Source organism: Mus musculus, chromosome 6, assembly GCF_000001635.26.
Source record: "Mus musculus strain C57BL/6J chromosome 6, GRCm38.p6 C57BL/6J".
Classification (NCBI taxonomy): Eukaryota; Metazoa; Chordata; class Mammalia; order Rodentia; family Muridae; genus Mus; species Mus musculus.
In genome coordinates this window covers 142,201,310-142,323,205 of record NC_000072.6, presented here as the reverse complement: position 1 = coordinate 142,323,205, position 121,896 = coordinate 142,201,310, and the positions used below count along the sequence as shown (strand labels likewise).

The 121,896-nt window shown below is 39.8% G+C and overlaps 2 protein-coding genes and 1 pseudogene across 3 annotated transcripts; 1 reads left to right on the top strand and 2 right to left on the bottom strand.

Annotated features, from left to right (window-relative positions):
- Positions 1-224: 224 nt before the first annotated feature.
- On the top strand, positions 225-88,979 carry Slco1a5 (solute carrier organic anion transporter family, member 1a5). 2 transcript variants are annotated; one of them, NM_130861.3, is made up of 15 exons: positions 225-298; positions 47,638-47,747; positions 54,873-55,014; positions 56,776-56,908; positions 60,478-60,584; positions 64,082-64,228; positions 68,739-68,837; positions 69,957-70,178; positions 72,841-73,005; positions 74,366-74,561; positions 79,219-79,384; positions 81,032-81,204; positions 85,620-85,684; positions 86,885-87,002; positions 88,325-88,979. In NM_130861.3, the coding sequence occupies exons 2-15, from the start codon at positions 47,688-47,690 to the stop codon at positions 88,542-88,544; spliced, it is 2,013 nt and encodes a 670-aa protein (NP_570931.1). In that variant the 5' UTR covers positions 225-298; positions 47,638-47,687; the 3' UTR covers positions 88,545-88,979. The 2 variants fall into 2 exon arrangements, with proteins under 2 accessions (NP_570931.1, NP_001254636.1); NM_001267707.1 differs by lacking the exon at positions 225-298 and adding an exon at positions 44,332-44,457.
- On the bottom strand, positions 8,594-9,090 carry Gm52925 (annotated as a pseudogene).
- Iapp (islet amyloid polypeptide) lies at positions 19,386-24,781 on the bottom strand. Its single transcript, NM_010491.2, has 3 exons — positions 24,696-24,781; positions 24,275-24,369; positions 19,386-19,900 (listed from the first exon to the last, which is right to left on the bottom strand). The coding sequence occupies exons 2-3, from the start codon at positions 24,355-24,357 to the stop codon at positions 19,702-19,704; spliced, it is 282 nt and encodes a 93-aa protein (NP_034621.1). The 5' UTR covers positions 24,358-24,369; positions 24,696-24,781; the 3' UTR covers positions 19,386-19,701.
- Positions 88,980-121,896: the final 32,917 nt, after the last annotated feature.

Below are 121,896 nucleotides of genomic sequence, written 5' to 3'. Positions count from 1 at the left end.
ACCAAATAAATCAGGAGGGAGGGGCCTCAGGCTCCAAGTGGCTAATCTTGGAATCTGTTTCCAAGATTATAACCTGTTTTATGCAACCTTCAAAACCAAAGAAACTTTAACAAAAGATTAGAAGTTATATAAACAAAGATCTCTTTATTCACCCGCCTGCTTTCCCAAGGGACAGAAGGCTCTGTCTACACTCTGCAGGGTGTCTCTTCTGCCAGCCTCTCAGTACATGACTTAGGAAAGCATCCGTGAGCTTATACACCAGCAGCAACCGTCAATGGGATTGCTGAGGAGTGCTCAGGTAAAGGTCGTTCATTTCCTCTGCTGGTTGTGGGTCCAATCCGGCAACTTTTGCTTGGGAAAACGAGAGGCAGATTTAATTATAAGTTATAAATTTAAGAGTCTTTGAGTTTTCTAATATTGGCTTTTAAAATTCTTGATAGCAACAGCAACTAGATTTAATACTGGATTTATTCTGTGCAATGGCAAAAAGTGATTGTTTATTCCTCCACAAAGTTTGGTGTGCCTGGAGTTTTTAAGTGTGTAGCTACAAGTGGTTTGTTTGGTGAATTAGAAAAGAGTCTAACTGGAGTCTCAGGAGTGTTGTTGTTTGCTCTTTGCTTTGTCAATGGCCTGGAAGGCCTCTCTTTCTTTGTTTAGGTCCCCTGTATCAGCCTTTCCAATTCCCATAAGCCTTGCATTCTCTATAGGTTCTTTCTTTTTTCTTTTCTTTTATTTTTATTTTTATTTTTAGCTTTATTTATTTTTTGTATATAGGTACACTGTAGCTGTCTTCAGACACACCAGAAGAGGGTATCAGATCCCATTACAGATGGTTGTGAGCTCTGGAAGAGCAGCTGGTACTGAGCCATCATCTCTCCAGCCCTCTCTATAGGTTCTTATCTCCCACCCTCCAAATCCCAAAGGAAAGCCATCAACATTCATACTGTCCACCCCCCCCCCCCCCCAGTCTTCACGGGCATTCATGCTAAAATTAAAAAGAAAAACGTTACTTAAAGACAAACAAACAAACAAACAGTAGCACAGAGTCAGTTGTTGCTTATCTTCATATTTTTCTGTATTCACAAACAATGTACAAGAATGTTTGTCATTGCATGTGTGTGTCATTGCATGTGTGTGTCATTGCATGTGTGTGTCATTGCATGTGCGTGTCATTTCATGTAACCATAGACATAGATCCTCTTTCATTCTGACTTTTAAGACCATCTGATAGTCAGGGTTTGTTGCTATCTTCATTTAAGTTTTATGGAAAACTTACTGTGTCAGTGTGCATATATAAATCGTGCTTGGTCTGTAGGTGACAGCAGGTGGGTCCCCCAAAGTGAATTCACACAGGCCTGGTGTCCTGCTGTTCACAGACCCACCACTCCACACCCTGCCACTGGGTATTGGGCAGCTCTTGATTTCCTTCATTTACTGCCTGAAGCCAGGGCGTACGTAGATTGTTTTGGGTGAATTGTCTCTGCACCTAACCACCCCTGTGAAAACCCACTTTGGTTATTTCCCTTTTATAGGAGTTATATTTTGCCTCACATTAGAGTCACAAACTGCTTTCTCTCCATGCTTCGGATACTTCCCCATGCCATCATTTTTCCTCTATTTGTGATGTTTTTAAGCCTGGAGATTATCGGATTATTATGAAGTAGACCCACACTTTCCCACTATGCTTTTTATCTGTTTGATTTTTGCTGCTTTTGTGCCCCCTTTAAAAATATCTTTTTAAAGATTTTTTTCCCTCAGATTAATATTTCCCAACTTTGCAACTTTAAAATTTCTTTTTAGAACCCGCCAGTCTTTTGTCCTTTGAATTCTTGAGCCTGACACTGGGCATGGCTGTTTCTTGTCTGTTTTTGCCAGAGGGATTCTAGACATATGATCAAGGCCATCATTAATGCTTCAGTTTTCCTGTTGAGCTATTCATACATATTACACTACCATTGTCCTGGTTCTCACTGGATTCAGCTTTGTGCCAGCAGCCTGCTCATCTGTGCTCAAAGCATACTGTTTTAACTGGACCAGGGCCGTGATTTTGGATCTCATGTGGCCGCGTGCCTACTATCTTTTTTTTTAAATATATTTTTTTATTTTCACAGGCAAGTCTGACATGTTTATTCTTTGACTTAACTTTTAAAGTTATTTCAGCTTATTTTTAAAGATTATATTAATTTTTTCATTTATTTATCTGTGTGGGTCTGTGTGAGTGTATATGTGTGGTAGGTACATGTAGCATATGTATGTATGCCAAGAGAATTAGTTCTCTCTTCCCTGTGAAGGTTCCCAGGGATGGGACTCAGCTGTCTGTAAGTGCATTTACCTGCTGAGCCATCTTGTCAGACCTAAACTGGGTGATTTAAAAGTATTTGTAATTTTGCTTTTTGCACACACATACACACACACACTCTCTGTCTCTCTCTCTCTCTCTCTCTCTCTCCCTCTCTCTCTCACACACACACACACACACATACTCACATACACTCATACACACTCACTCACACACACACTCACTCACAAACATACACTCACACACACACACTCATTCACACTCACACACACACTCATTCACACACACACTCACACACACATACACGCACACACACACTCACACACTCACTCACACACACTCACACACACACACTCATTCACACACACACACTCACTCACACTCACACACTCATTCACACACACACACTCACACACACATACACGCACACACACACTCACACACTCACACACACACTCACACACACATACACACACTCACACACACATACACACACTCACACACTCACACACACACTCACACACACACACACTCACACACACACACATACACACACACACACACACTCACACACACACACACACACACACACACACACACACACACACACACTTTGTTCTAATAGGCTATCAAAGCTGTTTTGTTTCCCAATCCTATTGTTGTTTAGGACTGGCTTACTTCTCTCATGCATGCTCCAGAACGTAGTGTGGTTTCTGCTGTGTTGTTTTATCTTTTCCCATCCCAAACACAGGATGAGTGTAAGGATTCCTATTCCATGTGCCCTCTCAGTCCTTACATCCATTGACTATACAGTGGACACAAAGTTGTCAGTCCAAGCACAGAAGGCACTTAGTGGTTATTAAGAGGAATAAAAATGGCACAAGATAATAGGTTTCTGGATCAGTAATCCCACAGCAATCACCGATTAACTTTCCAATCAGTTAAGTAGCTTTGCAGAAGTTTCTGTTGGTTACCAAAGACCGAGAGCTCATTTTTAATGATTCTTGTTTTGTATGAAGATCTAATTTAGTATTATCATTCGATTATATGACTTCCCTTCTTAAAAATAAAACAAAAAACCATAGTTTTTCTAGCCCAAGGTAAGCCTTAATTCACTAAGTAGACCAGGTCAAGCTTGAACTTGCAGAAATCCTCCTGTCTCTGACTCCTGAGTGACTGTAATTCCTGCACTTCTGCAAAGCTACTTAACGTTCCTAAAATCCATATTTTGGGAGCTATATAAAACAGGCATTCTTATCTATCTATCTATCTATCTATCTATCTATCTATCTATCTATCTATCTATCTATCTATCATCTATCATCTATCTATCTATTTATTTATTAAATTTAACTTTTTTTTCTTATTCACTTTACATCCATCTTCTGGTCACTTCTTCCCCCATACCCCCTCTCCTCCTCAGAGCTGGTGGGGGCCCTCTTCGGTATCCGGTATCTCCCCCCCCGCCCCTTCAAGTCTCTGTGAGGCTAGGTGCTTCCTCTCTACTTCCTATCCTACTGAGGCCAGACAAGGCAGCCCAGTTAGTAGAATATATCCCACAGACAGTCAGCAGCTTTTGTAAAAGTCCCTGCTCCAGTTGGTCAGGACCCATATGAAGGTCAAGCTGCACATCTGCTACATATGAGCGGGGAGGCTTAGGTCCAGCCCAGGTATGTTCTTTGGTTGGTGGTTCATACTCTGAGAGCCCCAAGGGTCCAGATTAGTTGACTTTGTCGGTCTTCCTGTGGAGTTCTTATCTTTGGGGCCTGCAATCATTTCTCCTATTCTTCCGTAAGAGTCTCCAAGCTCCATTCACTGTTTGGCTATGGATGTCTGTATCTGTATGAGTCAGCTGCTGCGTGGAGCCTCTCAGAGGACAACATGCTCCTGCCGGTATGGGGCAGGAGTCTGGTAGAGGTGGAGGAGAGAGAGAGCAGGAGAATGGAGAGTATTCAATCGTAAACAAAGGAAACCGTTTTCCTAAGGTTTAGGGTGTTGCCACTTCAGTGGCTTTTGAGAACATTTGCCTTCTTTCTGCAAACAGGGTTGTTACGCTTTCGAGAATGCAGTGAAGTCTTCTGTTGGGACATTAACTACAAAACCAAAGTTTTTGGCCCCTAGTAACAGGACACTTACAGGAAGCCTGGCCTCACGGGATGTTCCCCGAGGAAGAGGCAGAGGGACTACCTTGATGAAAGGGAAGGAGAGAATGAACACTTAGTGGAGGTGAGAGGTAAGCCTTTCATCTGGATAGTGGGAGAAGAAATTATGCAAGAGGAGATTGGAAGGACAGACAAACAAGAGGTCTAAACTGTGGGTTCACTTTTAGATTTCTTTTGTGTTTTTGTTTAAAGGAAACTGACAATAACTTTCCTTAAACTTATTAATGCCTGAGCGAAAATGTTCTAAGTATACATACATCTTAGTCAGACCGTAGGGTCTGTGGAGAGCCGTGCCGTGAGCAATCGCCATTATAAGATGGCGCTGGCTGCCACTGTGCCTAACTAGTAAACAAGGCTTATGTGCAAGTGCAAGAGTGAATTCACGCCCAGTCACTGCCCATCTCGGGGCGTAGTAACGGGGTGATGGGCGAGCAACTAATCAGGTGCTGTCACGCCACATCAGGTGCTGAAACGTCACGCTGAGAGCCATATAAGCAGCACCATTTTCCGGGTTTGGGTCTTCCTTATGTTGAAGCAATAAAAGCTTTGCCGTAGAAGGATCCGGTTGTCCGAGTGAATTCTTGCCGGTGAGATACTAGCTCGGGCAAGAAGGGTCCTAGACTATCAGTGGGCTTTTACAAAGGAAGTGATCTAGAATGTGTTTTATGTGGCTGACAAGATGGCTCACTGGAAAAAGCATTTTGCCACCAATCTTGAGGATTTGAGTTTGATCCCTGGCACCTACATGGTGTAAGGAAAGAACTGATTCCTGTGAGTTATCTTTAGACCTCTGCCTGGCAGCAATTACTAATGAATGAATGAATGAATGAATGAATGAATGAATAATGAAAGTCCCTTGTGTTTCAAGAGATAGGGTTTTTTTAGTGAGAGAGTTGGGCTGTGTGTTTGCTTCCAGCTCCATGAGGCAGTGGTAGCTTTTCTTCTCCTGAACTTAAGCCCAGTAAGTATGACTTTGCGAAGTTTATTCTTCCATAGGGACCTTTATAGAGGATGGGGTTCGGATTCTAGATCTACACAGTGGCTTATAATCATCTGTAACTCCAGTTCCAGGGGATCAATGCTCTCTTCTGGTCTTCATGGACACTGCATGTACTTGACTCACAAGACATGCATGCAGGAGAAACTCACATAGCCATAACATTAAATAATCAATAAATATTGATAGAAGAAGTTCAAAGTCTGGTGAATTTGAGGCCACCCTGACATACTAAGAACCCATGTGCAGCCATTATAAGAAATGCAAAAGAACTATGTTGATTTTTAAGATTTATTTGTTTGTTTCATGTGAATGAGTGTTTTTCCCACATGCATGTCTGGGTACCATGTGTGCAGTGCATGCAGAGGCCAGAAGATCTGTTAGGACTGTAGTTACAGATAGTTGTGAGTTGGATGTGGGTAATGAGAATTAAACCTGGGTTCTCAGTAAGAGCAGCCTGTGTTCTTAGCCAACAAGCCTTATCTCTCTACTTTGTTCCTCTTTATCCTTTGGGTGTCAACAGAAAACAGTAATGCTATTCAGGCTCTGCTCTTTCTCAGTGTGTGAAGACCAGACTTCTTCAGGAGGTGGGCTTTATTTAACAGCTAATTTAATTGGGGGGGCAAAGGCTATTTAAACTTCTGTGGGGTGGGTAGAGGCTTTCAGTGTGAGTCTATGTCATTGATTAGGGCTAAGGTCCTGGGTAAGCCTTATTTGCATGAAGAGGAATTCCAGGTGCTTGCTGGACATGGCTTATAAGAAGAAGGGAAGTTTAATCTGGATACCATTACATGATCTCCTTTGGTGGGAACATGGGTGAGGGCACCAGACTACATGCTCTCAGACATGCAGACCCAAGGCAGTGAGGGAGTGGTCTTCTAATGCCCTTGAGATGAAATTTCCAGGATTGGACAGGACTCGACCAGACTCCTGCTCCAAAACAGGTCCTCCAGTTTCCAGGGTACCCCAGCTCCACATAGTAAGGCTGGTATGAGATTTGATTTAGAATGGGGGCTAGAAATGACCTTATAACATTTGTCAAAGAGAGAAGTCTAAAGCTACCTTTTGATATCACGACAGGAATCTCATTTGTTCAAGGTAGCAGACTTGCTATCCATTTCTGTAAATGTTGCTTATGTAAAGTTTGCATATTATGGCAAATGTGGACATGACCCCTGTAGCAGCCTGGGTGGACAAACTCATATTTGGTATGAATGCCTATATGGCAGGAAAGAATTTGATATGGTACACAGGAAAGGATGAGTGGGGCACAGAAATTTGGAGGCACGAGACGTCTGCATTCTTCCACATTCTTCCTGTACCTTTACCATTTTACAAACTATTTTAACTGTAAGTATATTGCAAACATTTTAAGAACAGGCATGAGAACTTGTTCCTGTAAACCCAGCACTTGGGAAGCCGAGCCAAGAAAATGGCTATGAGTTCAAAATCAGTAGGCTACAGGTGTGAGAGCCTGTCTTGATAAATGTCTTTTATACAAGTTTGCATTCTTCCTCCCTTCTTTTTTTCCCATTTTTTATTAGGTATTTAGCTCGTTTACATTTTCAATGCTATCCCAAAAGTCCCCCATACCCACCTCCCCCCCCACTCCCCTACCCACCCACTCCCCCTTTTTGGCCCTGGCGTTCCCCTGTACTGGGGCATATAAAGTTTGCGTGTCCAATGGGCCTCTCTTTGCAGTGATGGCCGACTAGGCCATCTTTTGATACATATGCAGCTAGAGTCAAGAGCTCCGGGGTACTGGTCAGTTCATAATGTTGTTCCACCTATAGGGTTGCAGATCCCTTTAGCTCCTTGGGTACTTTCTCTAGCTCCTCCATTGGGGGCCCTGTGGTCCATCCAATAGCTGACTGTGAGCATCCACTTCTGTGTTTGCTAGGCCCTGGCATAGTCTCACAAGAGACAGCTATATCTGGGTCCTTTCAGCAAAATCTTGCTAGTGTATGCAATGGTGTCAGCATTTGGAAGCTGATCATGGGATGGATCTCTGGATATGGCAGTCTCTAGATGGTCCATCCTTTCGTAACACTTCCAAATTTTGTCTCTGTAACTCCTTCCATGGGTGTTTTGTTCCCAATTCTAAGAAGGGGCAAAGTGTCCACACTTTGGTCTTCGTTCTCTTGAGTTTAATGTGTTTAGCAAATTATATCTTATATCTTGGGTATCCTAAGTTTCTGGGCTAATATCCACTTATCAGTGAGTACATATTGTGAGAGTTCCTTTGTGATTGGGTTACCTCACTCAGGATGATGCCCTCCAGGTCCAAACAGATTAGGAAAGGATTTTTACCTATCCCAAATTTGACAGGGGACTAATATCCAATATATATAAATAACTCAAGAAGGTAGACTCCATAAAATCAAATAACCCCATTAAAAATGGGGCTCAGAACTGAACAAAGATTTCTCACCCGAGGAATACCGAATGGCAGAGAAGCACCTGAAAAAATGTTCAACATCCTTACTCATCAGGGAAATGCAAATCAAAACAACACTGAGATTTCACCTCACACCAGTCAGAATAGCTAAGATGAAAAATTCAGGTGACAGTAGATGCTGGTGAGGATGTGGAGAAAGAGGAACACTCCTCCATTGTTGGTGGGATTGCAAGCTTGTACAACCACTCTGGAAATCAGTCTGGTGGTTCCTCAGAAAATTGGACATAGTACTACCGGAAGATCCAGCAATACCTCTTCTGGGCATATATCCAGAAGATGCCCCAACCGGTAAGAAGGACACATGCTCCACTATGTTCATAGCAGCCTTATTTATAATAGCCAGAAGCTGGAAAGAACCCAGATGCCCCTCAACAGAGGAATGGGTACAGAAAATGTGGTACATTTACACAATGGAGTACTACTCAGCTATTAAAAAGAATGGATTTATGAAATTTCTTCCTCCCTTCTTAAAGATAGTATAGAGTGACTTTAAAGTTTGCATATTTATATGTATAAAATAAAGTGACAATAGCTTGGAAATTGGACATATATATTATGTCCTCCCCTCCTCCTTCCCCTCCCCCTCTCTCTTCCCCCTCCCCCTCCCCCCTCCTCTGCTTCTCCTTCTGCTTTTGCTTCTCATCCAAAGTTTTTTTTATTAACAGTAAGATCCAGGGTTAGTTTTTATAGCCTCGGCTGGCCCTTTGGCCTCTGGCATGCTCAAACCTCTGGCCCTTGGAATGGTCTTTGAGTTTGGTGTGGCTGTGTGGGGTTCCTGGGGACTTGCCAAAATGTCGGTACACCTCTTGGCCCTTCTGAGAACCAGACAGGAGCACAGTGCCTCGGCCCCTGGGAGACTCCACTGGCCAACTGGTCTTACCCCCAGCTTTGAGGCTGCTCACTCACAGTGCACACACATTCAGTTTGGGGACTTCTTCTCTCGGCCAGGAAGCTTCATCTTTCAGATTGTTCAGGACAGGGACAGAGGTGGCCGGTTAGTTAATCTCATAAATAACCTTTTTAGCACAACCTGATTGAAGGTGGAGTTTGTCCGTCTGGCCAGAAACCTGTACAGCTTGACTAGCAGCCACAACTACTCCTCTCGGATGCCCTGGCTCTTGGGTTCCTTGTGCCAAACCTTTTGGTCCTTGTTGTGGCAAATGTCAACACCCATGATGGTACCTCCTGCTAGGCCAGGTCCAGAAAGACCTGTTTGTTTGTTTTTAATGATGGGTGGTTACTAATATATTCCTAGAAGCCACTAGAAAGAAAAAGTGTATGGGTAGTTATAAAAAAGAGGAAAAAGTCCTAAAGCTTTTCTGAGGCTAGCCTCCACCCACGTAAGAAAAGCACAGGGTAACCAGAATGATGAAGGCAAATTTTTAAATGTCAACTTTATATCCTGTTATCTTCATGACTTAACAGATAGGAAAATGATTTTCCTCAGGTTACTAGTCACAGTGAGCAAGCTCTTTGTTGGAGGTAACATTGTATTATCCATCTTGGATTATCCATCCCCTGCAGCTAAATATACCCAAAGAGCAACCTGTACTAGAGATAAGGGCCATCTCAGACATTAAGGAAGCACCACACAGTGTGTCTCAAAACAGTTACCCTGAGCAATTGTCGGACATGTGCTCACAGTGGTGAGGTACACAGGGCTGTCTCTGCACCCAGATATAGTCCAGAGCCTTAGGCTTGCAACATTTAGCAAATGTACCTACTAGAAGCTCCCAAACATCTTGATCCACGGGTTTTCTTCCTTTCTTACTATCTGCTCAAGAGGCTTCAGATTGAGATGAGACTAAGAGTGAAATCTGTTGATTGATTCATTTCAACATTCCATGCTTTGGACCATGTCATAATATTCTAGGATGCAAAGCTTGGTTGTTATCCCATCAAGTGTTGTTAATGACTGAAGGCCTCTCCTATGTCCTGCCCTGTCTTCTCTTTATATATATATATATGTGCACATCTTTATTTCATGTACAGAGGAGGAAATTAAAACTTAAATTGTTAGGAATATACACAAAGGTTTGAAAATACATCTGGGATGCTCAGAGAGCACTGCCTAGTTCCCAAAGCCTGCTCTCTGGTAGGATTTTTGGGGTCAATTATGTATACTATCATATCATTTGCAAATAGTGATATCTTGACTTCCTCCTTCCCAATTTGTATCTCTTTGATCTCTTTTTGTTGTCTAATTGCTCTGGCTAGAACTTCGAGTACTATATTGAATAGGTAGGCAGAGAGTGGGCAGCCTTATCTAGTCCCTGATTTTAATGGGGTTGCTTTGAGTTTCTCCCCATTTAGTTTGATGTTGGCTATTGGTTTGCTGTATATTGTTTTTATTATATTTAGGTATGCACTTTGAATTCCTGATCTCTCCAATACTTTTAACATGAATGGATGTTGTATTTTGTCAAAGGCTTTTTCTGCATCTAATGAGACAGTCATGTGGTGTTTTTCAGTTTGTTTTTATATTGTATTACATTAATGGATTCCTGTATATTGAACCATCCCTGCATCCCTGGGATGAAACCTACTTGATCATGGTGGATGGTCATTTGATGTGTCCTTGGATTCGGTGTGCTAGAATTTTATTGAGTATTTTTGCATTGCTATTCATAAGGGAAATTGATCTGTAGTTCTCTTTGTTGGGTCTTTTTTGTGGTTTAGTTATCAGTGTAACTGGTTTCATAGAATTGGAAAGTGTTTCTTCTGTTTCTATTTTATGGAATAATTTGAGGAGTATTGGTATTAGATCTTCTTTGAAGGTCTGATAGAATTCTTTCCTAAAACCTAAAACCATCTGACCCTTGACTTTTTTTTTTTTTTTTTTGGTTGGGAGACGTTTAATGACTGCATCTATTTCCTTGGGGTTGTTTAGATGGTTTATCTGATCCTGATTTAACTTTGGTACCTTGGTATATGTCTAGAAAATTGTCCATTCCATCCAGGTTTTCTAGTTTTGATGAGTATAGCCTTTGAGTAGGATCTGATGATTTTTTGGATTTCCTCAGCTTCTGTTGTTATATCTCCCTTTTCATTTCTGATTTTGTTAATTAGGATGCTGTTTCTGTGCCCTCTGGTTAGTCTGGCTAAGGGTTTATCTATTTTGTTGATTTTTCTCAAAGAACCAACCAGGTTGACTCTTTGTATAGTTCTTTTTGTTTCCACTTGGTTGATTTTAGCCCTAAGTTTGATTATTTTCTGCCGTCTACTCCTCTTGGAATTTGCTTCTTCTTGTTCTAGAACTTTCAGGTGTGCTGTTAAGCTGCTAGTGTATGCTCACTCCAGTTTCCTTTTGGAGGCACTCAGAGCTATGAGTTTTCCTCTTAGGACTGCTTTCATTGTGTCCCATATGTTTGGGTATGTTGTGCCTTTATTTTCATTGAATTCTAAAAAGTCTTTAAATTCTTTATTTCTTCCTTGACCACGTTATCATTGAGTAGATAGCTGTTCAGCTTTTATGTGGGCTTTCTGTTATTTATGTTGCTATTGAAGACCAGCCTTGGTCTGTGGTGGTCTGATAGAATGCATGGAATTAATTCAATCTTCTTGTATCTGTTGAGGTTTGTTTTGTGTCCGAGTATATGGTCGATTTTTGAGAAGTTACCGTGAGGTGCTGAGAAGAAGGTATATTCTTTTGTTTTAGGGTAAAATGTTCTGTAGATATGTGTTAAATATCTACCATTTGGTTCGTAACGTCTTTTAGTTTTGCTGTGTCTATCTATGTTTAATTTCTGTTCCCATGATCTATCCATTGGTGAGAGTGGGGTGTTGAAATCTCCTACTATTATTGGGTGAGGTTCAATGCATGTTTTGAACTTTAGTAGCATTTCTTTTACATATGTGGGTGCCCTTACATTTGGGTCATAGAGGTTCAGAATTCAGAGTTCATCCTGGTGGACTTATTCCTTTGATCAGTATGTGTGACATTCGCTATCTTGTTTGATAACTTTTGGTTGGCAGTCTATTTTGTTGGATATTAAGATGACTACTCCAGCTTGTTTCTTGGGATCATTTTCTGGGAAAAATTTATCCCATCGTTTTACTTCGAGGGAATGTTTGACTTTGGCTCTGAGGTGCATCTGCTGTATGCAGCAAAATGTTGGAGCCTGTTTACATGTCTAATCTGTTAGCCTATGTCTTTTTATTGGGGAATTGAGTCCATTGGTGTTGAGAGATATTAGGGACCAATAATTGCTTCCTTTTATTTTTGGTGCGAGAATTGGGATTATGTTTGTGTGTGTTTTTTTTCTTCTTTTGGGTTTGTTGTGAAAAGATTAATTTCTTCCTTTTCTTGGGTGTAGTTTCCTTTCTTATGTTGGACTTTTCCTTCTATTATTCTCTGTAGGGCTGGATTAGTAGAAAGATATTGTTTAAATATGGTTTTGTTTTGGAATACTTTGGTTTCTCCATCTATGGTAATTGAGAGTTTTACTGGGTATAGTAGCCTGGGCTAGCATTTTTGTTCTCTTAGGGTCTGTATGACATCTGCTCAGGATCTTGTGGCTTTTATAGTCTCTGGTGAGAGGTATGGTGTAATTCTGATAGGTCTGCCTTTATATATTACTTGACCTTTTTTCCTTACCCTTTTCAATATTTTTCTTTGTTCTGTGCACTTGGTGTTTTAATTATCATATGACTAGAGGAATTTCTTTTCTTGTCTCATCTGTTTGGTGTTCTGTAGGCTTCTTGTATGTTTATGGGCATTTCTTTTTTTAGGTTAGGAAAGTTTTCTTCTATAATTTTTGTTGAAGATACTTGCAGGCCCTTTGAGTTGGGAATCTTCACTCTCTTCTTTACCTACTATTCTCAGGTTGGGTCTTTTCATTGTGTCCTGTATTTCTTGAATGTTTTGAAATAGGAGTTTTTTGCTTTTTGTATTTTCCTTGACTGTTTGTCTATGTCTTGTATTGTATTTTCTGCCACTGAGATTCTCTCTTCTATCTCTTGTATTCTGTTGGTGATGCTTGCATCTGTGACTCCTGATCTCTTTCTTAGGTTTTCCATCTCCAGGGATGTCTCCCTTTGAGTTTTCTTTGATGATTCTACTTCCATTTTAAGATCCTGAATGGTTTTGTTCAATTCCTTCACCTGTTTGGTTGCATTGTCCTGTATTTCTTTAAGGGATCTGTGTGTTTCCTGTTTAAGGGATTCTACTTGTTTACTTGCATTCTTCTGTAATTCTTTAAGGGAGTTATTTATGTCCTTCTTAAAGTCCTCTATCATCTTCATGAAAGGAAAGTTTAGCCTGTGTGTTTAAGGGTGTGTTTGGGTATTCAGGACTTGCTGTTGTGGGAGAACTGGGTTCTGATGTTGCCAAATCAAATTGGTTTCTGTTGCTTATGTTCTTATTCTTGCCTCTTGCCATCTGGTTATCTCTGGTGTTATCTGGCCTCCCTTTCTCTGGATGGGGCCTGTCCTTTCTGTGATCCTGTGATCCTGTGATCCTGTGATCCTGTGATCCTGTGATCCTGTGATCCTGTGATCCTGTGATCCCGTGATCCCGTGATCCTGGGGAGTGGAGCTGCAACTGGTGTGTGTGCTGTGTAGGATCAGGTTCAGTGCCAGGTCTCTGCTCCTGGCCAGCACCAACTATTATTACTTCCAAAGTTTTATTAGTATTTGACTCTTTAGCATCTTAATACAAAAACTGATTTTCACTATAACACTCAGGAAACTAAATATACTTAGGTAGAATCTTGTTTGTAAATAATAAACTCAATATTAGATAAAACTATAGACCCAGACTGTTTTTTTTTTTTTTAATACCTAAAGGACTGGCCTAGATTTATAGCCAGTTCACCTTTCTGTGGTAATTCTTTAGGAACTATTCTGGAAAGGCATGCAGAAATTCTAGGCACAGCTGAATACTCCAACACTGCCTGAGGAAGCCTTAGAGAAATGAATTTTCCTTGATTGTCTTTTCCCTGTCAGTCCTGGCAGATCATCTGCACCCAACCCCTAGGGTTAGCATTTTAGATCTTCAAATTCAAAGTGGAAGAGAGGATTTGAGTCTGAGTCATGCCTCTTTATGTGACAGAAAATGGTTGTGAATGTGTGCAGAGCCCAGAGACTGTTCAGAGGCACTGGGCAGTAGCCAGGACTCCTTGATGTCTGTCTCTAGTACTTCCTTCTTGGCCTTTCAGCTCCCCTGGACCCTTTCCCCATCATTTATCCTCTACATTATACCTATCCATTCCCCTAGGGCTTTGCTCTTAGCTAGTTGCTAACTAACTTCAATTACTACTTGGTAAGAATTTCCTCTGTAAAGGTTTTGTTTTGTTGTTGTTGAATTAAAGACTCCTGAATTTAAAAACCCTTCAATGTACAGAAATTAATCCTTAACCCTCCAAGCAAATTCCTTAGTTTTGTTTTGTGTTGACAGAACTATTTCTGAAGAACTCAGGCTGGATTTGAACCATGCTCCTGCCTCAGCCTCCCAAGCACTGTGGTAACAGGTGTGAATCATCATATCCAGCACAAAATAAATTTCAAAAACTGCCCAGTTATAGGAGTCATCATATGTTTTCTGTCACATGTAGAATCTATCTATCTATCTATTTATCTATCTATCTATCTATCTATCTATCTATCTATCTATCTATCTATCTATCTATCTACCTACCTACCTACCTACCTACCTACCTATCTACTTGCCTACCTACATATCCCTGTATAGAAATACACACACACAAAAACACATACACTGGACTTAATTTCCTTTTTATACTTTCTGCTTATGGAGTTAATTTAAAATAAGTTTAATTTGTTAACAGTTTGTTATGTATGTGGTATGATAATCTTTTTTTTTGTTTGTTTGTTTGTTTTTTTTTGTTTTGTTTTGTTTTTCGAGACAGGGTTTCTCTGTATAGCCCTGGCTGTCCTGGAGCTCACTTTGTAGACCAGGCTGGCCTCGAACTCAGAAATCCGCCTGCCTCTGCCTCCCGAGTGCTGGGATTAAAGGCGTGTGCCACCACGCCCGGCTGGTATGATAGTCTTAATCATCAACTTAATGAGATCTGGAATGACCTGGGATATAAACTTCTATATGCTGTAGGGGGTTATATTGATTACGTTAACTGAAGTGGGAAGACCCATCCAAACTCCTTGGATGGTGTGCTGGTTAGGTTTTTAGATTAACTTGACACAATCCAGGGTCATCTGAAAGGATGAAACCTCAACTGAGAAAATGCCTTCATAACATCCAACTATAGAGCATTTTTTAAATTAGTAGTGGATGGGGAGGACCCAGCCCATTGTGGGTAGGGCCATCCCTGGGCAGGTGGTTCTAGGTTCTATAAGAAAGCAGGCTGAGCAAGCCATGATAAACAAGCCAATATATAGCAGCTTCCACGGCCTCTGCATCAGCTCCTGCCTACAGGCTCCTGCCCTGATTTCCTTCAGCGATGGACAGTGATGTGGAAGAGTAACTGAGACAAACTCCTTCCCCAAGTTGTTTTTGGGTATGAGTTCACCACAGCAATAGAAACCTTGACTAAGATGGGATCTTAGACTACAGAGACAGGAGAAAGGGAGCCGAGCATAAGCTTCATTGCTCTCTGTCTCCTTCCTACTGTGGTCCCCTCCTTCCAGCTGCTTTCCTCTGGCAGCCTGATGTCCCCGCCACGATGGACTGACTGTACTCTGGAGATGTAAACCAAAACAAGCACATTCTCCCCTAGTGTCTTATGTCAGGGAACTTTACCACAGTAAGAAGTAACCAAGGCATGGGGTAAAATTCCCACCAACTGAAGTTCTATCCATTGAGGGCTTTGGATCTTCCTTATTCTCGTCTAATCTGCTTATAAGAGGATTTTCAAGGCAGTCCCCAGGGATCCTAGCCTTTGTTCTAGGGAACAGCAGGACATTCTCACAGGGAAGACAGTGGACTTGCAGAGCTTACATGGCTGTGTCGAAGTTTTGTAATTCTAGATGTGGTTGTGCAGTACAGACTTTTTTGTGTCCCTTGGCTCTTGGAGCAGGAAGAGATCTAGTAGCATGTACCCTATCAGCATGTGGGTGGATGGTTGTTGAGTTATTTCTCTTTGTTTACCTCGGAGGCTTTCTCTAACTCTTTTTTTTAATGACCAATTAGACTGCTGACCTTTATTATATTTCTCTTTCCTACTTTTCAAGTTCTGCCTTTTAACAGCAGAAGTATATTCTGTAATATCAAGTCACCTTACCCCTGGCTTAGGTACAGTCAGCATGGCTAAATTAGTCAGGGCTAATTAGACACAACAGGCGTGTCAGGTACTTTATGTTAGTACTACTCTTTAATAAATTTTTATAAAGAGAATTTAAATGCTACGTTTTTTTAAATCTTCGCTGCACTGTACATAATTATTCTTATCCCAAAGCCTGTTGCACTTGGTCATTCACAGATGACAGCAATTCCACGTATATGCACCTAACACTCTGTTTTTTAAAAAAATAAACAACTTAAATAGTGTGAAGATGATAGACAGCACCCCTATAACTCTGACCTCAGGAAGCTTACAGGTCAGACAGGCAGACAACAACTGGGTATGGTCACCAAAATATAAGTTAGGAACTGTGTGTTTCTCCAAGATAGTTTCGAGGTCATTATCACCATGATAGTATCAAATACAAAAGGAAGCTATCAGGGACTGAGGGAATGTTTGAACAAACTGGTGTCACAAAAGTAAAGTGGATATCCCAGAAATCAGAGGAAAGATGAGTGGATTGGGAAAGGTTCCACACACAGAGTATGTACCATTTGCAGAGAACTGAGCACATCCCAGTGGTGAAAGAAGCTGTTGTGAGTGACCAGAATACATAGCCAGGGGTGGAGGTGTGCTGCATGAGGTACAAAATGGACAGAAGTCAGATGCCCAACACCCAGGAGTAGCTGTGATGAACATGTGACCTGAGATCCCATGGGAAAGTCCTTGAGGAACTGACCACTCTGGGCTTACTCACTTATCAAATTCCCAAACACAGAAACAACAGTCTTGGCAGGAAGATGAATACAAGTGCCATAGACACGGCTCAGTGTGTAAATCACTTGGCACATAATATGAAGACCTGAGTGTGAATCCTTTGGACCCATGTAGAGATGGGCAGTAGCTTCTGTAATCCGAGAACTCCTATGGTGAGATGGGCAGAGGAGGAGAAGACTCGATGGAAGCCTGTTATCTTCATCTAGGGTACCAGCAAACAAAAGGACCAGTCTCACACAAGGCAGTTGATGGAGACTGACACCAGCATTGTACTCTGACACTACACATGTGCTTTAGCATGTGTGAGTGCACGCACGCCCCCTCACATCCACCAAACACATCACACACATGTACAGACATATACTGAATAATAATAATATTATAGCATTCAAATCATTGAAAGTTTGGAAGAAAAAAAAATATATGTTATGAACAATCTTTCAATGTTAGAAATATCTTTCAAGTTAGAAGTTAGATTAACTGTTTTTTTTTCAAACTTTTTTTTCTCATTTGGGTTCTGAAATATAAGATTAAAAACAAAACAAAACAAACAAACAAACAAACAAACAAACAAAAAACCTCTATCATAGTGTTTGAAGCAAAGACCATTATTCTCAATGCCAAGTTTGTTGTTTGTCAACTTAGGAGTCAACTCAAAAAGAGACTTTTCAGGCACTGCTCCGTATAGGAGAAGCTATGATGCACACTAGAAGGGGAAGACAAGTATTTTTGCTTGAATGTAAAATAGACAGATTGCCTGGGTCATAGGGTCAGGGTATTAGGCTCAGGACCTAATTCTTTCAGTTACATGATTTTGCATGAGTCAGCTCATTGACATTATTTCAGAAGTGTACCAATCTCAAAGGGTTTTATAGGATTAATAATGACACAGATAATGAAAATATAAATGTACCTGGATATTATACTTATTTCTTTCTTTAAAAAATAATATATTTTAGTATTTTTAATATGTAGATGTGTATTAGTGCAGATGCCCATAGAGGATGTAAGGGGCTGTCCTAAACTCTTGGGTTGGGCTACAGGTGCTTGAGTCCTCTGCATGAGCAGCAACTCAGAACTGCTGAGCCATCTCTCCAGCACTGGTTCACTCTTTCTTTCTATTCTCTTCTCATTTATTTATTTTTTGAAATGTTATTGATTTAGTTTATAGATCTATGCATTTGTGATGCACAGGCAGGCAGATTTCTGAGCTGGAGGCTAGCCTGGGCTACAGTCAGGGTTCCATAGTGAGACCTCAGTTTGAAGAATGGTATGTTACTATTATAGACATTTGTGTGCATTAATGTTATTTCCAATGGTTCCAATTACAGTCATGGAAAAGCATGTGGATTATAACACTGATTTATACAGTCACACCATTCTTCCATTCTTCCGTGACTGAACCAAGAGAATAAGTTGACATACAGGTTTGGTTTCCACAAATCTGTGTGGTCTCTTAATTGAAGGCATGCAGAATAGAAGACAGGATCCTTTTGAAAATTATGTTTGAGTTTTGCGGAAAGCTTCTTCAGCAGTATAAACATGTCAATAAAGCTTTCTACAGAAACACACACACACACACACACACACACACACACACACACACACACACACAATAAGCCCCTCGTGGACACAAGCAACTTTTATCCTTAAAAACGGCCTCTTCTGTGTTTGCTAGGCCCCGACATAGTCTCACAAGAGACAGCTACATCTGGGTCTTTTTGATAAAATCTTGCTAGTGTATGCAATGGTGTCAGCGTTTGGAAGCTGATTATGGGGTGGATCCCTGGATATGGCAGTCTCTACATGGTCCATCCTTTCGTCTCAGCTCCAAACTTTGTCTCTGTAACTCCTTCCATGGGTGTTTTGTTCCCAATTCTAAGGAGGGGCATAGTGTCCACACTTCAGTCTTCATTCTTCTTGAGTTTCATGTGTTTAGCAAATTGTATCTTATATCTTGATGCTCACAGTCAGCTATTGGATGGATCACAGGGCTCCCAATGGAGGAGCTAGAGAAAGTACCCAAGGAGCTAAAGGGATCTGAAACCCTATAGGTGGAACAACATTATGAACTAACCAGTACCCCGGAGCTCTTGACTCTAGCTGCATATGTATCAAAAGATGGCCTAGTCGGCCATCACTGGAAAGAGAGGCCCATTGGACACGCAAACTGTATATGCCCCAGTACAGGGGAATGCCAGGGCCAAAAAAAAAAAAAAAAAGGGAATGAGTGGGTAGGAAAGTGGGGGGGGGGGAGGGTATGGGGGACTTTTGGGATAGCATTGGAAATGTAATTGAGGAAAATATGTAATAAAAAAAACGGCCTCTTACTACCAACAAGAAAAATAAAATATAGAATTAAAATATTTTAGTTAAATAAGAATAAGATTTTGCTAATTGATTTTGAAATACCATCTGAGCAGGTATTTAGAATGCTTGTTTTCCCATTGTCTAGAATCAGAAATGTACTATTAGTTGTTAACGACTTGTCAAGTTTCATCATCCCATGGTCTTCTTTATTGTTAAACTTGAGTCATAGAGGTACAAGGTAAAAACAGAAATTTTAAGTGTCCCTAAAATATAAATGTATAGCAAGAACATGTGTGATTAGAGACATTGACTTCACTCTGAACTTGATCAATACTCAGTTTAAAGCAATTCTTAGCATGAGAATTTACACACACAGTCATCAAGCACAAGCACATTGTGCATTCTCACTGAGGGGGGAATGAAAAAGGTACTGTTAATATTCAGGAAATCACCAGAGCATTTACACATAAAGTATTAAGTGCTGCAGAAGTACATTGACTTTAAACGAGTAAGAAATCCAAGGATTCCCTATTTGGATCCCCTGCCGCATTCCTCTTGCCATATGTATTCGATCCCACGTTGGTTGGTGGGAGGACTGGACCAAGGTTGTTGCTGGAACGAACCAAAAAGTTTGCCAGGCGTTGTGTGGCACACGTGGCCGTGTTGCACTTCCGTTTGTCCATCTGAGGGTTGCTACCACTGAACAAATAAGGAAGAAGAACCAGGTTGAGAGGCAGCCATGTTACCTTCACCAGTGTACATAGTCAATGACAGGGAGAATTTCTATAATAGTCACTCAGTGCTTTCGTTTGCAAACATCTGTGTTACAGATAGCTAGAACATGCAGAAGGATCAATTTCTGGCTACAAAAATCACACAACACCCTTCACCGGAATTAGCATTGCGGTTCGCAGTACAAGGAGTAGCTCTTGGATTCTTGGCATTAATTCTTATAATAATAAACTCTTTGTCTTATCATCTTCTGAGTCTTGTTGATGGACTTATTTTCTGTTATTTAAAAGTAAACAGTATTTTTGATAGGGTTCTTGAGCTTACTCAATTAAAATATCGGTGCAAAGATGCCATAAGGGAACTCTGCAGTGTGCAACACTGAAGACACTGTGCAGAGATAGCTCAGGTACAGGAAGATACATACTGAGTGAACGCATGAGGCATCTCACACAGTCACATTTGTGAATAAACAGGAAGTGGTGTTGGCCATCGAATGCGCATGCACACATAGCAGGTTACTAACCAATAGGCAGTGAGGTGAAGATGTTCTCAAGCTCTCTGGTCAGCAGTTGGCCCGCAGTAAAAAAGATTTGCATGCTTAAACTTTTGTTGTGAGAGCAGATCTCACATTGAGTGTTCGTATTACAATGAAAAGTGTAGAAACACTATGAAAGGCAGGCAATGTTAGGTGATTAAAAGGTTATTTAAAAGTTACTATAGAGTCTATGCTGTAAAATCACAGGAGGAATGAATTGATCACTGTCCCAGCACTCTGCTACATGGGAGTCCTTGGCATGAATATGTAGACTGCTGCTTCCCAAAATCTTCATTGTAGGGCTAGGTTAACTGTGACAGCTGGAGTCTTTCTATGTCAAGGGTTTTAAAGCTCATCACATTTTTTAGCCCCTAAACAACTGAATAAGAATAGCAGCATAACTCAGAAATTATAACCAGGATTTAAAGCTCATTTGGAATTTAGCTTATTTACTTACGCATTTACTTATGTTTGAGACTAGCTACAGTGCCCAGGCTGGCCTTGACCTTTCCATGTAAGCCAGGGTAGCTTCTAACTTGTGTTTATCCCACTTCTCCTAAGTGTTGGGTTTATAGCTCTGTACCATTCATTCCACCCAGATTCGGACCTTTATTTGAGTCATTTACTCATTTCCTCTCTACATTCTTGGAATAGCTAATGTCTCTGTTGGTCAGCTTTCTGCTAGTATAAGAGCACCTGAAATGAATCAAATTAAAGACAGGAAAGCCATTTAGGCTAAGAGTTCTGGAGGGTTCATTTGGCCATTATTGTGGATGCTGTGGACACAGTAGGTAGTTGTGAGAAGAAGCAAGCTGGTAATTGCTGGCAACCAGTAAGCAACCAGTAAGCAAGCAAAACAGAAGTGGAAAAAACTGTTCCCCAAACCTCCTTTGAAGGCACAAGACCAGTGACCCAAAACCCCAATTCTGCCCTCACTGTTTCGAAGTTTCTACTGCCTTCTCTAAGTACCATGGGTTAAGGACCAATCTTTTAAGACTCAGAGCTTTGAAAGATATTTCAGAAGTAAAAACTTTGTCAATGTACTTTCAAAATGGAATTGTAAGTAGATATAAAATAAGAACACTCTCTACTGTCTTGGTTAGGAAGTGTTTTCATTTTCAGATTCATAAAAATGAAAATACTGTTGAGGTTTGGATGCATGTACAGTGGAGAGGAATAAGTTCTGGGTTTAACTATTACTTGCCCACAGCAGATATCACACCACTGGGGAGTCAGTGCAATAGGTGTCTCCCTGTGAGGACTTCATGGAGGAAGTTTTGACTCATTATCGCCTCTGTGTAGAGGTGTCCTAAGTCTAAATATTTTATATGAAAGATTTAAATTGTTTTTCTTTCTCACCCTGGTACCTCCAATTACAGAAATCTCTTCAGCAGCATCAAGTGACTTGGTTCTCTGTTTAGTATAAATACACAATAAAGAAGTAGGCAGTAGCTAGAAGAAGCCCATTGTGGGACAGGCCACAGAGGTTTGTTTTAATTTGTTCATTTTTGAAGCAAGTTCCCATTTGTAAATCTCAGGCCAGCATCATCTTCCTGCTTTCTCTCTATAGTTCAGGGATTAAAAGTGTGTGCCACCACACTCTAGGGAGGACCTATATTTTTGGTCTCAATAATATTGTCTTGTCTTTGAAACCATATTATACAAGAAAATACTTAATGTTTAAAGAGTTTTGGCAATGTTTCCAAACACCAGATATAAAATTTTAAATAAGGATGGCATTTCCCAAACTGCAGCTAGGATTAGAAGTTGCTCTGTGAATTGGAAAACTGATAGATAGATAGATAGATAGATAGATAGATAGATAGATAGATAGGTAGACAGACAGATAGATATAAGATAGTAGACATCATGAACTATTCCTGCAGTGTAATCTCTGTTTGAAGATGCTCTTGGCAGTGATGGGGGCATAGTATAGAGTTCTTTACAGGCAAGTTGTGGGACTGGACTGTGCCGACTGACTAGAGGGAAATAACAGCATCTTAAGTTATTCTAAATAAAACATTGAGTTAATGAAAGGAGCACTACTCCTCATGAAAGACTCATCAAGAACTCTTAAGCTTGTTTTATAGACATGAAATTGCTCCCCAAGGGAAGCTCCTACCTAAAGGTGATGTGAGCATGCCAAAGACTCTTCAAAAATAATTGTTAGGATGCTGGGAAAGGGTGAACCAGCTAGTGCAAGAAATGATAACCCTACTCTAGGCATTTTTCTTAAGGACTTGCCTACATTAACATTCATATTTAGAGGTATGCAGACATTCCTGGGAGCTCCCAGTGATCCAAATACACATGAGCATGTATATGTGTATCCCCATCACCAAAAAGTCACTGATGCAAAGATGTGCGTTGAGACATATTAAAGACATCTTGTTAGCATGTACAAGATAAATGATTATAAGAAAACACAGAAAATAAGGTGTCAGACAGTAATGCTGTAAATTATTCTATTTTGGAGTAAAAGATCATCCACAGACACACCTGCTAGGGGTACTGAGCAAATCTCTGTATGTACAAGAAGAATGATACAAATTACTACCAGACACATTTGTTATGCTATTGAATTTCCCATAATCATTCAATTGTTCTGCTTATCAGAAATTTCATATTGCTTTTACGGTTATTTTTAACCATAAAATAAGCCAATTGAAAATTACAGTTAGTTCTGAGAACACCCAGTGAAACCAGGTAACTCTTGAAATGACAAAAACCATTTTCTGATAATTCCTGGTATTAGTCATAAAAATGATGTAGAAATGTATGCATGCACATTGACACAGACATTCACCCAAGAACAAATACACCAGGGAAAATAAAGAGATGATGACGGTAATTCTAATGAGAGACTTAAATTACATTCCTTTTCAAAAGGAAAATTAATTCTTCATGCTATCAACGAGTGCCTAAGTTTGTTCTTTTATGAATATATGGAGCAAATTGATTTAGGCACAAATTCTCATTACCTTATTTAAATGAGATTCAGAGATTTGGACTCAGGAATCTTTTAAATAGATGGAAAATTACAGTTTTAAGTGGCTTCCATTTGAAGGTTGTAATTACTATTATTCTGTCAGCTGTCTTAAATTACCTTAGATTTCTTCAAACTACCATTTAGTTTTCTTTATTTACCTTTGAAATTTCCAACAAACCTTCCTCAGAAATTATAAGTATGTATAGTCTACACATTACAAACATTTCAGGTTTCACTAATTTATATCCACAGGGGCTCAAAAGTCATTTTCTGATGTAAAAATAACTTCTTATAACTCTGTAATGTCACAGTATGGAATGACTTTCGAATGACTTTAAAACTAATTTTGAAATTTAACTTCTTAAAATCATTCATTTGCTTCCTATTTTTTTAAAGTAAAATATACTTACAGACCCTCTGGAAGAGGGAGAAGAACCTGTTAGTATCCACCAGAATTCCAACTGATATAAAAACATTTTTTTAAAATTTTTGTTGATGGAATTCCTTCAGTTTCTTTTAGTACTGCAGTCACTCAGTGTGGATGTCCGTGTTTCAGTTGCCCCACCACCCCACCCTGGGTTTGCCCCTGTATGTCCTAAAACATGTTCAGGCAGACGTCTCTAAGCATGCCTGTCTATTAAACATCAATCCTTAGTTGCTGACCTTGTCCTTAAAGAACACAGGGTTATGAAACCACTTAGCTTTAAGTACTTCTCATAGCCAGGATTTGCTTAGAAATGGAATGGTTTACATAGCAGTGCAGAATTCTGATTTCCCCACATTTTTCAAAAGAAGTAGAAATCTTCAGGTCACCAACCTTCTGACAGGTGTAGCTCTCAAGTGGTTCAGTGCCACAGAGAGGATGAGGAGGACAGCTGGCAGTTTGGAGATGCACATCATTTCTCAAGATCCCTGAAAAGAAAAAAAAAAAACCCACAGAAATCAAGCTACCTCTTTCTGTTCTGATTGATGCAAGTGTAAATTGGAACCATCAAAGAAAGTTTAAAATGTATTTTACAAAGATCTCTGTTATTTTTCCTTTTTTTTTTTTTTACTGATGCTCAACACCTTTGAAATAGTACCAAATGTTCAATTTTCTTTGTAAAACAACCTGAGAATTTCTATTACCATACACTATTCTTTTACTCTTTTTCCTGAAATGCGTGCGTCCTACAGGTAACACAAAGATTGTTTTCTTTTACTAAGTATTATCTTCCCAAGCACAGGGTATCCTTTACCTTTCAGTGGTCCGAGGCAGCAATATCAGAAAATGCTTTGACAGCCTGAAGCTTCAGGAACTACAGCCCAAGTCTGCATGCACGACTTGGCAATTAGCAAGCTGGCTCTTATATATCCTTCAACTTGCTTAGCTCTGTCACCAGAGAGACTGTCATTAATGTCCATCCTGTAGATGAAAGGGTTTCATTGGCAGATGGAGCAGGTGGGCCATCAACACATTAACACTTAGGTAAATATTAGTAGACCACATACTGAGTGCCTTTGTGTGGGTGATGGCGCATCAGGGGCCGTAGGCGTTTAGAGTTTCATTTTTTTTTTTGTGAGATACAAGTGAATTTTTGAACAATTAAGTCTGACAGTAAGGAAGTGACTTTTTAAAAGATAGTAATTAGGAATAACAATAAAGTGTATTTATATGCAAAGAGAATGCTAGGGAAATGGAGAAGTCATAGCCAAGGGCAAATGATCCATTTTCTCAGTGTCATGGATACTCAGAAACATTTTATCATACCACAGTAAGAACTGTTTTTAAAAAGTACATAAACTGGACCCCCGACATCTCTCAAACACTGGACTACTAAACAGACAGCACACACCAGCTGATATGGGGCCCCCAACACACATACAGTAGAGAACTTCCTGGTATGTGTTCCTTCTGAAATGATGCACCTAACCCTCAAGAGCCTGGAGGCCCCAGGGAGTTTAAAGGTCAGGTGGGTTGAGGGTTGGGGGCATCCACATGGAGAAGGGGGTGGGTGGAGAGGAGGTATGGGATGTGGAGCAGTCGGAGGGTGGATGGGGAGTGGGGTGGGGAATGGAATACAGAGTGTAAAAAGTAAATTAATTTAAACAAGTCAATAAAAAACCCATACAATAAACTGCATTATTCAATTACTATAAAAAGTACATAAAAGGAAAAAATAACTGGACTCAGATTTAAAAAAAAATCTACAGGGAATTTGGAGGGAGTGTGTGAAGTACAGAGCATTCTGGGAGCAGCTGGAGGGAAGAACGGGGTTGAATTTGTTCAAGGCACATTTGTATGCATGTATGAGAATCTCTACGGGTAAAGAAACAATGTACATCTTTAAAGGAAAGCAAACGTCATTCATAAAGATATGCAGAACACCAAATCTTTCTGTCTAAAGATTTATTTATCAGGAATTAGACAGACACCTCATTTTACATAGGCACATATCGTTTAATCATTATTGATTGATTGGTTCATTGAGTAGTTGGTTGACTGTATGTGTTCACGTTTAAGTGTTTTTTTTAAAATTAATTTATTTTTTACACTCCATATTCCATTCCCTGCCCCTAACCACTCTCCCATTGCTCCACATTCCACACCTCCTCCCCAGCCCCCCCCATCTCCACGTGGTTGCCCCCCTCCCCACCTGACCTCCAAACTCCCTGGGGCCTCCAGTCTCTTGAGTGCCTTTATGTAGCGGCCTGAGGACAACCTCAGGAGTCAGCCTTAGAAGGGCTAAGTTGTCTTCACTGATACAGAAGCTATCATTGACCTGGAACTCATCAGTTAAGCTACTATGGCTGGCAAGGGCGTCGATTTTCAGCTTCTCTAGTTCAGGGATATGATGGACATACCATCACTCCCTACAGTTTATAGAGGTCCTAAAGGCAGGTTCTTGTGTGACTCAAGCTCTTTACTGACTGAGTTGTCTCCTCAGCCCCTGATACCTTATTTAAATGGAGTTTGTCCTACAACAGCTTTCTAAGAGAAAGAGCACAGGAAAATTCATGGTCTTCTGTTTCTAATCATATCCTTATTCCATTTAAGAGATTCCATATTGTTCTGACATGCAGCCTCATGTTGCCCAGTCTGGTATTCAACTCCATAGTCGAGGATGACCTTGAACTCTTAATCTTGCCTCATCTCCAAAGTGCTTGTATTGCAAATGCCACTCCTGGGTTTTAGTTTAAGTTCACTTGCCTAAAAGTGTATCCTTATGTATGATAGGTAGCATATACTTTTTATTTTTACTCTTGAAGACATTATATGTCAGCTATAACCACTTAACTAGCCATACCAGCTTAACCACTGGTATGTCTAAAAAGAAAAGTGGTGTCCTTATAGAGAGAAGTAGTTCCTGATTATACTGTGTGAATTTTATAAAACTCTGTAGAAACCCTTTTGATCTTTTCTTTATTCTTGGCCTATGAATTTTCATCTGATGTATTTTGGGCTATATTTATCATCAGAGTGGAAAACCTGCATTTTAAGTATATAAACTTGAGCCTTCCCAAGATGGGATTGAACCGAAGGTTCCCTGAACACTAGGCTCCCTCCACCACTGAGTGATAGCCTCAGCCCCCCAGCATCTCTTTTGTTTCAGACACTGAACTGAATAAGGGTTGGAGAGGTGACTTAGAGGTGAGGTGGATTAAGTTCCCACTGGATAAACCCTCAGGTCTAGCTGGTGTAGAGGCTTCAGCAGATACTAATGGAGAGAGTGACAATGAAATCATCCTAAGGGCATTTCAGCCTAGGATAGCATGTAGTCAGGGATGCTCGAGTGACCATTTCAGCTAGAGTCAGCCAACCTGTGAAGCCAGTGCAGCCCAGCAGCCCAAAGCTAAATCTCTCTACTGGCTAGAGCTTGGGGAACTGTGGGACTCTCCCCCATGAACATCCCAGAAATAAACTGTATCTTTAGGTTTATATGAACATGGAGTAGGGAGGTTGTCCTGAATATAGGGGCAAAATCTTAATGAGTCTTGCATGGAGTGAGTCTGATTAATTTGCTCATTTTATTTCTCTTACTTAAATTGTTTTCTGTGGTATTCATTTGAGTAGGAAGTTATAATATTTCATGAAATATTCCAAAAAGTTCTTTAGACTTAATATACTTACCTCTTTGCATTGTGTGTGTTATAATTCTGTACAGATACGAACAGGTACTTTTAATCTTAAAAAGAATAAACACCTAAAGAACCACTATTAAGATATGTATCTGCTTGGAAGAAACACAAAACTAAAAAGTTGGTGGTAGCAATGAATTAGTAAGAATTTACTATGAGGAGATCTTGTTGACAGGTAGAGATTGGTAGGGAAGGCTTTGGACAATGGCTTAAATGGAGGGGTATATAGTCTCAGGCCCCAGAGATTTTCTGACCCATTAGGGATCTGTGGGGGTTTGTGAGTGAAGCTGTGTATTCTTCAGTTTGACTGATGTTCCCCAAAGTCAGTGCATATAATATTTTAGTCCATCAGTCATTTGGTGAGTGAAACTTACCTAAACTTTGAAAATACATGTATTTGTTTATGGAGGTATCAATTCTAAGTGTTCAGTAATAATTTTATCAAAATCCAGTGATGTTACTCCTCTGCAAGGGAATATGTTTGACCCATTTCCCTTCCCTTCTCTTCTTTTCCCTTCCCTTCCCTTCCCTTCCCTTCCCTTCCCTTCCCTTCCCTTCCCTTCCCTTCCCTTCCCTTCCCTTCCCTTCCCTTCCCTTCCCTTCTCTTCTTCTTTCTTTCCTTTCCTTTCCTTTCCTTTCCTTTCCTTTCCTTTCCTTTCCTTTCCTTTCCTTTCCTTTCCTTTCCTTTCCTTTCCCTTTCCCTTTCCCTTTCCCTTTCCCTTTCCCTTTCCCTTTCCCTTTCCCTTTCCCTTTCCCTCTCCCTCTCCCTCTCCCTCTCCCTCTCCCTCTCCCTCTCCCTCTCCCTCTCTCTCTCTCTCTCTCTCTCTCTCTCTCTCTCTCTCTCTCTCTCTCTTTCTTCCTGTGTGACAGGGTCTTACTATGTGTAGAGAAGGACATATAACTCATCTCTATAGCTTATGCAAGTGTCATGGTTAAGCTTTGTCAACTTGACACAATATAGAATCATCTGAGAGAAGAGAAAAAATAGTGTCCATTGAGTTGGCTTGTGTGTGGAATTATGTATGTCTGTGTGGATTTTTCTTTTGTAGTTGTCAATTGATAATGTATGACCCCATTCACTGTGCATATCACTATTCCTAGGCAGAGGGTCCTGCACTGAATTAGTCCACCCAGCCAGATCAGCTGGCTTAATACTGATAGTTGATGATTGACAGATTTCACTGACAGATCATCTTCACATTCTAAAGTAGATTTTTGATAGAAAGTTCTGAGTGCTTCCTTACAGAAATGCACAGAGAACTTGAGCCTCCCAAAATTGGTATTTTGGAGTTGTTTTACTTAAAATAACATCAGGTACACAGACAATGTCATCCAGAGGAAAGGAAAGCAGCATACTGGTAAGTCCAATGGGATTTTTTTTTTTAAAAAAGAGTCTGAGTAAGTTTCATCTATTTGCTATGATGTCTAACCCTTTCAGCTATTGTGGAGATGAAGTTGAAAGCAGATGAATTTCCATGAATTCATAATTATGGCCTGGTTAGTAATAAATGTAAAGCATCATTTACTTATGTTAATCTGTACTGGTGAGTCATGGTTAAGTCTTTTGCAAAAACTTGGGGAAATGAAGCCTTTGGCCATGCCAATTAGCACCATGGTTATTTGTTTGGCCACTCTGTCGGAGACACAGCCAAGAAGAGTAGATGGCAGGAAATGATCAAACTCAGGGGTGAAATCAACCAAATGGAAACAAGAAGAACTATTCAAAGAATCAACCAAAGAGGAGCTGGTTCTTTGAGGAAATCAACAAGATAGATAAACCCTTAGCCAGACTCACTAGAGGGCACAGGGACAGCATCCTAATTTACAAAATCAGAAATGAAAAGGGAGACATAACAACAGATCCCGAAGAAATCCAAAATGCCATCAGATCCTTCTATAAAAGGCTATACTTAACAAAAGTGGAAAACCTGGATGAAATGGACAAATTTCTAGACAGATACCAGGTACCAAAGTTAAATCAGGATCAGGTTAATGATCTAAACAGTCCTATATGCCTGAAAGAAATAGAAGCAGTCATTAATAGTCTCCCAACCAAAAAAAGCCCAAGACCAGATGGGTTTAGTGCAGAGTTTATCAGACCTTCAAAGAAGATCTATTTCCAGTTCTTACCAAATTATTCCACAAAATAGAAGCAGAAGGTACTCTACCCAATTCATTCTATGAAGACACAATTTCTCTGATACCTAAACCACAGAAAGACCCAACAAAGATAGAGAACTTCAGACCAAATTTCCTTATGAATATTGATGCAAAAATGCTCAATAAAATTCTCAGTAACTGAATCCAAGAACACATCAAAACAATCTTCCATCATGACCAAGTAGGTTTCATTCCAGAGATGCAGGGATGGTTTAGTATACAGAAATCCATCAACGTAATCCACTATATAAACAAATTCAAAGACAAAAACCACATGATCATCTCATTAGATGCGGAGAAAGCATTTGACAATATCCAACACCCATTTATGATAAAAGTCTTGGATAGATCAGGAATTCAAGGCCCATACCTAAACATGATAAAAGCAATCTACAGCAAACCAGTAGCCAACATCAAAGTCAATGGTGAGAAGGTGAAAGCAATCCCACTAAAATCAGGGACTAGACAAGGCTGCCCACTTTCTCCCTACCTATTCAACATTGTACTTGAAGTCCTAGCCAGAGCAATTCGACAACAAAAGAAGATGATGGGGATACAAATTGGAAAGGAAGAAGTCAAAATATCACTTTTTGCAGATGATATGATACTATATATAAGTGACCCTAAATATTCCACCAGAGAACTCCTAAACCCGATAAACAGCTTCGGTGAAGTAGCTGGATATAAAATTAACTCAAACAAGTCAATGGCATTTCTCTACACAAAGGATAAACAGGCTGAGAAAGAAATTAGGGAAACAACACCCTTCTCAATAGTCACAAATAACATAAAATACCTTGGCATGACTCTAAGGAAGTGGAAGATCTGTATGATAAGAACTTCAAGTCTCTGAAGAAAGAAATTAAAGAAGATCTCAGAAGATGGAAAGATCTCCCATGCTCATGGATTGGTAGCATCAATATAGTAAAAATGGCTATCTTGCCAAAAGCAATCTACAGATTCAACGCAATCCCCATCAAAATTCCAACTCAATTCTTCAACGAATTAGAAAGAGCAATCTGCAAATTCATCTGGAATAACACATAAACCTAGGATAGCAAAAAATCTTCTCAAGGATAAAAGAATCTCTGGTGGAATCACCATGCCTGACCTAAAGCTGTACTATAGAGCAACTGTGATAAAAAAAAAAAAAACCGGCATGGTACTGGTATGGCAACAGACAAGTAGACCAATGGAATAGAGTTGAAGACCCAGAAATGAACCCACACACCTATGGTCACTTGATCTTTGACAAGGGAGCTACAACCATCCAGTGGAAAAAAGACAGCATTTTCAACAAATGGTGCTGGCACAACTGGCGGTTATCATGTAGAAGAATGCAAATTGATCCATTCTTATCTCCTTGTACTAAGGTCAAGTCTAATTAGATCAAGGAACTCCACATAAAACCAGAGACAGTGAAACTTATAGAGGAGAAGTGGAGAAAAGCCTCGAAGATATTGGCACAGGAGAAAAATTCCTGAATAGAACAGCAATGGCTTGTGCTGTAAGATTGAGAATGGACAAATTGGACCTCATAAAATTTCAAAACTTCTGTAAGGCAAAAGACACCATCAATAAGACAAAAGGCCAACAACAGATTGGGAAAGGATCTTTACCTATTCTAAATCAGATAGGGGACTAATATCCAATATATATATATAAAGAACTCAAGAAGGTGGACTCCAGAAAATCAAATAACCCCATTAAAAATGGGGCTCAGAGGTGAACAAAGAATTCTCACCTGAGGAATACCGAATGGCTGAGAAGCAACTGAAAAAATGTTCAGCATCCTTAATCATCAGGGAAATGCAAATCAAAACAACCCTGAGATTCCACCTCACACCAGTCAGAATGGCTAAGATCAAAAATTCAGATGACAGGAGATGCTGGCCAGGATGTAGAGAAAGAGGAACACTCCTCCATTGTTGGTAGGATTGCAAGCTTTTACAACCACTCTGGAAATCAGTCTGGTGGTTCCCCAGAAAATTGGACATAGTACTACCGGAAGATTCCACAATACCTCTCCTGGACATATATCCAGAAGATGTTCCAACTGGTAAGAAGGACACATGCTCCACTATGTTCATAGCAGCCTTATTTATAATAGCAAGAAGCTGGAAAGAACCCAGATGTCCCTCAAAAGAGGAATGGATACAGAAAATGTGGTACATTTACACAATTCAGTACTACTCAGCTATTAAAAACAATGAATTTATGAAATTCCTAGGCAAATGAATGGACCTGGAGGGCATCATCCTGAGTGAGGTAACCCAACCACAAAAGAACTCACATGATATGTACTCACTGATAAGTGGATATTAGCCCAGAAACTTAGAATACCCAAGATATAAGATACAATTTGCAAAACACATGGAACTCAAGAAGAATGAAGACCAAAATGTGGACACTTTGCCCCTTCTTAGAATTGGGAACAAAACACCCATGAAAGGAGTTACAGAGACGAAGTTTGGAGCTGATACGGAAGGATGGACCATCTAGAGACTGCCAAACCTGGGGACCCATCCCATAATCAGCCTCTAAACTCTGACACCATTATATATACTAGCAAGATTTTGCTGAAAGAACCCTGATATAGCTGTCTCTTATGAGGCTATGCCTGTGCCTGGCAAACACAGAAGTGGATGCTCACAGTCAGCTATTTGATGGATCACAGGACCCCCAATGGAGGAGCTAGAGAAAGTACCCAAGGAGCTAAAGGGATCTGCAACCCTATAGGTGGTACAACAATATGAACTAACCAGTACCCCCCGAAACTTGTGTCTCTAGCTGCATAAGTATCAGAAAATGGCCTAGTCGACCATCACTGGAAAGAGGCCCATTGGTCTTGCAAACTTTATATGCCTCAGTACAGGGGACGCCAAGTCGAAGAAGTGGGAGTGGGTGGGTAGGGGAATGAGGGGGGATGGTGTGGGGGGACTTTTGGGATAGCATTGGAAATGTAAATGAAGGAAATACCTAATAAAAATATTTTAAAAAAAGAAGCAAGAAAGGGCAATTAAAAAAATGCCTTTTAGGGAGCTGTTTTACAATTTCTTGATGAACTGGAGATGACACTCTGTTCAGTGTCCTGACATTAATTCTTTGTAGTGTCATATTTATAGAATGTTGATAGCTCCCTATAAACTTTTTTCAGAAATGACTTTTGCATGTTTCAGAAGAATTTTGTTGTTTTTATTTTAACGTGCATTTATCCTCTTCACTGCCATCTGTGCTGGATCAATTTGCCTTGTTTTCAGGTATTCATCTTTGTTGACTTATTGCTTCTCATATAACAGTGTTACCTTCAACAGGGTTGCAGAAGGGAAGTATTTGTGGCTTTGCGAACTCTTAACAAATGTCCCTCACAAGAGGCTACAAGGCTACTTCCTTGTAGGTTTCCAGAAACCATTGACCCAGGAAATGTAGCTTAGAATAGATGAAACTGAAGCATTGCCTTATGGTGTTTAGATTACAATCAATGTTTGTTTACCTATGTATAAAGTCAAGTGTGGCCGTACAGAGGCGTGTCTCCGAAACTGATAAATGAGGGAAGGCACACCCTGAATGTATTGCAGAACAGAATAAAACACGAGGAAGTGAGCTGAGTGCCAATCGTCCTCTCTTCCTGTTCCTAACTAAGGGTGTAATGTAAGCACACAAGCTTGTCAAATGCTAACTATAAAAATGTTTCCAAAATTTCCAGAAGGCCTGTTTGGAAAACCTTTGTTTAGCCTGAAAAGCCATCACAGCCCGGAAAGCACCGTTGAGTCACCAGCACTGAGGAGGTTTTCCACTTCAGCGAGTTCTCTCTGACACTCTAATTAAGAATCCCATGATGTTTGCATTTCCACTGGCCTCGTCATTTTAAACAATTATTACCGCTGGACTGAGGACACGACTCAGTAGATTAGGGCTTGCCAGGCAACCATGCAGACTGGAGTGCGAATTTTCAGCACTGTGTAAAAGTAGGACAGGTGTGGTGGCAGATAGTCCCTGGAGACAGAGGATTCCCTTGGTAAACTGGCAAGCTAGACTTGTGGTGGGATTCACATGAGAGAATTTGCCTCAGTGAACAAGGTAGAGAATAATCAAGGAAGATTCTCAACATGAATAGACCCTCACATGCATGTGCATGTGTGAACACACACACACACACACACACACACACACACACACACACACACACACAGGCACACCCTCCCATGTATCTGTGGGACACATCATGAATGCTCAATGGTCATGGAAAGGACATGGGTGGTAGTCACCATCCTATGGACTAGGGTTTTCCAGACTGAGTGAAAGGAGAAAGTAAGCTGAGCATGAACACCCATCTCTGCTTCCTGACAGTGGATGCAATGAGACAGCCACCTCTCAGTTTTTCTACCACCTCCCCGCCATAATGGACGACATGCTCAAGGTCTGAGCCAAAAATCTTCTGCCTCATATTGCTTCTGTCAGATATTTTGTCTCAGAAATGGGAAAAGTAATGACTGCAATGATCAAGGGATTAGACTGTAATCCACTAAATTGAATAAAAATATGAACGTTTGTGTCTTAAACTAGTCTATATTGGGAGATAAGGGAAAACCCTATCCTACCACAGAAATCCATCTTCTGCATTTAATACAACTGAATGAATTTTTAAATTTTCACTTGAAGTGAAAACTAGTGAATCAAGATAGACAAGAGACTGTATGATCTATAGAACTCCATACAAACATCCCATGAAACAAATGGGAAATCACTATCTTGATAGTGATAGAATTGGGAGGTCTACACAAACCACATAATCAAAGCTCAGCTTACTAATACTGGAACAAAGGGATATCTCGAGTCTTCCCACTTTGGGAAGACATCAAATCATTCAAATAGGATTCCCACTCAAACTGTGCCATATTTGTCCCTTTTCATGGGACTTTGGATATATTTGTATCGACAGGAGTTTTGAAAAGCTGACATTCTTAGAAAATTCTTACTACAAATTTAAGTATGTATGTCTTTGTGTCTGCCACAAGTGTGTTCATGCCAATGGAGGCTGAAAGAGGGTGTTGGATCTCCTGCAGCTGGAGTTAGAGGTGCTTCAGAACCATCTGATGTGTGTTCTGGGGAGATCAGCAAGTGCTCTTAACCAATGAGACATCTCTTCAGCCCTATGATATTCTCTGTAAATGGTCAAGAATCTCCCTCTTCCCTAGAAAAGGCTGAGTTATTACTTCTTATCTGAAGAAAGTACAGAGAGTCACATAAAAGCAGTGTTTAGAGTGCATTGGGTCTTGGGAAATATTAACAAACCTAAAAAGAGGCTGGGCTCCGTAGACAATAATGACTTGCTAACATACATGAAGACCTGAGTCAAATCCTGAGAACACACAAAAACACACACACACACACACACACACACGCATGCACACACAAACCTCCCAATAAATAAGTGTAATTAATTGTTTTCTGAAAATTAAGAGGAGAATTATTAGTACAAGGGGCAATGACTGGAATATAAGTAGCATATCATGTATTTGGTATTGATCAGTGTTAAAGCTAAAATGTTAATGATAAGTGTTTTGGTTATATCAAAATAAGAATTTACAAAGCAACACTGATGCCTCAAGAACCAGCTTACTTAGATCTCCTTATTAAAACTCTGTGTTGACAAAGCCATCTATGGCCGAGTGTCCTTTGTGAGTTGGCAGAGAGGCGAGCAAGCAGTTAGTGAACATATGCACCTGTTTAAAGCAATGGGAATTTTAGTTTTTAATGTATGTGTTGAGGTGCAGTAGCAGGTCTCTACTAGCATGGACTACTTTAGCATTGTGTTTCCATGGTTACTAAAGGAAGATGTGATTGGACCAATGCTGTCAATCCCTTTTGACCTATGAGATCTTCAGAAAGCTTGGCAGTCCAAAAGAGTTGGATGTATTGAGTCTGCTGTTTAACTTTTTAACTTTCAACTTTGTGCCTCTGATGTCATTCAAGGCAGGGGCATATGAGTTCTTTGTGTGTGTGTGTATATGTGTGTGGACATGTTTAATGTTTATACATGTATATATTAACATTTTTCAGCTACTATGGTAGATCTTTATTTGTCCTTTTAAATATGTTTGAGGCTGGAAGGTTGGCTCAGAGGTTAAGAACATGTGCTGCTCTTGCAGAGGACCAGAGCTCAGCTCCCAGCATTCACACCAGGTGCTTCACAGCCTGTGACTACAGCTGCAGGGGAGTTTTACACTTCAGTGTCATGCTGTTGCTCAGAAAGTTTGGACTTGGGATTTCAGATCTTTGGGTTTGGATTAGACATTCTCAACTTCTGTCACCGTAGTGACGTAGTGATGAGTTCTTATTTTGAGGTGGCTTCTGGACGTCGAATATGTGGTACTTATGCATTGGGATGAGACTATTGCTTCAGATGATTGAATGTCTTATAATCAAACATGGGAAAAGGCTTAAAATCCCAAAAGCAACCAACAGTACTCACAATCACATCATGCTTTCATGATATGAAATACATAAAACAGATGAAATCAAATGGATTTAGACTCTACCAAATACCTATTCATTATGCTAATAGTAGAGAAAAATCATCACTAGGGTCACCTGAGTAGAAATGCTCCAAAGTTACGAATTTATTAAAGAATCTCAAAACTGTGGTAGTTACAAACTGGAGGGTATCAGAGGCCTTTGTTCCCTCTGAGTGTTCCCTCTGAGATCCACCGTAGAGCTCTGCAGGCTGCCTAACCTTTGGAAATGGTCTTCTAGCAACAGAGTCATTATCTTCCAGAGGAAAGGTAGCTCTGATGATGTGTTTTTCAATATAGCCCTTCTGTAGGAAGCTCTAAGATGGGAGGCTGGGGCAATAGCTTAATGGGTAGAGTGCACACATGGCATGTATACATGCATACATACTCATACACACATGCACTCAGCCACACACAAACACACACATGCACACGCATATGCACACAAGCAGAGAAATTAAAAAATGAAGAAAATACATTAGTATAAATACCACCTGAACGTGCTGAGTTCAGAGGATAAAGTCTCAGCCAAGTTCTTGGTATTTACACCGAATGGAACAACATATGGAAGCTACATTTGACCCCAGTGTTTGGGAATCACATTCCTGGTGCCATGCTGCAAATAGAACAGGAGGAGAAGCTTCTGGAATGGCAACAAGGCTTCATTAGAGATGCAGATAAAACAGGTGCATCTAATAATAAGGTTCATGGCTTTGTATTATGATAATAAAAATTCATTATACAATGGAACTGTCGAGGTCCAGCAAAGAGAATTCAGTTGCCCTTATAGAAGCAGAGAGAATCTCGCCTGCACCTCCGGTGTCTGCAAGTGTGCTCAGCTTTGATACACTCCACACCCTACAACTGGGATGATTCCAGAGATAGCCCCAAAACTTCAATGATATTGAGAAGAATATCCTTCAGTCGTTCTGAGCACAAATGAACACAAATCTTTGTTACACAAAATTGCCAAGATACCCAACAGTAAGAGTCTAGTTGGTTTTTATTCTTGGTCACTCTCTTAGACATATTTTTAAAAGTAATACAAGATATGAAATTCAACCTCCAACACTGACTGGAGTCAGTTTTGTCATGCTGGATTACTGTCACCCTAATTCTCTGTGGAATGTCACCTCCATGAACCTCTTGCTTTTCCCTGAAATGAAACGTAAATAGGTGCCTCTGTTTCTGCAATGGGTGGGAGGCAGTGGTGTGCACTGGCTGGCGTGTCCCATGAGAGGCAGTCCTTGCTCAAGGGTTGCCTATTTTTATTTCAATGTCGATCTTGAAGTACTGTGACTTTTATAAGATGTTATTGAGAAGCAGAAGTTTCTTAACAACAAATGGAGTATATCTGCATAGAGTTGTTTATATAACTATAGGTAATGGAAATGATCATTTATTAATCAACTGCTGTATACAAGACCTTGTCATGTCTGCTGTGAGTAGGAAATCACAAGTGCTGTGTGTGGTTAGTTCTCAGAGCAAGAAGAGATCATCACAGGACTGGAAATAATTAGTTTTGCAGACATTTTAAGGAGACATGATTGGAACTGTCAGTCACGTGAGCCAGGAAAATAAGGTTAAGTGACAGAATGAAAAGGTTTGTAGTTAGTAAGAAGATTCCATTGGTAAAGGCACTTGTCACTCAGCTCGAGGACCTGAATCCCATTTCTAAACCTCACACAATGGGAAGAGAGATCAGACTTGTGAAATTTGTCCTGTGACTGCCCCCCCCCACAAGTGTGCCATGGCACACCTGTGCTTGTACTCGTGCACAGAAACCATGTATATATGTGCCCCCACTAACAATAACTAAATTTTTAATAATTAAAGAGATTGGGGTTACAGAACTGAGATGCAGCAGGGCAACTAAGTCTCTCCTCTTCTGATCCAGTGGCTAGTCGTCCTGCATTGGAGGTCATCTACTATGTTGATGATAAACTGTGAGATGTCCCATCACACCCTAGATACATCTAACTGTGGAACACTCCTAATATCAAAGTTGGAACTCTCTCCTTTTTCCCCCTCTCATTACTTTATTCCGTATGGCACTTATTAGAGCCACTAAGGCTGCAGCCTCTGGGTTATTTTTTTTAACTTTTGCCTTTTCTTTCTTTTTTTTTAATTAGGTATTTATTTCATTTATTTCCAATGCTATCCCAAAAGCCCCCCCCCCCTGGCTCCCCCACCAACTCCACCACCCATCCACTCCCACTTCTTGGCCCTGGCGTTCCCCTGTACTGAGGCAGATAAAGTTTGCACGACCAATGGGCCTCTCTTCCCACTGATGGCCGACTAGGCCATCTTTTGATACATATGCAGCTAGAGTCAAGAGCTCCGGGATACTGGTTAGTTCATATTGTTGTTCCACCTATAGGGCTGCAGATCCCTTTAGCTCCTTGGGTACTTTCTCTAGCCCCTCCATTGGGGGCCCTGTGATCCATCAAATAGTTGACTGTGAGCATCCACTTCTGTGTTTGCTAGGCCCCGGCATAGTCTCACAAGAGACAGCTATATCTGGGTCCTTTCAGCAAAATCTTGCTAGTGTATGCAATGGTGTCAGCGTTTGGAAGCTGATTATGGGATGGATCCCCAGGTATGGCAGTCTCTAGATGGTCCATCCTTTCGTCTCAGCTCCAAACTTTGTCTCTGTAACTCCTTCCATGGGTGTTTTGTTCCCAATTCTAAGAAGGGGCAAAGTGTCCACACTTTGGTCTTCTTCTTCTTGAGTTCCATGTGTTTAGCAAATTGTATCTTATATCTTGGGTATTCTAAGTTTCTGGGCTAATATCCACTTATCAGTGAGTACATATCGTGTGAGTTCTTTTGTGATTGGGTTACCTCACTCAGGATGATGCCCTTCAGCTCCATCCATTTGCCTAGGAATTTCATAAATTCATTGTTTTTAATAGCTGAGTAGTACTGAATTGTGTAAATGTACCACATTTTCTGTATCCATTCCTCTGTTGAGGGGCATCTGGGTTCTTTCCAGCTTCTTGCTATTATAAATAAGGCTGCTATGAACATAGTGGAGCATGTGTCCTTCTTACCAGTTGGAACATCTGGATATATGCCCAGAAGAGGTATTGCAGGATCCTCCAGTAGTACTATGTCCAATTTTCTGAGGAACCGCCAGACTGATTTCCAGAGTGGTTGTACAAGCTTCCAATCCCACCAACAATGGAGGAGTGCTCCTCTTTCTCCACATCCCCGCCTTTTCTTTCTTATATAGTTTCACCCCCCAAAGTTTACTGTTACTGATATTTTTTGACTAATGTCTAAAATGATTGTTTTTAAATAGGTGACCCCACCTAATGTGTTTTGTTTAGGATAATGTAGAGATAATGATATCCAGCAATAATTACTACAAACAAATGTCTTCTTTCTTAAATATGATGTTACTTAATGAATGATAAGCACTTTTGTAGTCAAATAACATTGTGTGTGAAAATGACTTGTTAAATTCAAAGATAGCAAGTTGTAGCTTGGCATTCATTATATATGTTAAGCTGTTAAAATCAGAAAAAGCTGGTTTCATAATGTTTCAAATTTCAAATCCACAGATGCTTATTAACAATCAATAAATTTTTACAATGTTAACTTTCTTTAATTTTGAGGAGATAAGAGAATAGGTTTTTATATCTTTATTTGCAGATATTTCTCCAAGTCTGAAATTCCTAGGTATATACAATTTCTTTCCAAATACTGATTTCTGAACCATAAAACAGTCTAATTTGAGGTACTAGATTAAAATTTCTAATAAAAAAATGAAAAATTTTTTTCAGTTTTTATTATTTGATTTATTTACTTTCTTGTCATTGCCCTCCCTCTTGGTCCCTCCCCCACAGTTTCTCATCCCATTCCTCCTCCCCCATGCCTCCGAGACGGTGCTCCCCACCCCAATCTCCCCCTTCCCTGGGGCCTCAAGTCTCAAGTCTCTTAGTCTCTCCCACTAAGGCCTGACCAGGTAGATCTCTCTTGTGTTTGTGCCAGGGGCATTGGACTGGCCCATGTATGCTCCTGGTTGGTGTCTCAGTCTCTAGGAACTCCCTAGGTAGCGGGTAAGTTGAGACTGCTGGTCTTCCTATGGGGTTGCTTTGCCCTTCAGCTTCTTCAATCCTTCCCATAATTCAACCACAGGGGTCCCAGACTTCAGTTCAATGGTTGTGTGTAAATATCTGCTTCCATCTCAGTCAGCTGCTGGTAGAACTTCTCAGGGAACTGCTGTGCCCTCCACAGTACACCATAGCATCAGTAATAGCATCAGGCTTGGTTCCCTCCCATGATATGGATCTCAAGTGGGGTTGGCCATTGGACCTCCTTTCCTTCAGTCTCTTCTCTATTTTTGTCCCTGCAGTTCTTTTAGACAGGAACAGTTCTGGGTCAGCAATTTTGACTGCAAGTTAATAACTCTGTCCCTCAGCTTGAGGTCCTGTCTATCCACTGGAGGTGGGCTCTTCAAATTCTCTCTCCTCAATGTTGGGCATTTTGGCTAAAGTCACCCCCACTGTGTCCTTAGAATCTTTCACCTCCTGAGTCTCTGGTACTTTCTAGAGGGTCCCCCATGCTGCTTATTTCCATTCATTCTCTTGGCCCTCTGGGCTTCTCTCTTGTCCCCCTTTCCCTGATCGTGTTCCTCCTTTTCCCTCCCTTTACCACCCAGGTTCCCTCCCTTTCTCTGCCTCATGAGCATCAGGAGAAAGCAATTTATCAGACTATTTTTCTTAAGCTCCAGATGTTCTAGCTAATACCAGTGTTCCTCAAGCATGCCCTCTTTGTCCAATAGTCCATGAGACACGCAAACACGAAGGCACATGGCCACAAATGAACACGGAAAGTTGTCTAATGACCCGAAGCATGATGCTGATGAATGTCAAGTTATATATACACATGTCTGATGAAACCAGTCTCTGATTATCCCCAGTGTTTATTCAGAGCCTCCAGATGTTCCCCACGATGTGAATATGTGATGTTTTCCATCATCCACATAGAAGCCTGAACTATAAGCTCTGACATCTAATATATGCAGGCGGCAGGACATTCTGTCCAGTGTCTCAGGGAACCATTTGGTCATTCAGTGGCTCTGGGTTGAGACTTAGTAAGGCCTTCAACTGACTCATTAAGCTCAAATCTATGATAAAATCATATGAGCAGAGCAAATAAGGAGACTTGACACATGCCCTGGGTGAAATCAAAGATAATAATTAGCAAAAAGAGTTAACATACATTAATCTTGCTCAGAAGTACATAGTATTCTTGCTAATATTAAAGAGTCAAGTAAATTATAGTAACACTAATTTTCCAACTGTCTTAATTTTTTTCCTTTGAGGCAGGCTCACCTTCTGCATCTTAGCATCGAGTACACTGGGAAGACTAGGCTCACTCTGAACTAGCAGGGGCTGGGGGAGGGGGTAGGGGCTTTTTGGAGATGAAACTAGGAAAGGAGTTAGCATTTGAAATGTAAATGAAGAAAACATCTAATAATAACAATAACAATAATAATAATAAAAACAAACAAACAAACTATCCTGCCTCTTCCTCTGTAGTGTTCAAGCTGGGATTATAGGCTTGTGTACCCTTCATCTTTTATTTAAAAGGTTTCCTCCTATTTATTTGTCGGTGAACGTGTGTGTGTGTGTGTGTGTGTGTGTGTGTGTGTGTGTGTGTGTGTGTGCGTGTTGTGTGCACCCTTGGAAGCCAGAAGCAGAATTTCCGCATCCCTTGCTGGAGTTGAAAGGATTTGAGCTACCTGTTGTCTGTGCTAGAGTCCCATGCTCAGTCCTGTGACCAAGGAGAAGGGCTCTCAAGTAGTAGTTCTCTAGCTTAGCCACTATTCTTAACCAGAAATAAAAATCACCAGTGATATTTATAGAATGCAACATAGAAATTTCCAAAGGAGAATTAAAATTAAATTAACTGTAAACCCATTTAGAAGATTTTGGCTTAGGACGTACACATAGACACTTGCACCTGAGAAGGGTCAGGTTGCTGCCATTGGTAAGAGTCTCCAGAGCTAAATATTGGCTTTGCCATTATGATCTATGTGACATCAGGCAGCTGTTGAATGCCTTTGTCCTTTAAAACATATATCTTTAAAATTAAGTGACAGTATTCAAGTCATAGGACTTTAGGAGAATTTAATGCACGAGTATGACAAAAGTTTCCAGAATAATGCATGAAATTTGTAAAGCATATGTCAGGTTGACATTTATTTTCTGTTATCTATAATCTCCCATGGTATCCAACTTTATCAAAATAATGTGTTCTCTAAATGAGATCAGAGCTGTCTTTCCAGTGTAGCAACAGTCCTTCAGGAGCAAAGACTCTTTTAGACATTTATTGTGTGTTAGCCACTCAACTGAAAAGCACACACCACAGCTGGAGTCCACAATGTCACCTAGAGCTGTAAGTAAGCAGGTATTTCAGGATGTGATGGCTAGTCTCTTTTGGCAAGTAGATTTCCAGGAAGTCATCCTTCCAACGCTTGGTCTTTTACTTGTGGACAGACTGTGCTCTTTGCAGTTCTGATGACTTTGACAGTGATATTGAAGGGCTGAGTTCATGCATCCCATTCAATCAAGAAACCAGTTGACATGATGGCAAACCCTTGTGTTTAGTGTCACTCAAGGATGTGAGTGTAGGAACTGAGAGCTGCAGAAACATGCAAGGGGATGTCTTCTGATCTGAGTCAGAATAACACTGAGGACTTAAGTCTATTATGTAGCAGCAAATAGCTACCATTGGCTCAATGTTGCTTGTGTACCCATTTTATAACGTGCATTAGGCATATTTAAAGCTGCAGTGGGGGTTATGGTTGCCTTGGTTGGTGTTCATCTGGTCTCACATTCATTATCACCCATGTTCTCTCAGCTCTTTATCTCAGAGACAGACACCTGAAGGTTCCCTGTTCATTAGGTAACTCTCTTAAATTGTGTTACTGGGAAATACTTGTGTGACACTGGGATTGTAGAGGATGGGAGAAAAATCAGAGTCTTCTTAGCCTCCAATGGTGGCTTTATGTCCTTGAGGTCTTAAAGCCTCTGCATCTCAGTGCTTTCCCTTTCTGATACAGCCTTTAGCCTGCTCTCCAGTTTGACTTCCCAACTCTTCTTTTGCCTTTGTGACTATTCTGGTATTTAGCTTGAGCTCTATTTTCTTACCAGTATTTTATGGTTAAACTATTATACTGCTCCCAAGGGACACTATTTATTACAGGCATGAGAATAGTTTTCATCAATATTTTTCCCTGAAACTGACTGCATCACAGCAATACCTACTTGATGATAGCTTTTCTGAGACCTCTTGAGAGCAAGTACAAGGCAGCCATGAGGGGATAAAGACATGGACCAAACTCTGATGCAACTAGGTATCAAGAGTGAGCACTCTTCAAAGTGTGTGTGTGTGGGGAGCTGATTTTCTTGCTTTGGCCAGTAATTGCAGGGTTTTAACAGGACTATACATTAGAGAGCTTAGAGCTGCCTGGTAAGGTTTTGGTTAAAGCACATGTCTCAAGTGTGGAAAACTGACATCTCCTGCAACTATCTCCCCATTCTCTCTCTCTCTCTCTCTCTCTCTCTCTCTCTCTCTCTCTCTCTCTCTCTCTCTCTCTCTCTCTCTTGCTCTCTCTCTCTCTCTCTCTCGTGCAGGAAGTGACATAAATATTATTCACTGCTGGTTCTTTTAAAGGAAGTACTGGTGTATCAAATTTCTTGTTCTGCTTCTTAATCCAAACTTAGAACACATCCACAGTCACAAAGTGGCTAGATGGTTTGTCTGTGTGCTAGTCTTGTTTTGCATGGTAAAAACACAAGAATGGGTAATGTTCTTGGTGCCTGGTTAGGTTTCCTTGAAGGGCATATTCCATGTACCTTAAATGTAGGATATAAAAGTGGCGTTCCTGTGCATGTCAGGCTTAACAGGTGGGTTTCAGTACTGTCTCCTTTGATTTCTTATTGGAAGGAGCTGACAAGTGTAAAATAATTTGCTATGAATCAAGTCATTGTGTCCTTCCTCGGCTTGGTATTGGTTGAAAGTGTTTCAGCTGGAAGGCACCCAATAGGCTGTCTCTCACAGAGGTAATCAGAGGATTCTGGAAACAGGTACCTTTCATGAGACATTTGCTGCTGTGAATTTCTTTTTCCGTCACCAGCGAGAACACCATTTTCTAAAGCTTCTTCATGTATGTACTTCTCATTTGGCCAAGGTAAAGCAAAGCCTTTGTTTCGTTAACTCAGTATTACAGAGTAGGTGGAATAAACAGCACGTGTTTTCTGATAATACAAACTGTGTGGATACTGAGAGTGAGTGAGCATGTTTATTCACATTGTATAGAGTTCTATTCTCCCATGTTTCAGATGTTTCTAAGGGCCACCAACCAAAGGGTGTCCCTCCCTAGTGTTTTACTCAGTGAGAATAGTGTCAGTACTGTAAGGTAGTCAGTTACTGTTCTATAGATCTGCTTCATAGTAAGTTCAGCCACCTACTTAATAACTATGTGCTGTATTCTTAAAAAGTTCAAGTGCAGACATTCCATCATACATCTTGAAAATAAACAATGAAAATGGTTCAGATTTGTGGCTACTTTTGCCCGAGAATGCATGTGCTATGCTCCCTCCCCTCATGTGAATGCTAAAGAGAGGGAGACATCACATTTTTTTTCTCTGCTTAATTAAAAGTACAACATGACATTTTCATGAGCATTGACAATTGATATGGATGTATCTGTATGCTCTGATCCTGGGAGCAGGAGTCATTGTTTAAACAATGCCTTGCTAACCAATGACACTGTTCACGTGGCTGGCACTTACTCTTGCACATTTCCCATTTAGGTTCAAAGTGTTTAGTAGCAGAACATGGCATGGTTCAGTGTTAGGTTACATGTTTTTTCTGAATCACTGATCAGATGTTTCTTTGCCTTTGCTTCCCTATAGGCATCTTTTAAATGCATCTGAAAAGGAATAATATTTTTCACAGAGAATGTTGGCACATTAGAAGAAAGTAGAGGTTCATTTATTAACATTGAATCTGTTTTCAGGTGCCTGGCTTCATATGGTTTATTTACAGTTAAGACACTTGTTTGTAAAATTCTGAAACAACAAAAGTATTTTCAAAAGAATCTTCAAGGTGGTGATAAAAACTACCCAGGTGATTAATTACCGTGTGCTCACAGAAAGAATGTCCAGTGATCTTCTGGGAACTAGACCCAGTTTTTTTTTTTTGCTGAAAAAAAATTAAAAATAGATATTTAGAACTGTTACATTTGAAGCCACGGAAGAAAGCAAAGTCAACTTTGACACGGGAGAGGAGTAAGTTCGTTCTCACTGATGGGCAGGGTGACCAACCTGAGCTCATGCCTGAGCAGAGAGGAACTGAAGAAGGAAAGGTTGATGAGAGATTGAACCATGGATGAGAAAGAGCGGCAGGAGAGGAGAGTTTAGAGTTGGATGCTTACTCTATATTTGGTATAGATTTAAATCATGAGATTCCTCTTTTCTACAAATAGCCCCCTTCTACCATTGTCTCCAAAATCAATATCCAGCCCTCTCAGAAAGTTAAATGAACTTGAAGTTTCATGTGGGAGCCTTGAGTTTTGGGGTTTCATTTGTATGTCTGTTCAGAACTGCCAAGATAGATAGTCCTTGTACTTTTAATCCATATCCTGTGAATTTTCTTTCCTATGTCCACAATAAATCAGTTATACCTCAGCATATGTATTGCAGTGTATATCTATCTATCTATCTATCTATCTATCTATCTATCTATCTATCTATCTATCTATCTATCTATCTATCTATCTATCATCTACTTATCTATCACTATATTTCAAGCACAATGTATATATATATATATATATATGTGTGTGTGTGTGTGTGTGTATGTAAGTATATGTATTTATACATACATGTACACATACACACACACACATATCTTTCCCAAGAGAAGAATAGGATCTTTCTCTGGTGATTATGGCATCTTGAGTGACCTCAATTTTCTACAGAACAACAAACTTGACTTGTTCTTTGTTGAATCTTGGTGCTTCATGCAGTGATTGGCACATGTAGGTGTTCAAAAAGTATTTGTTGTAACATAAGGCAATAAAGAGAACTAGAGTCATACAGAATTGCTCAGTGGTGACTGGGATTTGGAACTCTGGCAAACGGTTTTGATGTTTTAAAACCTTAGAGCCATTCTGTATTAATTGTAGAATAGATGTTGTTCAGTGCATTCTCACATATTAGTGCTGTGGACAATGCTTAGAAATCATATGAATATGCTAAAGTAAATTTGGTAGCATAAGTATGAAATAAAAATACTTTGGTGGTGATGAAAATCTACTTTCAAGACACAAAATAAGTAAAGTTTGATGAGGCTGGAACAGTTGAATAGAACTCAAATTATTTAATTTCTGCATTGCATATAAATACTCGTACCAATATATTGCCCACACAGAGATGGACATGTTCAGCCATACATAGCATGTAAGCTCATAAATAACCACATTTAGTTCTCTGTTTAAGTGTCTGGTCTCTTCCTAAACTCTACATTTTTAAACACAGAATTGTTGGATTCATCCACAGATGGTAGATGTATTTGCTGTTTTTACTTAGGTTGTTTTCACAATTAAAATTCTGTGTCTCCCCAGGATTCTTTGACTCAACAGTGTCTCAGTGTGTTTCTCTTTGTGAGACTCCGGGGGAGTCTTGGAATGCAAGGAATTCAGGAAAGAAGCCTGGGCATTCAGACTTTGTTGGTTCAGTGAGGCAGAGATTTTGTACAAACACAATGGATATCGTTGCATTCTTTTCTGTTGTTTATATATCACATTTAACCACGTTAATGGCTCAATGTAAAATGAATTTGTCTTTGTGTTTCCATGAATCAAAATTTGAGCATAGTTTCTTTGAACTTTATTTATGATGACACAAAGCCTCAGTGTGTGTACTGGACTTCATCCTTCTGTGACTTTATGGAGTCAGTGACAAATGGAAAATGTGATGGACAGCCATTCTCTTTTTAGGCCATGCTGTACTGCACAGTAGTGGGATAGGCATTCTCATCATTCCTAGTCCTCAACGGGAGCTCTTCCTGTGGGATTGGAAGACATAAACTGCTTTAACTGTAGAGAAATCTGTGAGAGGGTCACATGGCTAGGTATGAGGCTCTCTAAGAACTAAGATGACTAGGTGACAGTCACTATGAAAGGCACTTAGTCCTGGTATTTTATCATAGCAATAGAAACCCTGATTAAGATACCCTAGCCCTAAGAGAACACTTGCTGTTTGTTGTTGTTTTATTTTTTCCATTTTTCTTTTGTTGAATGAATGACATATTACAGTTCAGTAAATAATTTAATTGATAACTATCTGCTTTCTTGGAAAAACAGTGGTAAGACTGTTTAAAGAATAGTCATTTGGAGACAATCAGAAGAACAACATGGGAGAAACAGAGAAAAGGATTGCAACCCATGGGGTCAGATGCTTTTCTAAGATCAAGGTACGGAATTTTCCTATGCATGTATGTTTATACTCGTGGAAGTCTTTTTAAACAAACATTGAAAGTGCTTATAGTATTACTCAGTTTGCATGAAGTTTTCCAACATGAAAGCCTTGCCTTAAAGAAGATGGTTTTATGTTTATAGATGTCTTTCCAGGATTATTCAGCCAAGAAAATTTATCAAAATGATTTAGAGCAAAGGTTCTCAAACTGTGGGTCACTACCCTTTGGGGGGGTCGAATGTCCCTTTCAAAGGGGTCACACAGATGTGTATATTATAATTCATAACAGTCCCAAAATTAGTTATGAGGTAGCAACAAAAATAATTCTATAGTTGGGGTCGATGCACGTGAGGAACTGTATTAAGGCTCACAAGCGTTAGGAAGTTGAGGAGCACTGGTTTAGAGTGCCTTAAAGGAGGGTGGGTTTAAATGTTTTAAGTGTCGGTTATTTTCAGGTGGAATTTAGCCTGAGATCAGAGATCTATCTTTAGGGGTTCCTGACAGAAGGTCAGAGGTCACATCTAGGAAACAGTTTCCTGACAGAAGCACTCTGTTGATTAATATATAAAGATGGCATTTTGATCAGTCAGACAAATATTTTCTTCAATCACTGGCAACATAATGGTCATTGTTTCTTAAGAAAACAGTCCATTTTGTTGTCTGCTTTGATGTTTCTTTCAGTATTTTGGAGACAACTATTGTTCTCCTAAGCTGCAAGGGCATCTTTACATCATAAAATGTGAACTTAGGTTAAGTTTACATCACTTACATTAACCCAGGAAATTCTGTAGCGTCCCTCAAACATTTTTTGCTAAGCTGCAGCCTCTTATCAAAAGCTAGTTTCATCTTTATTCACATCCATATATTGATGTAAAAGAGGCTTCAGACTCAGGTCCTGGAAAGTAGTCTTACCTGCAATGATATACCAATTATTGGAAGCCAACTCCCCTTAGGTTATCCCTCAGTTCTCACATGCTTCTGAGGAGCCCAGGTCCCATGGCTGCTAACCTTTCCCATGCTTATTACACGTGTCATTTTGTGCAGTCTATGCAACCTGTCTATACTTTAGTGTTTTCATCTGAAAAGGTATTGGTAGTCCCACTTTTGAAGATAAAAACCATTCTAAGCTATCTCTCTCATCTCTCTCTGTCTCTCTATCTCTCAATCTCTCTTTCTGTTCATGTGTATGTGGGTGTATGTATGGGGGAGACTGCCTGCAACTGTGCCTGCATGTGTGTGTGTGTGTATGTGTGTGCGCTCACCCTTCTGGGCTATCCAATACTACTGGCATGAGAGATTAACTTTCAGGTGCTTACACATGCCAGACAACTCCTCTCTCTAATTTATACCTTCCCCTCCATCTTTAAGATGTTTTACTTTCCCTAAATTTATGTTTTATTTTGTGTATGTAGATGTTTTGCCCTTATGTATGTTGATGTACCAGTTGTGTGTCTGCTATCCTTGGAAACCAGAGGAAAGTGTTGGATCCCCTGGAACTGGAGATGGTTTTGAACCACAATGTGGGTGCTAGGAACTTAACCCAGGTCCTCAGAAAGAGTAGCTACTACTATTAACTACTGAGCTGTAACTCCAGCTTCAAATGACGATGGGTATAGGATAATGATGAGTATTGTAATCATTAGTTACTAGTATTGATAGCATGTATAAAGAAACATCATAAGCTATCACCACAAACACTAGTTCTCAAGTTCGCCTTTGGTTTCTGTCTTAGTTAGGGTTCCCATTGCTGTGAAGGGATACCATGATCACTGCAATTCTTATAAAGAAAAACATTTCATTGAGAATGGCTTACAGTTCAGAGGTTTAGTCTATTATTGTCATGGCAGGAAGCAGTGGCCTGAAGGCCGACATGGTGGTAGAGATGGAGCCCAGCATTCTACATGCAGATCAGTAGGTATCAGGAAGACTGGGGCGCTGGACCCAGCTGGACTTCTCAAACCTCAAATCCCATTTCTAGTGACACACTCAACCACGAAGGCCACACTCCTAATAGTGCCATTCCTTGAGGGTCAAATGTTAAATTTTTGGGCTAATGGGGGGGGTCATTTCTCTTCAAACCACCACAGTTACTTTATTTGGGAGTTTAACAACAGTAGACATTTATGTGAATGTTATAGGAAAATGTTAAACTACAAGTTTTCAAGAAAAACTTATATGTAATTGTTTAAAAATAGATTTCTGTCCTCTAAATTTAGAACTATCTAGAATGTTAAGGTGGTCAAAGGTCTACAGTACCATCCTGAAGCTTTTGCCTATTAAGCTTAGACATATAATCATTAAGAAAAGTCTCTTAGGGCAGAGGAAATCTTGGCTTTCATGGTCTTCAGCCATGCATACACTGATAACCTCACCATGTACCAATGCTAAGTTCTAAACCAATGGCTATACAGATGACCCTGGTTAAGCTACCTGGATCAAAATAAAATACACACACACACACACACACACACACACACACACACACACACACACACACACCAACCAATCAACTAACCAAAAAAAAAATCCCAAATCATGAATCCTAGAAAAGGATTGCTAGGGGTGTGGGTGTTGATGGGGAAGACAGGAGGAGAAGAGAAGAAGATAATAATCCAAACATACTATGTATGTATGGAATCACCAGTAAATAAATATAATCAATAAAAACCGTTAAAGAAAAGAAGGAACAATTTCTTTTTTTTTTATTAGGTATTTTCCTCGTTTACATTTTCAATGCTATCCCAAAGGTCCCCCATACCCACCCCCAACAATCCCCTACCCACCCACTGCCCCTTTTTGGCCCTGGCATTCCCCTGTACTGGGGCATATAAAGTTTGAAAGTCCAATGGGCCTCTCTTTGCAGTGATGGCCGACTAGGCCATCTTTTGATACATATGCAGCTAAAGACAAGAGCTCCCGGGTACTGGTTAGTTCATATTGTTGTTCCATCTATAGGGTTGCAGTTCCCTTTAGCTCCTTGGGTAATTTCTCTAGCTCCTCCATTAGGGGCCGTGTTACCCATCCAATAGCTGACTGTGATCATCCTCTTCTGTGTTTGCTAGGCCCCGGCATAGTCTCACAAGAGAGAGCTATATCTGGGTCCTTTCAGCAAAATCTTGCTAGTGTATGCAATGGTGTCAGCATTTGGAAGCTGATTATGAGATGGATCCCTGCATATGGCAATCACTAGATGGTCCATCCTTTCATCACAGCTCCAAATTTTGTCTCTGTAACTCCTTCTATGGGTGTTTTGTTCCCATTTCTAAGAAAGGGTAAAGTGTCCACACTTTGGTCTTCGTTTTTCTTGAATTTCATGCGTTTGGCAAGTTGTATCTTATATCTTGGGTATCCTAAGTTTCTGGGCTAATATCCACTTATCAGTGAGTACATATTGTGCGAGTTCCTTTGTGATTGGGTTACTTCACTCAGGATGATACCCTCCAGGTCCATCCATTTGGCTAGGAATTTCATAAATTCATTCTTTTTAATAGCTGAGTAGTACTGAATTGTGTAAATGTGCCACATTTTCTGTATCCATTCCTCTGTTGAGGGGCATCTGGGTTCTTTCCAGCTTCTGGCTATTATAAATAAGGCTGCTATGAACATAGTGGAGCATGTATTCTTCTTACCGGTTGGGACATCTTCTGGATATATGCCCAGGAGAGGTATTGCGGGATCCTCCGGTAGTACTTTGTCCAATTTTCTGAGGAACCACCAGACTGATTTCCAGAGTGGTTGTACAAGCTTGCAATCCCACCAACAATGGAGGAGTGTTCCCCTTTCTCCACATCCTCGCCAGCATCTGCTGTCACCTGAGTTTTTGATCTTAGCCATTCTGACTGGTGTGAGGTGGAATCTCAGGGTTGTTTTGATTTGCATTTCCCTGATGATTAAGGACGTTGAACATTTTTTCAGGTGCTTCTCTGCCATTCGGTATTCCTCAGGTGAGAATTCTTTGTTCAGATCTGAGCCCCATTTTTTAATGGGGTTATTTGATTTTCTGGAGTCCACCTTCTTGAGTTCTTTATATATATTGGATATTATTCCCCTGTCTGACTTGGGATAGGTAAAGATCCTTTCCCAATCTGTTGGTGGCCTTTTTGTCTTATTGACGGTGTCTTTTGCTTTGCAGAAGCTTTGCAATTTTATGAGGTCCCATTTATCGATTCTTGATCTTACAGCAGAAGCCATTGCTGTTCTATTCAGGAATTTTTCCCCTGTACCCATATCTTTGAGGCTTTTCCCTACTTTCTCCTCTATAAGTTTCAGTGTCTCTGGTTTTATGTGGAGTTCCTTAATCCACTTAGATTTGACCTTAGTACAAGGAGATAGAAATGGATCAATTCGCATTCTTCTACATGATAACCGCCAGTTGTGCCAGCACCATTTGTTGAAAATGCTGTCTTTTTTCCACTGGATGGTTATAGCTCCCTTGTCAAAGATCAAGTGACCATAGGTGTGTGGATTCATCTCTGGGTCTTCAATTCTGTTCCATTGGTCTACTTGTCTGTCACTATACCAGTACCATGCAGTTTTGATCACAATTGCTCTGTAGTACAGTTTTAGGTCCGGCATGGTGATTCCACCAGAGGTTCTTTTATCCTTGAGAAGAGTTTTTGCTATCCTCGGTTTTTTGTTATTCCAGATGAATCTGCCGATTGCCCTTCCTAATTCGTTGAAGAATTGAGTTGGAATTTTGATGGGGATTGCATTGAATCTGTAGATTGCTTTTGGCAAGATGGCCATTTTTACAATGTTGATCTTGCCAATCCATGAGCATGGGAGATCTTTCCATCTTCTGAGATCTTCTTTAATTTCTTTCTTTAGAGACTTGAAGTTCTTATCATACAGATCTTTCACTTCCTTAGTTAGAGTCACACCTAGGTATTTTATATTATTTGTGACTATTGAGAAGGGTGTTGTTTCCCTAATTTCTTTCTCAGCCTGTTTATCCTTTGTGTACAGAAAGGCCATTGACTTGTTTGAGTTAATTTCATATCCAGCCACTTCACTGAAGCTGTTTATCAGGTTTAGGAGTTCTCTGGTGGAATTTTTAGGGTCACTTATATATACTATCATATCATCTGCAAAAAGTGATATTTTGACTTCTTCCTTTCCAATTTGTATCCCCTTGATCTCCTTTTGTTCTCTAATTGCTCTGGCTAGGACTTCAAGTACAATGTTGAATAGGTAGTGAGAGAGTGAACAGCCTTGTCTAGTCCCTGCTTTTAGTGGGATTGCTTCCAGCTTCTCACCATTTACTTTGATGTTGGCTATTGGTTTGCTGTAGATTGCTTTTATCATGTTTAGGTATGGGCCTTGAATTCCTGATCTTTTCAAGACTTTTATCATGAATGGGTATTGGATTTTGTCAAATGCTTTCTCAGCATCTAACGAGATGATCATGTGGTTTTTGTCTTTGAGTTTGTTTATATACTGGATTACATTGATGGATTTCTGTATATTGAACCATCCCTGCATCCCTGGGATGAAACCTACTTGGTCAGGATGGATGATTGTTTTGATGTGAGGAACAGTTTCTTAAGGAGCCTAAGGCAGGAGATGCCTCAATCAGTGAAGGACTTGCTTTGGAAGTAGGAGGTTCCAAGTTCAGTCCCCAAAACCTACTTTCTAAACTAGGCATGGCAACATATGACCATAATCTCATCATGAAAAGATGGAGTCAGGTAGATACTTGAAGCTCACTAATGAGCCAGCCTTGCCTTCTGGGTAAATTCCAGGCAGCTGGGAGTCTCTGTTTTAAAAAAAATTGCATACAATTCTTGAGCAATTACATCTGTAGTTGTCTTCTGGTCTCCCATGTACATATGTACACATGAACCCATCTCAAACAAACAAACACAGACACATACACACATACACATAAAGGAAAGTTAAAGAAAAGGAGAAAAAAGAAAAAAAAACTCCCCTAGGAAGCATGAAAAGACTGAAGGAGTTTGCTTTGCTTTAGACTTGAGCTGAGGTAGGATTAGCTTCATGAATACAGATGTCATGCAGCAGGAGACCTGGATGTGCATGGCCACTGCTTTCTTTTACTTCTTCACAGAACCAAGTACTTTAGAGGAAAAATAGTGGGCTCACTACTTACTTAGCATTTTTCCTCAAAACGTAAATAGAATAAACAATCTTCCCAATTCTGATCATTTTTAAATGTAGTAGACCTTGCTCTTAAGTATAGGATCTAAAATATGAAACTCATGTAAATATTATCCATACCGTCTGATATATTTACAGCGAGAAGAGAAAATATCTCTGCAGATGGGATTTGGAGTTAGAAGTCAAACATCTATTCTACACTGAACTTGGCATCCACATTTTCCAATTCCTTTTTTAAAATTTTTGCATATGTTTCTGCTCAGGTTTACCTATATTATTTGTGACAATAAATTTATGATCAATAAGTACTAATCTAACACAGAATAATTTGAGTACATAGCCATGCTTTATCCTGCACCTAAGGGACCCTCAAAATGTCTTTCCCTGTGATTCTATACCATTAACACCACTTGGATTGCTCAGATAAGGTGTTGCAAGGAATATTGCACCAGGAAGTAAAAAAGAGATCGCCTTGCTGTGGCCACTGCCTCCACTAGCAGTGAGAATGTAGCTTTTTGTGCCCAAGAATGCAAAACCAGAGGACAAAGTATTGAACTGGCCAAAGACATCCAGAGACCTGTCATTTCTGCAGAGAGAGCATAACAGGCTTGCTGCAAACACAATGCCTTTAGTGCATTTTGTATTCTCTTTTTTTCCTTCTTTAGAGGGACAGCACTTGTCCTGCAGGTTAACAGTATAGTGTTGAAGACCCATCAATAGCTGTGTCTCACGTAGGACAACTCCATGTGTTTCCGTATGAATAAAGTACACTGATAAATGAACAAAACCACACCTATCAACAACACAACTGCTAACCTGCATGTCCTGAGTGAGCACAGCATGGCAGAGCAGAGATTACACTTTAATATTTCTTGCATGTTCAGGGATGTTTATGTTGGATACAGTCATCCATCTCATTGTGGAAGCTTATTTTGTCAGTAGATGACAGACACATAATCAAAAAACAGTGTTCTCCTTTTTTCTTAAGCTTTTTTTTCCTTCCTAGATGTTTCTGTTGGCATTAACATGTGCATATGTATCCAAATCACTCTCAGGAATTTATATGAATTCCATGCTTACACAAATAGAGAGACAATTCGATATCCCCACATCTATAGTTGGACTTATCAATGGGAGCTTTGAGATTGGTGAGTTATTTATACATTTACTTACTTTTATATGTTGACATTTTCTCCTCATGTCCTGCATTATGCTGTTTAATCTGACTGAGTTACATGCGTCTTAATGGTGATGAAATAGCTGGATTTAGTGTGAAGAAGCCCCTTATTTAAATACACCTATGATGACAACTAATTATTTCTATATTCACAGACAGGGTTACCTTTTTCTGACAAGTGGCAGAATTAGGAGCAGCAATATCTAATTCTGTCATTTGATAACTCAAAGAGAAGCTAAGGGTTTTCCTTGGCAATTTAGAAGATTGCTTTGGGAGACTTGGGAAATGTGTGTTCCAAAGGAGAGAGCAAATTTTTATTGTCTTTTCCCAACTCTGTGGGATTGATGGCTCTCCTTGCTTAGTCACTAGAGAAAATAAGGATTCTTTCCTGTGTTTGAATTCTGTCAGACACAATCCAAAGAAGGTTGAATGAACTTCACAGCCCCTGATTTTTAGTGACAAACTGGGGTATGAGGAGGTAGGGGAAGGACTGAAGGAGCTGAAGGGGGTTGCAACTCCATATGAATAACAACAATATCAAAAAACCAGAGCCCCCTCATAGCTCCCAGGGACTAAACCACCAACAAAAGAGTACACATGGGGGGACCAATGGCTCCAGCAACATATGTAGCAGAGGATGGCCTTGTCAGGCATCAGTGGGAGGGGAGGCCCTTGATCCTATGAAGGCTTGGTGCCCCAGTGTAGGGGAATGCTAGGGTGGTGAGGTGGGAATGGGTGGGTGGTTAGCTCCCTCATAGAAGCAGGGGGTAGGAGTTTTTTGGGAGGGAAACCAGGAAAGGGGATGACATTTGAAATGTAAATAAATAATATAATCAACGTAAATCAATCAATCAATCAATAAAAAATACAAAGGTGAAAGAGGGGAAGTTTCTCTTAATAAACCAAGTAGCACAGAGCCCTTGGTGTCTCTTGTCTCAGTTTAATCATAGTTCTTCAAAGTGAAATTGTCTTTAAAGTACTTAAAGTAAGATAGCAACAAATGTTCTCGCCAAGTTATGTCGCATTACCTTGACCTCACTCATTCTGTAGCCCAGGCTGACTTTGATCTTGCTGTCTTCCTCTCCTGGCCTTCCAGTAGCTGGAGATGGCAGGTGTGTGCTACCAGGTACTGCTTGTTCTTTCGATTCCCAAACATACTTATCAAAGGCATCTCTGTCAACATGGGGCTCCCCAGCAAGTTTTGTAAACCATGCTTTCTTCTAAACCACAAAGATGAATTTTTGCTTTGACCCTTTGACTCCTGCAATGTAGACCTAAGGCCTGGTTGGAGCATGAGGACTCTGGACAGTATTACGTCCTCTAAAGAAAGAAATGACAATAGAAGCAGGCATCCAGCTTGGCCATGTTGAGCAAGAAAGGTGGTTTTAAATAGTTAGCTAAAAAACATGAACACATTTGAGTCTGCATAGAGCAGGCATGAGAGGAGAGATCAGAGGTGATGTGCAGGCCTACACTTGCTTTTCTAGCCAATACCAAGAATGGATGATTCTGAATAGAGCATTAGTATTTTCCAGAGAGGAAGAGATTAGTCCCTCAGGACCACAATTGCTTTATATATTAAAACAATACCCCAAACATCCTAAGCCCCTCTCCCTGTATTCTTCATGTGGATGCTAAACAATGAACCCTAGAGTCTAAATGCTGGAGAGGCAGTTGACTAAGATCTGCTGATAATTTACTAAACCACGCATTCTCATTTTCCCTCTCTCAGGAAATCTTTTGTTGATTATACTCGTGAGTTACTTTGGAACAAAATTGCACAGACCTATCATGATTGGTATTGGATGTGTGATTATGGGCCTAGGGTGTTTCTTAATGTCCTTACCTCATTTCCTCATGGGCCGGTAAGTATTCTAGTCCTTGACGATATGTTAGATTCAACTTTAACCTATAAGAAATTAGGCTCAGAAATTACTCTCTGGGATGATCAGTGATCCCCCAAAGTACAGAAGACTAATTCAGAAATTAGGAGAAGTAGTCTCTCGCCTGACCATATGTGTGACTCTTGTGGCCTTGGGTCCATTTAAGGTACCTCCAGCCCATTTGTGAAGTAGAGATTTAAGCCACCTCTTTCATGAAATTGAGACACACGACTGGATTCTCTGAATTTGATAAGCCTTGTGCCGAGTCCCTCCTTAGGACTATTTGATACTCTGGTTATTAGGGACCTAAACTTTGACATCATTGTAGGCCACCAGGAGATAGATCAATGTCATAACTGATTTTTATTCTCATCTTTGTTGAAATAACTTACAGAGGAAATTGTAAAAGTGAAAGTATGTTAAGTTACTTCTTATTGTCATTCCTGGTTTCTTGGGACAGTTTTTCAGTCCTTCTGTTTGTTGTCATGTCTTGTTAGTTTTTAATACTTAAATATTTAATGATACATAGAGCTTACTATTTATTTTTGTATGACTATAAAATGTTTCTTACCATAAAATCATACTATTCTTTGTCATAGAACTCAATTTTTACATAGATTTAATATTTAGCACCTGATTTTTTCTTTTTCTTTTTCTTTTTTTCATTTGACTGCCTTTCTCTGTGTCTATTGTTATGGCACAGGTCCCTCATTGCCTGGCAGTGTGAATCCCCAACAGAGGTCAGGGGCTTCACTGTTTTCCTGGGGATGTCTCTGTTGTCTGTCATACTTCCCTACCTCAGAACTGTGAACTTTTAAGTCAGCTCACTGCAATTTCCTTGAAGTCCTCCATTATTCTCTTCCTTAGGAATTTGTTTTTCTTCTTTTCTCTTCCCCCTGCCTCCCCCCTCTTTTTGTTATTCCTTTCCTTTTATTTTTAAGATCTTTTATCTATTTTATATGTATGTTTTACACACACACACAGACACACTATATATATATGTATATATATTTGTATATATATGTATATATATATGTGTATATATATATATATTTGCTATTTGGGCAACAGCATCCTATGTCCTATTCATATTTTGCCATCTTCAATTTCAAACTTCATGTCTTCTCATCTCCTTGCTGCTTCCTGGGAGATTCAACCTCTTGAATGGGCTTGCCACTCATATTATCATATTTATGAATTTCTGTTGTCAAGAACACCCCTCCACCTCGAATACCTCTTTTGAGGGAACATCTTGTTATTTTCTCAAAAATTCAATGTCTTTCCCTCTGTGACTCTGTTTGTCCCCAAGTATAGTTATACTTTCAATCTTTCATTTACATTTTTAAAATCACTTTTAACTATTTTGTTTGTATATGTTGTGTTGGTTGTGGTAGTGTGTGTGTGTGCCTCTGTGTGTGTTTGTGTGTGTATGTGTGCTTTCAGATGAGGTCAGACAACAACTCTCGGGAGCTGATTCTGTGGGCCTCCTCTGTGGTACCTCAGGTGGAATCTAAGTTGTCAGGCTTGTGCACAAACATCTTTACCCACAGAAGCATCTGGTATCTCATAAGTCCCCCCCCCCCTTTTAAATACGGTCTCATGTACCTCAGGCTGGCCTCAAACTCACTCTGTAGTTAAGGATATTCATTGTTTCTGATCCTCTTGTCTCCTGAGTGCTGGGATTACAGACAGTCCCTACCAGGTCTGGTTTTACTGGGTGCTCAGACTGCTCAGGATCAAACCCAGGATTGGTGCTTGCCAGGCACCAATGACAAATTGAGCTATATCTCCACATCTGAATCCATTTGCAGAAATAGACTTTGCCCCCTTTCAGTTGGAAATCTTTTTACCGCCATTTTTTTTTTTTTTTGTCATTTAGGGGAATAAACGGACCTCGAATGAGCAATTCAGTTTTAAGTGATAATGCACCAAATGAAGGATATTTTATCTTCTCCAGTATTTTTAAAGGGAACTGAAAGTTGGTAGATGGAATTTGAAAAGTATATGTAACCTTCTGTTCTATTCAAATCAATATCAAGAAATATTTGACTATCGTGCTTTTCTATCTTCTTCCAAAGGTGACAATTCTTTGAATCTGTCCTAGTCTCTTGGGATCCTGAGTAGAGAGACACAGGCTATTGTCCACAGTTCACTGGCCACCTCTGTGTGGATCTCCAGCTAATTATTCTAAGGGAAAGTTGTTTTGAAGTTTGCACTGTATTGTGAAGTGCAGAAATGAAAATGTTGGCAAGTATAGCTCCTCTCATGCAGAATTCAGCAGCTTGTGTTTCCTCCTTGCTGTCTTTCATCTACAGAAGACTTAGAAATAAATTCAGCATCCTCTCAAATGGAGAGAGACTCAAATGGACACATTTTCCTTTACGTTTGCATTCTGACATTTTCTTTCTAGGACAATGATCCTTAGTGATTGCTCAATATTAATGACCATAGTTTATTAGCACTTTTGGACTCATGACAATGAGTTGTTAGGTGATGGATTCTGTCACCTCTCATTATGATGTTTGTATTTTTCTTCTGTTGAAGTCATTGAAAACATGGAGGAATGATTATTTGAATTAACAGAAAGGAAGAATAGGGACACAGCTCAGAGAATCGAGAGCAGATATCTTGTTTTGTCTTGTGTCTCTCTAAAGATTTTGTCTTCTTAATTCTACTTTATTCTCTCTCTCTCTCTGTCCCTCTCCCTCTCCCCCCCTCTCTCTCCTTGCTTTTGTTTTCTAACACCAATTATTTCTAGGAAATAGTCATATAGATATCACAGAAAGTTGACGATAGAGAATCTGAAAGTTAGTTTTCTTTCATATAGAGACTTGAGAGCCAAATGTAAGTAGGGATACATTTTTGGTGATTTTCAATCTCTTTTTGACAATACTGACTGCTTAATTTTATTTACATTTTTTTTTTTTAGTTTTTTGGGGAGTGGGTGGCGTGGGGAACAGTCTCTCATGAAGCCTGGCCTGCCCTCAAACTTGCTATGTAGCTGAGGATGACTTTGAACTTCTGAATCTCTCATCTCCACCTCTCAAGTGCCTCAGTAACGGACCACAACACCCAGTTCATGAATTCTGGAGCTTAAAACAGAGCTACATGTCCAGCCTACTGATAAAGAATTCCCTCTATCTATCTATCTATCTATCTATCTATCTATCTATCTATCTATCTATCTATCTATCTATCACCTGTCTATTGTCTATCTGTGTGTCTGTATGGATGTGCTTGCGTTTACATGTTTGCTTGTGTGTGTATACATGTGTATATCAGAGGATAACTTTATATAGTCATTCCTCTCCTTCCACTTCCATGGGGGTTTCAGGCACTGAACTCAGGTCATAAGTCTTGTGCAGCAAGTGATTTACCTGCTTCATCACCTCCATTGTCACACCACAGGATTCATAATGACTAGACTGGCTGCTGTGGAAATGTCCTTACTGCCCCTCAATGCCCTGTTTTCAGGGAAGCAGGATCACTCTTCTGCAGATGCTCTCCTTGCACTTGATGCCTCACAGTGAATGTTTCCTGTGTCCACACAGATACGAATATGAAACAACGATTTCACCTACAAGCAACTTGTCCTCAAACAGCTTCTTGTGTATGGAAAACAGAACACAGACCTTAAAGCCAACGCAAGACCCTGCAGGTTGACTCCTGCTTCTCATTGCTTTCTGCTCAGACTTGGCCATAGAATGCTCTTTTATGAAGGGCTTTAATAGGATACTGGGTTTGGTAGACATTTAAGACAAAATTTCTTTCTTCAGAGAAGGGAGATGCCTAATAACCTAAACTACTTTCCCTCCTTAGTTTGAATATACTTATTAATGACTCCTTTGTTTCTTAGGCAACATTGTAGAGTTAGTCTCTCAAGGAAAAATAATGTAGAAGGATACATTTAGACATGTGATGTGATCTATTTAGTTTTTTGTTGCCTTAATAAAACACTGACTAAAAGCAACTCATGGAGGAAAGGGTTTATCTAGCTTACAAACTATAGTCCACCATGAGAGAAGCTAAGGTAGGAACCTGCAGTTACAGACCAAAGCAGTGACCACTGAGGATTGCTGCATCCTGGCTGCTCCTCTGGCTGGCTCAGCTAACTCTATTATAAAGCTTAGGCTTGCCTGCCCAGGGGTCTTACCACCCACAGTACTCTATGCTATATCACATCACTTAGCCAACAAGAAAAACACATCATAGACACATCCACAGGGCAATGTGATAGAGGCTTCATATTCTTCAACTGAGATTTCTTCTTCTTGGGTATGTCTAAATGTGTGTCAACTTGTCAAAAGCCATCCACCACAGTGATTATACAAATAGGAAATACAACCAGAAAGAAGGAAAGAAGCTTCCTTGGATCTGTGCTATGCACCATTGGAGAATGGGCACATAAGTCATAGTTCAGAATTCCTTCATTACCTAGGAATTTGCTTTTAAGTCTCCTTTTCCCTCTTTAACAGAGACATAACTTTTCAGCTCAACCGAACAGTAGTGCTTTCCTTACTTCCTCTGGCCCCAGGCCCTGTGAGCCTAGCTCAAGATCACTCATATGCTGAATTCGTTACCGTTTTATTACTGTGGTTAAAATTCAAGGGAAGAACTCAAGGGAGGAAATCTTTATTTTCCCTCACAGTTCCAGAGGGTTCAGCCTGTGACCATGGTTCAGTGTGGTCCCATGGCTATGGACAGAGTAACATGGTAGTGTGAGCATTGGCTGATACTGATCTTTACTTCTTGGTGGGCAGGAAAAATAGAGTACAAGATACAGGAAGTGGTGAGATATAATCTCTGTGAACATGCAACTCCCATGACCAACTTCCTCCAAATAGGTCCACCTCTTACCTTTCAGTACTGCTCAATAATGTAAGTCTCATGACTGCATCGACAAATTAGCCCATTGATTATGCCAGAGCCATGATGGCCTGTCTCTGGACAAGCCCTCACAGGCACAGCCAGATGCTGTGTAAATGAACTGCATATATTAGTTGCTTCTCTTTTATATAGGTAGATACCATGATGAAAGGAATTTATTTATGGAAGAGTTCATTTGTGTTTATAGTTCTAGATCAGTGGTTCTCAACCTTCCTAATTCTTCGACCCTTTAATACAGCTCCTCATGTTGTAGTGACCCCAACCCATAAAATATTTTTGTTTCTACTCCATAACTGTAATTTTGCTACTGTTATGAATCATTTTAAACATCTGATATTTCTGATTGGTCTTAGTTGACCCATTAACAGTCTAGAGAAACAAGAAGCAATCAAAGCAGGGAGGCATGGTAGTAAGAACAGGAAGCTCAGAGCTCACGTCTCAACTCTAAGCATAGGGCAGAGATAGAGCAACCTGGAAGCAGAGTGAGGCTTTCACCTCTTAAAGTCTGTCTCCAGTGGCATTCTTCCTAAACCTCCCCAGACAGCACCATCAACTGGAGACTAAGAATTTAATACTGGAGCTTCTTGAGGGGGGCATTTCCACTCAAACCACAACAGTACTCACACAGAGGGTAGGCTTTGGTTCTAGCACTGGCATCAGGGGGGTGCTCACAAGCACCTGTAAGTCTAGTCCTGGAGAACTGAGTGCCTCTTCTGGCCCTCCAGGGCACTTGTATGCATGTGATGCACATACACTCATGAAGGTGCACACATTTACATATCCACTTTACAAAATATTTTTAAAATCACATTGTAAAAGACCCAACACACTTCCTCAACATGTAGTCTGGAGGTGACTCAGGAGAACCACCTCAGACCAGAATATCTCCATTTTATGCTGGATTCATGCCACAGATATTGCAGTAGTCTCCATGGCTTGTACTGTCACTGTCCTCAGGACATTTGTGGAGATCAAAATAGCTTGAGAGTCAAAGAGCAGCCATGCCTGAAGCTCTGAGCCACAGGAACCTCATAAGCACAGCAACATAAATCAGTGACCTGCATGCTACCATTCTCGCCTCCTGATTAGACAGTAACCTCTATGCTGGCCTTTACACCTCTTGATCTGATTTTTGAAAAGTTCCCCTTATACTTCTTTCATTGCAGTTAATGAATTAAGATTTCCCCCAAGTGAAGAGCCCCAGAAAAGCACTTGAGTCTTTCAGTATCCTATGCCTCCTATTTTACCTCAGAAGAAGGTTTGATCTCTCCCTGTGATCTCTAGACAGAAACCATCTTGTTTATCAAAGATAAGAATCTGAATACCTAGAGATAGAAATTGATTTTACTGAACTAGGAAAGGATAAGAGTTTGACATCATGGCCCAATTGTACTCAAGACATTGAAAGTACATTGTCCTTCACTTCTCTGAAAACATGATGCCACAGCTTCATTTAGCTGTGGCAATTCATTTAGCTTTGAACAAACTTGGGAGATGCATGGAAACCTTCAGAAGTTTCTCCTTTTGCCTTCTCTTTAGTCTAGTTTTTGTTATTCTACTGTTCATCTGCTACTCTAACTGGTGGGAATATTTGGTTGATTTTAAATGATGGACTGTATATAAAAATATGTTTACTAAGAAGTTAAAAATCTTTAGATTCTACAAAGTAATTGAGGCTGCAGGGAATTCAAACTTCCATCAAACCTTGCTCTGTGTTGTGTAAATATAACAAGAATCGCCAGACACACACAGACACACACAGACACACACAGACACACACAGACACACACAGACACACACAGACAGACACACACACACACACACACACAGAGAGAGAGAGAGACGCATTTGCTTAGTTTTTCTTCTTCAGAGTTGTGGAGGAATGAGGCAGTGTACATATTAACTAACTGGGTTCTCTGGTTGGTAGAAAACTCAGTCCCTGGAGGTGAAGGAAAGTCTTTGTTTTTACTGTTGGCCTATTTCTATGGTGTAAATACTCCCAATCAATGTGCTGCCACTAAAAGCTGAATTGGGAAGAGGTTTCTATCTTTCCCTGAGTGGGAATTGGCTCCACCATCCCACTTACACTTCATTGGTTAGAATTCTTTCAAAATACACAGTAGGGGTGACTCATTAAGTCACAATCAGCATAGTAATATGCTGAATGGTCATGGCCTGTAACCAGAGAAATAGTTGCAGTTAAATTTAAATGGTCAATACTAGTTGACTGTCAAAATACACACATAGTTTTCTCTTGTTTTAATGCAGAGTGTGTGAAAGAAATGAAATCATTAATGTGGATATATGTACTGGTAGGAAACATCATACGTGGAATTGGTGAAACTCCCATCATGCCCTTGGGTATTTCCTACATAGAAGATTTTGCCAAATCTGAAAACTCTCCTTTATATATTGGTAAGTTTGAAAATTCAGACTTGGGATCATTTTTAGGAAAGCAAGTTATTGGAGCGTGGAAATCAATTATTGGTTTGGATGCTTTGTGGTTTCCAGAGTGTGGGCAGAGTGCTATGCCTCTGTAGATCATGAGATTGTTCAAGGAGGGTTGACCAGTAGCTCCAGACATGGTTTGCACACGTCTGCTTCTTACTGATGGAGAGCCTCAGATCTGCTGATCTTACAGTCCTCTGATGCCACCACACTGTCCCTAAACTATTACCAGATTCTCCAATATTTCCTGGAAAATGTTCTTGATTCAATTGTTTTTTTTTTCTTTCTATTTTTGCTGCTTTTCGGTCTTCATCTATAAGTTATTGCAATTTCATCATTGGCCATTTTGTGTATATAGTATTTTAAAATATAATTTTATATGTTTTACTCTGTGTGTGTGTGTTTTGCACGTACGTGCTAGTGTGGGAGTCAGAAGTCAGCTTTTCTTTTAGGAGTTAGCCTGGGGATTAAACTTGTTTTGGGTTCAGGTTTGGTGGACAGGTGCCTTCTCCTACTAAGCCAACTGCCTGTGCCTGCTCTGTTTCTCTTGTCATGTTTCCATAAACATTCTGGCAGCATAACCCTTACCAAACACTGTTTTAAATCATGCCTTGTCTATCATGTTCACCATACAAACTGGTTTCTCATTTCCCAGCTGCTCTCTTATATTGCTGGGGTTCTGTACTCTGCTTCCCTATGGGGTTAATGGTATTGTTTTCTTCTTTATAATCTTTCATCTTATGAATCTCCCATACCGGCAAGAGCCAACTTAGTGACCACCTTCTTATACTGCCTCCTAAATGATCTTAGCTTATTATGAGTAATTTGCATATGTTCTTGAGTAAATCCATCAACTTTGGATGTTTACTGGTTTCCAGGGTGTGGGCAGAGTGCTACAGCTCTGTAGGTAATTAGATTGTTAGTTTATAAGTTGATTATAAGATTGTTCAACTTATAAGTTGATTAAAAATCCATAACTTTGTATATAAAGAAATTTTTGATTAATATTGACTTAATAAACAAAAAACAAAAAAATCAAAGAGGCTGAAAGAAGACAGGAATAAATTTAGAATTAATTAAGATGAATTAAATTAAAAAATAGCTTTTGTTACTTTTTAGAGACTTTTTAATTTGGCAATATTTTTTGTAGTTTTAATCTAGTCATTCTGTTCTGATCCGTTTACCAACATCTAAGGAAAAATAGAATCACTTTCCTGCAATAAATTTTCAAAATATGAATTTCTTTACCAAAACTATATAAATAAATTATAAACATAAATTTATAAAATATCATAACTGTAAGTATATAAAATATAACTATATTAAGATTAATAAGATACATAATTCATATATCTCATGTCTAGTATATAAATAGCTCAGTTTTATAATTGAAGAGCTGTATGCAGTTTTATATATGGTTCTGCAGCTTAAGAGATATACAATCCAAATGTAACAGCTATCTATGTGGACAAATAAGTTAAATTATATAAATATTATAAATGTGTGCATAATATAATCAAATAACTAAAAATTAGAAATGCATAATATAATCAAATAACTAAAAACTAGAAATTTAGAGTGTAAGTTTTTTTAAGATTTATCTATTTATTTTATGTATACACACTGTAGCTGTACAGATAATTGTGAGCCTTCATCTGGTTATTGGGAATTGAATTTAGGACCTCTGCTTGCTCCGGTCAACCCCACTCGCTCCAGTCGGCTTCACTTGCTCAGTCCCTGCTTGCTCCAGCCCAAATATTTATTATTATAAGTACACTCTAGTTGTCTTCAGACAGCATCAGAAGAGGGCATCAGATCTCATTACGGGTGGTTGTGAGCCACCATGTGTTCGGCGTTGGGCTATAAACAGACAGCCTAGTCTCCAGTCAAGCTGAGGTTTGAACCCCGAGTGGTGATAATTCACCTACATGGCTCTGTAGGCATTCATCCTCATGCTCCTGGAACTCTGGCTCCTGTAGAAGTTACTGTCCCCTCAGCCCCCACAAGAGAAGCATGGGTAGTAGTCATGTAGGCAATGTCCCAAGCTTCTGACCTTCAGGCTAAACTCCTCCCCAGTTACCTAGCAACAGAAAAGATAGCAGCATACTTTAAGAGGAGCTGTTCAGCCCCTCCTCACTCTCTCACTTCTCTTTCTCTCTTACTCTCTCCTCTCTCTCCCTCTCTCTCCCTCTCCCTCTAGCCTTTCTTCTCTCTCTCTCTCTCTCTCTCTCTCTCTCTCTCTCTCTCTCTCTCTCCCTCCCTCCCTCCCTCCCTCCCTCCCTCCCTCCCTCCCTCCCTCTCTCTCTCTCTCTCTCTCTCTCTCTCTCTCTCTCTCTCTCTCTCTCCCCTTCTCTCTTCTTGGCCATGGCTGCTCTCTTTCTCTCTCTGTTTCTACCTTCTCTCTTTCCCCCTGCCTTTCTATAATAAAGCTCTAAAACCATAGACTGTCTCTGTTCATCAAGGCCCGCTGCTCTTACTCTCCCTGGGGCCCCGGTCGGGGGCTGCCCCTTGTCCACCCCCTGTCAGTAGGGTCAATGGCTTAGATGCCCACCCGGGGCCCAGTGGAAAGCATCTGGCAGCCCTCCCACATCCACCTACTCAGAGCATAGGAGGAACTCTGGCCGGACGAGGGCTATCCTTCCCCCCCTCCTTCCCCTCACCCCTTTTAGTTTCCACAACCATGTGGTTGCTGGGATTTGAACTCAGAATTTTTGGAAGAGCAGTCAGTGTTCTTACCCACTGAACCATCTCACCCACCCCCGAACGCAGTTTTATATATGGTTCTGCAGCTGAAGAGATATACAATCCAAATGTAACAGCTGACAGCTATCTATGTGGAAAAATAAGTTAAATCAAGAAGAAAGGAGGTTGCCTTGTGAAGACATATATGTCCTGAGAATCTATAGGTCCAGACATTGGGGGATTCTTCTATTTAGGGGGTAGAGTGAGAGAAAGCAAGGACAACAAGGACTATCCATGGGAGCAGAGTGAACAATGCATGCACAGTTTGGAGACGGTGTTAAGAGGAAGTAGACAAAAGAGGACCGGGCCAACAATATCAAGTATGTCAAGAGAATAAAGATAAAAAATGGACAGGAGCCAAAATGGTAGCAATGAACAGGGCTCCTTCAGGGAGCTAGAATCTGCAAATGAATTGAGTCTCCCCAGTACCTTCAGGCCCGGGGTATCCCACACCTTGGCAGCCATGTGTGGCTCAGTGAAATAATGAGACATGCCACTGCCAAGCTGGGCACATTCTTTCCCAAGAAGGAAGTCCCAAGAGTGGAGCATTGATGAAGACTCGATACCAGAAATTCATTACAACACACACGCTGCTTTGGAAACTGTTCTAATTTCATTTCTGTTTTTGTGAGAAAAGTCTAACAATGAAGAGAAAGGGGTTCATCTGACTTAAAGTTCCACCACAACAACGAAGTCACAGCAGCAGGGGCTGAAGCAGCTGCAGCTGGTCACACTCAGTAGAGCAGAGAGTGAATGTATGCGTGCTATATCTTTGCTTACATGATTGTGCTCAGCTGTTTCTTTGCTCTTACATAGTTCAGAACTGCCTGCCTAGGAAATAGTGTTGCACACAGTGGGATGTGTGTCTTTTTCACATCAATTAACTTAATTAAGATAATCTCCTACTGACATGTCCACAGGTAACCCCAGTGTAGATATTACTTCTTTAAGACCCTCCTCCCAGGTAATTCTAGGTTGTGTCAGGTTGACAATGAAAGCTAGCCATCACGGAGACTCTCTTAAAACATGGCTGCGGAAGCATCAGAAGACCTTGCTCACATCATGGCTTTGATGGGACTGCCTATGATGGTACAGCCTTTGCCTTTAATGCAGCATAAAAGAGAATTTGGAAGGTGGCTTTAAGTAATGACGTCTGTGTTGGTCAACTTTTTTTCCTTTAGTAAACGTCTGAGATGATATTTTATAAAGAATCAATTTTCATTTTGCTCACAGCTTTGATGTATATGGTTTATGTTGCTCAACTGTGTGGTTTGGAGTCCTGTCATAAGGCAGTTCATTGTGGTGGAAGGATTAGTGGAGGAAAACCATACATCTTGTGACTGGGATGTAAAGCAAAATGAAGGGGACATGGTTCTATTCTACATGATCTAAAGACCAACCATGTTGCCCTGCACAGGAAGGGTTCCATCCAGTCGTAACCCCTAGGAAACAACTGTGTAACAGAGGAGGGGCTGGGGAACATTCCATTTTGAAACAATGGGAGCTTCTTTTTCAATATTTATAAAAACCAATGTAGGTATATGTAACTCACATATGTACATCTAACATATACATGTTATATACATACTAAGCTTCATTTGTATGTTAAATATATAAAAATATGAGGTAGTAAGGTATGTAGCTCATTGAAGATTATAAATAATTCAATTTCAAGGCTTTTTGTTTTAATGCAATCCAAATGTGTGGTTATGTAACTTCCTGTGTTTGCTTCCAGGGATTTTAGAATCAGGAAAGATGATTGGCCCAATTGTTGGACTTTTGTTGGGATCCTTCTGTGCAAGAATTTATGTAGACACAGGGTCTGTGAATACAGGTAACACAAAGCATTTTGTTTATGCAGCTCGGTCCCTAGAGCCTGGCAGGATGCTCAGGAATACTGTTGCACTCGCTCCTTTGACCCCCAGCTAAATTATCACCACTTACAGATGGCAGACCTAAGGGGGCCAGCAGGAAGGGCAAATTGCCTCATTCTGATTTAAAATCCATTATTGTTCCACCATATTTCAGCCACAATTTGGTTTAAGATTCACTTCCATTGTTTATTTTTCCAATGAGGCAATCATGATGGCTAATAAGACAGATCTTTCAGTTATGTGATAACCCCAATCTATAAAGGTTCCACATGACAAATGGGTCATTTACTGCTGCAAAATATATTACCACATACTGCTAGACAAAATTAATTTTTTATTGAATACATAAAATATAAAAGTATTTGATTACATGTATTCTATGCTATTTTCTTTATGTATGTGTATGGCTGTGTGTGTATGTGTAGGGGTGTGTGTGTGCATGTGTGTGTGTATGCATGTTTGTGTGTGTTTGTCTGTGTTTAGTTATACTTGTATGCACCGTGATTGTGGGTGTATGCTGAGTTGAGAAGAGTGTATTAGATCTCCCAAAAACAGAGTTACAGAAAGTTGTGAACTTCTCTGTGGGTGCTTGGAATAGAACTCAGGACCTCTGTAGGAGCAACAATAAATAACTGTTAGCCACTGAAATGTCCTTCCAGTCCCCTTCCACAACCACTGTGGTGTTTTGAGATGACAGGCTAAAGCTATCTCCTTAAATATGTCTCAAATCTTGTTTCTGTCAATTGAAATGTAGTTTTAGCTCTTATGCCATGTGGAACTCCAGAGCTCTTTCTTCTTACTTAATTTTAACTTCACCCAATTGATTAATGTCACACAATTTTTCTAAAGGTTTCAATTAGACCCTGATGGGGTGGCAGAGGCCAATAATCTCGGCATCTAATAAGTAGAGGCAGAGGATCACAAGCTCAAGGCCCCAAAACAAGAATAATCAATTGTGAATAGTTTACAAATGATATACAAAGTTTATGCATAGATGAAATTGTGAATCTCAGTAATTTATTATAGTTTACATAGGAAAGAATGACGCAAGTAAATGCAATATCTGTATTTCTTTACAGATGACCTGACCATAACTCCCACTGATACACGCTGGGTCGGTGCTTGGTGGATTGGCTTTTTGGTCTGTGCAGGAGTGAATATCCTGACCAGCATCCCCTTTTTCTTCTTTCCAAAAACACTCCCAAAGGAAGGATTACAGGATAATGTGGATAGAACTGAAAATGACAAAGAGGAGAAGCACAGAGAAAAAGCCAAGGAGGAAAACCGAGGAATCACTAAAGGCAAACATGGAAACTTTAAACTCTGTTTGGTTTAGATGGGTCTGTGGTCAGTGGGCACTTGTCACTTGTGCTGAAATAAGATAGCTTGTCAGTAATGATCACTACTCAGTTGTGTTAATTGTCTTCTACAGCCACTATGTAGAAACAACTGACATGAGAGGGAACCTGACTTACAAGACTTACTTTAGATTTGACTCTTAAAAATTCAAGTTAGTCTGAGTCTGAACACTCAATGAGCAAATATATTTCCCTGTTTTTTAGCTTATTTTACAGAAAATATTGCTCTAAGTTAAAAACATGAGTAACCAGAAATTCAAGATAAAGATAAAAATCTGTTTGACAAGGAAAATGTTAGTTTAGTTGAGAGCATCCTTGAAGTCAAGGCTTAAAGAGAAAACATGATAGGTGATATAATCTTCTATATTTGAAGGTCTGTGATAGTTTACAGGACAATTGTCCCCTTAGAACAGACTGTTTTACACCAAGCAGGAATGTTATTAAGCAATAGTGTAGAATATGGATGCTTCTATGAGACGCTAAGGTGGGACAGCAGAGTGTTCAATACTGCGCATTCTTAAAACTTGCCACTGCTTTCACAGTTGTGTGTGCTGAGGCCTGTGCAGTCTTCTCACGAGATCAGAGATAGTGTATAAGGGGCAGGGTTTGGGCTCTGGAATTCTGAAAGTGTATAGTTGTAAGATGGGACGGACAAGTGCTTTACTTGTTCAATGGGGGTAAGAGGGAATTACATTCTTGGGTGTCTGTGATGTTCTGTTACAGACTACTGTGGCGAGCACCTTTCTGATGACATTGTTATCTCCTCTGTCACTCATATCCTCTAACACCTATGAATACTGAATGGTCACATGTCTAACTTAAACACTACAGACTTTGGCTGAGGAGCCAGTTTGCAAGACCAATGGGCCTCTCTTTCCAATGATGGCCAACTAGGCCATGCTCTGCTACATATGCAGCTAGAGACACGAGCTCTGGGGTACTGGTTAGTTCATATTGTTGTTCCACCTATAGGGTTGCAGATCCCTTTAGCTCCTTGGGTACTTTCTCCAGCTCCTCCATTGGGGGCTCTGTGATCCATCCAATAGCTGACTGTAAGCATCCACTTCTGTGTTTGCTAGGCCCCGGCATAGTCTCACAAGAGACAGCTCTATCAGGGTCCTTTCAGCAAAATCTTGCTAGTGTATGCAATGGTGTCAGCGTTTGGAGGCTGATTATGGGATGGATCCCGAGTAGGGCAGTCTCTAGATGGTCCATCCTTTCGTCTCAGCTCCAGACTTTGTCTCTGTAACTCCTTCCATTGGTGTTTTGTTCCCAATTCTAAGAAGGGGCAAGGTGTCCACACTTCATTCTTCTTCAGCTTCATGTGCTTTTCAAATTGTATCTTGTATCTTGGGTATTCTAAGTTTATGGGCTAATATCCACTTATCAGTGAGTACATATCATGTGAGTTCTTTTGTGATTGGGTCACCTCACTCAGGATGATGCCCTCCAGGTTCATCCATTTGCCTAGGAATTTCATAAATTCATTCTTTTTAATAGCTGAGTAGTACTCCATTGTGTAAATGTACCACATTTTCTGTATCCATTCCTCTGTTGAGGGACATCTGGGTTCTTTCCAGCTTCTGGCTATTATAAATAAGGCAGCTATGAACATAGTGGAGCATGTGAACTTATTACCAGTTCTTTTCATTAAACTGCTCAGCCTCTACTTCTAAATGGTTTCTTCTTGATAGTTTTCTCTCATTAAAATATTAGACAATTTATGAAGGATAGTATAAAATCAGCAAGTCAAGACAGTAGACATGAAGAAATATAGAGGGAAGAGACTATTAAGTGTGAATTTCAGACAGGTTACAAGCTTGAGTCTGACTTCTTAAACAGGGAACAGCTTTGGCTAAGTCACTTGGAAGATACTTGGTATACCCCAGCTGAGTCAGCAGTATTCCTTACAGGGAGACCCCAGCTGAGTCAGCAGTATTCCTTACAGGGAGACCATCATGCTGAGTCAGCAGTATTCCTTACAGGGAGACCCCAGCTGAGTCAGCAGTATTCCTTACAGGGAGACCATCATGCTGAGTCAGCAGTATTCCTTACAGGGAGACCATCATGCTGAGTCAGCAGTATTCCTTACAGGTAGACCCTCATGTTAAGATGCTTATGAGGATCACTAGGTGATGTGAATGCATGGCCTGTTTGAAGAGCTGGTAAGACGCTGTGGTTGTCTGGGCAGTAGCATGATTCCTGCAGCCTTCCTAAGCTGTTAGCTTATCCATTCTTATATTCCAGACGGATAGCGTCAGTGTCTGTACTCAAACCCAGTTTCTTCCAGATTCCAGAGAACAGGCTAGTCACTCTCCGGTGTCTGAAGGATATGAGTAGTCTACAGAAAGGAAAGAAAAATAAATGAAGGAGTGTGACCACAAACTTGACCCTATCTCCTTATGGTTTTACTTGCTGGCACAAGTGTGTTCTAGTTCATGGACAGCCCATTGTGTTGCTAACTTCAGAGTGACGGAAACAATGATCTAGAACTTTAGCTCCAAGGGGTAAAGACCTATCAGATGCATTTGTCTCATAGCACAGAATCTGTGAGAACATTTTAGAACACTGGAACGGCAAGGCCAACTCATCTCCTTTGTTTTAGATTTCCTGCCATTCATGAAGAGCCTCTCCTGCAATCCTATTTACATGCTTCTCATCCTGACAAGTGTGCTCCAGATAAACGCATTTATCAATATGTTTACCTTCTTGCCCAAATACCTGGAGCAGCAGTATGGAAAATCCACTTCAGAGGTCGTCCTCCTCATAGGTATGTCCGTTCATTATTTCCTTCATAGCACTTCCCCCTCCCACGATAGCATGGTAAACACTAGACCCAAGGGCATGATAAACAGTAAGATGGTGAGACTCAGTGACAACTACAAGATTGAAATCTGTTAGGATGTTCTTGTAAATTTCTTCTTTCCAGTCTCCAGGGAAATCAAGTAAGGAAAGGGAAAGGAAGTGACTAGAAATACCCTCTCTGATCTCTCTCCAAGCAGAAGGGTAAACCATCATAGTTATTGCAATCTTGGGAAAGCTCTTATCAGTCAATTTTCAGACAGGCAACATGTTAGTTAATTCAAAGAGGAATTCAGAGTTAACTCACTGGGATTCTGTATCTTACTCCCAAGTGTTACATCTGGGCTTCAGTTCTTGCTCTCCACATCACTCCCAATTCAGTTGCTCAGACCCCTGTTGGTCTGATGAGTCTGTGCAACCACTTTCTTTTTCTTGTTAGTTACACTAAACCCAGGGATCCTACTTTATACTCTTGAAAACTGAGGATTACAGGCTGGCTCATCCATATTATATAGAATTCTCTGAAAGTCCAAATTCCAGTCAGTACCCTCAGATGTATAAAATTAGATGCAGTGGTGTGGAGCAGCAAAGGAAGGTTAAGTTCTTCTAAGCCTGGTGCTGGTGTTGTGTGAATCCACCCTATTCAGGATTTTTTCTTCTCCTCTCTTCCTCCTCCCTCTTTCTCTCTCCCCTCCTCTTTCCTTCCTTCCTTCCTTCCTCCCTCCCTCCCTCCCTCCCTCCCTCCCTCCCTCCCTCCCTCCCTTCCTTCCTTCCCCCTCCTCCTCCTCCTCCTCCTCCTCCTCCTCCTCCTCCTCCTCCTCCTTCTTCTTCTTTTTCTTCTCTCTCTCTCTCTCTCTCTCTCTCTCTCTCTCTCTCTCTCTTTCTTTCTTTCTTAAAATTTTTGTGTAGGGAAAGAGAGTCACTGAGTAAGAATGCTGAACAACATCAACAATGTTCTATACTTGAGAAGAATGGACTCAGCAGCAACCTTTAAAAATCACCCAGAGTTGAGTCAAAATTCCCAGTTTACAAAGTCAAAAGAAATACATGAAACATCTAATATCATAAACATATGTGTATACATGCTCTTGTGTGTTGCTCATAAAGTGTTTATAACTTGTTAAAAATGATTATAACTGTGTTGCTAACTATGTTTTTAATGTGATATTAGGGAGTATTTGAAAACCTCTTTGTATATAATAGGCAAGCGAGTAGGATTTAAAATCATTTGCACATTAGAGCTAAATCATTTCTTAAGTAATGTGTATTAGATAAATTGATAACGTTTATTTTCTGCTGCTTTGTAACTATTTTACTTATATTTATAGGTGTTTGTAACTTACCTCCAATCTGCATTGGATATTTACTTATTGGCTTTATTATGAAGAAGTTCAGGATTACTGTCAAGAAGGCTGCATACATGGCATTCTGCCTATCCCTGTTTGAGTACCTTCTGTCTTACTTTCACTTTATGATAAGCTGTGATAATTTCCAAGTTGCTGGCTTAACTACCTCTTATGAAGGGTATGTTTGTTTCCAATGAACATCATAATATTTTTACAATTGCTAGTCCATTTTCTCCAGGGATTATATATGATTGGATCATTTTATTATAAATTAATAGCAGTGATCCATGTTTTTCTTGTATTTTCAGTCTACCCATCAATCCTATAGCAGCCCACACAAATTGTAAGTCTATAAAAAGGGTCTGGGGACTACCAGTGAGTAAGTTTATGATTTCACATACATATGGGTGGAGCCATGGTGATATCTTAGTCTGCTTTAATGTAGAATAAAGAAAAGTAAAACTGAAGGCCTTAGCCTAAATTATTCGTATGTTTTGTACTCCCATAAAGCTTTAAAAGTAGTAAAGTGCTTGCTGTACAGGCAGAAGATCCCAAGTTCAGGTCTCCAGAACCCATGCAAAGCTTGCCATGGTAGGGTATCTGCCTGGGGCCTTCCGTGGTCCTTTGGGGAACGGTACTGAGTTGGAAACCATGTTATATGGAGGCCAAAGACTGACACTCCCTGACCTTATAATCTTATTAGTTATGCTTAAATGAGTGCAGGGCTCTTATTCTGTAATTCTCTTACTATCTGTGCTGATAAACGCTGGTTTCCTCCATCTCTGGCTCAAGGACCAGATTTTCGGGTGGCTCCTGTAGTATGTCTCACTGTGAGAAATGTTCTAATTTCTATTTAGGAACTCTGCATATACATCTCTATTTAATCAGGAGTCTCTTGCTGTTAGAGATGTATGTATTTTGAACTGTATTTAATTTTCTAGTGCATGTTATCTACTGTTTGATACTTGACAAATCTTTGCAAGTTTAGTCTTTCCATTTCTACCTGTGACATACAGAAGATCTCTTGAAAACTTCTACTGTCCCATTTCCCAAATCATGCTAGCCTATGCTGTATCAAAACTATGAATATTTCTTTTATGGAGATTTAGTGATATACATGTAAATGTTTTTTAAGTTATTTTATTGAACTTCAATATTTACATGAACGTATAATCCTTTTTTAAAGTCTCCGTGCCAGAACTGTATAAGAAAACAATCAAATAAAAGTAAAGATAATTTTAAAAAAGAGGTTTGGAGCTCATTAACTTTTCCTGAACCAGAGAAAAAAGAAAGGATAAAAAATAAAATTCCTTACACAGGCAAATATGCATGTGCTTGGTCAAGTCCACCCGGCTTCAATCAACTGTACAAGTTTTTATGCACGCTTACATGCATACACATAAATCCACACACCCATCTATAGACAAACAGACCTATAAATACATTTGTTGTATGGGGTTGATGCCCAAATACCTTCAACATACATTTGGATAGATGGATGAATAAATAGGGGAGAACCCCTACTCCAAGCCAGAACTTTGTTTCTTTGCTCTGACTTTTTTATAGACAAAAGTTCTTAGAAAATTACCTCATAGATAAAAGTGTAGTACACTAGGGGAGTTACAGGCATATTTTGATATTAAGTTCAAAGCAAGTTTCATATGCTTTTGCTTTATTATGGTGTACACCTGTGGCTTCATCCTTGGATCTGAACAAGAACAAAAGTTTTTCTTTGGTTATAAATTTGTCCGATCTAGCAAATTATATCTTATATCTTGGGTATCCTAGGTTTGGGGCTAATATCCACTTATCAGTGAATACATATTGTGTGAGTTTCTTTGTGAATGTGTTACCTCACTCAGGATGATGCCCTCCAGGTCCATCCATTTGGCTAGGAATTTCATAAATTCATTCTTTTTAATAGCTGAGTAGTACTCCATTGTGTAGATGTACCACATTTTCTGTATCCATTCCTCTGTTGAGGGGCATCTAGGTTCTTTCCAGCTTCTGGCTATTATAAATAAGGCTGCTATGAACATAGTGGAGCATGTGTCCTTCTTACCAGTTGGGGCATCTTCTGGATATATGCCCAGGAGAGGTATTGCTGGATAAACACATGAAACTCAAGAAGAATGAAGACTGAAGTGTGGACACTATGCCCCTCCTTAGATTTGGGAACAAAACACCCATGGAAGGAGTTACAGAGACAAAGTTTGGAGCTGAGATAAAAGGATGGACCATGTAGAGACTGCCATATCCAGGGATCCACCCCATAATCAGCATCCAAACGCTGACACCATTGCATACACTAGCAAGATTTTATTGAAAGGACCCAGATGTAGCTGTCTCTTGTGAGACTATGCCGGGGCCTAGCAAACACAGAAGTGGATGCTCACAGTCAGCTAATGGATGGATCATAGGGCTCCCAATGGAGGAGCTAGAGAAAGTAGCCAAGGAGCTAAAGGGATCTGCAACCCTATAGGTGGAACAACATTATGAACTAACCAGTACCCCGGAGCTCTTGACTCTAGCTGCATATATATCAAAAGATGGCCTAGTCGGCCATCACTGGAAAGAGAGGCCCATTGGACTTGCAAACTTTATATGCCCCAGTACAGGGGAACACCAGGGCCAAAAAGGGGGAGTGGGTGGGCAGGGGAGTGGGGGTGGGTGGATATGGGGGACTTTTGGTATAGCATTGGAAATGTAAATGAGTTAAATACCTAATAAAAAATGGAAAAAAAAAAGAAGTTCAGGAAATAAAATTTTTGAACTATGAATTCTAAAAAAAAAAAATAAATTTGTCCGATCTATTTCTCTTTTTAGTGTAATTGTGAAAGCCCCTCGTATTCTTTATTACAAACCCCTTACTATTCTATGAGAAGGGGGCACATTTTATTCTTGATTCTAGCTTTATCATATCTTTCTGGCAAAACAACTAAAACCATTTCTTACAACTTTCTTTCTGGAAAGTATTTGAATCAAATCAGGTAGTCTATAAAATCATCAGTTTTGCTAAATAGTATTAATTCATGAATGTTCATCTTTATATTGATCTGCAGGAAATTTTCTCAACAGAGTAGAGCTAATGTCCAGGGTCCTTAGGCCTTGTATCTCCAGAGTTGTCTCTCTTAGTGATTTCTTTATTGTTTCTACTTCCATTTTTAGATAGCGAGTGGTTTTGTTTAATTCCTTCACCTGTTTGATTGTGTTCTCCTGTATTTATTTTAAGGGAGTTATTTATGTCCTTCTTAAAGTCCTCTATCAGCATCATGAGATGTGATTTTAAAACCAAATCTTGCTTTTCCGGTGTGTTTGGGGTATCCAGGACTTGCTGTTGTGTGAGAACTGGGTTCTGATGTCGCCAAGTAGCTTTGGTTTCTGTTGGTAAGGTTCTTGTGCTTGCCTTTCACCATCTGGTCTTCTCTGGTGTTAGTTGGTCTTGCTGTCTCTGGCTGTTGCTTGTGCCTCCTGTTGCCCTGTAAGCCGGTGTCAGCACTCCTGGGTGCAGATGTCGGCCAGAAAGATCCTGTCCCAGCTGCTCCACTGTTCCCAGCTGCTCCACTGTTCCCAGCTGCTCCACTGCTCCTGTGCCCAGTGCACTCCTGGCTGTCCTGCTTTGGACAGTTATTGGAGAGAAAGTGTGTAGCCGCCCTCAGCCTTGAAGCAGGCTGATCCAGACGTTGACCTTGCTGCCACTAAGGAGATTACCTAGGCTAGAGCCTTTTGACCTTGATGGCTCTATTTGCTCTTCTCCAAGACTCTGCTTCCTACTGAAAGGTCCTTGAGACACACCCTGTAGATTGCCTATGGGTCGGCTCCAGGCACCAAGAATGGGCTGAGGGGAGATGGGCCTACCCTCTTTATAAGCACGGACTCTCAGTAAACTTCAGAGGCTTTGAACAGAAAGGTTTGTCTTGGCCTCGTTCTTTTCTTGCTGTCTGATCTCTTTCAGCCACAGCCCACCTTTCAGGGGAACCTAGTTCATGTGGCTGCAGGCGGCTACAAAAGTGGAGATCTCTTCTCTGAGCCCGGGAGTGAGAGAACTCCTGGGAGACCAGCTCTCTCCTGGAGGGACCTCTGTACAAAGGCATCCTTAAGCTTTGTAATAGTGACAGGAAAGACATGACAGTAAGAAACAATCCTGTGATGAAGTCTCTTGGGCCCTTGCCTCTCAGAACCCACCCATCATAGACCATACAGTGGGACATGTCCAGGAAAGTCACCTGCTAGCTTTAGCTTCTCCTAAATTGTTCCTCACAGGTATCTGGAATCTTTGTGCTCCTCCTGTGATCTGAGCAGCATAGACAAACAACTCTGATAGTTCATGGCCTGCTCCTTGGGCTTTGGAACACTGAACAATGGGGAACTTTGTCTAACAAGATGGAAGCTTATCTTCTGATATCCAAATGCATGTGAATGTACACATGTGCCTACACACTCTCTCACAAACACATATACAACACTCATACTCACACATGTGAGTATAGAGACTTAGATAGACAGAGACACACACACAGAGAGATTAAAAGTAATATTTCTTTCAAAGCCCTTAAGAATTATAAGATTTAAATAATTTCAAACATAAAGTTATAAGAAATTTTATATGCGTCATCTGATTTGAATCATGTGACCACTGGAAAAGATAATTTGTCTGCCAAAGGCATAGTATAGGGACCACATGTCGAAAAGACTAAATCTCCTCTCCCCCCCCCCAGCCTCTTCCTGTGAGTTTGTATGTATATGTGTATATGTACATGCTAAGATAAAGAGAATAAAATAAAGTGCTTGAGTAGGTTTTTATTTATCTGTAACATCATTTTATATAATTTCAGAGTTCAGCACCCTCTATATGTGGAGAACAAGGTCCTTGCTGACTGCAACACAAGGTGTAGCTGCTTAACAAACACATGGGATCCAGTGTGTGGAGACAATGGCCTATCATACATGTCAGCCTGCCTCGCGGGCTGTGAGAAGTCTGTTGGAATGGGAACCCACATGGTAAACATCCTTTGGGCTGATATTTGTGTACTGTTTTAACATGTGCTATGATTTAAGCCATCTCTGCCTAAAAGCAAGAAGTAGTCATGCTTAACACAGATTAATATTTTTGTGAACAACTCAATTTATTCCGTATATGTACACTTGATGTTATAATTCCTAGATGTTATGTACATACTGGACAGAGTCTTAGCATTATTTTGTTATTTCAAAGCCGTTGAGATCATTGTTGAAGTTATCTGAATTAGAATGCGCTGGGTGGGTTAGAGAGATACCTCTGGAGTAAAGAGCATTTGGTGCTCTTTCTAAGGACATGTTTGGTTCTCAGCACCCACATGAAGGACCTCACAACTCCAGTTCCAGGCCTTCTGACACTCTCTTCTGCCTTCTTCAGACATCCACATGTACCTGTTTGTATACACACAGATTCAGAAGCATACACATAAGTCAACATTAAAGTTAAAACTATAAATTACTCTGGATAGAATCTGCCTTTTGTTCTGATAGTGATTCATGACTCTTAGGCTGGATTTAAACTTGATGTGTAGTTAAGATGGAGAGATAATATATCTTTTCATATCACTAGCTTCTTTCACTTACTTATTTATTTTTGCATTTATTTAGTGTATGTATGTATGTATGTATGTATGTATGTATTGTGTGTGTGTCTGTGCATGCACATGTGCATGGTATGCAGGTACCTGTGCATATGAAGACCAGAGGCAACCTCAGCTGTTGACTCTCAGGTTCATGCACTTGGTGGTTCTTATCGTGACAGATTAGTATAATAAAGCATCTAGCATTTTTCCTTTCCTTAAACGTGTTATAATATGGAGAGATGGTTAGTAATCAAAAAGAAATACAAATTTTCACTCTTAATCAGACTTGGGAACATAAGAATTGACTTTACGTCTTGGATAAACTCCTTTGTTGGATACATGCCTTGGTTTATGAATAAGTACCTAAGTATTCCATTGACTGTCTAAGATACATGTTGTTTTAGTACTTAATCCTAGGTAAAATAAAACAAAGCCATATTTATTTACTTTTTAAGAAACTATGTGTGAGCTAGAATGTTATCTCAGTGGGTGAATACATTTGCCACTATGCTTAACCAGTCTAATTTGTTTTGGTATACCCACATTGTAGAAAGAAACAATTAGCTCCCATAACTTGTTTCTGACTTCATGCACGCAGTGGCACACACATATGCACATATATGCACACACACACACACACACACACACACATAGAAGAAAAAACAAGCCAAAAAGCAAGTAAATGTGAAGAAATAAAATATAGTGTGCATTCAGGATAACTGAATTTTTGCAAGTTTACTCCATGTATTTAGAAAAAAATTACCAGTTTTAAAAATTGACCTTTTTATATTTTATGATAAAATTCTGAGATACCAAAAAGGAGATGTAAATAAAGAGGACACGTAGCCTGCATTTTACTTATTTAGTATTTTTTTTTTAATGGTGTTTGTGCTCAAACTCGGGTTCTAATTCAAATTAGGTGAGTGTTCTTTCTCTGAGTCATATCATTGACCCAACACTCTCTAATTTGATCCAACTGGCTATGTAGACAATACTGAAGATTCATACTAATACATTTCTTCTCTAATAAGGTACTTTTTTTTGACAGGTGTTTCAAAATTGCAGCTGCATTCAGTCATCAGGAAACTCATCTGCAGTCCTGGGGCTGTGTAAAAAAGGCCCTGAGTGTGCTAACAAGCTGCAGTACTTTTTAATCATGTCGGTAATTGGCAGTTTCATCTATTCGATCACAGCCATACCTGGGTACATGGTTCTTCTGAGGTAATAAGTAACTCTTTCATTTAGCCTCTCTCTGTCCTTCTTTGTAGCATGTTCATATGCAAGTGTGTGATGTGACATGTGTGTGTGTGTGTGTGCATGCGCATGTTTATGAGTGTTTGTATAAAAGTGACTTTTATTCACCAGATATAATTGTTTACCTGAAGGCTTACTACTGAATAACCTCCTGCTTTCTGGTTGTTTGTAAACTCTGGCTGGCTGGATCAGTTCAGCTGTCCTAGCTCAAAACTTCCCCAGCTGACTGATTCAAACTAGTTTCTCTTAGCTTCTCATTGAATTGTTCTGCTTGTCCTCAAACTAACTCTGACAATTTGTTCAACTTCTGGCTTCTTCCTGTTCTCTGCCTCCTTCTGTCTTCACCGGTGTCTAGCTCTTTCTCTTTGTAACACATTTCTGAAAAACTGTCGTGGTAAATCTGTCTCCTGTCTTTCTCTGTGCTGCTGTCTGTCTTAAGTCATCTCTCTTTCCCGTGCTGTTCTCACGAGACTTGGGTGTGTCCTACCTTTGGCTCATTCTGCCAAATCCTTCTCGTGATTTGTCTCTTTGTCTGCTCCTCAACTAGATGTCACTTTCAAACATGTCTGCTTCCTTCTGCAAACCAACATTACCGCAAAGGCGTGTACTAAGTTTGTGTTTGTATTCAAGTCAGAGGGATTAAGAGTATGTCATTCTAGCTGGATCACACAGACCTGGAAGGTCTTTGCATATGCTTTCTTGCCAGAGTAGTCATGTTGCTGGGCTAAAATTCCTGTGTGTGTGTGTGTGTGTGTGTGTGTGTGTGTGTGTGTGTGTGTGTGTGCATGTGCTCCCATGTAGTACTACAGACACAGGGAGTTTGGAACGCTGGAGAATCAGTTTTCTCTTCTCATGTTGTTTTATAGGCAGGGTCTCTCTTGTTATTTCTGCTTCTGCCCTGTGCTGCCTGTGTACTCCAGCATACCTGGCCCTCAAGTCCCCAAGCAACTCTGCTTCTCTTCCCATTTCATTGTGGGAATGCTGAGAATATAGATGCATAACATTGAATTGGCCTTTTTTATTTAAACTTTTTAACATATATTCCTGGATTCTGTGGATTAAATTCATGTGATCAAGATTCTGTGGTAAGCCCCTTTACCCACTAAGCAACCTACTGATGACATTTAGATTATTTTTGCTTATTTATTACATTTCTTTTCTTTTTTTAAAAAAAATAATTATTCTTATTCTTTTTTTTTTTCTCTCTTCAGATTTTATTCCTCTCCCGGTCCACTCCTACTGTTCCACATCCCATGCCTCCTTCCTGCCTCCCTGTCTTCAAATGGATGTCCCTATCCCCTACCTCATCAGACCTCTAAACTCCTTGGGGCCTCCAGTTTCTTGAGGGTTAGGTGCATCTTCTCTGACTGAACGCAGACCCAGCAGTCCTCTGCTGTATATGTGTTGGGGGCCTCATATCAGCTGGTGTGTGCTGCCCGGTTGGTGATCCAGTGTTTTTGAGATATCGGGGGTCCAGGTTAATTGAGACTGCTGGTCCTCCTACAGAGTTGCCCTCCTCTCCAGCTTCTTTCAGCTTTTCCCTAATTCAACCACAGGGGTCAGCTGCTTCTGTCCATTGGTTGGGTGCAAATATCTGCATCTGGCTCTTTCATCTGCTTGTTGGACCTTTTGGAGGGGGAGTTGTGATAGGTCCCTTTTTGTAAGCACTCCATAGCCTCAGTAATAGTGTCAGGCCTTTGAGGCCACCCCTTGAGCTGGATCCCACTTTAGGCCTATCACTGGACCTTCTTTTCCTCAGGCTCTTCTCCATTTCCATCCCTGCAGTTCTTTCAGACAGGAACAATTATGGGTCAGAGTTGTGACTGGGATAGCAACCCCATCACTCACTCACGCAATGCCCTGTCTTTCTGCTGGAGGTGGGCTCTAAAAGCTCCCTCTCCCCACTGTATGGCAATTCATCTAGGGTCCCAGAAAGGCCCTTGGAGTCATGGTTCCTAGAACCTCAATGTTCCAACATACCTCTCTCAATAATCTCTCAATACTCTCAACACTGCTAAATTTAACAATAATTTCAACGTTTATGGTATTTCCTTCTTGCCCTTTCCTATTTTCACCCCTTTTAAGCCTGAGTTGACATTTTGTTTTGACAGGTGGAAAGCAGTTGCCACTCAGTTAACTGACTGGCAGAGTGTGAAACTCTTTGTGACCAGGCTCCTTTGACATCCTGAGCTCATTCTGTCTTTAACAACAACAACAACAACAACAAATCAATAACAGATCCTCTCTAATGAGGAGGAGGTACTTGGATGAAGTTGGGAAGACTTTCTAGGGCTGGGTCAGCTGTTCAGCGGTATCTGCAGCTGTTCCCAAGCCCAGATATTCTTGCTCTGTTGCTCTGGACCAACTAATCTTTCTGTTTATGCTTAAGAAAAAAAAATCACCTGGCTTAACTACATTGAGATGCCCAATTCTAACATAAACTGAGGAAGTTGCAGAGCCAAGTTTCAAAATTTATTTTCTGAACAGGTGTTCTTTCCAGTCTAGTGAACTTTATGTCCACCAACAATGGGAAAAACAGTTCAATTGCCTTTTCTTGTCTCAGTGGAATTCAGAGGCAAGTTGAGTTAACCATGATATGTAACTCATTTATACATAAAACATTTTATCCTTATACACTGGATCAATTTGATCACCTCTCTCTCTGTGCTTTTCCAATTCCTTGCTCATATTCCCTCTGTATCTCATTCTCCTCCTTTTCCAAATCTTTTCTTTCCTTCTCCAGCCATTGCTTCCTCTTCTTCTCCCTTCATACCTCTCCTCTCCTCCCCTCCCCTCCCTTTCCCTCCCCTTCCCCTTCCCTCCCCTCCCCTCCTCTCTCCCCTTTCCCTCCCCTCCTCTCCTCTACTTTTCCCCTTCTCTCTCCTTTCTTCCCCTCCCTTACCCTCCTCTTCTCTTGTCTTTTTCTTCCCTCACCTTTGTTATTCTTTTCCTCTGCTTTCATTCATCATACACACTCACTGGAATAGGCTACATATATGTCCTTATATATTTATTTTTCATTGTAAGATTTGATGTTCATACATTTGCACAAATGGAGATTTGGTATATGCCTTGTTTTAGTTCATACGTTCAAAGACAGATAACGTCAAAGAGTATTGCTGGTTCTTTAGGTTTATTCATGCAAGTGAGGGACATTTGGCTTCGACCTCTATTATGGCATCATGTGCCAGGCAGATTCAGTTCATGTAGCTAAATTGTGTCTCTTTTCTCCTTACTACTACAGATACCTCAGTCTCAAAGCTTCATGATCAGTTGGTAAGGATGACTTTCCTCAGAGGAGGAAGGTCATAGATAAAGGGCAGCTGAGCAGCTGAAAGCTCCTGTGAGACCCTCCAACCATGCTCTCATGAGATTGTATCATGCTTACTCCATGTCTGTTCCACTTCCATTCCTCACTCAGTTTCTCAATTATCTTACCTTCTAATGTTGACTCTTCCACCGAGGGTGAAAAAAAACCATGGCTCATTAATATTTCAGTGTATGATTATTTAAAACATCTTGTGCATACATGAGTGTGTGTGTGTGTGTGTGTGTGTTTGTTTGCATGCCATGTCATGAATGTTGAAACAAGAGGACATCTCACAGGTAATGGTTCATTTTCCATTATGTTGGTTCTACACATTGAACTCAGTTTGTCAGTCTCTGTGGCAAGCCACTTTACCCAATGAGCCACTGTGCAGGCTCTATCATATCATTTCTTAATGTAATGAGATTAAGACCTATTCAAATTATTTTTCTCATACTTCTTTGTTCATTATTGCTGAATTTCAAGATTGCAATGCAAATGATGGGTGATACAGTATTACTGTTGGCATGATAACATTAATTTTTCTAGTTGATTGCATTTTCTTGAACTCTTTCATGGAATTACTTCCAAAAATGAAACCCCAACAATTGCATATATTATGATTTTCTTATGCAAACGTGTATGTGGTTGGAAAAGACCTTATTTTAAAAGAGCTTTCATATTCCCCTAGCAAACAACTTAAAAGAAGAGAGATTTATTTGGTTTGTGGTTTCAAAGACTTGGTTCCATTAAGGTGGGTATGGCATGCTGGTTGCCTTGGAAACCAGGAAACAATTCGTCTAGGTTAGCAGGGAATTTCCTATTGTTACAGGGCTCAGCCCTTCTTTAGATCTGTCAGAGGACACTTTTCAGAAGTTCTCTTCTCCTTCTGTGTGAGAGTAACAGAGGCAGAGCTGTATCAGCTCTATCTTCATCCCTTCAGGATAAAAAGCGTAAGCATTAGGATCATGAACTACCACTGTCATTGGGAAGATGCTAGGGCAGATATAGATTTGCATGTTGCCATTTTATGTATGTATATGTGTATGTATGCATGTATATATGTATTTTTCAGGTGTATCAAGTCTGAAGAGAAGTCCCTTGGAATTGGATTACACGCATTTTGCACAAGAATATTCGGTATGAAGAATTTCCCTTACACATCAAACCAATATTAAGTGCTTAGTTAACTAGTTAGTTTTGTATGAATAAGAAGATAGTAACTATCTTGTCAACCCCAAACACAACTCTCACCTTCAAGGGAATAAGGGCTTATTCGAGAATCAAAAATGAGCGACCATTACTTGGGCACACAGATTCAGGTTATCACAATATCATGTCCTAACATGTGGACAGTTTTGTGATGCCTGTATCTAGAAAGCAAAGGAATCCAGGAACAAGGTATTTCTAAAATATATCTGTGCGCACATCAGGTGGGTTATTTACAGCAAAGCTGGGAGTTCTGTGCTGTACACTCAGATGCTGTCTGATGGCTTTCTTCGTGTTTGGGTGGGTAGAGGCTATAGACCTCTTAAGTTATCAAGTTATCCCCAAAAGCTTCATGTGATAGTCACCTGAATAAGGTCAGGCACAGGGATTGGGGCAATGTATATTTGCTAAAAGAGGTATAGATAATTTGTCTCTGGATCTGCAATATCCCAAGTATCCACACTGAGGAAGTTTCATGATCTTGTAGCATCTTTAACATAGGTGTGTTCTCCCCACTTTACACTGGACTTCAGTTTACAAGCCTTTGTGTTTAGCACTGGCTACTTGAGAATGAAGTAACTGCAGAAATGAAAAATCTTTTCCCTTGTCTTTAAGGAACTTACTTGAACTTAGTTACACAGTTAATTTTTTAGAAGATTAAAAATAAAATGCGAAGGGAATGGTTATGTTTGCTGGATGTACAGAAAATTAATGGAAGACATTTCAGAAAACAAACGATGTTCATGATTATGAACTTAATGAATGATTTCTTAGCATCTCATACATTGTTTTCACTTTCTGTTATCTAAAAGGTTTATATTAACATAATTCCTAAAAGTAAGTTTAGAGTCCATATATACGTATACACACACACACACACACATATATATATATATACACCCACATATATGTGTATATATACCAATATATGTATATGTATGTATGTATATTTTATTTGGAAGTATATATATAGTTACAAATATATATACATACACATATATACACACATATATGCATACATATATACACATACACACACACACACACACACACACACACACACAAATAACACATCCTTCTCTGTTCTTTCTTCCTGCCAATGAGCTGTTTTTCTTTCTCTCTCCATTGCAGCTGGCATCCCTGCACCCATTTACTTTGGAGCTTTGATAGACAGAACCTGCTTACATTGGGGAACTCTGAAATGTGGTGAGCCAGGAGCCTGTAGGATGTACAATATAAATAACTTCAGGTAAACATAACTTTTTGAGACTTACTTATGTAGTACATAAAATATCCCAATTCATATCTAACATTCTCTCGAGTAATACGATTTCATTTGGCTTCATCTTTAGAATTGCACTTTGATGGTATAATTTCCTCCTTACATAGTTTAATATCTTTCCATTATTTTTAAAGTGCTTAGTACATGTAAACTTTAGTGGGCTTCCTAACCTTACCCTTCAAAATACTTTAGAAAAGGAACAGGTGTTCTGCATAGTGGCCCTGGAGCAGGATGGCCGAGCTGCACCTTGAGCCAAGCTATCATGGTGGAACACTGGAAATAAACAAGACAGCGAGATATAGAGACTTGGATCAAGGGCACTCTATATGGGAGAAAAATCTCTCATTTCCTATAATCCCATATTTATGGACAGAAAGGAGGGACTCTGCCCTTCGGCAGCAGTTAGGATGACAGAGTCCCAGAAAATTCAGGCAGCATGGATTCTGGCATTTTATATCCTGGAAAGTTCAGAGACCTCTTCTGCTTTCAACCTGAATAGATGAGAAACCCATGGGATATCTTGAAAAGGAGACTGCTGTCTACATTTTACTACTGGTCTCATCTCTGGGAACCTATAGATGCCCCACTGTATTTTAGTGTCTAGTGGCTTCCTGAATAAAACTTGGCTTAGCCCAGGGGTGGTACAAACCCACTGAGAGTGTCACTAAGGCAGAGCATGCTGCCATACCTAGAAATAACTGGAGCTGTTACCCTCAAGAACCAAGAGACCAGAGAGCTGGCCCTCTGAGATTCAAGTGCATCAAGTTGTGTGTAGTTTCATACTGCTGCTTAGGGTAAAATTACCTACATGGTGATAATGGCAGAGGAGGCATGGTTGCCTAGTGTTAACTAATGACAGGGGAGGCACGGGGTGGTGGAGTGTGAAGATTTTGGTCTTGTTGCATGCTCCGTTAGAAAGTTCTGGATGCTAAAAGCCCAACACATGGTGCTCACACTCATGGCGAAAATTAATCATCAGTTAAACCTTTGTGAAAACATACTCATAGACATACCTAGAAATGTATTTCTATAATGACCGCAAATCCATTCAGGATGGCAATGGAAACCTGCAATCATGAAAATTAAGAAAATACATTTAAACTTCTATGGTGGATTTTTTGACACATTAACAAAATAATTAATAGCTAAGTAAAGTAGATTTCATAAAGTTCATGGGAAAAATAATCACCTAATATTTTTCTTTGAAGAATTAAGGGTTTGTATCGATATACAAAATTAGCTCCCACTGAACACAGTAAGATTGAATACATACTTGTTCTTTTCAATAGGCGCATTTATCTAGTGTTGCCTGCAGCACTAAGAGGATCAAGCTATCTCCCTGCATTCTTCATTCTGATACTTATGAGGAAATTCCAGCTCCCTGGGGAAATGTACTCTTCTGAAACTGAACTTGCAGACATGAAGCTCACAGTGAAGAAAAGCGAGTGCACAGATGTGCACAGAATTCCTAAGGTCGAGAATGATGGAGAACTGAAAACTAAGCTGTAATGAATCTTCTCCTGGCCTATGCAAGGCCCTGAACAGAATGCACATTGCACTTCCTTTGAATCATGAGAGGTACGAGAGGAACTCTTTTCCTAAAATAAATCAGGGCTGGACTCAGTGTAAGATATTCTCAAAAGTCACTGTCTCATCCTCAGGAGGCCTCTGGTGCTCACTCATTCTAGTCACATATCCCAGAGCACAGTGCTACTTTCAAAATCATCTTAGAGTAAAACCTTTGAAGAGGGGCCACCTAAATGTCGCAATGGAAAGGCGTGCTTTCTACCAAGGCTGACAAGTTGTGTTTGATCATTGGGACCAACATGGCAGAAGGACAGAACCAACCACGCTTTCAGGTTGTCCTTTTCTCTTTACTCCCACACTGTGGTGTGCATATCCCACCCCAAACAAACAAACAAATAAAAAAATTTAGAAACTATTAAAAACTGAGGTTTGTTTCAAAACTTGGATTAATAAAATTCAAGGTAAGCATTAAAAACAAAATCAAGATGTGGTTTGAATGAGAAGTGTCTCTCCTAGGCACAGGCATTTCACATTTGGCTTCCTGTTGATACTGCTAGGGGATGTTTTTTGTTTTTTTGTTTTTTGTTTTTTTGTTGTTGTTGTGTTTTTTTTAATTTTTTTTGGAGGAAGTGTATCACTGGGATGGCTTTGAGAATTAAAAGCCTCACTCTCATTCCATTTCTTTCTCTGTTGTGTGCTTTGGTTGAGGTTGTAAAAGCTCACCATGCCTGCTGCCTGCTGTCATGCCTCCTTGCTGTGAGGAACTCAATACCTCTGGAACCATAAGCCAAAGTTGACATTTCTATAGGTGGCCTTGTGGTGCTTTTTCACAGCAGTAGAAAAGTAACTGATATACAGAAGTCATGTTAGTTTGTGTCTGATAAAGAGTATCAAGGTTTTAAGGAATAACATGTTACATTCAACTCGACCAGCAAGGAAAACGCAACCACCGGTTCTTCTTAAAGCAATTTACTCAGGCAGCTTCTCTCTTCAAATCCCCTGCGCCTCTCGGGGGTACAAGCGTTTTTATCCACTCAAGCCACAATCACGCCTCAACCAATCACCACAGGTCACATCACCTAACCAGGCAGGCTTGCTCAGCCAATCAGTGATTAAGGGCGAGCCATCCACCAAATATGGGCTTGTTTACTGCCTGGCACAGATTTCCGTCCGGCTGGCCAGGGAGTCCAGAATGGCTTCCCACAATTCCCCCTTTTATATTCTTTTGAAGCAAGCTCCAAAAGAGGTCTGATCCCCAGTGTGCAGAAATAGGGTCCATGTACAGGATTGACTCTTAGGCTCACAGATTTTTACCCAGAGCAACCCTGACCTGCTCCTGTGCCATTTTTTTTTCTGGGGGAAAGACACTAGGACACTCAACCCTCATGCAATCAGACATACCTCTCAGAGATTGTCAAACAGCTTCCAGACTAACCTCTGTGCAGTGCTTAGCCTTACAACCCTGTGGAGCGATGGCTTCATTGTTCATTCTTTATGGCAACAAGCCAAATCTGAGGTGACTGCCCTGCTTCCACTGTGGCAAAAGCTTGCACCACCATGGCGGCAGTGTGGACCTGGGCATTCTACAACCGACACATACACCATACACACAACATGCATGCCAAAACAAGGGCCACAGCGAGGGCACCTATCCCACCCCATTCTTTCCCAATGCCAAGCCAGGATCCACTCGGGTAGAATTCACAGTGACAATCACCGAGCGAATCTCATTCATCTTGCCATCAAAATTTGCAGTCCAATTTAAACACAAAGAGTATCCCCCATCTGGGTTCCGCACCCATCAGGGGCAGATACACGCTCATCACCAGCAAGATCAGCTTCTTCATTTTGACAGCGTCGCACTAGCCACTCCAGAACCCACACTGGCTCTGCGCAATTCTGTGGAACCATGCAAACAGATCCTCTTGCCCAGGCCAACACGGGATCCGGACCATTCCATGATCCTGTAAGCACATCCTTCTATTTAGCATACCCTAGTTTACTGGGGCTGGTATTAGCATGTCGTTCAGCAGCAGAGCGACCTTCCTTATCCAATTGCAAAAAATTTAAGGTAAAAAGAGCTAAGGAGAGTCTTATCTTTGGGGTATGGCCATAGCCTATTCCCCCTTTTTGTTTTATTAATAATTCTTTTAAGGTTCTATGTACTTGTTCAATGATTCCTTGGCCTTGAGGATTATATGGCAGGCCGTGTTTAACTTGTACTTCCATCTGTTGACAAAAAGACACCAGGGTTTTGGCAGTATATGCAGGGCCATTATCTGTTTTAAGTTGTTGGGGCTTACCCCAAGTTGCCTTTCCCCTGCCATGGGAGATGCATAAACTATTCCTGAACATGTGTCAATGGATACATGAACTTATTTCAATTTGCCAAATTCTGGAAAATGTGTCACATCCATCTGCCACACCTGTAGAGGGAGCAATCCTCTAGGTTTCACTCCATAAGAAGGTGGGTGTTGAAACTCAAGGCAATGTCCGTGGGTAGTGACTACATCCCGAGCTTGTGCTCTAAAGATTCCAAATTTTCTCTGCAGAGTTTTAGCATTAACATGAAATTTAGAATGAAATTGTGAGGCTAACTCCATAGGGGATGCTAAAAATATGAACTCCTTTCAAGTACAATTATCCACAATATCATTTCCCCTACTTAAGGGTCCTGGAAGCCCACTATGGGCACGGACATGTCCAATATATAATGGTTGGCGTCTTTCCCACAGCAACTTCTGTAATTGTAAGGCCAAGGCTTGGATGGTACTATGAGCTTTTATTTGGCCAGCCACTTCTAGGGATAAAACTAAATTAACTACATATTGTGAATCTGAAATTAGATTAAAAGGAAAATCACAATCTTTAATGACCTCAATAACTATTTGTAATTCCACCATCTGTGGAGTACAGGGATAATACTGCCTGACCACAGGATCTTTCCCCTCTACCATATATACTCCACATCCGGTTTTTGATCCATCAGTAAACATGTTAACTGCATCCTTAATGGGTGTTTTCCTCATCACTTGAGGGAAAATGACTGGATTTTCCTTTAAAAAGGTCATTAACGGATGTTTGGGATAATGATTATCAAATGGGCCCTCATTAGTACAGGCTAAAATAGCCCACTCATCAATATTTGCTGTTAGGACCTTTTGCTGATACCCATCATAAGGGATTACAATAGAGCTGGGGTTTATGCCAAAAAATTGTAAACAAAGCTGAATTCCCAACAAGGCTAAAGAAGCCACTGTTGTAGGGTAATGATCTAATGTCCTCCCAGTGGATATTTTGGAATGGATCCATAACAATGGGCCTTCTTGCCACAATAATCCTGTGGGTTGCATCTCAGTAGGTAATATTATCAAAATGATGGGTAACCCTTCTCTACAATGCTGAAGCTGGGCTTTAATCAATTCTTCTTCCACTAGGGTAAGGGCCTTTCTAGCCTCAGGTGTTAATTCCCTTTTGGAACTTAACTCTGAGTCTCCTTCTAAAATTTGAAACAGAGGTTTTAATGTAACATTTGGGATCTTCAAATAGGGCCGAATCCAATTGATATCGCCTAACAATTTCTGAAAATCATTTAAACTATGCAAGGAATCAACCCTCAATTGTATCTTTTGAGGCCAAATGGCCGTAGGGGCAATCCTTGCTCCTAAATAGGACACTATTTTCAACAAATCCCTACCCCATAAGGTAATGGGCAGCTCAAGCACAAATGGTTGAAACATCCCATCATGCCCTTCCTTATCTTTCCAAGGGAGCATCCTGGCACTTATGTCTGGGCTCTTTGCTAGCCCAGGCCTTGTAATATTTGTTCTGACTCCTGAATTGGCCATCCTTTTGGCCAGTCCTTAAACCAAAAGGCAGTAAGAAAAATTACCCAAATGGCTAGAAAAAGAAAGTAATCCATAGACTGTCCCTATTACCCTCTTCTTTCACTTTCTCGTCTCCAGAGCCAGAGAGCCTTATTGTCTCTTACCGAGAGCCTTATTGTCTCTTACCAAGAGCCTTATTGTCTCTTACTGAGAGCCTAATTGTCTCTTTGCTGAGAGCCTAATTGTCCCTTTACCGAGAGCCTTATTGTCTCTTTACCGAGAGCCTTATTGTCTCTTTACCGAGAGCCTAATCCCAACCCCAGGATGGTAAGTTACTTACCGTACTCATCCTGTCGACAGACCCCGACTGCAGAAAGTTCTGAACCTCTTCGGTGGGGGAGTCGGGTCTCGGGTTTCGGCACAACTTGTTGCGTCCAACTCTACCAGCAAGGAAAACACAACCACTGGTTCTTCTTAAAGCAGTTTACTCAGGCAGCTTCTCTCTCCAAATCCCCCGTGCCTCTCGGGGTACAAGCGTTTTTATCCACTCAAGCCACAACCACGCCTCAACCAATCACCACAGGTCACATCACCTTGCCAGGCAGGCTTGCTCAGCCAATCAGGGATTAAGGGCGAGCCATCCACCAAATATGGGCTTGTTTACTGCCTGGCACAGATTTCTGTCAGGCTGGCCAGGGAGTCCGGAATGGCTTCACACAATAACAAGGCTTTCTGTGTAGGCTGCCAAGTGGGTACATATTGATGATGTCTGAGGCCTATGCAGAACTGACCCCATTGCTTAGCTGGCTATCATGGGAGAGCTGGCTTTGGGAGTGTGAGATCAGTAGAGCTGATCCTGGCCCTAGCCAGCTACAGTACTCATGAGCTGGCCCTGCATGTTGTGGGTAAGATGGCACCCAGGAGATGAGCTTGGGAGATCTAGCCCTGCCATTTGACCTCCCCATGATGGTATGGACAAGGGAGACATATATTGCTCCCCCCTCTCTCCTAACCACCTGTGACATGTTGGAGACCTGACCGTGGGGTCATGAGAACAGGAGAGCTGTCATTGCCCCTTACCAGCTATAGCACTTGAGAGCACAGGTCCCATGTTGCTCCTGGGCTGCACAGTAGAATTGATCCTGGTGTGGGAGTGGGGGCTTAGGCAAGAGGAAGTTGGACCCTCCCACTTGTCTGCTCTTTGGTGACATGGACAAGGGAGAGATGCTCCCCCACTCACCCCTTGCTACCTACAGCAGGCAGAAGAGTTGGCCCTGAGGTCATCAAAGCTGAACAGCTGGCCCTACCCTTCATCTGCTGTGACACTTGGGAGAGAAGTCCCTGCACCCTGCCTGGGCACCAGGGTAGAGTTGGACCTGTGTGGGGCTTTAGAGGCGAGCTCTGAGGGTGTGAGAACAAGAGACCAGCCCAGACACTTCTCAGGCCCAGATCCAGGGCTCTGAACTGGCCCAGCTCAATATCTACCCAATCAATGAACTGCTGGGATGAATGAAGGGACTGGTCCTACATATCCAAAAATCACAGGATCTCCCTGATGCAGAGAAACAGCTGTATATCCAAGATGAGTCTCAGTGAGGTTCCAGTATTGATAGAGTAGCAGAGACCAGAGGCCTCCTACCAAACCAATGAACATTTGCAAATAAAAAAGTGTAGATGAAAGTAGACTATAGGGATACACTGTGACAGCTCTTCCAGAGGTCCTGAGTTCAATTCTCAGCAAGCACATGGTAGCTTACAACCATCTGTAATGGGATCAGATGCCATCTTCTGGTGGGTCTGAAGACAGCTATAGTGTACTCATAATAAATAAAATAAATAAATCTTTAAAAAAATGGTTGGTGGAAGCATTAAGAGGTGGTGCCTAGAACAGGAATTTGGGTAAATGATGATAAGCCCTTGGAAGAGATACTAGGCTTCTGACCCCTTCAACCAATCTCTCCTTACTTCTCAGCCAATGTGAGGACAGCAGGTTCTTCCCTATGAGTTTCTTCTTCAATGTGTTGCATGTACACATTGAATTTACCTTTCATGAGTATGATGTGCCCCTCCTTGTCTTTTTTGATAACTTTGGGTTGGAAGTTGATTTTATTTGATATTAGAATGGCTATTCCAGCTTTTTTCTTCAGACCGTTTGCTTGGAAAATTGTTTTCCAGACTTTCACTATGAGGTAGTATATGTCTTTTTCCCTGAGATGGGTTTCCTGTAAGTAGCAAAATGTTGGATCCTGTTTGTGTAGCCAGTCTGTTAGTCTATGTCTTTTTATTGGGGAATTGAGTCCATTGATGTTAAAATATTTATTTCATATTGGCTGTTGGTTTGCTGTATATTGCTATTATTATGTTTATATATGGGTCTAAAATTTTTTAATATCCCCAATACTTCAAACATGAAGGGATGATGAATTTTGTCAAATGATGTTTCAGCATCTAATGAGATGATCATGTGGTTTTTATACTTTGAGTTGGTTTATATAGTAGAGTATGTTAATGGATTTTAGTATATTGAACCAACCTTGCAATCTAGGGTAAACCCTATTTGATAATGGTGAATGATGGTTTTGATGTACTCTTGGATTCAGTTTGTTAGAATTTTATAGAGTATTTGTGCATCGATATTCATAAGCAAAATATATCTAAAATTCTCTTTCTTTGTTAGGTCTGTGTGTGTGGTTTAGGTGTCAGAATAACTGTGGCTTCATAACATGAATTAGGTATTGTTCTTTCTGTTTCGTTTCTATGGAATAATTTGAGGAGTTATGGTATTTGCTCTTCTTTGAAGGTCTTAAAGAATTCCACACTAAAGCCATTTGGCCCTTGGCTTTTTTTGGGGGGGGGGTTGGAAGTTTTTTAATGATTTATTCTATTTCCTTAGGGGACATGGGCCTGTTTAAATAGTTTACCTCATCTTGATTTAACTTTGGTATATGGTATCTTTCTAGAAAATCATCCATTTCATCTAGAGTTTCCAGTTTTCTTTTCTTTCTTTTTTTTTTTTTTTTGGTTTTTCAAGACAGGGTTTCTTTGTGTAGCCCTGGCTGTCCTGGAGCTCACTTTGTAGACCAGGCTGGCCTCGAACTCAGAAATCCACCTGCCTCTGCCTCCCGAGTGCTGGGATTAAAGGAGTGTGCCACCATGCCTAGCAGTTTCCAGTTTTCTTGAGTATAGCCTTTTGTAGTAAGATCTGATGATATTTTAATTTTCTCAATTTCTGTTGTTATATCTATCTCCCTTTTCATTTCTGTTTTTGTTAATTAGGATACTGTCTCTATGCCTTTTAGTTAGTTTGGCTAAGAGGTTTATCTATCTTGTTGATTTTCTCAAAGAACCAGTTCCTAGTTTTATTGATTCTTTGTATATTTCTCCTTGTTTCTACTTGGTTGATTTCAGCCCTGAGTTTGATTATTTCCTACTGTCTACTCTTCTTGAGTAAATTTATTTCTTTTTGTTCTACAGTTTTCAGATGTTCTGTTAAGCTCCTAGTGTATGCTCTCTCCAGTTTCTTTATGGAGGTACTCAGAGATATGAATTTTCCTCTTAGCACTGCTTTTACTGTGTCTCATAAGTTTGGTTAAGTTTTACTTTTATTTTTGTTAAATTCTAAAGTCTTTAATTTTTTTTTTGTATTTCTTCCATGACCAAGTTATCATTGAGTAGATCATTGTTCAGCTTCCCTGTATATGTGGGCTCTTTGTTGTTTTTGTTGTTGTTGCAGACCAGCCTTAGTCTGTGGTGATCTAATAGGATGCATGGATTATTTCAATCTTCTTGCATTGGTTGAGGCTTGTTTTATGTCTGATTATATTGTCAATTTTGTAGAAGGCACCGTGAAGTGCTGAGAAGTTATATTCTTTTGTTTTAGGGTGAAATTTTCCGTAGATATCTGTTAAATCCATCTGGATCATAACTTCTGTTAGTTTCACTGTGTTTCTGTTTAGTTTCTGCTTCCATGATCTGTCTATTAGTGAGACTGGGGTGTTGAAGTCTCTCATAATTATTGGGTGAGGTTCAATGTTTGCTTTGAGCTTTAATAACATTTTTGTTACAAAAGTGGGTGCCCTTGCAAATAGGGCAAAGATGTTCAGAATTGAGAGTTCATCTTGGTGGATTTTTCCTTTGATGAATATGAAGTGTTCTTCCCCATCTTTTTTGATAACTTTTGTTTGAAAGTCAATTTTATTCTATAGTAGAATGGATACTCCAACTTGTTTTTTGGGACCATTTGCTTGGAAACTTTTTTCAGCATTTTATTCTGAGATAGTGTCTGTCTTTGTCATTGAGATGTATTTCCTGTATGTAGCAAAGTGCTGCATCCTGTGTATGTATCCAGTTTGTTAGTCTATGTCTTCTTATTGGGGAATGGAGTCCATTGATGTTGAGATATTGAGGACTAATGTTTGTTGCTTCCTGTTATTTTTGTTGTTAGAGGTGGAGTTATGTTTATGTGTTTCTCTTCTTTTGGGTTTATTGTGAGAAGATTAATTTCTTGCTTTTCGTGGGTGTAGTTTCCCTCCTTGTGTTGGGGTTTACCTTCTATTATTCTTTATAGGGCTGGGTTTGTTGAAAGATATTATTTAAAGTTGTTTTTTTTCTTGGAATATCTTGGTTTCTCCATCTATAATAATTGAGACTTTTGCTGGGTATAGTAGCCTGGGCTGGCATTTGTGTTCTCTTGGGATCTGTATGACATCTGCCCAAGATTTTTATGTCTTTTAGAGTCTCTGTTGAGAAGTATGGTATAATTCTGGTAGGTCTGCCTTTATATGTTACTTGATCATTTTTCCTTGCCACTTTTAATATTCTTTCCTTTTTCTCTGCATTTGATGTTTTCATTATTATGTGAAAGAAGGACTTTTCTTTCTGGTCCAATCTATTTGGTGTTCTGTAGGCTTCCTGTATGTTTATGGGCATCTCCTTCTTTAGGTTAGGGAAGTTTTCTTCTACAATTTTGTTAAAGATGTTACTGGCACTTTAATTTTGGAATCCTCACTCTCTTCTATGCCTATAATTCTTATATTTGGTCTTTTCATTGTGTCTTAATTTCCTGGATGTTTAGAGTAAGGAGATTTTTCCTTTTTGCTGCAATTTCTTTGACTGTTGTGTCAATGTTTTCTATGGTATCTTCTACACCCGAAATTCTCTCTTTTTTCTCTTGTATTCTGTTGGTGATATTTGCATTTATGACTCCTGATCCTTTTCTAGGTTTTCCATCTCTGGTGTTGTCACCCTTTGTGATTTCTTTATTGTTTCTATTTCCATGTTTAGATCTTTGACAGTTTTGTTCAGTTCTTTCACCCTATTGTTTGTCTTTTCCTGTTCTTTTTTTTTTTTTTTTGATTCATTTGTTTCCTCTTTAAGGACTTCTACCTGTTTACCTGTTGTCTTAGTCAGGGTTTCTATTCCTGGACAAAACATCATGACCAAGAAGCAAGTTGGGGAGGAAATTGTTTATTCAGCTTACACCTTCCAACTTGCTGTTAATCACCAAAGGATGTTAGGGCTGGAACTCAAGCAGGCCAGGAAGCAGGAGCTGATGCAGAGGCTATGGAGGGATGCTCTTTACTGGCTTGCCTTCCCCTGGCTTTCTCAGCCTGCTCTCTTATAGAACCCCAGACTACCAGGACAGAGATGGCACCACCCACAAGGGGACCTCCCTCCTTGATCATTAATTGAGAAAATGCCTTACAGCTGGATCTTGTGGAGGCATTTCCCCAACTCAAGCTCCTTTCTCTGGGATAACTCCAGCCTGTGTCAAGTTGACACAAAACTAGCCAGTACACCTGCGTACTCCTGTATTTCTTAAGGGATTATTTATGTCTTCTTAAAGTCCTTTATCATCATCATGAAATGGGATTTTAGATCAGAATCTTGCTTTTCAGGTGTGTTGGGGTATCCAGGGCTTGCTGTGGTGGGAAAATTTTGTTCTGGTGATGCCAAGTAGCATTGCTCTCTGTTGATTATGTTTTTGTGCTTGCTTCTAACCATCTGGTCATCTCTGGTATTAGCTGACCTTGCTGTCTCTGACTGGAGCCTGCCCGTCCGGTGAGCCTGTGAGCCTGGGCATGTCAGAAATCCTAGGGATCAAGCTGTTTCTGGGTATGATTGGGTTGGGGAGGGCTGGAGCTCAGGGTCCACTTACAGGCACAGATACCAATCAGAAGGATTGGGTCCAGAAAACACTCCCAGCAACATCAAATGACCTAATATTTGTTTAGTTTAAATATATTATAAAGAATCAGTCAGTAGGAAGATTATTTTGAGACCCAAAGGTTTGTTTTCTTTTTCATTTTAGAAGCAAATTCCACCTTTTAATTTTTAGGCCAGCATCATCTTTTGCCATCTATTTCTAGTGCTGGGATTTCAAGTTTGTGACACCACTCTCAGGGCAATCTACATATTTGGTCTATATTCATCTCGAAATTATTGACTATTCTTTGAAGCCATATTATATACAAACAAAATGGAATGACATTTATTTAATATGTAAAGATGGCATTTACTAAAATACAGATAGGATTAGAAGTTGTTCTGTGAACCCGAAAACTGATAGATAAGTAGATAGATAGATAGATAGGTGGATAGGTAGGTAAACAGACAGACAGACAGACAGACAGACAGATAGATAGATATAAATAGTAGAGAACAGAAACACAGGGGCATCTGTGTTTGAAGATGCTCTTGACAGTGATTGGAGCAGAATATAGAATTCTTTATAGGCAAATTTTGGGGCTGGACTCTGACCACTGACTAGAGGGAAATAACAGCATCTTAAGTTATTCTAAATAAAACCTTATCCTATTGAGTTAATGAAACAACAGCCAGTCTTCATGAAATACTCATCAAGAGCTCTTAAAATTGTTTCCTAGATGCAAATGGCTCCCCCAAGGATAGCTTCCACCAAAAGGTGATAAGAGCATTCACAAGACTATTCAAAGTAATCATTAGGATGCTGGTAAAGTGGGAAGTATCTAGCGCATGAAATGATAGCCCCACTTTAAGTATTTTTTCTTAATGACTTGCCTACATTAACATTCGCATGTAGAGGTGTGCAGACATTCCTAGAAACTCCTAGTGATCCAGCTTAACATGAATATGTGTATGTGTACATCCTCCATCACCAAAGGGGTCACTGATATAAAGAAACACATTGAAGTACATTTTAAGGATATCTTATTAGTATGTATAAGACACATGATTATGGGAAACATGAAAATAATGTGACAGACTAAAATGTTGTGAGTTATTCTATTTTAAAGTAAAGGTCACTATGTAAGATGTGAGCACCCACAGACTCACTTGGCACAGATGCTGAGCAAATCTCTGTATGTTCCAGAAGAGTAATGTACGGTATCAGCAGACACATTTGTTTATACTGTTTAATTTTCTACTATCATTCAATTGTTATGCCTATTAGAAATTTTATATTGGTTTTACAATTATTTTTAGTCATAAAAGTCAATATAAAATTATACTCAGTTCTGAGAACACCTTGTAAAATCATGTAAGTACTGAAATAATAAAAACTATTTTCTGATAATTCCTGTTATTATTCAGAGCCAGTGCAGTAGAGGCTGCACATTGAACAACCACCCAAGAACAAAGATGCCAGAGAAAGTTATGAGACAATAATTATAATGACATTTACTTTCTGATAATTATAATGAAACTTAAATCACTTTCTGTTTCAAAAGTAAATTTATTTTCCAAAAATATGGTGATACTTATATCACTTTCTGTTTAAAAGGTAAATTTAATTCCTTATGCTGTTATAGACAAAATTTGGTCTCTTAGGAATATACAGAATAAACTTGTAATAAGGACACATGCTCCACAATGTTCATAGCAGCCTTATTTATAATAACCAGAAACTGGAAAGAACCCAGATGTCCCTCAACAGAGGAATGGATACAGAAAATGTGGTACATTTACACAATGGAGTACTACTCAGCAATTAAAAACAATGAATTCTTGAAATTCTTAGGCAAATGGATGTATCTGGAGGATATCATCCTGAGTGAGGTAACCCAATCACAAAAGAACACACATGACATGCACTCACTGATAAGCAGATATTATTCCAGAAACTTAGAATATCCAAGATACAATTTGCAAAACACATGAAACTCAAGAAGGAAGACCAGAATGTGGACACTTCCTTCGCTCCTTCTTAGAATGGAGAACAAAATACTCATGAAAGGAGTTACAGAGACAAAGTTTGGAGCTAAGATGGAAGGAAGGACCATCCAGAGACTGCCCCACCTGGGGATCCATCCTATATACAACCACCAAACCCAGACACTATTGCATATGCCATAAAGATTTTGCTGACAGGACCCTGATAGAGCTGTCTCTTGTGAGGCTATGCCAGTGCCTGGCAAATACAGAAGTGGGTGCTCACAGTCATCTATTGGTTGGAACACAGGGCCCCTAATGAAGGAGAAAGAGAAAGTACTCGAGGAGCTAAAGGGGTCTGCAACCCTATTGGAGGAACAACAATATGAACTAACCAGTACCCCCCTCCCCAGAGCTGTGTCTCTAGTTGCATATGTAGCAGAGGATGGCCTAGTCAGCCATCAATGGGAGGAGAGGCCCTTGGTCTTGCTAAGAGCATATGCAGTTCATGGGAATGCCAGGGCAAGGAAGCAGGAGTGGGTGGGTTGGGGAGCAGGGTGGGGAAAGGGTATAGGGGGCTTTGGGTATAGCATTTGAAATGTAAATGAAAAAATATCTTAAAACAAGAATATATGGAACAAAGTTGATTTAGGAATAAATTCTTACTACATTATTTAAATTATATTCATATATTTGGTTTCAGGCATATATTAAAAAATGGATAGTTATAGTTTTAAGTGGCTTTTATAGTGATTACTATTCTGCCAGCCGTTTTAAACATCTTAAATTTCTTCAACCTACCATTTAGTTTGGTTTGTTTACCTTCAGTATTTCCAACAAGCCATCATCACAAATAATGATGATGTATATGTATAGTCTACATGTTGAAAATATTTCAGGTATTACTAATTTACATTAACAGATGCTCAGAAGCCATCTTATGTGGAATGATTTCTTAAGACTCTGTTGAGCCACAGTATGGAATAACCTTCAAATAGCAAATGACTTTTAAACTAATTCTGAAATTGAACTTTTTATAACCTTTAATTTACCTTCTATTTTATAGCTTCAATTTCCAGGAGACATAGAAATTTGGGTACCTCCAGACTCCTTTGAAGTGTGAAAAAAATCTGTATGTTCAACAAATTCCAATTGATATAAAAACAAATGTTCTTTTAAGTTTCATTCAGTATATATCTCTGCCTCTCAGTTTTTTTCCATGGTAGTCTGGCTTTGCCCTGTAAGCTCTAATGTATTTCCAGGCAAAAGTCAATAACCATGCCTGTTAATTAAAAGTTCTACCAGGAAATTCTACAGCACTAACCTTGTTCTTAAAGGACACAGAATTGAAAAACCATTCGGCTTCAATTACTGCTCATGGCCAGGATGTGATTAGAAATTGAAAAACACAGGGCTATTAGTTACATAATAGCGCTGAAATCTAATTTCCCCACGCTTTTGAAAAGACGGCATTATTTTCAGTTTACAAACCATCACTTTACATTTTCAGTTTACAAACCCTGTAGTCTTCAAGTGGATTAGTGCCACAGAGAGGATGAGGAGAACAGCTGACAGATTAATTACTTCTCAAGTTTTTTGAAGTGAAAGAACACTGAAGTCAATTTACCACCTTCAGTTCTTATTGATGCGGTTTTAAACTAGACCCTTCAAAGAAAATTTAAAATGTATTTTACAAGGATCTCTGCTATTTTTTACTGATGCCTGAAAAGTTTGAAATATTCACCTCAAATTGATAAGCTCAAAAGTATTAATGTCCTTTTGAAAACAACCTGAGAATTCCTTTTATAACACTATTCTTTCCCTCTTTTGGTGAATATTGTTTTGTTTTACTAAGTAATATTTTCCCAAGCACAGAATGTCCTCGACCTTTTGGTAGTCAGTGTCAACAATATCAGAAAATGCCTTGGCAGTCAGAAGCTTGAAGAACTACAGCCCAAGCCTTCATGTATGGCTTTGTAACTACCAAGCTTGATCTTGTACACCTCTCCCTTGCTTAGCTGTCACCAAAGAGACTCTGTAATTAATGTCCATCTTGTAGATGGAAAGTGCTTTATCAGCAGCAGGAGCATGCAGGCCATCATGACATTAACACTTGAGTAAATATTAGCAGACCACATACTGAGTGCCTTTGTGGGGTTTATGGTGAGTCAGGGCCCTTATGAATTTGGTTTCCATTTTGTGGAAAAAAAAGTATCTAAAAGGGAAAAGAAACTGGACTCAGTGGGTTTTACAAAAGAGCATAGGAAGTTGGAATAAAGTAGATGAAGTGGGCAAAGTCTGGGAGGAGTTGGAGGTAAGGGGGAGGAGGATGGATTTAGTCAAAGCACACTGCATAAATGTATAAAGTGCTCAAAGAACAAGGAAACTACATATTTGAAAAAATCTGCCTCTGTACTTAGGCTCTGGCAGAGCTTCTTAGGAGATAGCTATATCAGGCTCCTGTCAGCAAGCACTTCTTGGCATCTACAACAGTGTCTGGGTTTGGTGAGAACCCACATAAAATATACAAACTTGAGCCTTCTAATCCTGGGATTGAATCCCAGGCTCCCTGGACACTAGGCTCCCTCCACTACTGAGTGATAGCCCCAGCCCCCAGCATCTCTTTTGTCTCAGACTGAACTGAATAAGGGTTCAGGAGGTGACTTAGCAGTGAGGTGGCTCAAGTTCCTTCTTAGTGGAGCTTCAGGTCTAGTTGGTGTAGAGACTTCAGCAGGCAGCAAACCATCCTAAAGGTATTTCAGCCTAGCATAGCATGCAGACAGGAATGCTCAAGTGGCCATTCTGGCTGGAGTCAGCCAATGTGGGAAGCCAGTGCACCCCATCAGTGCAAAGGAAAAGCCAAAGCTCGCAGAACTGTGGGGGAGTACTCTTCCCTACTAACAGTCCAGAGATAAACAGTATCTTTAGGTTTATATAAATATGGAGTAGAGAGATTGTCCTATATATGTGAATACAAACTTATTGAGTTGAATGCATTGTAAGTCTTGCATGGAGTGAGTCTGTGTTTAACTTGTTCATTTTATTTCTCTAATTTGCACTGTTTTCTGTGGTATTCATTTGAATAAGAAGTTATAATATTTAATGAAAGGTCTCAAAAGATTATTTAGACTAGCTCTTATCTTTTGGTCTTTGGGTGTGTTAAAACTCTGAACAGATGTGTACCTGTCCTTTTAATTAAAGAAGAAAAACACCAAAAGGGTCCCTTATTTAAATATTATTTTAGTACTTAATATCTCTTATTAAAGTATCTGCTTGGGACAACCACAAAAACATAGAGGTGTCAGTAGCAATACATTAGTAAAATTTACTAATTAGGTGATTTTGCTTGCAGGTAGAGTAGAACTTGGTGTGGAAGGCTGTGAACAGTGGGTAAGATGGAGGGGTATGGTGTCTCAGGACCATGTGTTGTTTAAAAACATTGGGGATCTATGGGGTTGTGGGTAAAGCTGTAGAACTATGCTTCTGTCAGTTAATTGGTATATGAACATTCCTCAACAGGAGTGCATATAATATTTTAGTCAATCAGTCATTTGGTGAATGAGATTTATCTAACCTATGAAAACATACAAAACCATAAATATATAAGTATCGATTCTCAGTGTTCAACAGTAATTTTATCAGAGTCAGGGTTATTACTCCTTGGGCAAAGAATACATTTGATCCATCTCCTTTTCTTTTACCCCTCCTTTTTCCCCTCCTTTTTCTGCCTTTTCCTTTTATTTTCTTTTAGTTGTTTTTTTGACAGTCTCTTACTAAGTATATAGGATGTCCTGTAACTCAACCATATAGCTTGTGCTGGTGTCATGGATAGCTTTAATTTTCAACTTGACATATTATAAAATGAGCTGAGAGAAGAGTCTCAATGAGAAATTGTTTACATTGGGTTGGCCTGTGGGTAGGTCTGTGAGGACTGTTTTATCTTAATTGATGTTGGGAGACCCAGTTTATTATGGTATCACAATTTCTAGGCAGTGCTTCCTGAATAGATACCTGCTTAGCCAGCCATATCAGCTGTGTGGTTGATAGCATGACTGATTTCATAGCCAGATCACCCACACATCCTAAAGTACATTTTGATAGAAAGTCCTCAGCACCTCCTCACAGAAAAAGCACAAGAAACAAGTAACCCAGAAGTGGTATTTTAGACTTAATTTACTTAAAATAGTATCAGGTAGACAGACACTGTCATCCTGAGGAAAGGAAAGCAGCAACTATGTGCTTGTGGGTCCAGTGGGATTTCAAACAAAAGAAACCTGAGTAAGTGACAGCAGCTTGATACATTTTCTAACCAAGACCTTTTCAGCTATGGTGGAGATGAAATTGAACGGACAAATTTCCACTAACTCATAATTATGGCCTGGTTAGTAATAAATGTATAACCTCATCTAATTACACCAAGTACTACTGATGAGTCATAATTAAAGGTTTTAGCAAAACTTGGAGGGAAATGAAGCCTTTGACCATAACCAATTATCACCTTGGTTATTTCTTTCCTTGTATGAACCAAGATTAGGATGGACTCAGAAATATTGAGGTTTGTATTTTAACATGTGTCTATGTGGCATGACAGCATCTTTCAGTCTGACCAGAGAGAATGCTCCAGTGGTTAACAGCACTTACTCTTCTCCCAAAGGATCCTAGTTCAGTTCTGAACACCTATATAAGGAGGCTCACAACTTCCTGTAACTTTGGTGTCAGCAGATTTGATATGTCTGGCTCCTGTGGGCATCTGTACTCACCTCACAGGCACATACCAAATGTACACACACACACACACACACACACACACACACACACACACACACTTAAAAATAATAAAAATACTTGATCAGGTTGGATGATATCTTTGATGTGTTCTTGCATTAAATTTGCAAGTATTTTATTGAATACATTTTGTATTAATGTTCATATGGGAAATTGGCCTGAAATTATCTTTTTCTGCTAACTCTTTGTGCAGTTTAGGTATCAGGGTGACTGTTGCTTCATTTAATGAGTTTGGAAATCTCTTTGTTGCTATTTTGTGGAATATCTTGAGGAGTATTGGTATTAGCTCTTCTTTGAAAGTCAGGTGGAATTCTGTTAAAACCGTTTCATCTTGGGTTTATTTTGGGGTGAAGACTTTTAATCACTGCTTTTACTTCCTTAGGATTTATGGAATTGTTTAGATTGTTTACATGGTCTGGATTTAACTTTGGTAAGTGAATCTATCAAAAAAACCATCCATTTCATTGAGATTCTCCAGTGTTGTGGAAATTCTGCCAAAGAACTCCTATAGCTGATGAAAACCTTCAGCAAAGTGACTGGGTATAAAATTAACTCAAAGAAATCAGTAGCCCTCCTTTATACAAAAGATAAATGGACTGATAAAGTAGTTAGGGTGGCAATACCCATCACAATAGCCACTAATAATAATGTAAATTATCTTGGTATAACTCTAACCAAGCAAGTGAAAGAACTGTATGACAAAAACTTCAAGTCTTTGAAAAAATATAAAGATATTAAAAGATGGAAACATAACAGGAACTAAAAATCACCTGTCTTTAATATTTCTCAATATTAATGTATTCAACTCACCTATAAAAAGACATAAGCTAACACACTGGATATACAAACAGGATCCAGCATTTTGCTGCATGCAAGAAACACATCTTAATAACAAATATAGACACTACCTTAGGGTAAAAGGCTGGAAAAAAGATCTACCAAGCAAATGGCCCAAGAAACAAGCTTGAGTTGAAATCCTAATTTCCAATAAAATAGACTTTCATTCAAAAGTTATGATGTGAAATGAAGAAGGACATTTCATATTCATCAAAGGGAAAATACACCAAGAGAAAGCCTCAATTCTAAACATATATGCCCCAAATTCAAGGGCACCCACATTAATAAAAGAAACTTTACTGAAGCACAAAACACACATTAAAGCCCATACAATAATAGTAGGAGACTTCAATAGCCCATTCTTGTTATTGGACAGGTCCTAGAAACAAAAACTAAACAGAGACACAGTGAAAAATAAAGATAAACCATTATGGGTTTAACAGATATCTATAGAACATTTCACCCTAAAAAAAAGAATGCACCTACTTCTTAGCACCTCATGGTACCTTCTCCAAAATCAACCATGTAGTTGGTCACAAAACAAGCCTTAACTGATACAAGAAGATTGAAATAATACCATTCATCCGATCATATCACCATGGACTAAGGCTGATCTTCAATAAAAACAAAAATAACAGAAAATCCACATACACCTGGAAACTGAGCAACACTCTACTCACTGATAAGTTGGTCAGGGAAGAAATAAAGAAAGAAGTAAAAGACTTCCTGGAATTCAATGAAAATTTTGAACAACATATTTATACTTATGGGACACAATGAAAGCAATGCTAAAAGGAATATTTATAGAACTAAGTGCCCTGGTAAAGAAACTGGAGAGATCTTACATTGGAAACTTAACAGCACAACTGAGAACAAAAAAGAAGCAAGCATACCCAAGAGGAGTAGAAGGCAGGAAATAGTCAAACTCAGGGCTGAAATCAACCAAATAAAAACCAAGAGAACTATATAACTAATCGAAACCAAAAGCTGGTTCTTTGAGAGAATCAGCAAGATAGACAAACCTGTAGCCAAACTAACTAAAGGGCCTAGAGGCAGTATCCAAATTAACAAAATCAGAAATGAAAGGGAGACATAACAACAGAAATGAAAAAAATTTTAAAAACTCTCCAGATCCTACTACAAAATCCTATTCTCAACAAAACTGAAAAAATTTAGATGAAATGGATGATTTTCTAGACAGATATCATATAACAAAGTTAAATCAAGAGCAGGTAAACTATCTAAAGAGGCCCATATCCCTTAAGGAAATAGAATAAGTCATTAAAAAACCTCCCAACCAAAAAAAAAAATATCCCAGGGCCAGATAGATTTAGTGCAGAATTCTACCAGACTTCAAAGAAGACCTGATACCAATATTCCTCAAACTATTCTATAAAATAGAAACAGAAATTACTCTACCCAATTTATTCTACGAACCCACAATTACTCTGATACCTAAACCACACAAGGACAGAACCAAAAGAGAGAACTTCAGACCAATCTCACTTATGAATATCGATGCAAAAATACTCAATAAAATTCTTGCAAACTAATTCCAAGAACACATCAAAACCATCATGCACCATGATCAAGTAGCCTACATCCCAAGGATATGAGGTTGGTTCAATATACAAAAATCTATTAACGTAATCCACTATATAAACAAACAAAGAAAAATATCACATTATCATCTCCTTAGATGCATATAAAAGCATTTGTATACAACACCCTTTCGTGTTAAAAGTATTGGAGAGATCAGGAATACAAGGCTTGTACCTAAACATAATAAAAGCAACTTACTTCAAACCAACAGCCAATATCAAATTAAATGGAGACATACTTGAAACAAATCCACTGAAATCGAAGACAAGGATGCCAACTCTCCACATATCTATTCAATATAGACCTTGAAGTGTTAGCTAGAACAATAAGACAATAAAAAGAGATCAAGGGGATACTAATTGGCAAATAAGAAATAAATGTGTCACTATTTGCAGATGATATGATAGTATATATAAACAACCCCAAAAATTCTACCAGGGAACTTCTCCAGCTTATAAACAACTTCAGCAAAGTGGCCGGATGTAAAATTAACCCAAATAAATCAGTAGCCTACCTTTATACAAATGATAAACAGGCTGAATAAGAAATTAGTGAAACAACTCTCTTCACAATAGCTCTAAATAATATAAAAATATCTTGGGGTAACTCTAACCAAACAAGTGAAAAACCTGTATAACAATAACTTCAAGTCTCTCAAGAAAGAAATAGATCTCAGAAAATGGAGAGATCTCCCATGCTCATTGATTGGCAGAATTAATATAGTAAAAATGGCCATCCTACCAAAAGCAATCTATAGACTCAATGAAATCTCCATAAAATCCCAGCACAATTCTTCAAATACATTGGAAAGAACAATTCTCAAATTCATCTGGAAAGGCAAAAACCCCAGAATAGCGAAAACAATTCTTAAAAATAAAAGAACTTCTGGGGGAATCACCATTCCTGACCTCAAGTTATACTACAGAGCAATAGTGATAAAAACTGTATGGTATTGGTACAGAGACAAACATGTTGATCAATGGAATAGAATTGAAGACTCAGAAATAAAATCACACATTTATGAACACTTGATCTTTGACAAAGAAGCCAAACATGTACAGTGGAAAAAAAAGAAAGCATTTTCAATCAATGGTGCTGGTCTAACTGGCTGTATGTATGTAAAGAAGTGAAAATAGACTCGTATTTGTCACCCTGTACACAGCTCAAGTCCAAGTGGGTCAAGGACCTTAACATAAAACTAGATACACTGAATCCAATAGAAGAGAAAGGGCAGGTAAACTGCACTTGAGCCTTGAACTCATCGGCACAAAGGGACATTTCCTAAACAGAACTCCAATGGCTTATGCTGTAAGATCAAGAATTGGTAAATGGGACCTCATGAAACTGGAAAGTTTCTGTAAGGCAAAAGGACATAGTCAATAAGACAAATCGGTAACCTACAGGTTGGGGAAAAAAAAAACTTCACTAGCCCCACATCCAATAGAGGGCTAATATCCAAAATATATAAAGAACTCAAGAAGCTAACCACTAAAAAAAAAAAAATCAAACAACCCTATCAAAAAATGGGTATAGAACTAAACCGAGAATTCACAACAGAGAGATCTCAAATGACTAAGAAGCACCTAAAGAAATGTTCAAAGTCCTTAGTGATCATAGAAATGCAAATCAAAACAACCATGAAATTCCACCTTACAGCAATCAGAATGGCTATGATCAAAACTTCAGGTGACAACACGTGTTGGCAAGGATATGGAGAAAGAAGAACACTCCGCCATTACTGGTAAGATTGCAAACTGGTACAACTACTCTGGAAATCAATCTAGAGATTCCTTAAAAATTTGAAATAGATCTACCTGAAGACCCAGCAATACCACTCTTGGGAATATATCCAAAAGATGCCCCACCATACCACATGAACATGTGTTCCACTATGTTCATAGCAGCCTTGTTTGTGACAGAAGCTGGAAACAACCCAGATGCTCCATGACAGAAAAATCGATGTAGAAAATGTGATTCATTTACACAATGGAATACTACTCAGTTATTAAGAACGAGGACATCCTGAATTTTGCAGGCAAATGGATGGAACTAGAAAATTATCCTGAGTGAGGTAACTCAGATCCAAAAGGACATGCATGGTATGTACTTACTAATAAGTGGATATTAGAAAAAAAAAGTTGAGAATACCCAAGATACAATCCACAGAACTCAAAAAGGTCAACAAGCTTTAGGGCCCAATTGGGAGGGAGAAGAAAGCAATCACAAGGTGGGAGGGAGAGAGGGACCTGAGAGGGAAAGTTGATGGGGTTGGGGGAAGAAGAGAGGAAACTGATCTGGTATTGGGTGAGGGAAAAGGACTGAAGCCCTGAGGACCAGCAGAAAGAATGGAAACAGGTAATCTCCAGAGGTTGGGGGAAAATAGAGTATAGCAGAGATCTGGGAGGTGAGGGACTCTCAGTACTCAAAGGGGGGACTTTTGATGAAATGCCATATTGTGGGGAGAGGGATCTTATAGAGCCCACCTCCAGCAGAAAGGCAGGGCATCAAGTGAAGGATGGGGTTGCCATCCCACAGTCAAAACTCTGACCCATAATTGTTCCCATCTGAAAGAACTGCAGGGATGGAAATGGTGAGGAACCTGAGGACAAGATCATTGTGACAGGCCCAAAGTGGGATCTAGCTTAAGGGGAGGTCCCAAAGCCTGACACTATTACTGAGGCTATGGAGTACACAGAAAAAGTGACCTATTATGACTGTCTTCCAAAAGACCCAACAAGCACCTGTAAGAGTCAGATGAAGACATTTGAACCCAACCAATGAACAGAAGCTTCTGACCCCTGTGGTTCAATTAGGAAAAAGCTGGAAGAAGCTGAGGAGGAGGGCGACTTTATAGAAGGACTAGCAGTCTCAATTAACCTGGATTCCCGAGATCTCTCAAACACTGGACCACCAACCAGGCAGCATATACCAGCTGATATGAGGCCCCCAACACATTTACAGCAAAGGACTGCTGGGTCTGGGTTCAGTCTGAGAAGATGCACTTAACCCTCAGGAAACCCCAGGACTTTAAATGTCTGGTGGGGTGGGGGTTGATGGGTGGGGACATCCTCGAGGAGACAGGGGAGCGGGGAGGAAGTATGGGACGTGGAACAGTTGGAGAATAGACCGGGAGGGGAATAAAATATGGAGTGTAAATAAATAAGTAAATAAACAAATAAGTAAATAAGCAAATAAATAAATAAAAGTTGTTTGTTTGTTTGTTTTAAATATGGAAAGATCTCTCAATTTATGGATTCAATTCTATTCCCATCAAAATTTCAACACAATTATTTGCAGATCTTGAAGGAACAATTCTCAACTTCATATGTGTCTTAGTCAGGGTTTCTATTCCTACACAAAACATCATGACCAAGAAGCAAGTTGGGAAGAAAAGGGTTTATTCTTTTACTCATGACTCTAAAGCCAGAGCCACTTGGCAGAATTTGCCAAGTTCTGCTGCTTGCTGGAACAAGGCTCCCTTGTTCTATTACATCATCAACTCCTTCACTGCCCAAGCTTGGCTGTTCTGAAATTTACTCTGTAAACTGACCTTGAACTCAAAGATCTGCATGCCTCTGTCTTCTGAATGCTGGGATTAAAGGTGTGATCATCCATGCCTTGATCTAACTTTTTCTCTACTTGGGGATTGCTCAGTATTAGGCTAGCCCTAAACTCAGAGATCTGCTTTTTTCTGTCTATTGTGTTTAAAGGCATGTGTCGCCATGCCCGTCCCTCAGGTTTTTATGGCAGTTATGCCTCAATATTAAGATAAAAAACCCTGGTCTTCCAGCCTTAAGATCTGGATCACACGTGTGCCTTCTATTTCTGAATTGTAGTTCATTTCCAAAGTACAAATGAAACTGATAACCAGGAAATCATAAAACCTATCATGATATAACTATCGCAAACACATACACAGTAAGCTTAACTGGGTGGGATCTTGTCCCTAGGTCTTCACTTCTTTAAGTCCATTTAGTGTTCATGAACACAGGATTTAGCTTCATTGCACTTCCTGGTGCTCCTTTAATACTTGAACATACATTTTGTATTTTTTTTTCTAAGCTTGTTTCACTTGATTAAAATGCTCCTTATAAGAGTAAAGCACAGGACAGAGTTTAAACTTAGATGATTTGAAAATATGAGACTTCCTTTGTCAATACAATTGATCTGAATCTCTTCACATTAACCTTAGGTAGACTCTTCAGAGGAGGGGAAAAGGCAGCCATATTCCTCACCGAAATATCACAAGAACAGTCTCTAGGCCTCATACTAAACTTCTTCTTCTCTGAAACCTCTTGAACCAAGGTCCCCTCAGCACCACTTTTCCATGCTCTTACTAGGGTGGCCCATTAAGCCCCACTTAAAACATTCCACTGCTTTCCAAATCCAAAGTTCCAAAATCCTCATTTCTCTAGTCAAAAACAGTCAGGCCTACTATGGCACTCTCTTAGTCTCTGGTACTAACTTTTGTCTTAGTTAGGGTTTTATTGCTCTGAAGAGAAACCATGACCAAGGTCACTCTTATAAAGGAAAACATTTAATTGAGGATGGTATACAGTTTCAGAGGTTCAGTCTATTATCATCATGGTGGGAAGCATGGCAGTGTACAGGCACACATGGTGCTGGAAGAGTAGAGAGTTCTAAGTCTTGATCTGAAGGTTGTCAGAAGGAGAATGTTCTGCAGGAGGAGGTTCACTTCTACAGTTTGGGGAGCTTGAGCTAGGAGCTCTCAAAGCCTGCCTTACACATGACACACTTTCTCCAACAGAGCCACTCCTATCCTAACAAGGCCATACCTCCTGGTAGTGCCACTTACCTTGGGCAAAGCATATGCCAATCACCACAAAAACCAATATTAGTTTATCCTTTTACTGTACAAGAGCTATGAGATGATAGGCACCCCAAAGTTATGAAGTTAAATGGAATCATAAAGACATATTAGATTTGAGGAGATTTATATATGCTATCTGAAGCACATATTGAACTCATGGGCAACTCAGGACATAATTATCCCCTCAAACTGGAAAGATTTGTTAAGAGGTATATTGGAAGCTGGTCCTCAGATACAATGTCAAACATGGTGGAAAGAAGAAGCTATGGCCATAGAACAACAAAATATTGCTAGAGGTATTAATATTTCCCAAGATCAGTTGCTAGGTGAAGGGTCAATATACTGAGTTACAAAGGCAGCTTGGATTTGACGATCATACCTTGGACTATGTTATTTAGCATCTTTAAATGCTTGGGACAAGATTGAAGGATCAGGAAAGAGGTTTGGGTCATTTACTAAAATTATAAAAGACCCCAAATAAGCCATCACTGATTTTTTTTTTCAAAAATTGACTTCTGCTCTGAATAGAATTATATCAGATTTAAGCACCAGAAAAAGTATTAATTGGATCTTTGGCTTTTGAAAATGTGAATTCAGAAAGCAAAAGGCTGATTATGTAGAATCCAAAGTAAATTCAAGACCACCCAGACTCTTCCTTTCTGAAGGAACTTTTCAAACTAGCAGTCAAAATGACTAAGCCTGCAGCTGCCAAAACAAGATTAGCAGTTCCCAGAAAAATTCCCCTACCCTGCCCCACACTGATTTCTGAGAAAAACCACAAACTGCCTTGACCTTGCTAAAATTTCCTGTGATGTTAATAGCTGTGACATTAATAGCTGACCCATAAGTTCAAAATGTACTGCTGCTTTGCTGACCAAATCATAATAACCCACCATAAGGGCAGGCAGAGTGAGTCACTAGGCCAAAGGTAGTCAGTCACCCTATGCAAACCAACCAATGCCTGAAAGGGTTACTTGTTACACCAATGAGAATAAGCCAGCTAGCCCTGTTGCCTAAATCTGCCCCTTACAATGTATAAAAAGTGTGTTCTTTGTTCATTTGGAATCTCTCCTCTTGCCTGAGTGCTGAGGGGGGTCCCCAACATGTTGGATCAATAAAAATCCTCATGTGGTTTGCAGCGATGACAGTCTCTGTGGTATTTGTGAGTGAGGGTCTTTTGCCAGATTCCAACAATTAGACCTTAAAAGGCAAGGTCTGCACTGTAGATGAGTGGATTAGAAATGCAGCTGATATTGCATCTCATGTTTATGATGCTGCTTTCATGGAAATGATCTCTAAAAGTATTAAGAAAAATCAAATGCCAGTTGTTTTTAATGTATTCCTAGAAATTGTTTTTTTTTTAAGAGATAATTGAAACAGAAGGTTCCCACATCCACTCCAGTAGCGACCTGAGTGACAGGCCTATAAACTTGGATGCTGTCCCAAGGTGAAAAGTTCATGAAAACTTAGTTCCCTGGAACTGTGGCATCCTGTAATAATGAATGCTCCAATGTCCTTGCTTTAGTCAGTAAATGGATCTGTGTGCTTTCCCTCAATATTGCTTTATTATAAGTGCCTCTAAGGATTGATTTTTGACATATAGCTAAGTTAGATTCTTCACCAGTCCTGGACAGTCTTTGAGCTGACTCCGGGCATGGATAGCTAAGTCACTGCCCTACACAGGAATTTACAATTATCTAGGAAAAAGGAAGGTTGTGGTCTAAGGAGGAACTAGAGTAGATACTTAGAACTATAGATACCCGAGTTACACAATACACAGGAATTTAGAATGGCCTAGAGGGAAGGTGGACTATACAATAGTTTAGAATTGGAACTATGGCAAGTGCATGAAGCCCTTGCCCCTGACTTCTAAGATTAAGCTGACTTTAGTGGGGCTACTTTTGATCCCAGTTGTTAACATTGATTTTTATCCCAGTTGGTTCCTGTTATCCTTTTGTATGCATTCCTCTGTTTTGTGTAAAAGTCACTTGTAAGACTGGTGCTTGCTTTGAGACAAATTACATTCAGATACACACTCTCTCTGTGTTCATGTCTGCTTGTCACCCTTTTTGTCGCCAACTCCTTGCCCACCTGTCCTTATTTCCTACAGATTGAGGGAGGCCGACTGGGTCCATCCACCGCAGAAGGCTCCAGTTTTCTGGAATATTCCGAAGATGTGGCAAGGTCTGCCTTGGACTAATGAATGCAGATCGTCAAGGAACAGGGAAGGTAACCTTTGTCATTAGGACATTCCCAAGGGGTCCTCCCACAAGCCTAGATATCAAATTCAATTTAACCATTTACTGTAAATGTTGGAAAATTCATTCACAGAACAATTAAAAGATTTAATGTATGTTGTTAAAAACAACACTACTCTCCATACAATTGAGGATAGAACAACTTCAGTAGATAAAACAAAAATTTTGCTTGGTAGGTCAAGTGTATAGAGCCAGTAGGATAAATAGGAAAACTAAACACCTATGTGGCTAATATAACTATGAATTTATGGGTACATAATTTTGTTATCAGTGAATACATATGATGTGAGATCTTTTGTGATTAGGTTACCTCACTCAGAATGATGTCCTCCAGGTCCATCCATTTGCCTAGGAATTCCATAAATTCATTGTTTTTAATAGCTGAGTAGTACTCCACTGTGTAAATGTATCAGATTTTCTGAATCCATTCTTCTGTTGAGGGACATCTGGGTTCTTTCCAGCTTCTGGCTATTATAAATAAGGCTACTATGAACATAGTGGAGCATGTGTCCTTCTCACCGGTTGAAACTTCTTCTGGATATAGTCCAGGAGAGTTATTACGGGATCCTCCGGTAGTACTATGTCGAAATTTCTGAGGCACCTCCAGACTGCTTTCCAGAGTGGTTGTACAACCTTGCAATCCCACCAACAATGGAGGAGTGCTCCTCTTTCTCCACATCCTCGCCAGCATCTGCTGTCACCTGAATTTTTGATCTTAGCCATTCTGACTGGTGTGAGGTAGAATCTCAGGGTTGTTTTGATTTGCATTTCCCTGATGATTAAGGATGCTGAACATTTTTTCAGGTGCTACTCAGCCATTCCATATTCCTCAGGTGAGAATTCTTTGTTTAGCTCTGAGCCCCATTTTTTAATGGGGTCATTTGGTTTTGTGAAGTCCAAATTCTTGAGTTCTTTATATATATTGGATATTAGTTCCCTATCTGATTTGGGATAGGTAAAGATCCTTTCCCAATCTGTTGGTGGCCTTTTTTTTTTTTTTATTGACAGTGTCTTTTGCCTTACAGAAACTTTGCAATTTTATGAGGTCCCATTTGTAAATTCTCCATCTTACAACACAAGCCATTGCTGTTGTATTCAGGAATTTTCCCCCTGTGCCCATATATTCGAAGCTTTTACCCACTTTTTCCTCTATAAGTTTCACTGTCTCTGGCTTTATGTGGAGCTCCTTGATCCACTTAGAATTGACCTTAGTACAAAGAGATAGGAATGGATCAATTCGCATTCTTCTACAGGATAACAACCAGTTGTGCCAGCACCATTTGTTGAAAATGCTGTCTTTCTTCCACTGGATGGATTTACCTCCCTTGTCAAAGATCAAGTGACCATAGATGTGTGGGTTCATTTCTGGGTCTTCAATTCTATTCCATTGGTCTACCTGTCTGTAGCTATACCAGTACCATGCAGTTTTTATCACAATTGCTCTGTAGTACAGCTTTAGGTCAGGCATGGTGATTCCACCAGAGGTTCTTTTATACTTGAGAAGAGTTTTTGCTATCCTAGGTTTTTTGTTATTCCAGATGAATTTGCAGATTGCTCTTTCTAATTCATTGAAGAATTGAGTTGGAATTTTGACGGGGATTTCACTGAATCTGTAGATAGCTTTTGCCAAGATAGTCATTTTTATTATATTGATCCTGCCAATCCATGAGCATGGGAGATCTTTCCATCTTCTGAGATCTTCTTTAACTTCTTTATTCAGAGACTTGAGGTTCTTATCATACAGATCTTTCATTTCCTTAGTTAAAGTCATGCCAAGGTATTTTATCTTATTTGTGACTATTGAGAAGGGTGTTGTTTCCCTAATTTCTTTCTCAGCCTCTTTATGTAGAGAAAGGCCATTGTCTTGTATGAGTTAATTTTATATCCAGCATTAGAAGTTGTTTGTTTTTCAGCTTTAGGAATTCTCTGGTGGAATTTTTAGGGTCACTTATATAAACTATAATATTATCTGAAAAAGTGATACTTTGACTTCTTCCTTTCCAATTTGTATCCACTTGATTTCCTTTTGTTGTCGAATTGCTCTGGCTAGGACTTCAAATACAATGTTGAATAGGTTGGGAGAAAGTGGGCAGCCTTGTCTAATCCCTGATTTTAGCCGGATTGCTTCCAGCTTCTCACCATTAACTTTGATTTTGACTACGGGTTTGATGTAGACTGATTTTATCATGTTTAGGTGTGGGCCTTGAATTCCTGATCTTTGCAAGACTTTTATCATGAATGGGTGTTAGATTTTGTCAAATGCTTTCTCTGCATCTAAAGAGATGATCATGTGGTTTTTGTCTTTGAATTTGTTTATATAGTGGATTACATTGATCGATTTTCATATATTAAATCATCCCTGCATCCCTGGAATGAAACCGACTTGGTGAGGATGGATGATTGTTTTGATGTGTTCTTGGATTCGGTTAGCGGGAATTTTATTGAGTATTTTTGCATTGATATTCATAAGGAAATTCGTCTGAAGTTCTCTATCTTTGTTGAGTCTTTCTTTGGTTAGGTATCAGAGAAATTGTGGCTTCATAGAATGAATTGGGTAGAGTACCTTCTGCTTGTATTTTGTGGAATAGTTTGTGAAGAACTGGAATTAGATCTTCTTTGAAGGTCTGGTAGAACTCTGCACTAAACCCATCTGGTTCTGGCCTTTTTTGGTTGGGAGACTATTAATGACTGCTTCTATTTCTTTAGGGGATATAGGATTGTTTAGGTCATTAACCCGATCCTGATTTCACTTTGTTATTTGGTATCTGTCTAGAAATTTGTCCATTTCATCCAGGTTTTCCAGTTTCGTTGAGTATAGCCTGTTGTAGAAGGATCTGATGCTGGTTTGGATTTCTTCAGGATTTGTTGTTATGTCTCCCTTTTCATTTCTGATTTTGTTAATTGGGATGCTGTCCCTGTGCCCTCTAGTGAGTTTGGCTAAGGGTTTATCTATCTTGTTAGTTTTCTCAAAGAACCAGCTCCCTGTTTGGTTGATTCTTTGAATAGTTTTTGTTTCCACTTGGTTGATTTCACCACTTAGTTTGGTTATTTCCTGCTGTCTACTCCTCTTGGGTGAATTTGCTTCATTTTGTTCTAGAATTTTTAGGTGTGTTGTCAAGCTGATAGTGTGTGCTCTCTCTAGTTCCGTTTTGGGGGCACTCAGAGCTATGAGTTTTTCTTTTAAAAATGCTTCCATTGTGTCCCATAAGTTTGGGTATGTTGTGGCTTCATTTTCATTAAACTCTAAAAAGTCTTTAATTTCTTTCTTTATTCCTTCCTTGACCATGGTATTATTGAGAAGAGTATTGTTCATTTTCCATGTGAATGTTGGCTTTCTATTATTTATATTGTTATTGAAGATCAGCCTTTGTCCATCGTGATCTGATAGGATGCATGGGATAATTTCAATATCTTTGTATTTGTTGAGGCCTGTTTTGTGACCAATTATATGGTCAATTGTGGAGAAGGTACCATGAGGTGCTGAGAAGAAGGTACATCCTTTTGTTTTAGGATAAACTGTTCTGTAGATATCTGTTAAATCCATTTGTTTCATAACTTCTGTTAGTTTCACTGTGTCCCTGTTTAGTTTCTGTTTCCATAATCTGTCCATTGATGAAAGTGGTGTGTTGAAGTCTCCCACTATTATTGTGTGAGGTGCAATGTGTGCTTTGAGCTTTACTAAAGTTTCTTTAATGAATGTGCCTGCCCTTGCATTTGGAGCATAGATATTCAGAATTGAGAGTTTCTCTTGGAGGATTTTACCTTTGATGTGTATGAAGTGTCCCTCCTTGTCTTTTTTGATAACTTTGGGTTGGAAGTTGATTTTATTCGATATTAGAATGGCTACTCCAGCTTGTTTCTTCAGACCGTTTGCTTGGAAAATTGTTTTCCAGCCTTTCACTCTGAGGTAGTGTCTGTTGTTTTCCCTGAGATGGGTTTCCTTAAGCAGCAAAATGTTGGATCCTGTTTGTGTAGCCAGTTTGTTAGTCTATTTCTTTTTATTGGGGAATTGAGTCGATTGATATTAAAAGATATAAATGAAAAATAATTGTTGCTTCCTATTATTTTTGTTGTTAAAGTTGGCATTCTGTTCTTGTGGCTGTCTTCTTTTAGGTTTGTTGAAGGATTACTTTCTTGATTTTTCTAGGATGTAGTTCTTTGGAAATGCTGAATTCGTTGAAAGATAATGTGTGAATTTGATTTTGTCGTGGAATACTTTGGCTTCTCTATCTATGGTAATTGAAAGTTTGGCTGGGTACAGTAGCCTGGGCTGGCATTTGTGTTCTCTTAGTGTCTCTATAACATCTGTCAAGGCTCTTCTGGCTTTCAGAGTCTCTGGTGAAAAGTCTGGTGTAATTCTGTTAGGCCTGCCTTTATATGTTACTTAACCCTTTTCCCTTACTGTTTTTCATATTCTATCTTTATTTAGTGCATTTGTTGTTCTGATTATTATGTGTTGGGAGGAATTTCTTTTCTGGTCCAGTATATTTGGAGTTCTGTAGCTTCTTGTATGTTCATGGGCATCTCTTTCTTTAGGTTTGGGAAGTTTTCTTCTATAATTTTGTTGAAGATATTTGCTGGCCCTTTAAGTTGAAAATCTTCATTCTCATCTACTCCTATTATCCATAGGTTTGGTCTTCTCATTGTGTCCTGGATTTCCTGGTTGTTTTGAGTTAGGATCTTTTTGCAGTTTGCATTTTCTTTGATTGTTGTGCCGATGTTCTCTATGGAATCTTCTGAACCTGAGATTCTCTCTTCCATCTCTTGTATTCTGTTGCTGATGCTCACGTCTATGTTTCCAGATTTCTTTCCTAGGGTTTCTATCTCCAGCATTGCCTCACTTTGGGTTTTCTTTATTGTGTCTACTTCCATTTTTAGGTCTAGTATGGTTTTGTTCATTTCCATTACCTGTTTGGATGTGTTTTCCTGTTTTATCTTTAAGGACTTGTAACTCTTTAGCAGTGTTCTCTTGTATTTCTTTATGTGAATTATCAAATTCCTTCTTGATGTCCTCTACCATCATCATGAGATACTTTTAAATCTGGGTCTAGCTTTTCGGGTGTGTTGGGGTGCCCAGGACTGGGCAAAGTGGGAGTGCTGCATTCTGATGATGGTGAGTGGTTTTGGTTTTTGTTAGTAAGATTCTTACGTTTGCCTTTCACCATCTGGTAATCTCTGGAGTTAGTTGTTATAGTTGTCTCTGGTTAGAGCTTGTTCCTCTCATGATTCTGTTAGCCTCTATCAGCAGATCTTGGAGACTAGCTCTCTCCTCTGAGTTTCAGTGGTCAGAGCATTCTCTGCAGATAAGGTCTCCTCTTATAGGGAAGGTGCACAGATATCTGGTGTTCGGACCTGCCTCTTGGCAGAAGATGAAGGCCCGAATCAGGGCCTGTCCCAGAAGCTGTGTTGCTTCGGCCTGTCCCAGAACTGTTTCTTCTGTAGTCCTAGTCCACACTCTCACCTTCGCAGACTAGTCTCAGAGGGATCCGGGAACCAAGCTCGTGCCCCCAGGTGATCTTGCAAATCCCTCCTGGGTGGGGCGGACACCTCTCCTCTGGCAGGGAAGGTGCCCCAATGTCTGGAGCCCAAAACAGGATCTGTCTTAGAAGCTGTCCTCTAGGGACCTTGGGGGGTGTCTTCGGACTCTGCGTCCAAGGTGACCTTGTGCTGGTACTGACTGGAAGGTGTGAAATTTCTTTAGATTAACAAACCTCATAATGTACAGAACATAATACCTTATTGCACTGCTCTATTCTGTGCCCTCACTTCTCACATTCTGTTCTCCCTATTCTTTATTCCCTTCCCTTATCACATTCCTCATAGATAAGCCTGTTCAGGTCCATTCTGCTGGCCATTTTCAGTCAATTTCTTTCTCTCTCTGCTCTGGACTCTTCTGTTTTGTGAGTTGCTTTATTTTGCAAGTTCTTCACACACTTTGTTTTTCAAACCTATCAATCCATCACCTGCCCATTCAACAAATACTTGATTTTGAACTGAGTATAAGAAAATTTGCTGAAGAATGTAACACGAATCTTTGTGTGATGTTTCCTACTTATCAGCACTTATGTGCTGATAATATGATTCTTATGTTAAAGAAGCAATTTGTTAAACAGATATTTAAATAATCTCTGACCATAGGAATAAGAATACTGATGTCTAAAAATTCTAAGCATGAATTTACCATGAGGATTTCCTCACATTGTCCTGTGTAATGCAGGTTTTCTATAAAATATTGCCCAGCAAATGCTCTGTTACTGAAGCTACCTGCTGAAAAGACTGACTGTCCCAGCAAAAATGGCAATGAAGCCACCTACAACAGGACAAAAGAGCAAGAAGCAAGGGTGACAATGAGTTCTGGGCCACATTAACACAGGAACACAAATATTTTTCTAAGATTGGTATTATATCATTGCTTATTTATGTGTATATATTTGTGTTTTCATGTGTGAGGTTTATTGTGGATGCAGATATGTAGGACACATGATAGAGAGAACGAGAAAAGAATAGTACAAAACTAAGCCCTGCATTCCAAGTGCTGGAAATGAGCCATGTGCCACTGTGGTTGAAATTCCTTGCTATACTTTAAACAACAGCAACAGAGCAACAACAGGTTTGTTTTTACTTCTGTGCATGTGCATGTGTGTGTGTATGTACATGTGAGTGTTTTAATAGTTGCTTCTGTAGGTTCAAAAAAGGCATGAGATCCCCTCAGAGCTGGATTACAGACAGTTATTGGCCAAAATGAGGGTGCTGGGTACCTAACTTTGTTCTCTGTAAGAGTAGTAAGAGTTCTTAATCACTGAGCTATCTCTCCAGGCTAGTGACATACTGTTTTGTACAGTAAGTTTAAAAGTACTAAAGAAACTTTGCCTAGGATGTACAAAGTTCTGGATTAAATCCTAGTACCAATAATATAAACAAAACATACAATGGTCTCTTTTGTCTAATAGCTTTTCCTTGGGGAACCAATCAAAACCTGTTCTTTAGTATTTCACAATTCCCACAGTAAAAAGAAAAATGGTTATAAGTTCTATTTTCTTGGCCAATATCAAGCTACTAATCTT

Excerpts from the sequence above, each read along its gene's own strand:
- Iapp (NM_010491.2), bottom strand. The coding sequence starts at position 24,357 with ATGATGTGCATCTCCAAACTGCCAGCTGTCCTCCTCATCCTCTCTGTG. Across the intron at positions 19,901-24,274 it reads AGAGCTACACCTGTCAGAAG|TGGTAGCAACCCTCAGATGG; the intron begins GTTGGTGACCTG and ends TTATTTGTTCAG.
- Slco1a5 (NM_130861.3), top strand. The coding sequence starts at position 47,688 with ATGGGAGAAACAGAGAAAAGGATTGCAACCCATGGGGTCAGATGCTTT. Across the intron at positions 56,909-60,477 it reads CCTCATTTCCTCATGGGCCG|ATACGAATATGAAACAACGA; the intron begins GTAAGTATTCTA and ends GTGTCCACACAG. Across the intron at positions 74,562-79,218 it reads TTAACTACCTCTTATGAAGG|AGTTCAGCACCCTCTATATG; the intron begins GTATGTTTGTTT and ends ATATAATTTCAG.